Raw genomic sequence first — 144179 nt, 5'->3', positions numbered from 1 at the left:
AATGGAAAAAAGACAGCCTCTTTAACAAATTGTGCTGGGAGAACTGGACAGCAACATGCAGAATGAAACTAGACCACTTTCTTACACAGTACACAAAAGTAAACTCAAAATGGATGAAACCTGAATGTGAGACAGGAAACCATCAAAACCCTAGAGGAGAAAGCAGTCCTCTTTGACCTCTTTGACATCAGCCACAGCAATTTCTTATTTGACACATCTCTAAACGTGAGGGAGTTAAAAGAAAAAATGAACTATTGGGACCTTATCGAGATAAAATTTTCTGAACTGCAAAGAAAACACTCAACAAAACTAAAAAACAACCGACAGAATGGGAAAAGATATTTGCAAATGACAAATCGAACAATGGGCTAGTATCCAAAATCTATAAAGAACTCACCAAACTTCACACCCAAAAAACAAATAATCCACTAAAGAAATGGGCAGAAGACATGAATAGACACTTTTCCAAAGAAGACATTCAGATGGCCAACAGACACATGAAACCATGCTCAACGTCACTCTTCATGAGGGAAATACAAATCAAAGGGACACTGAGATGCCACCTCACACTGGTCAGAGTGGCTAAAAGGAACAAATCAGGAGACTATCGATGCTGGAAAGGATGTGGAGAAACGGGAACCCTCTTGCTCTGTTGGTGGGAATGAAGATGGGTGAAGCCGCTCTGGAAAACAGTGTGGAGGTTCCTCAAAAAGTAAAAATACAACTATCCTGTGACCTAGCAATAACACTGTTAGGAATTTACCCAAGAGTTAATATTTCTTAAAAGGTATAATGTATATACACATACATAATTTGATATATATATAGATATGATTGTATAAAATAACAAAAAATATGAAGAAGAGTTAATTTGTTCATTTCTTGAGTTCTTGGTAAATACCAATCAACAATCTACGTACTGAGGTTTCAGCAGAGAGAAAAAAAAAAGACTTAGACTCCTGACCTCATATAGGTTTCATTTTCTTGAGGTGTTGGGAGGACAGACAATAAATAAATAAATAAATAAATAAATAGGAATGCTTGGGGAAATGGTGAAAATTTAAATAAGGTAATGGAAAAAGCCTCATTTAGCAAGTGATATATGTTATATGCCAAATTGTTAATAGTAGTTACTTTTTTGTAGTGGAATAGGATATGGAGAAGTTCTCATTATACTAATTATTTAATTTTTAATTTAAGGGTTTATGGGAGATTTTTAATTTTTGCTTTTTTCACTATTTTTCAAATTAAAATATTTGATGGTGTGTATTATCATATTTATCACATAATAATTGCTTAAGAAACATTAGTACCCTTTTTCCATTTGCTATTTTTTTCTAGATTAGAAGGCCTAGAGTTTCTGTCTTTGAACAGTGAGAAGAAAGAAGCAGTTAAAGGCATAAAGCTCTTGTCTTTTGACAAGAAATCCCCAACCTCTTTCAGAGCCCCAAGCCTTGCACCATCCATGGTAAAAGCAGTTCTGCTTTGTCGATGTATGAAATCTGTGTGTACTTGAATATTGAGAGTAGTTTATACCCTTTGAATGGACTGAACTTTCCAATTCTGTCCTTTATTAACCATGTTGATACAAATTTCACTTTATGAAAGACATACAACAAGACAAATGTTATTCTTGCATTCAAGGGGCTCCCAATGATTGAACCACTATGCTTTGTAGTTAGATAAAAAGATAAGCAATCCCCATTTCCTACTTTCATCATTCCATGATGGCTTAGTCTACAGTGAATGGAAAAAAGAGGTAGAACAATTTGGCTTCATTACATTCAGGATCCGATGGTGCCATAGAGGGGTTTTGATCTATGTTTGACCTGATGGCTTGGTGGCCTGCTTGAGCTTTTGTGTAGTTCCCAGGAATCCTGTGGTATTGAAGATTACTTGGCTTGTAGTTTCATAATTCTGTATTACTGGCTTCTGAAACATATCCTTGTTTATTTCCTGGATATTAAGGATATTAAGGAACTCCTGCTCAACACTCAAAGTTGTTACCCAAAATAATAACAAGCTTCAGACGGTGGTGGCTTGAGGATCCGTTCTGGTAACCCAATCTCTGGGCATTGGGAACCAGAGCTCCAGGCCTTAAGGTAAAATGTGGTCAAAGAAATATTCAAGGAGTCACTAACCCTTCTGGGTTTCTTGCAGAGGCCACATCCAACGTCTCAGTCAGGATATTTCATTTGCTGCTAACTGGTCCCTGGTGAAGGGGGTGGAGAAGCATGGAAAAACCTAGACTTGTGCCCCATAGGAAAGCCTATTAATTGAAATATCAGGTTTTTTTCATTTACAATTCTAGTTTTAATCTTTAAAAAAGACTTTACTGCTACTCTGTATGTGTGTATGAGGCTAAATTTGGTGCTCCTTTCTTGTGTGATCACCTGTTTTCTGCTGCCAACAGGCCACCTCAGAGTGAACCAAGGAGCTTCCAGTGTTTTCCAAGCTATACTAGCCACTCTATCCTCTCCATAAAAGAGGTGAAGATAAACACTTTATTTACCTATTTTATGCCAAGGAATATACCATCATTATTGATTAAACTTTCCCTCCTCCCCCAAATACAAGGACTATGTGATTTTGATCATCATTTGACAGATGAAGCTCAAAAACACAAAATAATCTTCCCAAAGTCATATAGTCAGAAAGTGGCAGAATCGGGATTTGAACCCAGACCTATTTGACACCAGGATTCATCAAGTATCCAAAACACTTTATGATTTTAGATATGTATTGACCAGATATCTATGGATCTCTGGTCAGTGATTTGGGGGTAAGACCCTTGTATGGGAATCAAAAACTGACAAGAGATGCTAGTATCCTAGAACATTTAGAAGATGGAATAACACATAGTGAACCTGATAGAGCTAGTCAACAGGATATATATAAGAGCACAATGTCAGAACAATAGCAAGTGTGTTGGTGGTGGCTAATGGTTTGTCCTTGTGGGTTGAACAGGGACTAATTCCTTATGTTCTAGGTCAGGATTGGTGCTAAATGTCCAGACAAAGCTGAACTCACAATGGGAAGAGGATCAGAGATGCCAGCTCTGTGTTTAGCAAACAGAGTCAGAGACCTAACCTGGTCAGGGCCTGACTCCTGTTTTTATCATATGTGCTGGCTTTATTCCATGACTAAGACATGGGATAATATCAAACTTGCCCTGCCTCCTTCCCTGGCCAAACATTCAATCTAAACCCTGCCATCAGATGTTCTCTCCTAGATGTTTTGTGTTCCTACCATCTAGCATGAGGGTCATTTGAACTAATCCACAGAAGTATTGACAAAAGAAGAAAACACACTTGAGACAGAGGGATGGTCAGAAAAAGCCTTCCATTCTCTCAGACACAGGATCTTAGCCATTTATATTTATTACTCAATTTGATGGCCTCTTGTTATGTTTAGCATTTCTTAGTTGGAGGATGTAAAGAATATTAACAAGAGGGAATGCATGTCAGAACGCTAACACTTTTTATGTAGACTTGCATTTGAGTGGGCCTATTACTGTCTTAGCAACTGAGAGTTTGTGTATTAAATAAAACCCTCCCCCAAATAAAATCCTTTTAGAAAGCTAACAAAGCAGGAATTTCTACATCATGACCATTGTTCTGTTTACCAAAGTAGCAAATGCTCACTTGGAGCTGAGAGGGCAACGACAGCAATGGAATCAAGAAGCAATAGTGGTAAAGGGGTTGGAGTTGTCAAAAGGAGATGGTTGTAGACATGAGACTATAAAGCTGAGAAAGAGAGCTGGAACCTGGATTTGAACTTGAAAATCTCCTTCTAGAATTTGTTTACCCCCCAAAAATTTCCGGAGAACCTCCTGGGCTAAAGGTGTGGACACAGAAGTGAATTAGACATAGCCCTTGCCCTCCAGTAGCTCTTACACCTATAGGAATGATGATACATGGAAACAATTACAGTGGATTTTGAATTGTGCCATCATACACTGATGAAAGGCAGTAGACTGAAGTCGTTCACCCATAATTGGTTCTGTGATCTTTGGCAAATTATTTAGTCTCTCAGTACCCCAATTTACTCTCTGTAAACTGGAAGTAAAGCGTGGGGGGTCATCACCTATTTGACTAGCCCTGGGTAAAGTAGAAAAGTAGGTCACTTCTCAAATAACCCTCTGTCCCCAGGGGGCTGTTAGAGCTCTTCTTTTACACACTAAGGAGGATACAGACCAACTTGATCACTTGCAGAGTGGCCAAGGAGCTTGGAACCAGGTACCATAAAGAGCGCTTGAAGGCACTGAGTCTGCTTATACTGGAACAGACTCAGAGGAACATAAGGCTGAACATAAGGTGAAGGAACACCTTTAGACTTTTGAGAGATTGTCACATCTTACAGGGAGAGAGCAGAGCTGGGACCGTTAGTGGAACTTCCAAGAAAATAATGCAGTTAAAACCCACTTCTGATCCTGCCTACAAAATATACTCAAAACTGCTTACTTCAACAGCTAAATTGGGTAGAATTTGACCCTGGGCTAATTTTTCTGGGTCATCCTGTCATTTTCTTTTCAACCCTCAGTACTCCATTTTCCTCATCCCCATGTTCCAGGCTATCAGTAATACTGTTTCCTAAGCGTGACTCCACACTTGCTATCCCCCTCAACTGAAATTCTGTCTCCCCATTCTAATTCCATGTGGTGCTATTCATCCTTCAAGATATTGTTCACGTTTAATTCCTTCATTATGGTTTTGCTGGAATTCCTGCCCTCCTCACATCCATAAAGTATTTATTGCTTCTCCTTCTGTACTATTAATAGAAAACAATAATATTGTATTATAATGAATTATTTTATTTTGTCTTCCTCCATTCTATATTGACTATATCTCCAGTCTACAAAAGAACAGGTAATCAGAGCACCTGAGTTACTTAGTTAGTTAAGCGTCTGACTCTTGATTTCAGCTCAGGTCATGATCTCATGGTTTGTGAGTTCAAACCCTGCATTAGGCTCTGCTCTGACAGCATGAAGCCTATTTGGGAGTCTCTCCCCAATCTCGTCCTCTCTGCCTTTCCTCTGCTCATGTTCTTTCTCTTTTTCTCTGTCTAAAATGAACAAATCAGGAGACTATAGATGCTGGAAAGGATGTAGAGAAATGGGAAAGCTCTTGCACTGTTGGCGGGAATGCAAACTGGTGCAGCAACTCTGGAAAACAGTGTGGAGGTTCCCAAAAAAATTAAAAATAGATACACCCTATGACCCAGCAATAGCACTACTAGGAATTTACTCAAGGGATACAGGAGTGCTGATGCATAAGGGCATTTGTACCCCAATGTTTATAGCAGCACTTTCAACAATGGTCAAATTATGGAAAGAGCCTAAATGTCCATCAACCGAAGAATGGATAAAGAAGATGTGGATTAAAAAGATACTACTTGGCAATGAGAAAGAATGAAATTGTCCCATTTGTAGCAACGTGGATGGAACTGGAGAGTATTATGTTAAGTGAAATAAGTCAGGCAGAGAAAGACAGATACGATATATCTTCACTCATATGTGGACCCTGAGAAACTTAACAGAATACCATGGGGGAGGGGGGGAATTACAGAGAGGGAAGGAAGCAAATCATAAAGGACTCTTAAATACTGAGAACAAACTGAAGGTTGATGGGGGGGTGGGGGATAGGGGAAACTGGGTGATGGACATTGAGTAAGCTGGACATGATATGCAAATAGATGTATTTTGTTTGAAAAAATAAATTAGAAAGCTTATCCACCAAAATAAATAAAATGAAATGAAATAAAATAAACAAACATTAAAAAAAGAACAGGTTTTCATAAATATTGGTGAAACTGAATATTTTTTTCAATATATGTTTATTGTCAAATTGGTTTCCATACAACACCCAGTGCTCATCCCAAAAGGTGCCCTCCTCAATACCCATCAACCACCCTTCCCTCCCTCCCACCACCCATCAACCCTCAGTTTGTTCTCAGTTTTTAACAGTCTCTTATGCTTTGGCTCTCTTCCACTCTAACCTCTTGTTTTTTTCCTTACCCTCCCCCATGGGTTTCTGTTAAGTTTCTCCAGATCCACGTAAGAGTGAAACCATATGGTATCTGTCTTTCTCTATATGGCTTATTTCACTTAGCATAACACTCTCCAGTTCCATCCATGTTGCTACAAAGGGCCATATTTCATTGTTTCTCATTGCCACGTAGTACTCCATTGTTTATATAAACCACAATTTCTTTATCCATTCATCAGTTGATGGACATTTAGGCTCTTTCCATAATTTGGCTATTGTTGAGAGTGCTGCTATAAACATTATGGTACAAGTGCCCCTATGCATCAGTACTCCTGCATCCCTTGGGTAAATTCCTAGCAGTGCTATTGCTGGGTCATAGGGTAGGTCTATTTTTAATTTTTTGAGGAACCTCCACACTGTTTTCCAGAGCGGCTGCACCAATTTGCATTCCCACCAACAGTGCAAGAGGATTCCCGTTTCTCCACATCCTCTCCAGCATCTATAGTCTCCTGATTTGTTCATTTTGGCCACTCTGACTGGCGTGAGGTGATATCTGAGTGTGGTTTTGATTTGTATTTCTCTGATGAGGAGCGACGTTGAGCATCTTTTCATGTGCCTGTTGGACATCAGGATGTCTTCTTTAGAGAAGTGTCTATTCATGTTTTCTGCCCATTTCTTCACTGGGTTATTTGTTTTTCGGGTGTGGAGTGTGGTGAGCTCTTTATAGATTTTGGATACTAGCCCTTTGTCCGATATGTCATTTGCAAATATCTTTTCCCATTCCGTTGGTTGCCTTTTAGTTTTGTTGGTTGTTTCCTTTGCTGTGCAGAAGCTTTTTATCTTCATAAGGTCCCAGTAGTTCATTTTTTACTTTTAATTCCCTTGACTTTGGGGATGTGTCAAGTAAGAAATTGCTATGGCTGAGGTCAGAGAGGTGTTTTCCTGCTATCTCCTCTAGGGTTTTGATGGTTTCCTGTCTCACATTCAGGTCCTTTATCCATTTTGAGTTTATTTTTGTGAATGGTGTGAGAAAGTGGTCTACTTTCAACCTTCTGCATGTTGCTGTCCAGTTCTCCCAGCACCATTCGTTAAAGAGACTGCCTGTTTTCCATTGGATATTCTTTCCTGCTTTGTCAAAGATGAGTTGGCCATATGTTTGTGGATCTAGTTCTGGGGTTTCTATTCTATTCCATTGGTCTATGTGTCTGTTTTTGTGCCAATACCATGCTGTATTCATGATTACAGCTTTGTAGTAGAGGATCAAGTCTGGGAATGTGATGCCTCCTGCTTTGGTCTTCTTCTTCAAAATTACTTTGGCTATTCGAGGCCTTTTGTGGTTCCATATGAATTTTAGGATTGCTTCTTCTAGTTTCGGGAAGAATGCTGGTGCAATTTTGATTGCGATTGCATTGAATGTGTAGTTTTGGGTAGTGTTGACATTTTGACAATATTTATCTTCCAATCCATGAGCATGGAATGTTTTCCCATTTCTTTATATCTTCCTCAATTTCCTTCATAAGCTTTCTATAGTTTTCAGCATACAGAACTTGTACATCTTTGGTTAGATTTATCCCTAGGTATTTTATGCTTCTTGGTGCAATTGTGAATGGGATCAGTTTCTTTATTTGTCTTTCTATTGCTTCATTTATAGTGTATAAGAATGCAACTGATTTCTGTACATTGATTTTGTATCCTGCAACTTTGCTAAATTCATGTACCAGTTCTAGCAGACATCTGGTGGAGTCTACCAGATTTTCCATGTATAATATCAAGTCATCTGCAAAAAGTGAAAGCTTAACTTCATCTTTGCCAATTTTCATGCCTTTGATTTCCTTTTGTTGTCTGATTGCTCATGCTAGGACTTCCAACACTATGTGAAACAACAGCGGTAAGAGTGGGCATCCCTGTTCTGTTCCTGATCTCAGGGAAAAAGCTCTCAGTTTTTCACCATGGAGGATGACGTTAGCTGTGGGCTTTTCATAAATGGCTTTTATGATATTTAAGTATGTTCCTTCTATCCCGACTTTCTCAAGGGTTTTTATTAAGAAAAGTTGGTGAATTTTGTCAAAGGCCTTTTCTGCATCGATTGACAGGATCATATGGTTCTTCTCTTTTCTTTTATTAATGTGATGTATCACGTTGATTGATTTGCGAATGTTGAACCAGCCCTGCATCCCAGGAATTAATCCCACTTGATCATGGTGAATAATTCTTTTAATAAGCTGTTGAATTTGATTTGTTAGTATCTTATTGAGAATTTTTGCATCCATATTCATCAGGGATATTGGCCTGTAGTTCTCTTTTTTTACTGGGTCTCTGTCTGGTTTAGGAATCAAAGTAATGCTGGCTTCATACAATGAGTCTGTAAGTTTTCCTTCCCTTTTTATTTTTTGGAATAGCTTGAGAAGGATAGGCATTATCTCTGCTTTAAACGTTTGATAGAACTCCCCTGGGAAGCCATCTGGTCCTGGACTCTTATTTGTTGGGAGATTTTTGATGACTAATTCAATTTCTTCGCTGGTTATGGGTCTGTTCAAGCTTTGTATTTCCTCCTGATTGAGTTTTGGAAGAGTGTGGGTGTTTAGAAATTTGTCCATTTCTTCCTGGTTGTCCAGTTTGTTGGCATATGATTTTTCATAGTATTCCGTTATCATTGCTTGTATCTGAGGGATTGGTGTAATAATTCCTTTTTCATTCATGATTTTATCTATTTGGCTCCTCTCCCTTTTCTTTTTGAGAAGCCTAACTAGAGGTTCATCAATTTTGTTTATTTTTTCAAAAAAACAACTTTTGGTTTCCTTGATCTGCTCTACATTTTTTTTAGATTCTATATTGTTTATTTCTGCTCTGATCTTTATTATTTCTCTTCTTATGCTGGGTTTAGGCTGTCTTTGCTGTTCTGCTTCTATTTCATTTAGGTGTGCTGTTAGATTTTGCATTTGGGACTTTTCTTGTTTCTTAAGATAGGCCTGGATTGCATTGTATTTTCCTCTCAGGACTGCCTTCGCTGCATCCCAAAACGTTTGGATTGTTGTATTTTCATTTTTGTTTGTTTCCATATATTTTTTAATTTCTTGTCTAATTGCCTGGTTGACCCATTCATTCTTTAGTAGGGTGTTCTTTAACCTCCATGCTTTTGGAGGTTTTCCAGAATTTTTCTTGTGGTTGATTTCAAGCTTCATGGCATTGTGGTCTGAAATTATGCATGGTATGATTTCAATTCTTGTATACTTATGAAGGGCTGTTTTGTGACCCAGTATGTGATCTATCTTGGAGAATGTTCCATGTGCACTCGAGAATAAAGTATATTCTGTTGCTTTGGGATGCAGAGTTCTAAATAGATCTGTCAAGTCCATCTGATCCAATGTATTATTCAGGGCCCTTGTTTTTTTATTGACCGTGTGTCTAGATGATCTATCCATTTCTGTAAGTGGAGTGTTAAAGTCCTCTGCAATTATCACATTCTTATCAATAAGGTTGCTTATGTGTGTGAGTTCTTGTTTGATATATTTGGGTACTCTTATATTCGGCGCATAGACATTTATAATTGTTAGCTCTTCCTTTTGGATAGGCCCTGTGATTATTATATAATGCCCTTCTTCAATTCTTGTTACAGCCTTTAATTTAAAGTCTCGTGTGTCTGATATAAGTATGGCTACTCCAGCTTTCTTTTGACTTTCAGTGGCATGATAAATAGTTCTCCATCCCCTCACAATCTGAAGGTGTCCTCAGGTCTAAAATGAGTCTCTTGCAGCCAGCAAAGTGATGGGTCTTGTTTTTTAATCCATTCTGATACCCTATGTCTTTTGGTTGGTGCATTTAGTCTATTTACATTCAGTGTTATTCTAGAAACATATGGGTTTAGAGTCATTGTGATGTCCATAGGTTTCATGCTTGTAGCGATGTCTCTTGTACTTTGTGTCACAGGATCCCCCTTAGGATCTCTTGTAGGGCTGGTTTAGTGGTGATGAATTCCTTCAGTTTTTGTTTGTTTGGGAAGACCTTTATCTCTCCTTCTATTCTAAATGACAGACTTGCTGGATAAAGGATTCTCGGCTGCATATTTTTTCTGTTCATCACATGGAAGATCTACTGCCATTCCTTTCTGGCCTGCCACGTTTCAGTAGAGAGATCGGTCACGAGTCTTATAGGTCTTCCTTTATATGTTAGAGCACGTTCATCTCTAGCTGCTTTCAGAATTTTCTCTTTATTCTTGTATTTTGCCAGTTTCACTATGGTATGTCGTGCAGAAGATCAATTCAAGTTACGTCTGAAGGGAGTTCTCTGTGCCTCTTGTATTTCAATGCCTTTTTCCTTCCCCAGATCAGGAAAGTTCTCAGCTATTATTTCTTCAAGTACCCCTTCAGCACCTTTCCCTCTCTCTTCCTCCTCTGGAATATCAACTATTCGTAGATTATTTCCCTTTAGTGCATCACTTAGTTCTCTAATTTTCCCCTCTTACTCCTGGATTTTTTCTCAGCTTCTTCTTTTTCCATAATTTTATCTTCTAGTTCACCTATTCTCTCCTCTGCTTCTTCAATCCAAGCCGTAGTTGTCTCCATTTTATTTTGCAACTCAGTGATAGCATTTTTTAGCTCCTCCTGACTGTTCCTTACTCCCTTGATCTCTGTAGCAAGAGATTCTCTGCTGTCCTTTATACTGTTTTCAAGCCCAGCGATTAATTTTATGACTATTATTATAAATTCACTTTCTGTTATATTGTTTAGATCCTTTTTGATCAGTTCGTTAGCTGTTGTTATTTCCTGGACATTTTTTTGAGGGGAATTCTACCATTTCATCATTTTGGATTCTCCCTGGAGTGGTGCGGGACTGCAGGGCACTTCCCCTGTGCTGTGGTGTATAACTGGAGTTGGTGGGCGGGGCCGCAGTCCGACCTGATGTCTGCCCCCAGCCCACCACTGGGGCCACAGTCAGACTGGTGTGTGCCTTCTCTTCCCCTCTCCTAGGGGCGGGATTCACTGTGGGGTGGTGTGGCCCATCTGGGCTACTTGCACACTGCCAGGCTTGTGGTGCTGGGGATCTGGTGTATTAGCTGGGGTGGATGGGGAAGGTGCACACGGGTGGGAGGGGCAGGCTCAGCTCGCTTTTCCTTCCGAGATCTGCTTCGGGAGGGGCCCTGAGGCACCAAGAGGGAGTCAGACCCACTGCTGGAGGGATGCATCCGCAGAAGCACAGTGTTGGGTGTTTGCATGGTTCAAGCAAGTTCCCTGGAAGGAACTGGTTCCCTTTGGGATTTGGGCTGGGGAATGGGCGAGGGAGAAGGTGCTGGCGAGCGCCTTTGTTCCCCACCAAGCTGAGCTCTTTTGTCCATGGCTCAACAACTCTCCCTCCTGTTGTCCTCCAGTCCTCCCGTTCTCTGAGCATAGCTGTTAGCTTATAACCTTACAGATGTCAAGTCCCGCTTGCTGTCGGAACACACTCTGTCTGGCCCCTCTGCTTTTGCAAGCCAGACTTGGGGGCTCTGCTTGGTCGGCGGGCTTCCCCTTTGCCCCGGCTCCCTCCTGCCAGTCTGTGTAGTGTGCACAGCCTCGTTGCCCTTCCCACCTTCTTCCATGGGCCTCTCTTCTGCGCTAGGCTCTGGAGACTCCGTTCTGCTTGTCTTCTGGCGGTTTTCTGGGTTATTTAGGCAGGTGTAGGTGGAATCTAAGTGATCAGCAGGACATGTTGTGAGCCCAGCGTCCTCCAATGCCGCCATCTTCCCAGGATCCCCAGAACTGAATATTCAAACCGCTTGTAACCAAAGGACTGCACCTCTTCCTCCTCTGCAAAGGCATCTGCAGGAAAAACAAGGGCATAGTGTTAGCCCTGGCGAGGCCCAGATGCACAGCAATAATTCTGTATCCGTTCAAACTGTTGCAAAAGGAAAAAAAAGCTCTCTTACAATGGAAAAGTTTAAATAAAGGCAAGATTATTTTCTCAAGGGAGTTGCAAAGGAATTTCTGTACTGACAGTAATATTAAAGTCACTGAATTATTGAAGACCTCATTCATTCTACAATTCTATGAAGGAGTTGTAATGCCGTGGCTTATTCCTAATAGGGATATAAATTCTATGCTTGCAAATTCTAGGGTTGAGTGTGAATCTATGCTTTGCCAATCATTTGCTAATCATATAATGTTGGGCAAAGTGTGTTCCTTCTCTGGGCTTTGATTCCTCTATCTGCCTAAGAATAGGGTTGGTCTAGTGGAAACAGTGATTTCCAAATTGTTCTCTGGAGTGCCTTGGGGCAGAGGCTGCTGCAAGAGAAAGACTGCTACAGAAACGATGGAAAGGAAAGGTAATGCAGGTAGCTCTGTTCCAGAACTTCTCTCAAATTTGGCTTCAACCACAATAGAGATCGTTCAGTCTTTTCCTCTTTTAATTTATGTTTTCATTTTTGATTTCTATTGTTAAGTGGTGTAAGTTTACTATAAAAATGTTAATCAATATATAATAACAACAAAAATAATAATAGCACACGTAAATACAGTGCTCATTTACATTGTATACATTGCTCTAGGTACTTTATAAATAATAAATTTAAAACATACATATACGTTTCTCAGGATCCACATAAGAGTGAAACCATATGGTATCTGTCTTTCTCTGTATGGCTTATTTCACTTAGCATCACACTCTCCAGTTCCATCCACGTTGCTACAAAAGGCCATATTTCATTCTTTCTCATTGCCACGTAGTATTCCATTGTGTATATAAACCACAATTTCTTTATCCATTCATCAGTTGATGGACATTTAGGCTCTTTCCATAATTTGGCGACTGTTGAGAGTGCTGCTATAAACATTGGGGTACAAGTGCCCCTATGCATCAGTACTCCTGTATCCCTTGGATAAATTCCTGGGATGAGCACTGGGTGTTGTATGGAAACCAATTTGACAGTAAATTTCATATATTAAAAAATAAATAAATAAATAAATAAATTAAAAAAAAAAACATACATATATCAGGTAAAAAGTACCAATAATGAAGCAGCAGAAAGAGAAACTAAGGAATTGATCCCATTTAAAATTGCAGCAAAAACCATAAAATACCTAGGAATAAACCTAACCAAAGAGGTAAAATATCTGTATGCTAAAAATTATAGAAAGTTTATGGGGCGCCTGGGTGGCGCAGTCGGTTAAGCGTCCGACTTCAGCCAGGTCACGATCTCGCGGTCCGTGAGTTCGAGCCCCGCGTCAGGCTCTGGGCTGATGGCTCGGAGCCTGGAGCCTGTTTCCGATTCTGTGTCTCCCTCTCTCTCTGCCCCTCCCCCGTTCATGCTCTGTCTCTCTCTGTCCCAAAAATAAATTAAAAAAAAAAAAAAAAAAAAAACTTTAAAAAAAAAAATTATAGAAAGTTTATAAACAAAATTGAAGATGACATAAAGAAATGGAGAAAACATTCCATGCTCATGGGTTGGAAGAACAAATATTGTTAAAATGTGTATACTACCTAAGCAATCTACACATTCAATGCAATCCCTATCAAATAACATCACCATTCATCACAGAACTAAAACAATTCTGAAGTGTGTATGGATAGCCAAAGTCATGTAGAAAAAGAAAACTGTAGCTGACAGCATCACAATTCCAGACTTCAAGTTGTATTACAAAGCTGTAATCACCAAGACAGTATGGTACTGGCACAAAGTCAGACACATAGATCAGTGGACAGAATAGAGAACCCAGAAATGGACCCACAAATATATGGCCTACTACTATCCAATGGCAAAAAGACAGTCTCTTTAGCAAATGATGCAGGGAAAGCTGGACAATGACATTCAGAAGAATGAAACTGGACCACTTTCTGACACCATACACAAAAATAAATTCAAAATGGATGAAAGACCTAAATATGAGACAGGAAACCATCAAAATCCTAGTGGAGAAAACAGGCAGCAACCTCTTGAACTCAACCACAGCAAATTCTTACTAAGCATGTTTCCAGAGGCAAGGGAAACAAAAGAAAAAATGAACTTTTGGGACCTCATCAAGATAAAAAACTTCTACACAGCAAAGGAAACAATCAAAAAAACTGAAAGGCAACCGACAGAATCGGAGAAGATATTTGCAAATGACATATAATATAAAGGAGAGGTATCTAAAATTTATAAAAGCTTTTCAAACTCAACACCTGCAAAACAAATAATCCAGTGAATAAATGGGCAGGAGACATGAATAGACATTTTTCCAAAGAATACATCCAGATGGCAAACATACACATGAAAAGATGCTCAACATTACTCATCATCAAGGAAATACAAATCAAAACCTTGATGAGATACCACCTCACACCTGTCAGAATGACTAAAATGAACAACTCAGAAAACAGATGTCGGTGAGGATATGGAGAGAGGAAAACCTTTGCCCTGTTGGTGGGAATGCAAACTGGTGTAGCCACTTTGGAAAACAGTATGGAGGTTCCTCAAAAAACTAAAAATTACTTGCGTGGCTCAGAGGGTTAGGCCTCTGACTCTTTGCTTCAGCTCAGGTCATGATCTCACAGTTTTGTGAGTTTGAGCCCCACATCGGGCTCCACACTGACAGTGCAGAGCCTGCTTGGGATTCTCTGTCTCTCTCTGTCTCTGACCCTCCCCAACTTGTGCTGTCTCTGTCTCTCTCAATATAAATAAACTTTAAAAGATTAAAAATAGAACTACCCTACCACCCAGCATTTGCACTACTAGGTATTTATCCAAAAGGTACAAAAATGCTGATTTTAAGGGGCACATGCTTCAATGTTTATAGCAGCACTATGAAAAATAGCCACATTTTGGAAAGAACCCAAATATCCACTGACTGATGAATAGATAAAGAAGATGTGGTATGTATATACAATAGAATATTACTCAGTGATCAAAAAGAATGGACTACTGCTATTTGCAACAACGTGAGTGTAACTAGAGTATATTATGCGAAGCAAAATAAGGCAGAGGAAGACAATATCATATGGTTTCACTCATGTGGAATTTAAGAGACACAATAGAAGAACCTAGGGGAAGGGAAGAAAAAATAAGATATAGATAGAGAGGGAGACAAACCATAAGAGACTCTTAAATAAAGAACAAACAGAGGGTTGCTGAAAGTGAGGTGAGTCGGTGGGGTTGGCTAAATGATTGATGGGCATTAAGGAGGGCACTTTTTGGGATGAGCACTGGGTATTATGTCAGTGATGAATAACTGTACTGTACTCCTGAAACCAATACTACACTGTATGTTAACTAATTTGTATTTAAGTAAATAATTTTTAAAAAGCTCCTAAGTTCCTTCATCAATCTTTCTCTTCAGCAAAATTCTTTCCTCTTCGACTGTTAAAAACTGAGAACAAACTGAGGGTTGATGGGGGGTGGGAGGGAGGGGAGGGTGGGTGATGGGTATTGAGGAGGGCACCTTTTGGGATGAGCACTGGGTGTTGTATGGAAACCAATTTGACAGTAAATTTCATATATTAAAAAATAAATAAATAAATAAATAAATAAAGAAGAAAAGAAAAAAAATTCTTTCCTCTTCTCTGAGGTAACAACTAATTTCCATTTGGTTTATATTCTTCCAGGCTTTTTTTTCCATTTATTAAAAAAATATGTTTTGCATTTATAAACTTATACTCTTCATATCGTTCTGCACTTCTCTTTTTACTCATCAGGAAAATTGTTGTCTCTGTGTATATTGAGCTGCTTCATTTTCCTGTAAGGTTACATTATATTCTATTGTTTGACAGTAACATAGCGTAGCTAGTAAGTTCTCTGTTGGTTGATTTTTAAGTTGCTTGAAATATTTTCAATTAAAACATTACAGGGAATATCCTAGGACATATCTTTGTGTGCATGTGCAAATATGTCCATAAAATAGATTTTGAGAGGAAAAATAACAAAACATCACCATTTGCATTCTGCCATTCTTCCAAATTGACGCCCCAAAATATCTGCACTAATTTTATTTCTATCAGTGGGATTTCCTACATCTTCACCAATCCTGGATAATATCATTCTTTAAAATCTTTCTTGGGGCACCTGGGTGGCTCAGTCTGTTTGAGCATCCGACCTCAGCTGAGGTCACGATCTTGCAACCCATGAGTTTTAGCCCCACGTCGGGTTCTGTGCTGACAGCTCAGAGCTGGAGCCTGCTTCTGATTCTGTGTCTCCTTCTCTCTCTCTCTGCCCCTCCCCTGCTCACACTCTTTCTCTCTCTCTCTCTCAAAAATAAGTAAACATTAAAAATATTAAAAAAATAAAATCTTTCTTAAATTGATGCATTAAAAAATGATATCTCATTGTTTATTTAATTTGCATTTTTCTTGATTACTAGTGCGCTTGAGCTTCTTCTCATATATTTATTGGACATTTCTATTTGTTCTTCGGTGAACTGCTTTTCCCCTTTATTTGTACTTAAAAAAGTAATTCCTAGACTCTCTATGTGTGTTATAGATGCTAATCTTTCCTCCCTTAATAACATTAAATTCATGTCTCGGCTACTATGAATAATGTTGTAACAAACACGGAAAGGTGATATCTCCTTAAAACACTGATTTCATTTCCTTGGATATATAGCCAAAAGTGGTATTTATGAATCATATGATATTTCTATTTTTCATTTTCTAGGAACCTTCACACTGTTTTCCATTGTGGTTGTACCAACTTACATTCTCATCAAAAGTGCATAAAGGTTCCATCTTCTCAACATCCTTGCCAACATCTGTTACCTCTTTCTGCTTTTTAAAATTTTATTTTATTTTATTTTTTATAAATATGAAATTTATTGTCAAATGGGTCTTGAAACAAAACCCAGTGCTCATCCCAAAAGGTGCCCTCCTCAATACCCATCACCCACCCACCCCTCCCTCCCACCCCCCATCAACCCTCAGTATGTTCTCAGTTTTTAAGAGTCTCTTATGCTTTGGCTCTCTCCTTCTCTAACCTCTTTTTTTTTCTTCCCTTCCCCCATAGACTTCTGTTAAGTTTCTCAGGATCCACATGAGAGTGAAAATATATGGTGTCTTTCTCTGTATACTTATTTCACTTAGCATCACACTCTCCAGTTCCATCCACGTTGCTACAAAAGGCCATAGTTCATTCTTTCTCATTGCCACGTAGTACTCCATTGTGTATATAAACCACAATTTCTTTATCCATTCTTCAGGTGATGGACATTTAGGCTCTTTCCATAATTTAGGTATTGTTGAAATTGCTGCTATAAACATTGGGGTACAAGTGTCCTTATGCATCAGCACTCCTGTATCCCTTGGGTAAATTCCTAGCCATGCTATTGCTGGGTCATAGGGTAAGTCTATTTTTAATTTTTTGAGGAACCTCCACACTGTTTTCCAGAGCGGCTGCACCAGTTTGCATTCCCAACAACAGTGCAAGAGGGTTCCCATTTCTCCACATCCTCTCAAACATCTATAGTCTCCTGATTTGTTAATTTTAGCCACTCTGACTGGCGTGAGGTGGTTTCTGAGTGTGGTTTTGGTTTGTATTTCCCTGATGAGGAGCGACGTTGAGCATCTTTTCATGTGCCTATTGGCCATCTGGATGTCTTCTTTAGAGAAGTGTCTATTCATGTTTTCTGCCCATTTCTTCTCTGGATTGTTTGTTTATCGAGTGTGGAGTTTGGTGAGCTCTTTAAAGATTTGGATACTAGCTTACTAGCTCTTTCCGATGTGTCATTTGCAAATATCTTTTCCCATTCTGTTGATTGTCTTTTAGTTTTGTTGATTGTTTCCTTTGCAGTGCAGAAGCTTTTTACCTTCATGAGGTCCCAATAGTTCATTTTTGCTTTTAATTACCTTGCCCTTGGGGATGTGTCAAGTAAGAACTTGCTGCAGCTGAGGTGAGAGAGGTCTTTTCCTGCTTTCTCCTCTAGGGTTTTGACGTTTCTTGTCTCACATTCAGGTCCTTTGTCCATTTTGAGTTTGTTTTTGTGAATGGTGTAAGAAAGTGGTCTAGTTTCAATCTTCTGCATGTTGCGGTCCAATTCTCCCAGCACCATTTGTTAAAGAGGCTGTCTTTTTTCCATTGGGTATTCTTTCCTGCTTTGTCAAAGATTAGATGGCCATACGTTTGTGGGTCTAGTTCTGGGGTTTCTATTCTATTCCATTGGTCTATGTATCTGTTTTTGTGCTAGTACCATGCTGTGTTGATGATTACAGTTTTGTAGTAGAGGCTAAAGTCTGGGATTGTGATGCCTCCCGCTTTGGTCTTCTTCTTCAAAATTACTTTGGCTATTCGGGGTTTTTGTGGTTCCATACAAATATTAGGATTGCTTGTTCTAGCTTCGAGAAAAATGCTGGTGCAATTTTGATTGGGATTGCATTGAATGTGTAGATAGCTTTGGGGAATATTGACATTTTAACAATATTTATTCTTTCAATCCATGAGCATGGAATGTTTTTCCATTTCTTTATATCTTCTTCAATTTCTTCATAAGCTTTCTGAAGTTTTAAGCATACAGATCTTTTACATCTTTGGTTAGGTTTATTCCTAGGTATTTTATGTTTCTTGGTGCAGTTGTGAATGGGATCAGTTTCTTTATTTGTCTTTCTGTTGCTTCATTACTAGTGTATAAGAATGCAACTGATTTCTGTACATTGATTTTGTATCCTGCGACTTCACTGAATTCATGCATCAGTTCTAGCCTACTTTTGGTGGAGTCTATAGGGTTTTCCATGTATAATATCATGTCATCTGCAAGAAGTGAAAGGTTTACTTCATCTTTGCCAATTTTGATGACTTTGATTTCCTTTTGTTGTCTTATTGCTGATGCTAGCCCTGACAACACTATGTTAAACAACACTGGTGAGAGTGGACATCCCTGTCGTGTTCTTAATCTCAGGGAGAAAGTTCTCAGTTTTTCCCCATTGAGGATGATATTAGCTGTGGGCTTTTCATAAATGGCTTTTATGATGTTTAAGTATGTCCCTTCTATCTCGACTTTCTCGAGGGTTTTCATTAAGAAAGGATGCTGAATTTTGTCAAATTTTTCTGCAGTGATTGACAGGATCATATGGTTCTTTTCTTTTATAAATGTGATGTATCACATTTGTGAATGTTGAACCAGCCCTGCATCCCAGGAATGAATCCCACTTGATCATGGTGAATCATTGTTTTGATATGCTGTTGAATTCGATTTGCTAATATCTTATTGAGAATTTTTGCATCCATATTCATCAGGGATATTGGCCTGTAGTTCTCTTCTTTTACTGGGTATCTGCTTGGTTTAGGAATCAAAGTAATGCTGGATTAATAGAATGAGTCTGGAAATTTTCCTTTCCTTTCTATTTTTTGGAATCGCTTGAGAAGGGTAGGTATTGTCTCTGCTTTAAATGTCTGGTAGAATTCCCCTGGGAAGCCATCTTGTCCTAGACTCTTATTTGTTGGGAGATTTTTGATAACGGATTCAATTTCTTCGCTGGTTATGGGTCTGTTCAAGCTTTCTATTTCTTCCTGTTTGGTTTTGGAAGTGTTGGGTATTTAGGCATTTGTCCATTTTATTTTAAAACAGCCATCCTAACACGTATGAAGTGACATCTCATTGTGGTTTTCGTTTTCATTTCTCTGATGATTGGTGAGTGATATTGAGTACCTTTCATATACCTGTTGCCCATTTGTATAACCTCTTTTGAGAAATTTCTATTTATGTCCTTATTCTGTTTTTAACTGGGTTATTTATTTGTTTGTTTGCTATTGAGTTGTCTTTGAGAAAGTAATTTTGAACCTGGGGAATAAGATGCTTAGTGCAATAAGCCGGACACAGAAAGACAAATACTGCATGATCTCACTTACATGTGGAATCTAAACAAAGTCAAACTCATAAAAACAGAAAGTGGGATGGTAGTTTCCAGGGTTTGGGGTGTGGAAAAAATGAGAAACTGATATCAAAACGTACAAAGGTTGAGTTATTTGGCATAAGTTCTGGAGATATAGTGTACAGTGTGGAGACTATAGTTAACACTGTATTATATATTTAATATTTGCTTGGAAAGTTGACCTTAAGTGTTTTCACTTTGGACACAAAACTATCATTATTATGTGAGGTGATGGATATGTTAATTAGCTTGATTGTACTAATAATTTCAAATTGTATATACATATCAAAACATTGTATACAATTTAAATATATACAACTTTTATTTGTCAAGTATACCTCAATATAACTAAGGAAAAAATAAAGAAGAGACACCTGGGTGGCTCAGTTGGTTGGGCATCTAATTTGGCTTAGGTCATGATCTCGTGGTTCATGGGTACAAGCCCTGCATCAGGCTTTGGGCTTTCAGCATGGAGCCTGTTTCAGAATTTCTGTCTCCCTCTCTCTCTGCCCCTACCCTACTCATGAGCTATCTCTCTCAAAGATAAATTAAAAACAAGCATTTAAAAAATAGAGGATAGAAAGGAATAACCTTCACAAGATTGGTGTTAAATTGAAGTGAAGACAACAAAATTTTATTGAGAGATATGAAAAATATAATTGACTAAATGCAGAAACATATAAGAAGGATACATATTATAAAGCTACTAAAAGGAAAGCTTATTAGAAGAACATTTTTTGCCTCTACATTTTTTTGGGGGTGCTAGTGAAAACCTTAGGATTAGCTCAGTGGCTCCCAAATCTGACAGATTATTCAAATCACCTGGAGTGCTTTGAGAAAACTCCAATTCACAGCTGTTGGGATGAGCACTGGGTGTTGTATGGAAACAAATTTGACAATAAATTTCATATTTAAAAAAAAGAAAATTCCAATTCTCATGTCCTATGGTCTACAATGGACCCCCCTCATTCTTGTGCAGTCAGTTTTGGAAGCCCTCAGTCTATGTGATTTTGAATATCCCTCTTAGATTCTCCTTTACTGTGTTTTTCTTTCCTTCAGCTATCACTTGCTGCTCACGTTGCTTTCTTTAGCAGTGTAATGAAGTAAGATCAGAGCAGGTCACTTTCTTCCAAATATTAGGCCTGTTCATCCAAAACTCATGCCATGTAGTCTAGGCTGCTTGTGTATTGGATGATAATAGACAACCACTAAATGGGTCCCTGCTCTCTGCTACTCACTTGACCTTCCAGAAATATTTTGATGAACTTGGGAGAAATCTCATTTTCCTTCCTGTTGACTGTGTGCTGCAAGGAAGCTTGTGTCATTAGGACACAAGCTTGTGTCCTCATGTGACAGGGCAGTCCACAGCCAGGTTGCAATCCACACCCAAGCCCATGTCTCTCAGCCTTCGTCATGACCTACTTTGCTAGGCGGGGTGCTGTTTTTTTCCCTGTATAATTCTAGATTTTCCAAGAATTGCGGCTGGATGATTCAGCCAATCCTGAGATGACCTTGCAATCTCTTATCCAGAAAGGAAGTGTGGGGATTAGAAGATTCCAGTAGGCCTCCTGTCTGGCATTGTAAGTGGGGAAATGAAACTATGTCCATGACTGTTCAAAACATATAATTAAAATTTAATAATAAGCTAATGATATAGTTAAAATTTTCTGAGTAATTACTGTGCTGAAGCGCTTTATGCATATCCTTGCCAATTTTCATAATAATGCTGTGAGCTATAAATTACTATCTCCACTTTGGAGATTAGGGGTATGATATTTAGAGAAGTAAAGTTGCTTGCTTAAGGCCACACATTTAGAAGTTCCAAGAAAGTAAGGAGGACAGTGTGGCCCAAATACTAAATCTATATCTATATCATCTATACCTATATCTATATCTATATATATATTATCTATATCTATATCTATATCTATCTATATCTATAGTCAGACTATGGAGATGAGTTCAAACTCCAGCCCTCCTACTTGCTAAATGAGTTACCTTGAACACTTTGCTTTTTAGCTTTCTTATGTGTTGAATGGGAGGAATCGCCTTGTCTCCTCTAGAGTTATTGTAAAAAAGATAAATGCAATGATAATAATGGATATAAAGCAATTAGCCTAGAGTAAATGTTCAGGAAATGGTAACTCTTATTGCCTGAGGTCACCATAATCACTTTGTAACCCAAGTATTTGGATCCAACTCAGTCTCTGAATCTTTGTCTTTAAAAACCAGGTAAAGATACAGATGTGAAAGACTTGTAACATGTAGACAAATAGTCTGGGAGGAACTTTTACCCAATGAAAGAGAGCTCAATCCCCTATCCTAGATGATTTAGGAAGATTAATGTTGAAAAATCTTGTCCCATGGCCCAAAAGCAAGAAGCTTGACCTGACTGTTTCTGAGAATGAAAGCACACTCACTGGTCTATAGCTTCTCTTTGAGTCTCATCTGTTTTTCCTCCTTCTAAAGTGTTTCAATCTAAGTTGCAGACACTATATAGCTACTGTGAGCAAAACTGCACTGAAATGATCCATAAAATATTTTCTCATATGGCCCTTAGAATACTTTGCCATAGAGGTAGGCATTATTATTTCCATTTAACTGCTGATAAAACTGGTTTGAGGCCCACAGAGGTCAAGGGACTTGTCTGAGGTCACATAGCTAATGATTGGCAGAGATGGAATTTGAAGCCTGATTATTGCCTCTCAAACTGGTCTTTATGCCCATCTTAGTGTTTAAACTTTTTTTCTTATTAATAAACTTTTTACATTCCTCAACCACCCCCTTGACACACAAATACACACATATACAGTCCAAGAAGTCTTCCCAGTCTAGGTGGCTGAAGAGTCTGTTGTTCCAATCTTTTGTCTACAAATCATTCTGCTTGCGGCCCTCCAAGGGGAGCATGGTTTGGGTTGTGCAGTGCCTTTGTAAGATAGGACCTGGGAATGCTTAAAGACAGACAAATATGAGTTTGAATTCTAGGTTCTTCCACTTACTTTCTGTGTGACTTCTCATAAATAGAATTCAGAACCTAACACTTTTGTGTTTAAAACTTTTTCCCCATTGTTTTTGGAATGAAATCCATGGTCTTTATATTATCCCACATTTTGTGACATTTGTAACACTTTGTTGATAACTCCAGACACTGGTGTTCTTTCTGTTCTTTTGTTTTGTTTTGTTTTTGAGAAAGAGGGGAGAGAGGAGCAGAGGGAGAGAGAGGTTCTTAGGTAGTCTCTATGTCCAGCATGGACCTCCACGTGAAACCCCAAACCAAAATCAAGAGTGGGACGCATAAGTGACTCAGCCACCCAAAGGGCCTCGTTTCTGTTCTTTAAATACGAGTTCATTCTAATTTTAGGGTCTTTGCATTTAAAATTTCCTTTTCCTGGAACTCAACAAGGCTGGTTTTGTCTTCTATTTTCAGGTCTCAGTTTCAACATTCCTCCTTAGGCCTTTCCCAAACTGTCTAAGCTACCTGTGGCTTCTACCCAGTTACTTCATGTTCATTACTTCCTTGTTCAGTACTTCATTGTACTCCATAGCATTTAACATTTTATTATTTGCTTATGTGTTTACTTATTTATTTTGTTTTTGCTGTATGGTTGTGACTACAGGGATTTTTCTGAGTTATTCACTGTTAATTTTAATTTTTTTATTTACTTATTTTTTATTAAGTTTTTAATTTTAATTGCAGTATAGTTAACATACAATGCTATATTACTTTAAGGTTCATTGTTAGATTTTTAGTATTCAAAACAGTGCCTGGATCACAGCAGATGTTGAATAAACAAATGAATGAATCACTCCTTAGTCTGATCTATGAATAAGGGTAATCATACTTGAGTTTCTGTGAAGAATTTAGCAGAGAGTGAGAATCAAATATTCAGTAGTATTCATTCCTCTGTGATCTTGAATTTCTGCTGTGCATGGTCAAAATTGCTGTATTGACTAGTCCTGGATTCCCTCTGAGGTTTTCTGTTAGGCCCAAGCACCTGATGTGTGGTGGGCTAGAAGCTGGAAGATCTGCCCAGAGAGAGGCATCTTATCCTCTTCCCCTCTCTAAGCATGCTGTAGGAAGCCCTCTGTGGTATGGAGTTCACTGAATCATCAATGCCAAACAGGGCTTCACTGGAGATTCCCAAGTATGACCCAGTCCAGGACTGATGCCATTCTTAATCAGCACAGATACATATATCTCACCCTTCCATACATGCAGCTGTTACTTTTGGTCATTCACCATGCCAGAGGAATAAGAGGGACCCTCACTAAATGACAGTGCTATAAAGAGCATAGGGCATCATGTAGTAGAGCCCAATCCCCATTTGTGGATGGAGAAACTGAGGCTCAAGGAGGATAAGGGATTTTCTCAGGAGCACCAGCATTAAAATTATGAATCCTTATCTCAGGTCCAGTGTCAGGAACTCATTTCTATTTTCTCCAAACATAGTACTGTGCCGTCAGTATTTTTTTTTAATTTTTTAATGTTTTAATGTTTTTATTTTTGAGAGAGAGAGTGTGAGTGGAGGAGGGGCAGAGAGAGAGAGAGAGAGAGAGAGAGAGAGAGAGAGAGAGAGAGAATCCGAAGCAGGATCCAGGATTTGAGCTGTCAGAACAGAACCCGACACAGGGCTCAAACTCATGAACTGTGAAATCATGACCTGAGCCGAAGTCAGACGCTTAACTGAACTAGCCACCGAGGCGCCCCATATGTTCTCAGTAATTCTTTACTGTGGAGGGTGAATCTGATGTGAACAGATAGGCAGGACGTGTGGGATTTGAAGAAACATACTTGAAATGCTTACTAAAAGCAAATTGGAGCAAATTGTCTTGAGACACAGAATACCTCAAAATTAGAGTTGGGATGCATACGGAATGCATGGGTTAGCATAGTTGAGAGGAATGGTAACTTAGCTCTCCTCCATACTTCTAATAGCTACATCTAACAGAGTAATCATTTGCATAGTGATGGCTACTGCTCCTTCTGCCACTGGCAATAAGGTAATAGTAGGAACAATAGCAATAACTGATATCAGTTGTCGTTGATATTCCAGGCACCGTGCACTATCTGACCAAAGTAAATAACATTTTCAGAACTTTACAGTTAATCCCTCTTCCTGAAACACTTTATTCTATATGTCTTGCTTCTTTTGTGCTCATTCTTTAGGAGAAGTTCAGGCATCTTCTGGGAGGAATCATTGCCTTTTCCCATTTACATAGAGTTAGATCACCTTTGTCTTTGTGCAAACTTCTGTACTAGCACTTATTCCACTATACAGTCATTATTTTTCTTACCTAGTTAGACCATGGCCCCTTGAGAGTTAAACTATATCTTCTTAATCTAACAGAGCCTAGTTCATGTCGTTAGTAAATATTTCATACATTAATACATGATTGAATTGCTACTTCATCTTCAGAGTCACTCCTTGGGAAAGGTAGCAAGGATGATATTCCTAAAGCAATGGATATCACACTTTAGTATTCATTAGAACATTTGGCATGCTTGTTGAATTTTTGATTTTTGAAAAAAAAAATTAGCACAGGCAGAAAAAGAGAACTTTTCAAGTCAGGAAAAAGAGCAATAAAATTGGCAAGATGTGGAATGTTTTCTTTAGCATGGTCTTTATTACATTTTAGTACTTTTTAAAAAAGTTTATTTATTTATTTTGAGAGAGAGAGAGAGAGAGAGCGAGAGAGAGAGAACTCTCAGGGGATAAGCAGAGAGAGAGGGAGAGAAAACATATTAAGCAAGCTTTGCACTGATAGCACAGAGCCCAATGTGCAGCTCAATTTCATGAATGATGAGATCGTGAGCTAAGTTGAAATCAAGAGTCAGACACTTAACCGACTCAGCCACCAGGCGCCCCAATTTTAGTATGTTTTTTTTATAAGAGATGGACTGGTTGGTGTTTCAGAGCCTCCCATATTTGTCTTGGTAGTTGCATTGAATATTAACTTTGACATTAATTCAGGGAATAAGATAGAAGGAAAGTCAGTAAAGAGTGGGCGGTTTAGTTCGTTTTTTGTTTTATAGCTGAAAACAAGCAGTGGTATATAAAGCCATTGCAGAGTTGGAGGACTTGAACTCTGTGAAGTGGCACTCTTTAAAAAGGATCAGAAGGCAGAAGCCAAGAAGTGGGTCAGCATTTCCATGACACACTCCTCAAAAGGATGACATTACTACATAATACTAATATTAGACAACACTAAATTTCTACAGTGCTTACTCTGTTGCAGACACTAGTCTTAATATATTTCACTCTTCACTCTTTCAAACCTTATAATAATCTATGGAGTAAGTAGTATTATCACTTGCACTTTTAGATAAAGAAACTAAGCCACAGAGACCTCAGGTGACTTGCTCAGGGTCACACATACATTATGTGACAGGGCCTGGATTCATTTTAGGATGTCTGGTTCTAGAATATGTGCTATTGCCACTGTTCTTCATTGACCCTTAGGTTTGAGTAAAACCTCTCAGGAGGCAGGAAGATGATATATCTCTGTTTTGTGGTAATTTTAATCCTCGATAAGGTCCAGGTATCCTCTATCACATTTTGAATAAAATTTATAATCTGAGAAATTCAGATTGTTATTAACTAGCTTTTATTGTCCGTTCCTTCTTCCTACTCTCCCTCCATATAACCCTAGTTATGCTAGTAGATTTGAAGTTTTTACTCTCTCTTGGGGAATTTCTATAACCTAGACTCTCTAAATGCAACAATAATTACCTCTAACAGGTACACAGCATTTCCATACCCATTTTCTCATGTAGTCCTCAGCAGTTTTGTGGGGTAGGCTTGGCATGGATTATTTTCATAGTTTTATAGATGGGAAATTTGAGGCCCAGAGAAGGTAGGTGACTTGCCCAAGGTTACACAATAAGTTAAGAGCAGAATCTAGATCAGTTAGTCCACATATATTTATTGGACACCTATTAGGTAGAAGGCATTGTTCTAGGCATGATTCTAAAACTTTCTGATTCTAACTCTGGTGCTCTAGCAAATATACCACTATTTGCTTTCATGGAAGCTATGCAGAATGCTTACCTAGGTTCCATGAGTAGGAGAGAGAATAAGCATTTGTTGAGTTCATGCACCAGGGTAAGAATTTTATTTGCTTTGGTATTACTGAATCCTTCTACCAACACGGAAAGTTTGGGACTTGTAAGTATATTTAGAACAAAACAGCAGAGTAGTGAGACAAATCCCAGTTTGAGTTGGCTCCCTTTTCCCTCTCTAGAGTTCAATGTCAATCTTGGGCTGTAGCACTGGAATGTTCCTCTGGCATACTTTACTAAACGCATTTCCAGGAATGCTGAACCCAACATGAACACATCTTTTCATTTGTCTTTTGCTGCTTCCCTGGGTCTCTCCATAGAACATTAAATAAACAAGTGGAAAACAGCCAGGTTAATGAAGAAGAAAGGAAATGCGAGGGGCGCCTGGGTGGCTCAGTCGGTTGAGCAGCCGACTTCGGCTCAGGTCATGATCTTGCAGTCCGTGAGTTCGAGCCCCGCGTCGGGCTCTGTGCTGACAGCTCAGAGCCTGGAGCCTGTTTCAGATTCTGTGTCTCCCTCTCTCTGACCCTTCCCCGTTCATGCTTTGTCTCTCTCTGTCTCAAAAATAAATAAACATTAAAAAAAATTAAAAAAAAAGAAAGGAAATGTGGCCTAGATTGTGGATTATATTTTGGGTTCTTAGTCCCACTAATGCCCAGTGTGTCTTCCAATTCCAGGTCATAGATGGATAGATAGGGTCTCTTGCAATAGTCCTCTGAGACATGACCTAGTTCTTATGCTCATGTTCTGCTGGCTACACCAGCTGCTGCTTCTAATTCCACAGGCCCTGAATCACTCAGAGAATGAAAGGTTGAGAAAGACAAAAGGGTGTGGAAGAGGAAGCTTGCTCAGAACTATATTATGAATCTTAAGGGAACTTAGTTCATTTCTGTTGAGATAGCTTCTCCTGTTACCTTTTGGGGAAGGCCTGAGTATCAGTGTTTTGCTGAAATTTTATTTGGTGGTGGCCAAGACTAAGTGGATGACATAATATAGTATTTAGTAAATGACATGTCTTGGGTCAGCCTGCTTACTTGCCTTAACTCACAAGCAAAAGGACTTCTCATTCTGGGCCATCTTACCTCTCAGTCCTGGGCTTTAGCACCCAAAGACCTTAGTAATTGAGGAAAATTTTATAAATGTGGAGTCTTTTGGATAGAAAAATATGCTAGAGTCATTCATCTTCTCATAAAGATTCTTTGGGAAAGAGATTCCATAACGTGTCTGATTAATCCAATTAAATGAGACAACAAAAAGAAATAAATTGCATCCAAATTTTCAATATTTGCAGATGACATGATACTCTGTATACAAAACACTAACAACTCCACCAAAAACTTGCTAGAACTGATAAATTAATTATGTAAAGTCACAGGATACAAAACCAATATGCCAAAATCTATTGCATTTCTATACACTAATAATGAAGAAGCAGAAAGAGAAATTAAGAAAACCCCATTTTCTTTTTTTATGTCTTTGAATTCTTATGTATATTTTTAAATATGAAATTTATTGTCAAACTGGTTTCCAAACAACACCCAGTGCTCATCCCAACAGGTGCCCTCCTCAATACCACCACCTCCCCTCCCTTCCCTCCCACCCCAAGAGAAAATTCTGAAAGCAGATAAGGATAAACACGCTCTAACATATAAAGGGAGACCAATAATACTAGTGACAGATCTATCTACTGAAACTTGGCAGGACAGAAAGGAATGGCAAGAAATCGTCAATGTGATGAACAGAAAAATATGCAGCTGAGAATCTTTTATCCAGCAAGTCTGTCATTCAGAATAGAAGGATAGATAAAGGTCTTCTCAAACAAAAACTGAAGGAATTCATCACCACTATACCAATCTTACAAGACATCCTCAAGGGGACTCTGTGAGTGAAATGTTGCAAAGACCACAAAGTACCAGAGACATCACTACAAGCATGAAACCTACAGACATCACAATGACTCTAAACCCATAATAACATTGAATGTAAATGGACTAAATGCTACAACCAAAAGACATAGGGTATCAGAATGGATAAAAAAAAAAAAAACGAGACCCCATCTATTTGCTGTCTACAAGAGACTCATTTGAGACCTGAGGACACCTTCAGATTGAAAGTGAGGGGATGGAGAACTATCTATCATGCTACGGGAACTCAAAAGAAAGTTGGAGTAGCCAAACTTATATCAGACAAACTAGTCTTTAAAGGTTGTAACAAGAGATGAATAAGGGCATTATATAATACTTACAGAGTCTATCCATCAGGAAGAGCTAACAATTATAAATGTCTATGTGCCGAATACAAGAGCTCCCAAATACATAAAACAATTAATCACAAACATAAGCAACCTTATTGATAAGAATGTGGTAATTGCAGAGGACTTTACTACTCCACTTACAACAATGGATAGATCATCTAGACACAGGATGAATAAAGAAACAAGGGCCCTGAATGACACATTGGATCAGATAGACTTGACAGATATATTTAGAACTCTGCTTCCCGAAGAAACAGAATGTACTTTCTTCTCGAGTGCACATGGAACATTCTTCAAGATAGATCACATACTGGGTCAGAAAACAGCCCTTCATAAGTATAAAATAATTGAAATCATACCATGTACACTTTCAGACCACAATGCTATGAAACTTAAAATCAACCACAGGAAAAAGTCTGGAAAACCTCAAAAACCATGGAGGTTAAAGAACACCTCACTAAAGAATGAATGGGTCAACCAGGAAATTAAAGAAGAAATTAAGAAATATATGGGAACAAATGAAAATGAAAAATGAAAATACAACAATCCAACAGCTTTTGGATGCAGTGAAGGCAGTCCTGAGAAGAAAATACATTGCAATCCAGGGCTATCTCAAAAAACAAGAAAAATCCCAAATACACAATCTAACAGCACACCTGAAGGAAATAGAAGCAGAACAGCAAAGACACCCAAAACCCATCAGAAGAAGAGAAATGATAAAGATCAGAGCAGAAATAAACAATATAGAATCTAAAAAAGCTGTAGAGCATATAAGTGAAACCAAGAGTTGTTTTTTTTTGAAAAATAAACAAAATTGATAAACCTCTAGCCAGGCTTCTCAAAAAGAAAAGGGAGAGGAGCCAAATAGATAAAATCATGAATGAAAATGGAATTGTTATAACCAACCCTTCAGAAATACAAGCAATTATCAGGGAATACTATGAAAAATTATATGTCAACAAATTGGACAACCTGGAAGAAATGGACAAATTCCTAAGCACCCACACACTTCCAAAAGTCAAACAGGAAGAAAGTGAAAATTTGAACAGACCCATAACCAGTGAAGAAATTGAATCAGTTATCAAAAATATCCCAACAAATAAGAGTCCAGGACCAGATGGCTTCCCTGGAGAATTCTACCAGGCATTCAAAGCAGAGATAATACCTATCCTTCTCAAGCTTTTCCAAAAAATATAAAGGGAAGGAAACTTCCAGACTTATTCTTTGAAGCCAGCATTACATTGATCCCCGTACCATACAGAGACCTAGCAAAACAAGACAACTACAGACCAATATCCCTGATGAATATGGCTGCAAAAATTCTCAATAAGATACTAACAAGTAGAACTCAACAGCATATAAAAATAATTATTCACCATGATCAAGTGGGATTCATTCCTGGGCTGCAGGGCTGGATCAACATTCGCAAAACAATCAGTGTGATACATCACATTAATAAAAGAAAAGATAGGAACCATATTATCCTGCCAATCGATGCAGAAAAAGCATTTGACAAAATTCAGCGTCCTTTCTTAATAAAAACCCTCGAGAAAGTCTGGATAGATGGAACATACTTAAACATCATAAAAGCCATTTATTGAAAAGCCCACAGCTAATATCATCCTCAATGTGGAAAAACTGAGAGATTTCTTCCTGAGATCAAGAACATGACAGGGATATCCACTCTTACCGCTGTTGTTTAATGTAGTGTTAGAAAACCCCATTTTCAATTGCACCCAAAATAATAAGATACCTAAGAATAAATCTAACTAAAGAGATGAAAGACCTGTACTCTGAAAACTATAAAACACATGATAAAATTGAAGAAGACACAACAAAATGGAAAGGCATTCCATGCTAATGGATTGGAAGAACAAATATTGTTAAAATGTCTATACTACCCAAAGTGATATACACATTTAATGCAATATTTATCAAAATACCAACAGCATTTTTCACAGAGCTAGAACAAACCATCATAAAATTTGTATGGAACCACCAAAGGCCTCAAGTAGCCAATGCAATCTTGAAAAAGAAAACCAAAGTTGGAGGCACCAAACATCCAGACCTCAAGCTATATTGCAAAGCTGTAGTCAACAAGACAGTATGGTACTGGCACAAAAATAGACACATGCATCAATGGAAAATAATAGAAAACCCAGAAATGAACCCACAAGTATATGGTCAATTAATCTTTGACAAGGTAGGAAAGAACATCCAGTGTGAAAAAGGTAGGAAAGAACATCCAATGGAAAAAAAAAGTCTTTGTGGTGATGGGAAAACTGGACAGCAACATGCAAAAGAATGAAACAGGACTATTTTCTTACACCATACACAATAATAAATTCAAAATGGATTAAAGACCTAAGTGTGAGACCTGAAACCATAAAAAAATATTAGAAGAGAGCACAGACTTTGGCTGTAGCAACATTTTTTTTCTTTATATGTATCCTGAGGTAAGGGAAATTAAAGCAAAAATAAACTATTGGAATATGTCAAAATTAAAAGCTTCTGCAGAGTGAAGGGATCAACAAAACTCCAAGGCAATTTACAGAATGGGAGAAGACATTTACAAATGACATATCCAATAAAGAATTAGTATAAAAATTCTTAAAGAACTTATACAACTTAACACTCAAAAACAAATAATCCAATTTAAAAAGTGTGCAGGAGAAATGAACAGAAATTTCTCCAAAGACCAAAAGACTTATGAAAAGATGCTCAACATAACTCATTATAATGGAAATGCCAACATCCACACTTTGGATACCTTCATTGCTTGTGTCTTGATTCCTCCTACTTCTCATTTAGTGTCATTTCTTTTTAAAATCATAGAAAATTAGAGCGCCTTCTGGAGGTGTAGTATTTTGGAAGTTGTGCAACAAAGTACTACACAAATGCAATTCATTACTATTTCCCTGTTGTCCAGCCTCCGCGTTCGAATAATGAGCTAACTGAAGTCCTTTGGGCTAAAGTAACTTACCAAAAATTACACAACTTATAAGTGACAGTAGCAGATCTCAAATCCAGGTTTTCTGAACCAATTGATCACTGTGTACTTTACACGTCTTTACTGCATTTTCTCATGTCCCAGGTGACTTGGTGAAGAGCATATCACTGTCTTCTGAATACTTATATTTATAGTGATGTTCTGTTATAATGTCACACCTTGAACTCTTCCTCAGTGTAAATCAAGGGTTTAAAAGTAATTTTTTTTATCCCAGAGACTTACTTCCAATTTTTCAGTTTTCCAGTTTTCTGAGGAGGAGCTGCGTTCTTCAGTAAAAAAAGATGCACATTGGATTGGCCTAAGGGTGACTTGGGCTGTTTTTCTCTTCCTAAGCAGAATACAGTGGTGGAGAGAAGAGTTGGAGTCGCCATTTCTCCTCAAGGACCAGGATTCCACCATACTAAAACTCCTGTTCGATTTGTGTAGGCAGAATAAACCATGTCTGTGATGTAGTAATAATAGCTGCCATTTATGAGTGCTTAAAATGTATGAGGAATGATACTATGTGCTTTATGAACATTATTATTTAATTCTTAAAATTAATTGAGAGGAAGTTATTATTAGAACCATTTCATAGAGGCGCCTGGGTGGCTCAGTTGGTTGCGCGTCCGACTTTGGCTCAGGTCATGATCTCACTGTGAGTTTGAGCCCCACATGGGGTTCTGTGCTGACAGCTCAGAGCCTGGAGCTTGCTTCGGATTTTGTGTCTCCCTCTCTCTCTGCCTCTCCCCTGCTCTCTCTCTCTCTCTCAAAAATAAACATTAAAAAATAAAATTAAAAGAGCCATTTCATAAATGAAGAAACCGTGGACACAGCATTTGAACTTGGGCCTCTTTGATCTAATTCTTTGATTATTTCCACTTTGGTAGGCTGCTTCCTGTGTAATGTGGTTTGAAAGGTATATACCCCACTCATCATCTTAAAGGATTTCTCATACCGTGGTGTTACAGTAGATGAGAACTCACAATTAAACTATTTTCTAGTGGAAATTACATTTTGCATAGGAGTTAGAAATCCTGGTCTTTAGCACCAGCCTTATCACTTAGTTATTGTGTGAATGTAGGCAAATTCCTTGCTTATTTGGTGCCTCAGTTTCCCCATCTCTACAATGGAAAAGATGATTCTGAGGTCTCTTTATTCTCTGAAGTCTTATAATTATCTAAAAATGATGAGCCAATTCTTCCATCCCATCTATTCCTGATAATAGATGACAGATTGGGGTATGAAGAATTTCTTTCCAGGTACTAGTTAAGCCAAGTATCAGTTTGCATGATGAGCCCATCTTCAAGATGTTCTTCCCCAGCCCTACTTTAACTTTTCTAAATGTAACCAGGATCAATTTTTTTGTCTCATCCATATTGCCTATTATTCTGAGTAGAATAAAGATTGGCAATGAGAGCTGGGTATTCATCTGATGGTAGCAGTAACATGCCTCCATGTCCCAGGTCAAAAGGGCCCAAGAATCTGCCCATTTGACAAGTACCCTCAACTGCTCAGATGCCCCATTAAGTTTGGGACTCACTGTGCTACCAAAATATAATGTTTGTTACTTTTGTTAAGAAGTGAGTATAAAAATAACATGAAGGTCTATTATCTATTTCATGTATGTATGTATTATCCTCTATCCCATAAGAAATATTTACTGACACATCTATGCTAGGCTCTTTAAAATAAGACATATTCATTATCCATGAGAAACTTAAGATCTATTGGATGAGCAAAGCAAACCAATAATGTCAAGACATAAGGATTAGAGCTACAACAGAAATATGTAAAAAGACTAGAGGGAATCTGACCAGCATAAGTAAGATTAAGGAAGCCTTAATGCAAGAGGTGGTGCCTAAGACAAATTTTATAGGATGAGTAGGAGTTATGGCAAGGAACTGTTCCAGGCAAAACGTTCAGCTTTACATTTCTATAAAAAATATGATTTCGTTGATCAAATAATATATAGTAGTGTTCTTAGTGCATTAAAAACAACTGATAGCTACTATTAATATTGTATTATTCTATGCTTCTATGAAATCTTCTAGAAAAAAGAGTCATCTTTTTTCTCAAGACCTAAGTCTTGAGAAATCAGCAAGTTCAGCCATAAAGCTTAGTAGAAAACAGAGGGTATTCCACTATCCTGCACTATTATCAATACCTCCAGTTTAATCAACCCAAGGATGACCATAAAATCTCATATATTAAAGATCATTTGATTTCTGTAAGTAGATTTTTTATCCTTCATCTTTACTGAATTTGTGTATCAGTTCTAGCAATTTTTCAATGTAGTCCTTTGGGTTTTCTATATAGATTATCATGTCATATGCAAATAGTGAAAGTTTTACTTCTTCCTTGTCAGCTTGGATGCATTTCATTTCTTTTTATTGTCTGATTGTTGTTGCTAAATATTCCACTACTATTCTAGATAATGGTGGTGAGAATGGACATCCTTGTCTTGTTCCTGACCACAGAGGAAAAACTCTCAGTCTTTCCCCATTGAGGATGATATTAGCTGTGGGTTTTTTTTTTATAGATGGTTCTTATTATGTTGAGATATGTTCCGTCTAAACCTACATTGTTGAGGATATTTATCATGAATGATATTGTACTGTCAAATGCTTTTTCTGCATCTATTGAACACAAAACTAAAAGGCAACCCACGGAATGGGAGAAGGTATTCGCAAATGGCATATCCGATGAAGAGTTAGTATCCAAAATATATAAAGAACTTATTAAACTCCATGCTCCCAAAATAAATAATCCAATTTAAAAACGGGCAGAAGACATGAATAGTAATTTTTCCAAAAAAAAGAGACATACAGACACATGAAAAGATGCTCAACATCACTGATCATCAGGGAAACACAAATCAAAACTATAATGATATAGCATCTCACACTTGTCAGAGTGGCTACAATCACAACACAAAGAAACAACAGGTTTTGGAGAAGATGTGGAGAAAGGGAAACACTCTTGCCTTGTTGGTCAGAATGCAAACTGTTTCAGCTACTCTGGAAAACAGTATGGAGGTTTCTCAAACAGTTAAAAATAGAACTACCCTACTATCCAGCAATTTCACTAGTAGGTATTTACCAAAAAAATACAAAAATACTATTTCAAGGGGATACATGTACGCCAATGTTTATAGCAGCATTATCTATAATAGCCAAATTATGGAAACAGTCTGAATAAAAAAAGATGTGGTATATAGTGGAATATTAGACATAAAAAATAATGACATTAAAGCAGTCGCAGAAAGACAAAGTGTATGATTTCACTTATATGTGGAATTTAAGAAACAAAACAAATGAGCAGAGGGGACACAGAGAGAGAGACACGCACACACCAAGAAACAGACTTTTGACTATGGAGAATAAACTGATGGTTACTCAAGGAGAGATAGGTAAGGGATTGTTAAATAGGTGATGGGAATTAAGGAGTGTATGAGCATTGGGTGTTATATGAAATTGTTGAATCACTATATCGTATACTCAAAACAAGTATTACACTGGAATTTAAATAGAAACTAAAAAAAAAGTCATCACAGCAATCTCCCAATGGAATTACCCCCATTCCCAAAATACATTAAAAGGTCCTATGTGTTTATGGCGTATTCTCATAAACTTTGATATTCCTGTTTTTTAGGTTTAGGTTTTGTTCCTTGATGCTGAGATGTACATTGGAGATGCATGGACTTTAAAGAACATCTATTCCAATTTTCATATTTTATAGAGAAATATAGAGAAAAAAAATTGACCTCTTCTTGACTGATTTCAAGTTCTCTGACGATTTCTGTTAACCAAAGAACTTTCTTGTTTTTATGTGGTAGTTTACTAAAGTTAGATCCTACCATTTGTTTGGAGACCCAAACAACTGGGAGTAATGACAGAGAATATGTAATCCAGAGAATATGTAGGCTAAATCAAAACCAGCTAAGTAAATCATCTTATGCTTTATTCTTTAAGATCCTCAAAAAAGGTACTTTTTTTATTACTCTTGATAGGCTATTCTGATATTTCTATTTCCTTGTTATCTAGTGGCTAATAGAGTACATGGCATATTGTAGAGGTCCAATACATATTTGTTTTATTTTTATTTTTTTATCTTAAAGCAATCTCTACACGTAATGTGGGGCTCAAATTTACAACCCTGAAATTAAGAGTCACATGCTCCACTTACTGAGCCAGTCAGGCACTTTAGTGAATATTTGTTAAACAAATTTTTGCAGAGAGATCTTATATTTGCAAATTTAGCACAATTTTTCATTACAATAATATAAGAACTATTTTAAATTGTATAAATAGGGAAAAGAAGAAAATTTTACCACAGTTCCAGTACCCTAACATTAACTTTGCTGGGATTTTAACTTAGGTTTTTGAGACACATTGTTGTGTGTAGATTTAATAAATGAAACAAAACAAAAGAAAACAAAACTTTGCATATAACTGTCTTATTTTCTCACTTAGCAATATCTTATGGCATATTTCTGTTTCATGTACTCTTCATAACTACCATTTTATGATTGCATCAAACTATTAATTTTTTTTATTTGGCGGCAATACCATGGCATTTGTATACCCTATGTATCATTGTATTTTCATCTGCCAATATCACAAACAAGCACCAACAAACACCAGGCCACCAGGATTTTTTGACTGTAACAACCTCTCCCTTTCAAAATTTTTATGACTATATTCATATTGTAGAATATTAGTGGAACTTATGCTTTCTTCTTTCATATTTTAAAGATTCACATGCATGAATGCAGCAAGTTCTTACTGTTGGTCTATAATGGCTAGCATACATACTAGATACCTCTCACAATTTAGGTTAAAAGAGCTCTGATATACTTAGGTAAATTCTAAAGTGAAGAAAATTCCTGAATAAGGAAGTATTTACATTATGAGCAATCAGAATAATACATTTTAGGGGTGGTGGTGGTGGTGGTCTGTGTGTGTACGTTGGGGGCTATATAATGAATGGAAGTCTGAGAAGTAAAGCAAAATGCCATTCACTTCCAGGCAGGGCAATATAAGGGGAAGTAGCTCTTTACTGGGCAGTTTGGGAATACTTCCTGGAAATGTTACCACTGTCCACCATCATATATTATTTTTGGTCTCAGACATGTGAACATGTAGCTCTTTGTGGCATTGGGTAATAGGATGTGTGTGAGAATGAGATTTTCTCATATTAGATGTGGTTTTGAAATATGATAAGGTAATTGAAAGGGGCCAAAGTTATTTCCAGGAGTGTTCTGAGAGACATTGTGTCATGGAACTATGTGACTTTGATTAGATAACAGCTATCATGTCTGAGTCAGTGTGGGGCCAAAAGGGGCTCTGAAGGATGAGGACACAGGGATAGAAGTCAGAGAGAAGATGTAGACATGATTGATGAAGTGGGAAAGTCTGATTGTCAGGGAAAGTTAAAGGTGCTATGTTTTACCAGACACACTTGATGACAAGACACAGAGAATAGATCACATGGTCCTGTACAAATATCTGGAAGGCATTAAACCTAATGGAAAGGAAGATAATTTATGAGGTTAGGAAGAAAGCTAGGATTTATAGATGGAGATAAAAGAAGATATTTAAAAACTTGGTTACTTTGAGGATGTCTAAAAGCAATATTAAAAATATTAACAACCTATATAGCAAAGACAATGAACAATCAGAATTGACACTGGCCCATGACACTGGAGCAAGGTCCTAGAGACATGCTCCTGTGTTAGGTAATACTTGATGGTTAGAAGAGCCAAAAGAGGTATTTAGGAAGTCAGGGCAGTGGGGAGTAGATTTGAGAGATATGAGGTGGCTATTTACCAACTAGTAATAAGGTGTTTTAACATTTTAACAACTCATATAGATATACAACAGTGGTTCTAAACTGAACATAATTTTGTTATCCAAGGAATATTTGGCAATCTTTAGAGACATTTTTGATTGTTATGACTGGGGAAGTGCTACTGGCATCTAGTGAGTACAGGTCAGTATTGCTGTTAAACAACCTACAATGCACAGGACAACCCCCTCTCCATTCAAACTGTAAAGAGTTATCTAGCTCAAAATGTTAATGTTGTCAAAGTTGAGAAACCCTGGTCATACATATACAGACAAGTTGAGTATTAACCTTAAAGTTCCCTCCATTTTTTGAGCAAGCTAAGTTGGTATGAGGATTTCACAATGGAAATTACTTATTTTTCTCCCTGACTCCTCTAGCACCATTGTCTCTCCAGGATGCTCAATTAGAAACTTTCCATCTTCTTTACTCTCCCTTTTCTCTCCCTCTCCACATTCAATAGTTCATCAGGCCAACTGAATTTAATTTCCTGGATCTCTATCTAATCCAGAATTTCCTCTCCATCTTACTTTTACTACCTTAATTTAGGCCTTTATCATCATCTCTTTTTTAACCAGTATCTCATTTTAGGACTACTTCAATAATCTCTAAGTGAGTTTTCCAGACTCCAGTCTTTCCCATTTCTTCTCCATTTTCTGTACTATGTTACTTACCACTGTAACCCTGTGTGTAGTGCACACTGCCATACTCAGAGTAGGCACTGAGTAAATTAATTAATTATTGTTAATTATTAAATTAATTGATACATGAATGAAATATGTTCCATCCTTACTCCAATGTTTCCAATGGTTCCTGGATGTGTACAGAATAAATACAAAATCCCATCCATCACCTGGCATGTGAGATCATTGAAAATTCTATATCAAATTCTCTTTCCCATTTAATTTCCATATGTCTCAATCTCAGACTGATTTCACTCCACTACCACAACTTATACTCTAAAAGAATGAATGTCTCTCCATTTACCACAAATGTCATATCCTTTCCTGTTTATATGTTTTTCAAACGTGCTGTTGTGAACTGCTGTTGGTCTCTAGTCATCTTTGGCATCTCTTCTCAATGGTTCACAGTGAGGGTGAGAGTGATGGGACTCATTCAAAAACTTGTCAAGATAAAAATTCTCAGACCCCACTCCACATCTGCTGAATCAAATCTGGAAGAGGCAGCTGGGCAGATGTCTATTTTACCATCATAATATAAACAAATCAATTGGCCTTACATAAATGGGTCTATTTTTGGACTCTATTAATTTCTGTTGATTATGTGTCTATTCTTTCACTAGTACCACTGTCAATTTTATCAATCTTTTCAAATAATTTGCTTTTGGTTTCATCAGTTTTCTGTAACATTAAGTTTGCTGAATCTTATCTCCATTCTGCAATTGATTTCATCAATCAGTATTTTTTCACATTTGTTTCTCACTTACAAAATTTCCATGTGTTCTTATCTGTATTTTCTATTTATTTGCTAAGGTTTTATTTATTTTAATTTTCAAGAGTGTTTACCTTTACTTCTTGGAACATTCAATGTTGTTTTTAGTTGCTTTAAAGTTTTTGTTTGAAAACTCCAACAGTTATGTCAGTATTTAGATTTGCTAATTATCTTTTTTTATGAGATGAATTTCTCCTGTTTTATTTAGTGTCAAATAATTTTGGATTGTATTTTGGAAATTTTGAATATTATGTCATAAAACTATGAAAGAATTTTTTCCATTCTAGAGAGAACATTGATTTATTCTTCATAATCTTTTGTAGCGGGCAATTCACTGTGCTGTGTCAGGCTACAAATTCCAACCTACATTCCGTGTGGCATCACTTCAATGTCAGTTCAGTTTGCAAAGTTTTTGAAGTTGTATTTGAATCAATCCAGCATGGGACCTGAGTCGTGGCCTACTTTTAAGCTCAGGTTTCAAAGCCTGAGATATACTGTTATAGTCAGATGCATGCATGCACAGTTTGTAGGTGAGTCTTAGAGTTCATATACAGATGTATGGGATTGCTCTCTTTATCTCCCTCATTTGAGTGATTTTTCTTAATCTCAAGCCCTCCTTGCATTCCTTCTGGGACTGTTTTTTGCATTCAGATCCAAGCAGAGGGAACTTAGGAACACAGCTCCTCTGATCAGAAAGAATTATTTTTAAAAATACAGATAGACAGACATATAGGAAGAAAGAAAGAAAGAAAGAAAAAAGAAAGAAAGAAAGAAAGAAAAGAAAAAGAAAGAAAGAAAGAAAAAGGAAGGAAGGAAGGAAGGAAGGAAGGAAGGAAGGAAGGAAGGAAAGAAGGAAAAAAGAGATTTTCTTCCCTCAGAGTTCTAAATACTTGCTTAGCTACGGTTGCTTGTCAATGTACTGCTACTTGACTGCTACATGGAGGCTTGAAAGAAGATATCAAAGGGGGGGAACAAAGAAAAAACATCCTGATCATTTTCTCTACTCTCTTTTATATTTAGCAGTCCTTTTCTCTCTTCCTCTTAGTATAGTAAAGGGACACTTCACTTAAAACTTTTTCTGTCTGCACCTGGTATACACATTTGGATTCTGGGATACTTGTGAATACAGCTATGGTAATACCAGATGAAAAAAGAAAGATAAACTCATCACTAGCTCAGTGATATTTCTGGTTTCCTTCTACAATCTGTCTGTTACCATTAGTGTTTTTATGTCCTCAGCTCCTCAATGCAATCCTGTACGATTTATAGTTTCATTCAGTGGATGGAAACATTTCTGTGATACAGTCCCATGTGATACTTTTTTAAATTAATTTTTGAAGTTCTTATTTTAATTCCAATAAGTTAACCTATAATGTAATATTAGATTCTGCTGTACAATATAGTGATTCAACACTTCAATACAACATCTGATGCTCATTGCAACAAGTGCACTCATTAATCCCCATCACCTATTTCACCATTCCCCCCACCCACCTTCCCTCTGGTAACCATCAGTATATTCTCTATAGTTAAGAGTCTGTTTCTTAGTTTTCCTCTCTGTTTCAGTTTTTTCCCATTTGTCCATTTATTTTTTTCTTAAATTCCACCTACAAGTGAAATCATATGGGATTTGTCTTTCTCTGACTGGCTTATTTTGCTTAGCATAATACTATCTTTTCCATCCATGTCATTGCAAATGGCAAGATTTCATTTTTTTCATTGATGAGTAATATTCCATTGTATATGTATACCAAATCGTTTTTAACCACAGATTTTCCCCAAATTTTTATTTAAATTCTAGTTAGTTAACATAGTTAATATAGTGTAATATTGGTTTCAGGAGAATAATTTAGTGATTCATCACTTACATACAACACCCAGTGCTCATCATAACAAGTGCCATCATAACAAGTGCCCTGCCCATGTGAGTCTTTATATGGTGTCTACATCTCTGGTAAATTATCTACCTATTATACTTACAACCCTCCTTTTCCACTAGATCCTTTAACATTTCTTATTTTAAAATTCCTTTCTGATTGTTCCAACATCTTGATCATTTTTTGTGTCTGGTTCTATTGGTTGCATTTCATCTTGATAATTTTTCTTGCTTTTTTTATGTATTTCAAAAGGTTTGATTAAATGCTATACATAATAAATAGAAGAACAGAAGACACTGATATAATTATTATTTATGTCTGAAAATGGGCATGTCTCCTCTCCTGTCATCTTGTGAGTGTAAAGTATTGAGTCAGTTTATTCAAGACTTGATCTTCTGGGTTTAAGGGTTGTTGTTGTTGTCGTTTTGTTTTGCTGCTTCCAATATGGTCAGTGTAATAAAGGCTTCAACTTCTTATGGAAGTGGGATGTTATTATTATCATGTGCTTAAGGAGGGGCCTGGTTGCTGAATGATATTTCTCAGTTCCTGCTTCCACCATATATTTTAACCATTCCTGTATGCTTGTGCCACAGGGTTTTCTCTCCCTGATCTTTTCCTTAACTAATAGTAGACTGATATTGCTTGTCAATGGGTGCTAGGCTTGTTGGAGAGACAGAAAATCTCTTAGTCTTAGGCATACCTTGTGTGCCTGGCTGTATGCAGTGGGTCATCATCAATATCCCTGTCCATCTTGCCTATGGCAAAAACTGCTTGGTATCCATTATTGATCTCAGGTGTTGGTTTCTTGCCCTTTTCACAATAGTAGCAGTCATTTGCTAGTTATTAGTTTAGTATCCTGGGCCCAATACATTTTTTTCCTTCTCCCATAAGAGTATAGATTTTTTCCTGCTGAATTTCTGCAAACATAGATTTTTTCCTATGTACTTTGGGAAAGAGCATTTTCTACTCCTCCCAAGGGACATAAGTGTAAGTGTTTTGCTTCTTATGTTCCTGATGAAGCAGTGGATCTTTTCAACTCTCTTGGGGACAGGAGAATTTTCTGTCTCTCCTTGCATGGCTTAACACTTTTGCATTGCAGAAGAGAAGGATATAAGGAAGCAAATACAGTTTTGTACCTAATCTCTGTGGGCAGCTGATCACCTTCCACTTTTCACTTTACACTTTACCACCTTTCACTTTACCACTGTGGGGGATTCGCTCTGGTTATGCTCCCAGTGTTTCTCATGAACACATTGGAGAAGAATGAAAAAAAGATTATAAAAATTCCCCTTGTTCCATGGCATACCAGACTGGCATGCTTACCCACATATGGCTCTTAAGAGTTTATTAGAATTTAGTTGATATTTTGTTACCCGCTTTTATTATGGCCATCTTCTGTGCCCTAGTGTCAAGGTTATGCTGGTTTAGTTTGGGTGTAGATTATTTAATAACTAGTTCAGTGTTTTGAGTAATTATAAGTTTAATCTGGTTTTCCATTTCTTCTTGTAAAAAAATACACCACATCTTTTAATTTTTGTAAGCTACTCCCTAGTAAATTGCGAAGTTTGACCAACTTTTTAACTTTGTTGGTGTAAAGTTGTTCATGATATTTTCGTATTTTAAAAAGTCTTTGGAGCTCTTGGGTGGCTAAGTTGTTTGAGTGTCTGGCTTTGGCTCAGGCCATGATCTCACTGCTCGTGAATTCATGCCCTGCTTCAGGCTCTGTGCTGACAGTTCAGAGTCTGAAACCTGCTTCAGATTCTGTGTCTCCCTCGCTCTCTGTCCGCCCCCACTTGCATTCTGTCTGTCTGTCTCTCTCAAAAATAAATAAACATTTTTTAAAAGTCCATAAGAAAGGCTGGCAACAACTATTGGAAGCTGTGAAGCCCAGTGGTGCTCCAGCCAAGGGATGGGCAAGCAAAGTTGATTGCCCTCAGAGAAAAGCCAGTACCAGGTAAAGGGAGACTAATTCATAGTCAAGGCTGAATGTAGCTCACAGCCTCGCACAACCAAAGAGTCTGTTTAGTAAACTCAGAGTTGCCTTGAGAAACCCCTTCTTCTGCCTTCCAAGCAAGGGAGGTGAGATATAGCCCCACCCACTATGAAGAGTGTCTTCCAATGTCATCTTAGAAGGGTTGATGACAACTACAGCATGCTGTGTGGCCCTGTGGTGCTCAAGCCTAGGGAAGGCAGGCAGAGCCAACTGTTTGCAAAACAAAGCAAGTGGACCTATTTGGACAGGGGCCTTGGGGTGCGGGACTGTTTGAGTTAAACCCGCATTTAAGAAACAAAACAAAAGAACAGAGTGGAAAAAAGAGAGAAACCAAGAAACATAATCTTAACTATAGACATAAAACAGATCATTACTAAAGAGGAAGTAGGAGGGTGGGGGATGGATGAAATAGGTGAAGAGGATGAAAAGAACACTTATATCTTGGGGTGCTTAGGTGGCTTAGTCAGTTAAGCACCTGATTCTTGATTTTGGCTCAGGTCATGATCTTGCAATTTGTTGGATTGGGCCCCACATCGGGCTCTGTGCTGACAGTGTGGAGCCTGCTTGGGATGTTTTCCCTCTCTCTCTGCCCTACCCCAGTGGTGTGCTTTCTTTCTCTCTCTCAAAATAATTAAATAATCTTAATTTAGCACTTAAATTAATATAACACCATTTGTTATACCCACTGAAAATTACACACACACACACACACACACACACACGAAGAGCTTTGCCACTATTAGAGCTGCTTTTCCCACTGTGCCCAGCCAGGGACACTGGGGCAGGGACTCGTTGAATGAGGCAGGTCATTGTTGACTCTGGCCCAGGCAGGGACTCATTGTTGAATATGCTCTTTAGCCCTACTGACTAGGGAACCTAACCAGAGCATACAAGAAACTATATAGTCAATTAAACATCTTTCTCTACAGTGTCACTTACCACAAACCATGGTTTCCTTGCCTGCATAGCAAAACTTGGAATTGAGTACACACTTAGGCCAGATTTATATCCACAAACAATAAGCTATGCAAACCCTGGGTCCCATTCTGCTGCCCTGCCATGTCAGGGAAGCTACTTCATAGCACTATTCTTATCTAATATAGTACTCTGTTCCAACCATCTGGTAAGCATGACCAGAGAATCCAAGAAATCATAGAGTCTATCCTACAGCTTCAATTGGGTAATGAATCAATTCAGTAGTCCTATCCAACTGTTCCCAACCAGGGTTACATACCCTTCCCTGTACTCAGAGTCCAAATAGTTACCTTGCCCCAAAATAAACCAAAATAGAATTATCATCTACTCAAGCACATTACCAGCAGAGCAATCCAGACTGAGTTGACTTGTGAAAAATGTTCTAATGAAAAGCAAACTTATAAATCTGGAAGAGGAGCCAATATAAGATAGATACCAATGTAAGGAATCAAGAACCCCCTTCCACACACACATAAGTATAACATAACCAAAAGAAACTAATAAAGCTCAAATAACAGATTCTAAAGAAATGGAAATAAGTGAACTGACAAATATTTCAAAAACAATCCTCTTAAAAAAGTTTAGTGGACTAATAGAAAACACAGACTACTAAATGAAATTAGGAAAACAATGTATAACAAAATAAGAAGTCTGAAAAGAAAACAGGAGCCATCAAAACAACCTTCCCAGAAATACTAGAATTAACTGAACTGAAGAATTCAATGGTGAATTTTAAAAATAGACTTGACCATTCAGAAGAAAGAATCAATGGCATGGAAGATAAGACATTAAAAGTTATACAGTCAAGGAAAAAAACAAAAACAAGAATGAAAAAGAGTGAAGAAAGCCTATAGTAATTATGGGAAAAATGAAAAGCGATGATATTCAAATTATGGGAATACCAGAAGGAAAAGAAAAAGAAAGGGACAGAACATACATTTAAAGCATTAATGGCTGTTAATTTCCTTGCCTTTGGAGATGTGTGGAGTAACAAATTGCTGTGGCTGAAGTCAAAGAGGTTGTTGCCTGCTTTCTCCTCTAGGGTTTTGATGGTTTCAAATTTAGGTCTTTCATCCAGTTCGAGTTTATTTATATGTATGATGGAAGAAAATGGTCTAGTTTCATTCTTCTCCATGTTGCTGTCCAGTTCTCCCAGTTCCATTTGCTAAAAAGACTGTCTTTTTTCTATTGGATGCTTTTTCCTACATTGCCAAAGATTAGTTGGCCATACATTTGTGGGTCTAATTCTGAGTTATCTATTTTATTCCATTGGTCTATGTGTCTGTTGGGACCTCATCAAGATAAAAAGCCTCTGCACTGCAAAGGGAACAATCAACAAAACTAAAAGGCAACCAATGGAATGGGAAAAGATATTTGCAAATGAAATATCAGATAAAGGGCTAGTCTCCAAAATCTATAAATAACTTACCAAACTCGACACCCAATAAACAAATAATCCAGTGAAGAAATTGGCAGAAGACATGAATAGACACTTTTCCAAAGAAGACATCCAGGCGGCCAACAGACATATGAAAAGATGCTCATTGTCACTCTTCATCAGGGAAATACAAATCAAAGCCACACTGAGATACCACCTCATACCAGTAAGAGTGGTTAAAATGAACAAATCAGTAAACTACAGATGCTGGTAAGGATGTGGAAACGAGAACCCTCTTGCACTGTTGGTGGGAATGCAAACTGGTGCAACCCCTCTGGAAAACACCACAGAGATTCCTCAAAAAATTAAAAATCAAGCTACCCTATGACCCAGCAATAGCACTACTAGCAATTTATCCAAGGGATACAGGAGTGCTGATTCATAGTGACACATGTACCCCAATGTTTATAGCAGTGCTTTCAACAGTAGCCAAATTATGGAAAGAGCTTAAATGTCCACCAACTGATGAATGGATAAAGAAGATGTGGTTTATATATACAATGGACTACTACTTGGCAATGAGAAACAATGAAACCATGCCATGTGTAGCAATATGGATGGAATTGGAAGGTATTTTTCTGAATTAAATAAGTCAGTCAGAAAAGGACAGATATCATATGTTTTCACTCATATGTGGGTCTTGAGAAAGTTTACAGAAGACCATGGGGGAAGGGAATGGGAAAAAATAGTTACAAACAGAGAGGGAGGGAGGCAAAGCATAATAGACTCTTAAATACAGAGAACAAAGTGAAGGTGGATGGAGGGGTTGGGGAAAGGGGAAAATGGGTGATGGGCTCTGAGGAGGGCACTTGTTGGGATGAGCACTGGGTGTTGTATGTAAGCCAGTTTGACAATAAATTATATTAAAAAAAATAAAGTATTGATGAAAATTTCTCAACTCTAAAGAGAGAAATGGACACTCAGATATGTGAGACTCAAAGGATCCCAAAAGTTTTGAAACCAAACACAGCTAAACCAAGGCACATTATAATGAAATTGTCAAAAGTAAAAGGGTGGGCAATAGCAACTTCTTTCAAGATATGTCTCCTGAGGCAAGGGAAACAAAAGCAAAAGTAAACTATTGGACCTCATCAAAATGAAAAGCTTCTGCACAGAGAAGGAACCATTCAAAAAAACTAAAAGGCAACTGAACAAATGAAGAAGATATTTGCAAATGACATATCTGAAAAGGGTTAATATCTAAAATATATAAATAACTTATCAAACTCAACACACAAAAATAAATAATTCAATTTAAAAATGGGCATAAGACATGAATAGATATTTTTACAATGAAGACATCCAGCTGGCCAACAGACAAATGAAAAGATGGTCATCATCAATGATCATCAGGGGAATGCAAATAAAAACTTCAATGAGATATCACATCACACCTATCAGAATGGCTAAAGTCCATAACACAAGAAACAACAGGTGTTGGTGAGGATGTGAAGAAAGGAGAACCCTCTTGCCCTGTTGGTGGGAATGTATACTCGTGCAGCCACTGTGGAAAAAAGTATGGAGATTCCTCAAAAAGTTAAAAATAAAACTACCCTATGATCCAGCAATTGCACTACTAGGTATTTACCTAAAGAGTACAAAAATATAAAAAGATACATGGGTACTATGAACAACTACATATTAGCTCTGATTAGGTTTTTATATCAAAGAATTTTTTATTTCTTCTAAGTTGTCCAAAATGCAAATTGTTGGTATTTAGTTGTTTATAGTATGCTTTTATAATCCTTTGAATTTTTGTGCCATCAGTTGTATTTTTCCCTTTTTTGAATAGGATGGTATTATGGTGATTTTTTTTAAATACAATTTTGTTGAGGTTATATATGTATATATATATATATATATATATATATACCTTTTTAAAATCCATTCATGTACCAATGGACACTCATTGGTTGTTTCTATTATTTGGCCATTGTAAACAATGCTGCTATAAACACCGAATGCATGTATCTCTTTATATTAGTATAAAATCAGGACAAAAAACTAATAAGGAATATATATATATATATATATATATATATATATATATAGTTGAGGTTATATATATATATATATATATATACATATTTCATAATGGAATGGAATATACTCAGCCATTAAAAAGAATGAAATGATGTCATCTGAAACAACATGGATGGAACTAGAGAGTATTATGCTAAGTGAAATAGTGAAATAAGTCATTCTAAGTAATACAAATACTATATGATTTCACTCATATGTGGAATTTAAGAAATAAAACAAATGAACAAAGGGGGGAAAAGGAGAGAGCATCAAAACAAGAAATAGACTTAACTATAGAGAACAAACTGATGGTTACCAGAGAGGAGGTGGATGGGAGGATGTGTTAAACAAGTGTTGGATGACTATATTGTATATCTGAAACTAATATTACATTGTATGTTAATTAACTGGTATTTAAATAAAAAAAGTTTAAAAAAAGTCAAAGGATGAATTTTAAGATCATCAAGAAAAAAGAGAGAAGTCACATACAAAGAAACTTTCATAAGACCATTGACAAATTTCTCCACAGAAAATTTTCAGGGAAGAAAAAATAGAATGACATATTCAAAATATTAAAGGAAAATAACTATCAATAAAAAAATTATGCACCCAGTGAAGCTTTCCTTCAAAACAAAAGAGAGATAAAGACTCTTGGACACATCAAAGCTGAGTGAGTTTATTACTACCAGACCTATCTTCAAAGAAATGCTAAAGGGAATTCTTTGAGTGGAAGTAAAATAATGCTAATTAACATTATAAAAGCATAAAAAGGTACCATAAATCTTAGTGGTAATTTGCAAATATATAGTCATAGATTCTCCAATATGGTAATAATGGAGCATAATCCACTTACAACTCTAGTTTAAAAGTTTTTTAAAAATAGCAAAAATAATCATACCTACAACAATCTGTTTTTATTTACACAAAATAAAAAATACAAATTTTAATATTAATGAGATGAAATGTGAGAAGGAGGAGAAGTAAATGTCGAGGTTTTATGGGGGCTCAGTCGGTTGCGTCCAACTTTGGCTCAGGTCCTGATCTCACAGTTCGTGAGTTTTAGCCCTACATGGCACTCTGTGCTGGCAGCACAAAGCCTGTCTCCCTGTCTCTCTGCCCTTTCCCTGCTTGTGCTTTCTGTCTTTCTCTCTCTCTTTCAAAAATAAATAAACATCAAAAAGTGTAAAGTTTATTAATTACATTGAAGTTAAGTTATCAGTTTAAAATAGGGTGCTATAAGTTAAAGATATTTTATATAAGCCTCATGGTAACAACAAGCAAAAATCATGTACTAATTACACAAAAGAATGATAAAGAAGTCAAAGCATGCTGATACCAAAAGACATAAAACACACACACACACACAAAGCAGTAGAAGAAATAAGAAACAAATACCTGCAAAACAACTATACAACAATTAACAAAAAAGGCAATAGTAACTCCTTACTTATCAATAATGATTTTAAACATAAATGGATTAGATTTTCCAATTAAATAACTTAGAATGAGTGGATGGATAAAAAAAATCACGATTGAATAGTATGCTGCTTACAAAAAGCTCACTTTATCTTTAAAAACAAATATAGATATAGAGTGAAGAGATGGAAAAAGTCATTTTCTGCAATTGGCAACCAAAAGGAAAAAAAGCAGGTAACTATCTTTATATCAGACAGGATAGACTATAAAGTAAAAATCATAAAATGAGATAAAGAAGCCATTATATAATAATAACTGTGTCAATATATCAATAATATATAAAAATTGTAAATATTTATATATTTGTGTTTATATTGGAGCACATTAAAATATAAAACAAAAGCTAACCAAGCTAAAAAGAGAAATATAAACCAACATAATAATAGTTGGGGACTTGAATACCTTACTCTTAACAATGGATAGATAATACATAAAGATATTCAGTAAGGAAACAGAGAATTTGAACACTATAAACCAGTGGACCTAACAGACACATACAGAAAATTCTATCCAACAGCAGAATACACATTCTTCTTAGGCACACATGGAATATTTCTAAAATAGACCATATGCCACACCACCATACAAGTCTTAGCAAATTTAAGAATATTGAAAACCATACCAAGTATCTTCTCTGACTAGAATGGCATGAAACTAGAAATAAACAAGAAGAAAACTGGAAAATTCACAAACATATGAATATTAGGTAACACTCACCTGTACAGTTAATGGATCAAAGAAGAAATTAGAGAGAAAATAAAAAAAAATTGAGTCAATCTAAAATGCAAACACAACAGATAAGAACTTATGGGATACAGCAAAAGCAGTCCTAACAGGAAAGTTCATAGCAACAAATATTTACACTAAGAAGCAAGAAAGATCCTAAATAAACACTTTAATTCTATTTTTTAAGAAAATGGAAAAAAATAGCACATTCATCACAGAGTTAGCAGTAAAAAAGGAAATTAATAAAGATTGGAGATTAATAAATAAATGAAATAGAGAACATAAAAAGTAGAAAAGACTAATAGAAGAGACAAAATTGACAAACCTATAGCTAGAAAAACCAAAAAGAAAAAATATCCAAATCAACAAAGTTGTATTAAAAAAAAAGAACACAATATAATTGATGGCACAAAAATTCAAAGGATTATAAGAGGGTACTAAGAACTGCTAAACACCAACTATTTCGACAACTTAGAAGAAATGAAAAAAAAATTGAAACATAAAACTAATCAGGACTAAATCAGAAATAAATAGAAAATATAAATAGACTAATTATTAGATTGAATCAGTAGTAAAAAAATCTCCAATGAAAACAAGTCCAGGAAGATATGGCTACAATGGCAAATTTTACCAAACATATAAAGATGAATTAACTCCAACCCTTTTCAAACTTTTCCAGGAAATCAAAGAATAAGAAACACCCTCAAACTCATTTTATGAAGGCATGATTTTCCTAATAGAAAAAAATAAAAAAAGATCCTACTAAAAAAAGAAAACTACAGGTCAATATCCCTAATGAATATATAGAAAACAAATATTTCAACAACATACTAACAATCTCAATTCAGCAGCACATTAAAGGGATTATAGAAAACAAATAATTCAACAATATACTAACAATCTCACTTCAGCAGCACATTAAAGGGATTATTCAAAATGATCAAGTGAGATTTATTGCTGGTTCAACATGAAAATCAATCAATGTGACACATCACATTATATAGAATTAATAAAAACAATCATTTGATCATCTCAATAAATGCAGAGAAAATATTAGAGGAAATTCAATATCCATTCACAATAAAAAACTCTTAAAAATTAGAAGTAGAATAAATATATCAACATAATAAAGAACATATATGACAATCCCACAGAAAACATAATAATGCTGAAAGTTTGGAAGCTTTTTCTCTAAAACCAGGAATGAGACAAGGATGCCCAGTCCCACCACTCCTATTCAACATCATGCATTGCCAGGGAAATGAAAATAAAATCTACAATGAAATATCACCTCATATCTCTCAGAATGGCTAAAATCAAAAACACAAGAAACAAGTGTTTGCAGGAATGTGGAGAAAAAAGACCTTCATGTGCTGTTGGCAGGAATGCAAACTGGTGAAGCCACTGTTGAAGACAGTATGGAGGTTCCTTAATAAATTGAAACTAGGACTACCATATGATCCTGTTATTGCACTACTGGGTATTTACCCAAAGAATATGAAAACGGTATTTTGAAAAGATATATGTACCTTTTTTATGGTGGCATTATTTGCAAAAGCCAAATTATGGAAGTAGCCCAAGTGTCCATCAATAGATGAATGAATTAAAAAAAGATGCTGTAAAGAGAGAGGACTCTGGGAAGATGGCAAAGTAGGAGGATCCTAAGCTCACCCCATCCCATGTTTACAACGAGATATAACTAACATATGAGTAAATAAATCATAAAGCAATCCAAATACTAACCGAAAAGACTCTACAACTAAATTTAGAGAAGAAGCTGTATCAGAGACATTAGGAAAGGCAGAAACAGTGATTGGGAACTGCCCATAGAAGAGAGGAAGCTTTGAGTATGAAGAGGGGGAAAACACCAGGCAGCTCATATAGGGAAAAGAAATCCACATAACATCAATATTTGAAAACCAGAGGGACATATTTCTGTGAGTTTGTATAACCAGCAAGACATGGAGCCTGCAAATTTAAAAGACAACTGTAACATTTTTCTAAACAGGTCTCTTGAGGGAAGGGAAATAAAAGCAAAATTAAACTATTGGGACTGCATCAAAATAAAAACCTGCACAGAGAAGGAAAAACAATCAGCAAAGCTAAAATTTAACCTACTGAATGGGAGAAGATATTTTCAAATGACATATCTGATAAAGGGTTGGTATCCAAAACTTATAAAGAACTTATATAACCCAGCACCAGAAAAAACAAATAATCCAATTAAAAAAGGGCAGAAAGCATGAACAGACATTTCTTTAAAGGAGACATCCAGATGGTGAAGAGGTACATGAAAAGATGCTCAACATCACTGATCATAAGGGAAATGCAAATCAAAATTGCAAAGACATATCACCTCACACCAATCAGAATGGTTAAAAATCAAACCCCTAATTTGCAGGTGGAAGGAAATAATAGATTAAAGCAGAAATAAATGAAATAGGAACCAGGAAAGCAATAGAAAAGATTAAGAGCTGGGTGTTCGCTATATTTTTTTTTCAAAATTTTATTTAAATTATAGTTAACATCCACATAAGAGTGAAACCATATGGTATCTGTCTTTCTCTGTATGGCTTATTTCACTTAGCATCACACTCTCCAGTTCCATCCACGTTGCTACAAAAGGCCATATTTCATTTTTTCTCATTGCCACGTAGTATTCCATTGTGTATATAAACCACAATTTCTTTATCCATTCATCAGTTGATGGACATTTAGGCTCTTTCCATAATTTGGCTATTGTTGAGAGTGCTGCTATAAACATTGGGGTACAAGTGCCCCTATGCATCAGTACTCCTGTATCCCTTGGATAAATTCCTAGCAGTGCTATTGCTGGGTCATAGGGTAGGTCTATTTTTAATTTTCTGAGGAACCTCCACACTGCTTTCCAGAGCGGCTGCACCAATTTGCATTCCCACCAACAGTGCAAGAGGGTTCCCGTCTCTCCACATCCTCTCCAGCATCTATAGTCTCCTGATTTCTTCATTTTGGCCACTCTGACTGGCGTGAGGGTTGATGGGGGGTGGGAGGGAGGGCAGGGTGGGTGATGGGTATTGAGGAGGGCACCTTTTGGGATGAGCACTGGGTGTTGTATGGAAACCAATTTGACAGTAAATTTCATATATTAAAAAATAAATAAATAAAAAATAAATTAAAAAAAAAATAAATTATAGTTAACATATAGTGTAATATTGGTTTCTGGAGTAGGTTCATCACTTACATATAACACCCAATGTTCAACACAAGTGTCCTCCTTAATACCCATCACCTATTTAGCCCATTCCCCACCCACCTCACCTCTATCAATCCTCAACTTGTTCTCTATAGTTAAGAGTCTCATTCCCCTTCCCTTATGTTCCTCTGTTTTATTTCTTAAATTCCACATATGAGTTTTTATAAAGGTAAATAAAAGTGACAAAACTTTATAGTTAGACTAACCAAGGAAAAAGAGACAGAACCCAAATTGATTAAGTTATAAATTAAAAAGCATTTCTCAATGAGATAAACCATACAGAGAAAGACAGAAACCATATGTTTTCACTCTTATGTGGATCCTGAGAAACTTAACAGAATACCATGAGGGAGGGGAAAGAAAAAAAAAAAAGGTTAGAGAGGGAGAGAACCAAAACATAAGAGACTCTTAAAAACTGAGAACAAACTGAGGGTTGATTGGCGGTGGGAGGGAGGAGGGTGGCTGATGGGTTTGAAGAGGGCACCTGTTGGGACGAGCACTGGGTGTTGTATGGAAACCAATTTGAAAACAAATTTCATATTTAAAAAATAAAAATGAAATACAAAGAAGGTGCTCGTGAAGTATATATAAAAAAGAAGAATTTCTCTATGCTAACAATAAATTATTTGAAAAAATATAGAAAACAGGGGAGCCTGTGCGGCTCAGTCAGTTGAGCGTCTGACTTCAGCTCAGGTCATGATCTTGCTGTTCCTGAGTTCGAGCCCTGCATCAGGCTCTGTGCTGACAGCTCAAAGCCTGGAGCCTGTTTTGGATTATCTCTCTGTCTCTCTGTCTCTGTCTCTCTCTCTCTCTCTCTCTGCCCCTCCCCCACTCAGGATCTGTCTGTCTCTCAAAAACACATAAACACTAAATTTTTTTAATAAAAAAAATATATTAAAAACAGTCCTTTTTGTGATAACATTGAATGCGAAAAAAAAAAACTACTTAAGAATAAATTTAATCCGGAAGGTGAAAAATCTCTACACTGAAAACTGTAAGACATTAATGAAGAAAATCAAAGAAGAAAAAAATAGATTGAAAAAATGAATATTGTTAAAATGCCCATTCTACCAAAAGCCATGTAAATATTCAATTTGATGCAATCCCTATTAAGATTCAAATTATCTTTTTTAAAGAATTAGAAAAAAAATCCTAAAATCTATATGGAAAAACAAAAGATCCCAAATAGTCAAAGTAATCCTGATAAATAAGTACAAAACACGAGGCATTACACTTCCTGATTCTAAGCTATATTATTTTTTAATGTTTACTTATTTATTTTGAGTGACTGAATGAGAGAGAGAGAGAGAGAGAAAGGGGCAGAGGAAGAGGGAGAAAAAAAATCCCAGGCAGGCTCCATGCTGTGTGGAGCCCAACATGGGGCTCCATCTCACAACAATGAAATCATGACCTAAACTGAAATCAAGAGTCAGATGCCTAACTGACTGAGCCACCCAGGCATCCCTCAAGCTATATTATTAAACTATAGTAGTCAAAACGGTGTGGTATTGCTATAAAAACAAATACTTAAACAAATAGAACAGAATTTAGAGCCCATCAATAGACCCATGCATATATGAACAGCTAATATTTGACAAGATAGCTATGAATACTTAGTGGGACAAATCAGTTTCTTTAATAAATAGCACTGGGAAAATGAGATATTCACATTAAGAGAGTAAAATGATACCCCTATCTTACACGACTCTCAAAAATTAACTCTAAATGAATTAAAGACTTAAATGCAAGATAAAAAAAACAATAAAATCTATAGAGGAAAACATAAGGGAAAATGACTTTAACATGAGTCTTGTAATGAATACTGAGTGTGTTACACCTAAAACAAAAGCAACAAAATAAAAAATAAGCAAAGAAACAATAAATAAAAAGAAAACTTACAGAATGAAAATAATTCAAGCCATATATCTGATAAGGAGTTGATATCCTAAATATATATAGAAGTAATAAAACTCATAAGCAAAAAACAAATAACGCAATTAAAAAAATGGGCAAAGGATAGGAATGGACTAATCTCCAAAGAAGATGTACACAATGACCAACAGGTACATGAAAACGTGCCAAACGTCACTCAACATCAGGGAAATGCAAATCAAAACTACAATGAGATACCACCTCGCAATGTTAGAATGGCTACCATTAAGACAAAAGATTACAACTTCTAGTGAGAATGCAGAAAAAGAACCCTAGTGCACTATTGGTGGTACTGTAAATTAGTATATTCACTATGGAAAACAACATGGAGATTCCTCAAAAAGGTAGAAATAGAACTACCATGGGATACAGAAATTCCTATTCTTGGAATGTATATATTTTTTATTCTCAGGTATTTCTTAATTTTTTTAATATGAAATTTATTGTCAAATTGGTTTCCATACAACACCCAGTGCTCATCCAAACCGATGCGCTCTTCAATACCTATCACTCACCCTCCCCTCACTCCCACCCCCATCAACCCTCAGTTTGTTCTCAGTTTTTAACAGTCTCCTATGCTTTGGCTCTCTCCCACTCTAACTTCTTTTTTTTTCCTTCCCCTCTCCCATGGACTTCTGTTAAGTTTCTCAGGATCCACATAAGAGTGAAAACATATGGTATCTGTCTTTCTCTGTATGACTTATTTCACTTAGCATAACACTCTCCAGTTCCATCCACGTTGCTACAAAAGGCCATATTTCATTCTTTCTCATTGCCACGTAGTATTCCATTGTGTATATACACCACAGTTTCTTTATCCATTCGTCAGTTGATGGACATTTAGGCTCTTTCCATAATTTGGCTATTGTTGAAAGTGCTGCTATAAACATTGGGATACAAGTGCCCCTATGCGTCAGCATTCCTGTATCCCTTGGGAAAATTCCTAGTAGTGCTATTGCTGCGTCATAGGGTAGATCTATTTTTAATTTTTTAAGGAACCTCAACACTGTTTTCCAGAGGAGCTGCACCAGTTTGCATTCCCACCAACAGTGCGAGAGGATTCCCGTTTCTCCACATCTTCTCCAGCATCTATAGTCTCCTGATTTGTTCATTTTAGCCACTCTGACTGGCGTGAGGTAATATCTGAGTGTGGTTTTGATTTGTATGTCCCTGATGAGGAGTGATGTTGAGCATCTTTTCATGTGCCCGTTGGCCATTTGAATGTCTTCTTTGGAGAAGTGTCTATTCATGTTTTTTACCCATTTCTTCACTGGGTTATTTGTTTTTCAGGGGTGGAGTTTGGTGAGTTCTTTATAGATTTTGGACACTAGCCCTTTGTCCAATATGCTACATGCAAATATCTTTTCTCATTCCGTTGGTTGACTTTTAGTTTTGTTGGTTGTTTCCTTTGCAGTGCAGAAGCTTTTTATCTTCATGAGGTCACAATAGTTCGCTCCTGCTTTTAATTCCCTTGCCTTTGGAGATGTGTCAAGTAAGAAATTTCTGCGGCTGAGTTCAGAGAAGTTTTTTCCTGCTTTCTCCTCTAGTGTTTAATGGTTTCCTGTCTCACATTCAGGTACTTTATCCATTTTGGATTTATTTTTGTGAATGGTCTAAGAAAGTGGCCTAGATTCATTCTTCTGCATATTGCTGCCCAGTTCTCCCAGCACCATTTGTTAAAGAGACTGTCTTTTTTCCATTGGATATTCTTTCCTGCTTTGTCAAATATTAGTTGGCCATACTTTTGTGGGTCTAGTTCTGGGGTTTCTATTCTACTCCCATTGGTCTATGTGTCTGTTTTTGTGCCAATACCATGCTGTCTTGATGATTACAGCTTTGTAGTAGAGGCTAAAGTCTGGGATTGTGATGCTTCCTGCTTTGGTGTTCTTCAAAATTACATTGGCTATTCGGAGCCTTTTTTGGTTCCATACAAATATTAGGATTGCTTGTTCTAGCTTCGAGAAGAATGCTGGTGCAATTTTGATTGGGATTTCATTGAATGTGTAGATAGCCTTGGGTAGTATTGATATTTTAACAATATTTATTCTTCCAATCCATGAGCTCGGAATGTTTTTCCATTTTTTTGTATCTTCTTCAATTTCCTTCATAAGCTTTCTATAGTTTTCAGCATACATATCTTTTACATCTTTGGTTAGGTTTATTCCTAGGTATTTTATGCTTCTGCATGCAGTTGTGAATGGGATCCGTTTCTTTATTTGTCTTTCTGTTGCTTCATTATTAGTGTAGAAGAACGAAACTGATTTCTGTGCATTGATTTTATATCCTGCAACTTCTCTGAATTCATGTATCAGTTCTAGCAGATTTTTGGTTGAGTCCATTGGGTTTTCCATGTATAATATCATGTCATCTGCAAAAAGTGAAAGCTTGACTTCATTGCCAACTTTGATGCCTTTGATTTCCTTTTGTTGTCTGGTTGCTAATCCAGCACTTCCAACCCTATGTTAAACAACAGCAGTGAGAGTGGACATTCCTGTCGTGCTCCTGATCTCAGGGAGAAAGCTCTCAGTTTTTCCCCATTGAGGATGATACTAGCGGTGGGATTTTCATAAATTGCTTTTATGATGTTTAAGTATGTTCCTTGTATCCCGACTTTCTCCAGGGTTTTTATTAAGATACGATGCTGAATTTTGTCAAATGCTTTTTCTGCATCGATTGACAGGATCATATGGTTCTTATCTTTTCTTTTATTAATGTGATGTAGCACATTGATTGATTTGCTAATGTTGAACCAGCCCTGCAGCCCAGGAATGAGTCCCATTTGATCATGGTGAATAATTCTTTTTATATGCTGTTGAATTCGATTTGCTAGTATCTTATTGAGAATTTTTGCATCCATATTCATCAGGGATATTGGCCTGTAGTTGTCTTGTTTTGCTGGGTCTCTGTCGGGTTTGGGAATCAAAGTAATGATGGCTTCATAGCATGAGTCTGGAAGTTTTCCTTCCCTTTCTATTTTTTGGAACAGCTTGAGGATAGGTATATCTCTGCTTTAAATGTCTAGGAGAATTTCCCAGGGAAGCCATCTGGTCCTGGACTCTTATTTTTTGGCAGATTTTTGATAACTGATTCAGCTTCTTTGCTGGTTATGGTTCTGTTCAAGTGTTCTATGTCTTCCTGTTTGAGTTTTTTTTTTTTTTTTTTTTTTTTTTAATTTTTTTTTCAATGTTTTTTATTTATTTTTGGGACAGAGAGAGACAGAGCATGAACGGGGGAGGGGCAGGGAGAGAGGGAGACACAGAATCGGAAACAGGCTCCAGGCTCCGAGCCATCAGCCCAGAGCCTGACGCGGGGCTCGAACTCACAGACCGTGAGATCGTGACCTGGCTGAAGTCGGACGCTTAACCGACTGCGCCACCCAGGCGCCCCCTGTTTGAGTTTTTGAAGTGTGTGGGTGCTTAGGAATTTGTCCATTTCTTCCAGGTTGTCCAGTTGGTTGGCATATATTTTTTCATAGTATTCCCTGATAATTGCTTGTATTTCTGAAGGATTGGTTGTAATAATTCCATTTTCATTCTTGATTTTATCTATAGGGGTCATCTTCCTTTTCTTTTTGAGAATCCTGGCTAAAGGTTTATCAATTTTGTTTAATATTTGAAAAAAAAAACTCTTGGTTTCATCGTCTGCTCTACAGTTTGTTTTTTTTTTAGATTCTATATTGTTTATTTCTGCTCTGATCTGTATTATTTTTTTTCTTCTGCCGGGTTTGGGGTGTCTTTGCTGTTCTGCTTCTATTTCCTTTAGGTGTGCTGTCAGATTTTGTATTGAGGATTTTTCTTGTTTCTTGAGATAGACCTGCATTACAATGTATTTTCCTCTCAGGACTGCCTTAACTGCATCTCTTGGGATATATTTAAAGAAAACAAAAACACCATGTGAAAGTAATGTTTGTACCCCAATTTTTTGTAGCAACATTATTTTTTCATTTATTTTTATTTTTTACATGTGAATTTTATTGTCAAATTGGTTTCCATACAATCCCAGTGCTCATCGCAACAGGTGCCCTCCTCAATGCCCATCACCCACTTCCCCTTCCCTCCCACCCCCCATCAACTTTCAGCTCATTATCAGTTTTTAAGAGTCTCTTATGGTTTGGCTCCCTCCCTCTCTAACTTGCAACATTATTTTTAATAACCAGAATATGGAAACAACCTAAGTGCCCATCGATGGATGCATAGACAGGATGTGATGAGACACACACACACACACGCACATGCACACACGCATGCACATACACAATCACAATAAAATGTTATTTAGCCCTTAAAATAGGGAGATATTGCCACTTGAAACAACGTGGGTGGGCCTTTAGGACAAAAAAATGTCATGTACTGTATGATCTCACTTATATGTGGAATCTTAAAAAAAAAGAAACTCATGAAAAGAGATCAGATTGGGGCGCCTGGGTGGCTCAGTCAGTTATGCATTCGACTTTGGGTCAGGTCATGATCTTGCAATTCCTTAGTTCATGTCCCGTGTTGGGCCCTGTACCGACAGCTCAGAGCCTGGAGTCTGCTTTGAATTGTGTCTCCCTCTCTCCCTGCCCCTCCCCCACTCACACTGTGTCTTTCTCTCTTTTTCTCTCTCTCTGTCAAAGATAATTAAACATTAAAAAAAATTAAAAAAGAGATCATGTTTGTGGTTACCAGAGATGGGGATTAGGGGAAGGGGGAATTGGATGAAGATAGTCATAAGGTACAAATTTCCATTTACAAAGTAAATAAGTACTGGAGATGCAATGCACAAAGTGATGACTATAGTTAATATTTCTGTATGGTTTTTCTGTGTGTATCTATAGATAGATACATGATAGATATAGTTTTTCCTGTACCCATTATATATATATATATATATATATATATACACATAATTTCTGTATACATTTCTCCATCGGTGGACCATTTATAATTCCTTTATTTCACTTATATTTATAGCCTTTGTATGTGTTATTTCCTCTGCCTAATGAAATCGTAACATTGCAAAATTGAATATCACCTCTTCCATGAAGTCTTTCTTAATGTAAATCAGTTAGTCATTCTCTCCTCTGAATTCCATAGCACTCTATTGTAACTTTGTCATGGGAATTATCACATTGTGTTTATATTTGGTTTTCCCAGGTCTTACCAACCTGTGGGTTACATAGGGTCACATAACAAACATTTCACTGCTTTTTCCCCTACCTGCTCATATTGGACCTCAAATCCCCACAAACTATGCTTCTCTCACACATATCCAACAAAAATTTCTGTGTATCCTCAAGGTGTGGTTCAAATATGCTTTCAAACATGTCTCCTACCATGTACCAATCCAGCTCTGTCATCCACTTCAATTCTGGTATCTGTTGTCAATTTCTTGGGAACCACAGTCCCTCATTTAGTAAACACACTGCTCTGCTTACACCGAAGTGACCTTCAGTGTTTTTGAAAGGATTGTTTTGTTGTTGTTTTTGTTTTTGTTGTCGTTGTTGCTGTTGTTTTGGGTAAAAGACAAAAACTTCAAATTTTGAAGACAAGATGTCGAGAAGGAACTTTTGTGCACTGTTGATGGAAATGCAAATTGGTGCAGCCACTGTAGAAAACAGTATGGAGGCTCCTCAAAAAAATTAAAAATAGAAGTACCATATGATTCAGTAATTCCACTACTGGGTATTTACTGCCCCCCAAAAAAACCCTCAAAATACTAATTATAAAAGTCATATGTATCCCCATGTTTATTGCAACATTATTGACATTTATTGACAATAACCAGGGTATGGGAGAAACCTAAGTGTTCATCAATAGAAGAATGGATAAAGAAGATGTGATCTATACATACATACATACATGATAGAATATTACTCAGCTATAAACAAGGAATAACATTTTGTCATTTGCGTCAACATGAATGGACCTAGAGTGTATAATGCTAACTGAAATAAGTCAGAGAAAGGCAAAAACTGTAAGATTTAACTTATATGTGGAGTTTAAGAAACAAAGAAAATGAACAAAGGACAAAAGAAACAGACAAAAAAAACCAGACTCTGAAATATAGAGAACAAACTGGTTGTTGCCGAAGGGAGTTGGGGGAGGCAGATTGGTGAAATAGATAAAGGGGATCAAGAGTACACTCACCAATACAAGCACTGAGTAATGTATAGAATCATTATATTGTACACCTTAAACTAATATAACACTGTACATTAATTATATATGAATTAAAAATAGAAAAATAAATAAATAAAACCACAAAAGAGATTTTTTTTATTTTGAAAGGATTATATATTTACAAGAAGTTACATGTACCCTTCACTCAGTTCCCCAAATTGTTATATTTTATATAAGTACATAACAACATAAAAACAAGGAAATTGACACTGGTACGATGTGTGTGTAGTTATGTACCATTTTATCACATGAGTAAACTCAAATAATCATTGCAATCGTTATACAAAACTGTTCCATCATCACAAAAATTTCTCTGATGCTACCTCTTTATAATCACACCTACTCCCCTCTAATATGCCTTCACTAAGTCCTGGAAATCACTAGTTTATTTTACATCTTAATAATTTTTGCATTTTGAAAAAGCTATATAAATGGAATTACACAGTTTGTAACCTTCCAATACAGTAGTCCCCCCTTATCCTTGGGGGTTATGTTCCAAGGGGATCTTTGAGACTAGATAGTACCAAATCTTATATATCTTATTTTTTTCCTATAATTCATGCCTATGATAAGTTTAATTTATAAATTAGGTGCAGTAATAGAAGGAAAAATGAGATGAAAGCAGAGAGGAAAGCAAACAATAAGACTCTTAAATACAGAGAACAAACTGAAAGTTGTTGTAGGGGAGGTGGGTAATGGGATGGGTTAAATGGGTGATGAGCATGAATGAGAGCACTTTTGGGGATGAGCACTGGGTCCTGAAGCCAAGACTACACTGTATATTAACTAACTTGAATTTCAAAAAAATTAGGCACAGTAGGCAATTAACAATAACTTTTATTAATATTAGAATAATTATAACAATATACTATGATTAAGTTATGTGAATATAATCTTTTTTCTCAAAGTATCTTACTGCACTGTACTCACTATTCTTGTGATGATGTGAAATGATAAAATGTCTACATGATTGGATGAAATGAAGTGAATAATATAGATATTGTGATTTGGTGTTAGGCTACTATTGACCTTCTGGTGATGTCAGAAAGATTATCTTCTTTTGGATCTTGGTTAAACACAGTTAAATGAAACTGTGGAAAGAGAAACCGTGGGTAAGGGGGTTATATGACATTTGCTTTTTATTCCACTCAGGTAATGCACCTAAGATCTAATCAAATTGTGTGTATCTATAGTGCGCTATTTTTGTTACTGAGTAGTATTCCATGGTTTGTATGCACCATATTTTGTTTGACTGTCACATGTAGGACATTTTGGTTGTTTTATGGGTTGCATTGTGTTCTCCAAGAGATATGCTGAAGTTCTAACTCCCAGTAACTGAGAAGGTGACTTTATTTAGAAAGAGGGTCATTACAAAGGCAATCAAGCTGAATTGTGATCATTAGCATGTTCCATAATCCATTAAGACTGGTATTCTTACCAAAAGGGAAATTTAGACGCAGAGATATGCACAGAGGGAAGACTATGTGAAAAGACACAGAGAGAATGCCACATGGAGTTGGAGGACTTGAGTGATGCACCTTTAAGCCAAGAAATACCAAACATTGCCAGTAAATCACCAGAATCTATGAAGAGACATGAAACAGATTCTCCCTCAGAACCCTCAGAAAAAAATCAATCCTGCTTATTTTGGAGTTACAGACAATAAATATGTTATTTTAAGCCACTTATTTTGTGGCAATTTGTGCTGTCATCCCTAGAAACTGAATACAGGTTGTTTCTAATTTGGAAATATTATGAACACTTATGTACAGGTTTTGTGTGGGCACATGTTTTTAATTTGGGGTGATTAATTGAAAAAAGTTCAGGTAAGGTCACTTGCTCCAAGATGCTACATCACTTTACACTGATAATATATTTTTGAGTACATTGTCCCTTTCCAAACACAGGAACTTTCCTATCTCCTTTGTCCCTAGCACAGAAGAACTCTCCTACCTCTGGTCAAATATAATAATTATCTCTGAAGACATGTAACTCAGCCTCTCTGGTGTTGGCAAGACTTCATACAATTAGGCCAAGCAATTTGGCTCAAGTATCTCGACTTCTCTGCTTCAGAACAGTATCTGACTTTCATCTGTACATATTTAACAAAGACCCATGGGGGGCAACCGGGTGGCTCAGTCAGTTAAGCAGCCAACTCTTGAGCTTGGCTCAGGTCATGATCTCATGGTTCGTGAGTTCTCCATCCATGTGGGGTTCTGTGTTGATGGCTTGAAGCCTGTTTAGAACTCTCTCTCCCTCTCTTTCTGCCACTACCCTGTCTGCTCTCTCTCTCTCTCTCTCTCTCTCTCTCTCAAAAATAAATAAATAAACATTTAAAAAACACAAAGACCCATGGTAAACAAAGAAACAAACAAACATGGTGCTGAATAATTGTAACTCAGATATATATAAAATTCTATGAGTTCATACTGGTGCTAAAAATAAAAAAAATTAAAATATAAAAAAGAACTAAAAAAAGACTTATTGTGAATATTGACCTAAACTTCACATCTGATACTAAATAAATAAATAAATAAAATGGGGCATATATTTAAATATAAGACTAATATTTAGAATAAAAAAATAAAAGAAAACCTTTGTACTCAGAAATCTGGGTTTAAATTCTAGTTCTGCTCCTTGCCAGCTGAGTGATCTGTTAATTACTTCATCAATAGCAATATTTTTTTATCTGTCAAATGGGCTGGTTAATAATGTTTCTTATAATGTCTCAAGTATTAGACTTGTTTACAAGGTAACAAATGTAAAAAGTACCTTGTACAGGGGTTGGCATATAGTGAGCACTCAGTAAATGTTCCACACTTTCCCTTACACTTTGAGCTTAAATCTGCTTTCTTATGATTTACACTCACTTGACCAATTTCTATCATTGAGGGCTGTTCTGGACCAAGACAATCCATCTTGCATGTAGTAAAGGATACTGTGAATCTAGAAGCACTGTCACATGGGGCAACCTAAAATATTCCCATGGAATGAGGTGGGTGGTTTTGTTGTGTCTTTAAAGTTTCAAGTCTCTAAAACCTTTAGGTAGTGAATATTGGGGAAGAAGGGAGGAGGAAAACCATAGGCACCTTGTGGGGCCTGCTTAGAGCATGACTTCTGTGGGCTACAAGGATGTCCTTCATAACAGGAACAAATATGGTTGCTGGTTGACTCTGCTTTTTGGATTAGTGACCTTCTCCATAGAGTAAATCTCCCCTCCTCTTAGTGTAATGAAGTCACCCTAATCTTAAGGCTGAGCCAAAGCAGGGTTGCCATGGAGGCAAACTGTTGGCCAGAACACTTTGGACAAAATTAAGAGAAATCTGGGGTCGATTATGCTTTCAGAGGCACAGTCTATGTACCAAACTTGATTTTAAGAATTCTTGATCAGGTTTAGAGTGTAGCATGCTATCAGGCAGCCCTGTGATGTGTGGTAGTCAGACAGGGAGTCAGCCTCATGTTGATCTCTCATCACTTAGGAGCCAGAAGTGGGAAACTTGAAATACTTTAATCTAAGCCTTCTCTCTCTCTAGAAGTCTAGGTGACTTTTATCTAAATCCTTTTACCTATATTGAAAACCCTATATGTTCTTCTACTTCTAAGTCAACAGGATACTGAATATTGTTCAAAATGGAAGATCTTACTGAAGAAGGGCTCTAGACAATAGTATTCCCTGATTTTTCCTCACATGACAAGCCCTGAATTTCATTCCTGAGTTTCATTGAACTTTTTCCTGTTTTAGGCACATTCCTTATCATTAGCTAAGACTTTTAGAGCTTTGGGCACTTTCAATGTACTGAGTAAAGTGTCTGAGGATCTTAGTAAGCTGAATGGCCCATTTGTATGCCAACATTTCTTTAGAAGATAAAAATTTCTTGATTTTCAGATAGGGACAGAAGTTTAGAGAGCATTTAGCTCAGTGGTGTCCATTAGAATCACCTGGGAAGCTTACCAAAAACTAGGTTCCAGAGTTATACCCCAGGCCTAATAAATCAGAATCAATATGGCTGACGCTTAGGCATGTGTATATTTAACATGCTCCTCCAGTAATTCTGATGTACATGAAGCCTGAAAACAATTGATTTAATCCACCTTTTTTTCTCTCATTTTATATAAATGATAACTGAGGCCTAGAAAGATCATGTAACTTCATCAATTTCACACATATAACTAAAGAAATGTTCAGAAGGAGAATTATGAATATAATTGTAATTTATAAAAGTTATGTCTGTCTAAAAATTAATTTTAAACATACAAAAATTAGACTTGACTTACAGTAGCTAGTTCAATTAGGTCAGCCTTCATCATTAAAGGATAGGGGGCTTTGATTGAGGGGGCCCAAAAGCCATTGAACTTTTCTCCAGGGAAGCCCTGAAGCCACAGCCCAGTTAATGGCTCTGGAAGTTAATTAAGTTAAAAATAAAACACAAATTGGATTTGAGGTGCTTTCTTCCCCCTTTTTCTTTACACAGAATTTATTAAAGGATGTGTTTCTTGAAGGATGAGATTAGATCTGCGTGGGATTAGATAAAAATGGGCAAGAATTTTGCATTTTCCCTGTAGCTCTCCAGTTGCCTCTGTAAAAGTCATCTCCCAGGGCTTGGGTCCTGGGCTCATGTTCTTTTGAAATTTTGAGTGGGTTCAGATATTTTTGAGATGGGTCCTTTCATCCATGTCAGAAGAACAGTTTGGTTCTTTGGTTCCTCTCCAAGTTAAGGACAGATTCTGTGAGGCCATTTTAATTTGCTTATTCTGAAACATAAACCAGTGGTTGCAAAAAATATTTTTAAGTCAATCAGTAGCCAGACATACACACAAGCCCTAGAGTTAAGATAAAATTTCTGATAGTGTTGAACCCCAAACTTTAGTGATTTATTAGTGACTATGGTTTGCTAACATAGAGAGCATTAGTGGATAAACTTCTGGGAATCTGTAGACTAAGAGAGGGAAAAGAACAAGAAGAGAAAAAATAAGGGAGGCAACAGAGATCATTCCTGGAACTTCAAGATTCATCTACAAAGAAACTACTCTCATTTTTTTTTTCAAATTGACATTTATTTTTTTAAATTAAAAAAAAAGCTATTAAAATAAAATATGGTCTTATAAAAAGGAATAAATGTTCTCATCTGTCTTATTAAAGTTAACACCAAATCTGTCCATTTGTCATCATCTGGGTCTTATTTTATTGAAGAACTCCCTAGTCCTTATTGAATCTAGGTACTGTTGAAGATGGAATCAGGAAGTATTTTGATTGCATGTTATTCTGAGGATTCACTAAGGAAGTGATCCTGACCCACAACTTCTCGATTCCTCCGAAGAAGGAAAAGTTAGGATTACTCATCAGGTGCTTTTAAGAGGTTTTGTAGTAAAAAAAAATTCTCAGTGTGTGTTGCTTTGGTAAAAATCATTACTTGCTCCTGCCCATGAAAAAGGCAAGACTGTGGACCCTGCATTTTATTGGAAAGAGTTCTGGCTGTGAAGAAGAAAGTCAATATGAAGTCTTAGTTCTCCCATGGACCCATGGCAGAATATGTGGCTTGGAGCAATTTGTATGACCATTTCATGTCTTTCTTCACAGAGTAATTGAATACTAGGGTCTCATGGGAGTTAAATAACCTGTCATTCCAGGATTTCCGATACTTAAATTCACCCAAATGTTCGAATGTTTCTCTACCAAATCATCTGGCTCCATTTTTTAAGCATGCCTTGAACATTTTTTTTCTGTAGTTCTCACATTATTCTTCCTGTTTAGAAGTCTTACCCCCTTTCTTTCATCCCATCCAAACCTTCCACAGGCCCAATAAAAATCCCACTTCTTCAAAGGAATACTTCTTTTGTGTCCTTCCAGGGCTCTTTCCCTTTCCTCTACTCTCACTGTGTACAACTCATTTGTTGCTTTTCATCAGTATGTTTATGTCTTGCTTCCCCAACTAGACTATCATTTTCTTCAGTGTAGAAAGAACATTCTACTCAATTAATTCAGTCAATAGATCGAAAACCTCTTTATAAATTGTTGATTCTGGCACTTATTGCATGTCAATTATTTTAAAAGGTAACTATGAAATAGTACAAAATATTTGGATTAAGATATATTTGAGTGCTGGTTTTGGCCACTTCACATTAATAAGTGAAGGTATATCACAGCCAATGTTGTCTTCCTTTAGGAAAATCATCAAATCACTTCAAACTTAGTTTGATCATCTGAAAAATGGAGATAAGAATAAATATCACCACAAATAAATTGCTATGGATATAAAATTAGATTAATAGATGTAGATATTTTATACATTTCATATGTTGTAAATTGCAACCAATTATAAGTAGGATATATATATATATATATATATATATATATATATATACCAAATGTGAATCTTCCTAACCATAACTCACACAAAATAGACCACAGAAAATTTTTCTTGGTGACCATGATGATAATAATGATGATTGATGACACTATGTATTCCTTCCCAGACCAAGGAAGGAAAGAGCGATAATGGAAGCCTCCTAAACTGCCCACTGACTTCTTTGGGGAAAAAAACCACCCTGTCTTATCCTATACATATATATATATATATATATATATATATATATATATATATATTTTTTTTTTTTTTTTTTTCCACAGCATATCAGAGTGTAAGGGCCCTTTAGAGAATATCCAGGTGAACTTCTTCAAGTCACTGTTATGGACAGTGATGTCCAGAAAGAAGAAAGAGCTTGTTCAAGGCTGCACAGTTGGTCAGATATAATCCCAGGAATGATGTGGATTCTGATACGGATATAGACACAAAATTACAGATTTTTCTCAACAGATTTATACATTTAAGAAAAAATTTCCACGTTAACATTCCAGCCTAATTACTAAGGCTTAGCAGAGATGTTGCCAAAGCTTACACATCCAGGAAGTAAAGGAGCCAAGGCATAAAGTCCTGTTTGCCTCTCAAGCTCCAGTGGAAATCATACTCGCAAATCATGACCTGCTCTGATATTCTCACCTTCTTCTTTCCTATAACCCCCAGGAAAATCAGACTCAACTCTTCCCCTCCTGGTCCCAGCTTCAAGTCATGGTGTGAGGATTTCTGAGGTAGGGTTGTAATAAAGTACATATTGGCCCATACCCAGGCACTGTAGTCCAAACAGGGGCATGAGACAAGCAAAAGTAACATGTCTTAGGCCTATCAACTTATTTTCCTCTACATGTATCCTTTATTGGGAAAATCACTTGATGGTTCTGTGTATAATTGAGCAAAATATTTACTATCTCAAGTTCTCAAGCCTTGAGTTCCTTATCTGTAAAATGGGGATAATAATAGTACCTACCTCATGAGATGTATATACGTTTATAGAATAAATAATACATGTAAAATATTTATAATAGTAGCTAACACATAATAAATATTCAAAAATTTTAACTGTGTTGTTACTATACAAGCTAGACAGTCATAAAAATTATTTTTAAAATACAAATAAAGTACTCTGGCTAGGAAGAGGTTGTCAGGCAGGATGTATTTTTAAAGCAAACCCAAATCTATCTTGTCTATAAGAAACTTTCAGGGCTGGTTTAGTGGTCTTTTAAATATAAATGAAGATATGTTGACTTAAAAGATATGTAAAAAAGATATGACTTGCAAACACTAATCAAAAATATGAATACAGTTTTTAGAAGAAAAGAAATCTAGAAAGTAATGGAGAGGGGGAGGATTTATGATGGACTTTATAAGAGAGATATCATTTTAGCTGTTACTTGAAGGATAGATATGAAATTTAGACAGCAAGAGACAGAAAAGGGGAAAAAGTAAACAATAGGGCTTGTTCTGGGAGCATTCCAAATTATAGTTTGACTGGAGCAGTGTTATCATGCAGAGAAGTAGGGGGAGATGAAGCTGGGCAGGTAGGTCACTACAGGATTTTGGAGGACTTCTGAACATGGGAGTAATATGCTTAGAAGTTTTGAATATGGGAGTAATATGATTAGAATTATATTTTAGAATTATTATTCTGATGGCTATGGCCAGGAGTTAGGAAAAGTCAGTTGCAATGACCCAAGGGAGAGGTAAAGAACATCTGAATTAAGGCAAGGTCAATGTGGATATAGTGAGAGATTCAAGAGATGATATGATGATGCAAAGGTAAAATCTATAGAATTTAGTAACTGAAAAAAACTGGGATGAGGTGATAGATGGATATATGATTCTATGTTTTTCAGCCTGAGATAGAGATAAGGGTGACAGTACCATTAACAAATACAGAGACAGCTAGAATAGGAAAAGGTTTAGGAGGAGAATATATTTCAGTCCTATTAGATTCCATCTTGCTTTAATGAATACATTCTAGAGGAACTTTAAAGGCTATTCAATCTAACTCTGCCATATGATGGTTTAAATCTTCCATGTAATGTTTTCTCCAAGTAGCTGCTCTGCTACTGCTCTCATGCCTCCAGTCCCAGGAAACGCAGTACTTCTAAGAGCAGCCTATTTCCCCTTTGGCAGTGTTAGTAGCTCTTATTTCCCTTAAGCTGAAATCTATTTCCCTATAGCTTCTGTACATGGCTTTTGTAATCACAGAGACTAATACAATGTTGTTCATTCTTAAGAAGGAAGCTTTTTAAATATTTGAAGGCATCCATGGTTTCTTTAATCCAATAATGTGTTTGAGAGTGGATGCGTGTCTTCCTCCCAGTCCTTGGAGAAGAGTATACAAGGCCTTAGAAACACCTTCCAATTTTGGAAAAGTGCATAAACATTCAACTCAACAAATACTATGCCTTGCACTGGAGACCCAGAGATGAACAATCCACTGAAATAAAAAAGCTCTTTGTCTAATAGGAAAGGCAAGCATTAATTGAATAAATAACAATGCAGAATATTAACCACAAAGACAAGCATAGGTATACAATTCATAAATACATCTATGGTGGGAGGAGGGGGCATTAGGTAAGGAAAATATTTTCAGAAGAAATGAAATGTACACGAAATTTTGAAAAAATTAAAGAAAGTCTAGGGGTTGGGAAGCAGACTATGGGACTAAAAACACTTTAGAAAGAGTGCAGTGTTTACTAAGCTTAAAGGAAATAAAATAGTCAAGGATAACTTTAGTATTTCCAGCTAGAGTGGCTACATAAATGATAATGTCATTAACCAAGACGGGAATAAAGGAACAGCAGGTCTGACAGGTGGGGACTGGAGGTAAATGAGTTCCATTTCAAAAGTTTTAAGTCTGAAGGGCACACAAAAATAAGGATCACTATATATGAAAGACACATAAATTGTGTTTGTGTGTGTGTGAGTGTGTGAGTAACTGCTGTCCAACACTACATGATCCCCGTCTATAATGTGTGCTCAAACAACTTCAGGATCTAGACCTTGTAGCCACACTTCCTAAAATGTAATCAGTGGATTATCTTAGAATCACTAAGTCACTTCTTAAAATAGAGCTCTAGGCACCAACATTATGAAATACTTTGATAAACACTGTTTTAAAGGCTAAGGTTTATAAAAATCTTTGGCAAGCCACTTCCATGGTTACCAACAGAATAAACTCAGAGAGCATCAGAACTGGAATAAACCTTTGGGATTAGAGTAGCATAACCCTAAAAAGTTTCAATTTCCCTCTCTACATATAAGCATAAATAAATTATACATATATAAATATAAAAAATACATGTTTTATTCCATTTCAATATCAGAAATATGCCTTGAAAACGGCTCAGTGTGTGTGTGTGTGTGTGTGTGTTTACATTAGGCAATTATCATTGGTGTCACTCAGTTTACAAGCACATACTACCTTGCATTGCACACACATTGAGAAACCAGTCTTCTTTAACCAAATTTGCACCCCACAATGGGCACAGGCTCAAGCCAGAGATGGAATTTTCTGCACTTGGCTGTTCCAACAGTTGAATACTGCAATATCTGATTAGAGCATTTCTAAAGTATATTCAAACTATGCTGATATGAATTTCAATAAAGAAACCCGAAAAGTCTCAAGTCCAGACACCAAACCTTGTTCATTTTCTCTCCTTACCCAGGACAAGATTTTAGTGAGTCTAGTACTATTTGAATAATTACCCAATTTCAAAACAATCCACAAAGGACATATAACAATTTTAAATATGTATGTAAAAAAATAAACACTGCAAAATATATGAAGCAACATTTAATAGAACTGAAAGGAGAAATAGACAAGCATTACGGTTGGAGACTTCAATACTCTTTTCTTACCAATTGACAAAACAACTAAAGAGAAAATCAGCAAAGATATAGAATTCAACCTTATCAACTAACAGGTTGATCTAATCAATATTTATATAAACTCCAACTGATTAACAACAGAATACACATTTTTTACAAAACTCCAGAGAATGTATATCAAGATAGACCATATCCTGGGTCAAAAATAAACCTAAATAAGTTAAAAATAACTGAAATCATAGCAATTGTATTCTCTCATCACAATGGAATCAAACTAAAAATCAGTAAAAGAAAGATCACAGAAAAATCTCAAAACATTTAGATACAAAGAAACAAACGACTAAATAATACATGGGTCAAAAAGGCAGTCTTAAGGGAAGTTAAGTAATACACTTAACTGAATTTAAATTAAAATATTTTAGACTAAAACGTATGGGACACATCCAAAGCAGTGCTGAGAAGAAATTTTATTGTGCTAAATGTATTTATTAGAAAAGAGGAAAAGTCTCAAATCCATAACCTAAGTTCCCACCTCAAAAATTTATTAACAAATGAGAAAATATATAGACATCAAGCAAACAAAAGGTAGGAGATAATGAAGATAAAAGTAAAATTCACAAGATTTTAAGCATAGAAAACAATAGAAAAAATAAATTTAAAAAAAGAGCTAGGTCTTTAAAAGGGTAAATACAAAATGACAAATCCCTCCAAGACAAATGAAGACACAAATTACCAATATCAGGAATTTAAAATAGTATATAACTACAGATCTTGCAGACATCAAAAGGATAATAAGGACATATTACAAACAACTCTACACACATAAATTTGGGAATTTTGGTGATAGACTGGTTTAATATTAGAAAAATTAATCAATGTTATTCACCATATTAATAGAAAAAGAAGAAAATCACACATGATCATATTAAATTACACAGAAAAAGCATTTGACACAATTCTGAAGTCACTCATGATAAAAATTCTCATAAAAGTAGGAATAGAAGGGAACTTACATAGGTTAATTAAGCATCTACAGAAAATCTATAGCTAACATCTTAATAGTGAAAGATAATGCTTTCCACTTAGGGAATGAACTAAGGATGTATGCTCTTCTCACTCTTACTCAACATAGTGTTGGAAATTCTACTCAGTCAAAAAAAAAGTAAGAAAAGTAAATAAATGGTATGCAGATTGGAAATGGAGATATAAAACTGTCCTTATTTGCAGATGACATGATAGGTTACATAGAAAATTCCAAGGAATCTATAAAAATAATTAATACTTGAGTTCAGCAAGGTCTCAGGATGTGAGAACAATGTAAAAAAATCAGTTGCACCCCTATGGATGCATACACACTGAAATTAAAAATATAATACCATTTACAGTCACCCAAGACTTAAAACACCTAGGTACAAAAAAAAATAAAACATATTTAAAACTACAAAAACCTCATGACAGAAATTGAAGATGATTTAAATGAATGAAGAGACATGCCATATTCATTTATTGTAAGACTTAACAGTGAAGAAGTAAATTCTCACCAAATTAATCTATAGGTTTATTGCAATTCCTGTAAAAATTCCAGCAAGTCTCTTATAGATATAAAGATAATTCTGAAACTTATATGGAGAGCTAAAGGAACTAGAATTGCTAGAATAATTTGAAAGAAAATACAGTGAAAGGTGTCAGTGTACCCAATTTCAAAACTTATATTCAAGTATGTCTCTTTGGGACATATGAATGTCTATTCATTCCCATTTCTTAATGGGATTATTTGCTTTTTTGGGTGATTATTCAGCCATCAAAACAGAATGAAATCTTGGGGCACCTGGGTGGCTCAGTTGGTTAAATGTCTGACTCTTGGTTTTTGGCACAGGTCATGATTTCCTGGTTAGTGAGTTTAAGCCCCATCTTGGGCAGTGCGGAGCCTCCTTGAGATTCTCTCTTTCCCTCTCTCTCTCTACCTCTCCCCCGCCCACACTCTTTCTCTTTCAAAAATAAATAAACATTTAAAAAAGAGTAAAATCTTGCCATTTGTAATGATATGGATGAGCTACAGTATTTTCCTCAGTATTATGCTAATCAAAATAAGTCAGAGAAAAGACAAATAACATATGATTTCACTCATATGTGGATAAGAAACAAAACAGATGAATATAGGGGAAGGGGAAAAATAGAGAGGGAGGCAAATCATAAGAGACTATTAACTATAGAAAACAAACTGAGGGTTGCTGCAGGAGAGGTGAACAGGGGATGGCCTAAATGGGTGGTGAGTATTAAGGAGGACACTTGTTATAATAAACACTGGGTGTTATATGTAAGTGATGAATCACTAAATTCTACCCCTGAAACCAATATTACAATATATGTTAACTAACTAGAATTTAAATAAAAGCTTGAAACAAAAATAAACATATTAAATATGTATTTCTGAAGAAAAATAAAAATACAGAGGCCTTAAAATAATTTGTGTTCTTGGTAAATAATCACTATTTATGCTTTAGATAATACGATTGGAGAAATTGAATAAATACTGCTTTAACTTCAAAAAACATATATATATATATATATATATATATATATATATAGCTACTGAAATCAAGACTGTGGTATTGACATGGGGAATAGATAGATCATTGAAATAGAGTAGAGAATGCATAAATATAGCCAATTGATTTTTCACACAGGTACAAAAGCAATTCAATGAAAAAAATATAACATTGTCAATTCATGATGCTGGAAAAATTGGACATCAATATCCCTAAGAAGAACCATAACCAGAACCTCACATCTTATACAATGACTTCAAAAAGGACCACAAACTTAAATATAAAACGTAAAACTATAAAACTCTTGGAAGATAACACAGAAGAAAATCTTTGAGACCTAGGGTGTGTTGAAGTTATGAACATGACATAAGAGCATACTCCACCAAAAAATTAAGAAATTAGGTGTCATCACAATTTAAAAAAATAACACAAAAATTTTGCTGCCTTAAAGACTCCTATGAAGAGTATGAAGTCAAACTACAGACTAAGAGAAAATATTTGAAAGCCACTTGTTTGACAAAAGTCTCATATCTGGAATATATAAAGAACTTTCAAAAACTCTAAAGTAACAAAACAAACAATCCACATAGAAGATAGGCATAAGACATGAACTGACCTTTCACCAAAGATGTCAAATCCATGAAAATTTTTTCAACATCAATAGCCATTAGGGAAATGCAACTTAATATCAACGTTAGATATCAATACAGACCTGTCAGAATGACTAAAAAAATAGCGACAACATTAAATACTAGTGAGGATGCAGAAAAACTGGATGACTCACATTGCTGGTGAAAAATTAAAATGGTAGAAACACAACTACCACATGACCCAGCAGTTTCTCTCTTGGTCATTAATCTTAGAGAAACGGAAATTTATACTCACAGAAAATTTTTACACAAATGTTTATAGTAGCATTACTAAAAATAGTAAAAATGTAAACAATATAAATGCCCTAATCCAAATGTCTTATAAATTAATAAACACATCCTGGTGCATCCATACCATAAAATACTACTGAGCAATACAAGTTAATAAACTATTGATACATGCAACAACCTGGATGAATCTTCAGAGAATTATGCTGAGTTAAACAAGCCATTCTCTAAAGGTTACATAATGTATTATTTCATATGTAATATTCTTGAAATCACAAAATTATAGAAATGGAGAACATGTTAGTGGCAACCAGGTGTTAAGGAGGGAGTGGGAACTACAGGGAAGTGGGTGTGTTTATAAAAGGTAATATGATTGATCCTTGTGGTAATGTTCTGTATCTTGACTATATCAGGTCATTATCTTATTTGCGACATATTAGTTTTGCAAGGTGTTATTATTGAGGAATCAGCATAGAGATTATACAGGATCTCTCTGTATTATTTATTATAATTAATTGTGAATCCAATATTATCTCAAAATAAATCATACAATTATAAAGAAGAGATATAAGCATGTTATTTCCATTCTAAAAACCCTTTGATAGTTGTCTAGTAGCTTTGTATATTACAAAGTTCTTCAAGATCCAACTCTTGCTCAATTATCTCTCTAGTCCCACTTCCCACCACTGCCTCCCCATTTCCTCTTTCCTCCCCTCCTCAACACCATTAAATGTTCAGAGCAGCCAACCTATATAGGTTTTTTTTGTCAAACTTTTAAAAAGGCATGACTTAGCACTGTTGTGAAAATTAAAGATGTTCCTACTTCATTAAGTTAGAGGCAGCCATATGTTGGGGATCAGAGCTAGGTAGATGGAGAAAGAGCTATATTTTCATCAGTAATTAGGCCTTCATTGATTCTTTCCTGGACCATGGCAATATTTTCCTTACGTTCTCAAATACTGGAAATTTTATCTTCTGAATTTTTTTCTCATCACCATTTGTGACTGAGCGCCAAATCCCTTCAACCTCTATTATAATTGTCTTATTTTATGGCAGTCTACCCTACTAGATTATAAACTGCTTGTGGACAGAAATATGTCTATTTTATCAGTCTGATCATGACACAACACAAGGCCTGGCACAGAGTAGGTGCTCAGGAAGTGTTTAGTGAACTGAACAAAATTTGCTGAGCCCCTCAACTAAGTCCTCCCCCTTCCCCCAGCTTCCTTTGACTCTCAGAAGTAAAGGGCTTAAATGTCACTCTATGGATCTAGATGAGTGGAAAACAACCTGTTCAACCCATAAAAGTGCTTAGATAATTATTCTGTAGCCAAATCAGCTGCTTATTAAGGTGCTATGGATTTAAGACAGGGTAGGCAGGCAGAACTATCACTCAGAGCTCCTGACATGAAGAAGACTGAGATAAAGCTATGGGTGCACTAGGCCCTTCCCTTTGGTAACCACAATGGGCTGTGTCATTTTCTGCTTTGGGTTTGAATTTCTATTCCTTCATTTGAGGAGCACTTTGATGCTTGGCCCCTTATTTATTATTTAGTTCTTTGATTTTTAGAAACATGTCTTCTGTCTTAAATGCTTGAGGGCAGAAGTCCAAAAAACGTATCAATAAAGATATTTAAAATAATGGACAGAAAACATAATAAATAAGAAAAAGAAGAAATGAAAAACTAGCCACTTCGTGTGTTGCACCTTTTTGCCAACAAATTCAAAACTGTTTTTGGGATTCTTTGGCATACAGGCATTGAGCTCCTCCTGTTTACAGAGTCTATGAGGGGCTTTTGATGTAGTTGACAAAAATTACTGCAGGCACACAGAAAGAATAATTCAATAACCAGTTGTACATTGTGGTCTTTAATGACCTAGCCTCCCTACATAAATTAATTAATAATTTATATTCTCAAAGCTGGGAGTGACAGTGGAATACGATTCTCAGCTATCAACTTCCATCAGGAGTTGTCTCATTTGAAAAGAGATGCCTTGCTCAAGGTTGTGCTTCCTTTCCAGAGCAAAGGCAGAGAGATATGCCTCCAGTGAGCAATAAATATGGGAATATGAAGGCTTGGACAATTTGAGGCAACTATGAAGGATCATTACAATTTCAGAATTCCCTTTATGGTGAACTGAGGCCTCTTGATACTGTATTATGAGCCATTGCCCAATTCTACTTACTATGCCAAATTCTAATTACTTCCTTTCATTTACATAGGTATTGATCTCAAGGGCACTCACAATATTTCTCCTGCATGCTAATCTCTGTCTCTGATTTCCAAGGAACCCAATATCTGACAATTTTCTTCAGGGTTCCCAGAGTGTATCTTGAACATATTGGGCTCATTTGCTAGGCTGCGAGATTCCCATAGGCAATGACTGTTGGGTCTTAGCCACATCTAGCCCAATGTACATAACATATGTTCAGGAAATGTTGGTCGAATTTAATTTAATAGCTCTAGTAAAGACATAAATGACAGGGAAAAGAGTTCTAAGAAATTCTGTGATTCAGAAAATGGTAAACTCTCTCTCTCATATCTGTATCTATCATAAATTTTAGTTAAGCAATCCTAAAACATACTGTTAGCCCAATTTTTCAAATGTGAAAACTAAGATTCAGTATGATTAGGTACCTTTGCCCAAGTTCCCCTAGTTAGTAAGTGGCAGGGCCCAGATTTAAAGTGAGGTGTGCATGACATTTAAACTAACTCCAAAGCCTGTCTTTTACATAGACCCAAAGGGATGGCTTTACAAGAAAAATGTGTTTGGAGTTCATGTCTTTTAACTCCCAATTGCTTGCAATTATCTTTTTTCATTCCTTGCCAAATGTTAAATGAGTATTCTTGTGGACCCATCTGAAAGGGAGTACTAAGCTGTAAGACTTTTTAAATGTACCAAAGAATAGTGTAAGAGGCATTAGTTTTTATCTTTGTATTGATAGGTCATTTTACTTCCAATCAGTTTGGATTAAGTCTACAGTCAACAAGATGAGTACTGAGTAATGTACAGAATTGATGACTCATTATATTGTGCACCTGAAACCAATATAACACTGTATGTTATTTATACTTGGAAAAAAAAAACTAAATACAGAGCACAGAAAAGAGTATAAAACATATGTGTAAAATGTAACCTGTTTGTACAGTGAATAACTATATAATAACCCCTGAAGTCAAGAAATGAAATATTAATGTATTCTTAGACTTACCCAGTGTATCCCAAGCCAATCCTAATACCTGCCTCTGTTCCAGTGGTAACCAGAGCTTGTATTTTACAGCAATGATTTATTTGTTTTTAATTGTAGTGATACATTTGTGTATGCATCCCTAAACAATTTAGAGCAGGGCTGGCAAACTATGGCTTCTAGGCCCAATGCAGCTCACACCTTTTTTTATAAATAGAGTTTTATTGGGGCACATTCACGTACATTCATTTGTTTATTCATCTATGGCTGCTTATGCACAAAGCAGCATAGTTGAAAAGCTGCAAGAGACCAAGTATGGCCTGAAAAGTTTAAAATGTTTACCAAATGGCCCTTTACAGAAAAAGTTTGCCATTCTCTGGTGTACATTAGTTTTTTTTTTTCTTTTTTAAAGGAATCATAAAATAAGCACTCTTTTGTGACTTGCTTTTTCTCCCCTCAGTATTATATTTGTGAGATTCATCCACATGAATTTTATTCATTTCTAAGTATCAAATACTAATAACATACATAGAGAGCAGCAATGAATATCATACTCCTATTTTAACTTATTTTATTAAATTGTTTTATATGTTTTGATTTTAAAAATATATACACTCTAGGCAATATGAAAAAAATTAAAAATGAAAATAAGAAAAATAATTTTCCCACAAATACATTGCCCTCCTTTCCATCAGATAAAGGCAGCAACCTATGATGTATATTTGCAAAAACTCATTTTTCTTTTTTTTAAGATGCCAGTGTTTTTTTTTCATGTAGTTATTTAACATACAGTGTTCTATTAGTTACAGATGTATTATATAGTGATTATACAACCCCATACATCATCCAGTGGTCATCACCATAAGTGCACTCCTTAAATGCATCACTGTTTCACCCATCTCCTTACACACTTCACCTCTGGTAACATCAGTTTGTTCTCTACAGTTAAGAGTATGCTTCTTGGTTTGACTCTTTTTTATTTTCCCTTTGCTCATTTTTTTCTTAAATTCCACATATGAGTGAAATTATATGGTATTTATCTTTCTCTGACATTTAAATTAGCATTATACACTCTAGCTCCATTTATGTCCCTGAAAATGGCAAGGTTTCATTTTTTGTGGGTGAATAATATTCTGTTCTATCATCTATATCTATCTATCTATCTATCTATCTGTCTATCTATCTACCTATCATCTATATCTGTATCTATCTATCTATCTACCACTTCTTCATTATTCATTAATTGATAGATGTTTGGGCTTCTTCTATATTTGGCTATTGCAAATAATGCTGTTATAAACATATGGGTGCATGTATCCCTTTGAACTAATCTTCTCATACTCTATGGGTGAATATACAATAGTGTGATTGCTGGGTCATAGGGTAGTTCTATTTATAACCTTTTGAAGAACTTCCTTATTGTTTTCCAGAGTGGCTATACCACTATGCATTACAACCAATAGGGTATGTGTTCCTTTTTCTCTGCACCCTCACAAACATGGGTTGTATCTTGTATTGTTGATTTTAGCTATTCTGAAAGGTGTGAGGTTATATCACATTGTAATTATGATTTGCATTTCCCTGAGGGTAAGTGATGATGAACATCTTTCATGTATCTGTTGGCTATCTGTATGGCTTCTTTGGGAAAATGTCTATTCATGTCTTCTGCCCATTTTTAATTAGATTATTTGGTTTTTGGTTGTTGAGTTTTATAAGTTTTTTTAAAATAAAATTTGAATACTAATGTTTTATGAGAGATATAATTTGCAAATATCTTCTTCTATTCCATAGGTTGCCTTTTAGATTTGTTGATTGCTTCTTTCACTGTACTGAAGCATTTTTATTTTGATGCAGTCCCAATAGTTTTCTTTATGCTTTTGTTTCCCATGCTTCAGGAGACATATCAAAACAAAAGTTGCTATGGCTGATGTCAAAGAAGATGCTGCCTGTGTACGTTTCTATGATTTTTATGGATTCAGGCCTCACATTCAGGCCTTTAATCCATTTTGTTTTTCTGTTTGTGTATGGTGTTAGAAAGTGGCCCAGTTTTATTCTTTTGCATGTTGCTCTCCAATTTTCCCAATGTCATTTGTTGAAGACTGTTTTTTCCCCATTAGATATTCTTTCCTGCCTTGCAAAGATTAATTGATCATATAATTGTGGGTTTATTTCTGGGTCCTCTTCTGTTCTATTGATACATGTGTCAATTTTTAGGTTAGTACAATACTGTTTTGATCACTACAGGTTTGTAATATAATTTAAAATCTAGAATTGTGATGCCTCCAGCTTTGCTTTTCTATTTCAAGATTGCTTTTGGCTATTTGGGGTCTTTTGTGGTATCAGACAAATTTTAAGATTGTTTGTTCTAGCTCTGTGAAAAAATGCGGTTGGTATTTTGATAAGGATTGTGTTAAATGTGTAGACTACTTTGGGTAGTATAGACATTTTAACAATATGTGTTATTCCAAACCATGAGGTTGGTATGTCTTTCCATTTGTTTTGAAACATCTTCAATTTCTTTTGTTTATGTTTTATACTTTGTAGAGTACAGATGTTTCACATCTTTGGTTAAGTTTATTGCTAGGTATTATATTATTTTTGGTTCCATTGTAAATGAGATTGTTTTCTTAATTTTTCTTTGTGCCATATCATTGTTAGTGTATAGAATTGCAACATATTTCTGTACATTGATTTTGTATCCTACAACTTTACTGAATTCATTTACTGAATTCATTGTTTGTATTTCTGTGACATTTGTTGTTATTTATCCTAATTTGTTATTTTATATATTTGTTTCATTTCTCTTTTTTTTTCTTCATAAGTCTGGGTAAAGATTTTTCAATTTTATTCATTTTTTCAAAGAGCCACTTGCTTTGATTGACTTGTTATACTTTTTGTAGTTTCTATATCATTTTTTCTGCTCTAGTCTTTATTATTTCCTTCCTTCTTCTGGTTTTAAGTTTTGTTTGTTGTTCTTTTTTCAGCTATTTTAAAATTTTTAAACATTTATTTATTTTTGAGAGACAGAGAAACAGAAACAGGGGAGAGAGAGAGATAGACACAGAATCTGAAGTGGGCCCCAGGCTCTGAGCTGTCAGCACAGAGCCTGATATGGGGCTTGAATTCACGGACCTTAGATAAAGTAGGATGATTAACCAATTGAGCCACCCAGGTGCCCCTTCCGGCTGTTTTGGATGTAAAGCTAGGTTGTTTATTTGAGATTTTTCTTACTGCTAGAGGTAGGTATTTATTGCTCTAAACTTCCCTCTTACAGTCACTTTTGCTGCATCTGAAAGGTTTTGAACAATTGTGTTTTCATTTTCATTTGCATCCCTGTACTTTTCTATTTATTCTTTGAGTCTGGTGGACCCATTCATTGTTTAGTAGCATTTTGTTTAACTTCCATGTATTTGTGGTCTTTCCAGATTGTGGGAAATAAACATAGGAATTCCCTGAACCTGCACTGATGGGTTAACAAGGCATAAAGAATTACAAAGCCATAGGATGCTCACACCCAAGTTTGGGTAAACAAGATTAGGTAAATAAGTATAGAGAGGCCAGGGCAAAGGCCCCAATAATGAGAAGACAGGGCCTAGGTCCCAGTATAGAGAAGGCAGGGCAAAGGCCCCAATACAAAGGTATATGCCCCGATACAAAGGTATATGAGGTTAGGTATTCAGGGCGAAAATGCCCCCCAATTTAGTACTATAGCAGAAAGCTGCTTTCACAGGAAGGAAGAACAAAATTAAGTAAACAGGTAAATAGGGCTATAGACTGCTGTGGGGTGAAGTTGCCTAGAGTGGAGCTAGTTAACAAAAGAAAGGTGCCTTGTTAACCCTGAGGTTGCAGGTTCTATCTGTCTTATCCCCTAGGCTGGCTAAGATAAGCAGACACTGGGCCTCATGTCTGCCATTAACATCATCTGCCTGGCGCCAGAATTTTGGTTTATATTGACCCAAACCCCTAACACTGTATATCTTCAAAACCCCCTTTCCATCACGCCCATGAGTTAATGTTCACAGATTCATTGTCTCTTTGTGCATGCCCATCACATTTGTAAGCCTTCTGATCTTAATAAATATGGAGCAAGGACCCTTATTCAGGGATCTTGTCTTTTTCTGGACATTAGCCATTTCTCGCATTTTAATCCTGCTTCCACTCTCTTGCTGGACAAGAGAGAACTTTAGACTCAGAGTTTATGACACCAGATTTTTTCTTATGGTTGACTTCTATCTTCATAGCATTGTGAGTAGGAAAGATGCATGGTATGACTTTGACCTTAAATTTGTTGGGGCTTGTTTTGTGACTTATTATGTGATCTATTCTGGATAATGTTCCAGTGCACTTGAGAAAAATGTGTATTCTGCTGTTTTAGGATGGAATATTCTGAATATATCTATTAAGTCCATCTGATCCAGTGTGTCATTGAAAGCCATTATTTTCTTGTTTATTTTCTGTTTAGATGACCTGTCCATAGATGTAAGTGGCATATTAAAATTCCCTACTATTATTATATTATTATCAATTAGTTCTTTTTTCTAATTAGTTTCCTGATATTTGCTATTAACTGCTTATGTATTTGGGTGGTCTCATGTTGGATAAATAAATATTTACAATTCCTATATCTTCTTGTTGGATTTTCCCCTTTATTATTATATATGTTCTTCTTTGTCTCTTGTTACAGTCTTTTTTAATTTTAATTGTTGAAAAACAAATAAAGTTAATTTGCTTGATATAACTGAAGTATTGCTACCCTAGCTTTCTTTTGACATCCATTTGCATTATAGATATTTTTCCATCCCCTAGTTTCAATTGGCATATATCTCTAGGTCTAAAATGTGTCTCTTGTAAGCAGCATATAGATGGGTATTGTATTTTAATCAAGTTTGTCACTTTATGTGTTTTGATTGGGTATTTAGTCCATTTACATTCAAAATAATTATTGATAGATATGTATTTATTGCTATTTTAGTGCCTGTGTTGTGGTCGTTTCTGAAGTTATTTTCTGATCCATTATTGCCTTTCTCTTTCATGGATTGCTGGTTTTCTTTGGTGATATATATGGATTTCTTTCTATTTATTCTTTGCACATTTATTACTGGTTTTCCATATATGGTTACCATTAGGTTTGCATATAATCTCTTCTTCATGTAGAAGTCTACATTAAGTTTATGATCATTTAAGTTTGAACATATTGTTTATTCCTCTCCTCACCACATTTTAGATACACGCTGTCATACTTTACATCCTTTTATTTTGTGAGTTCTTTGACTGATTTTTTCCAGAAATATTCACTTTTCTTCTACTACTTTTGTGTTACCTATGATCATGTCACATTTGTCTCTCATTTCCAATCAGAGTACCCTTTAATATTTCTTGCAAAGCTGGTTTAGTAGTCATGAATTAATTTGTTTTTATTTGTCTGAGAAATTCTTTATCTCTCATTCTATTCTGAATGGTAGCTTTGCTGGAGAGAGTATTATTGGGTGCAGACTTTTCTCATTGAGCACATTGAGTATATCATGCCACTCCTTTCTGGCTTTGAAAGTTTCTCCTGAGAAATATCCTTGTAGCCTTATGGATTTTCCTTAATATGTTACTATCTTCTTTTTTTTTTCTTGCTCTTTAAAATTTTTCCTTTTTCATTATATTTTTCCAACTCAATTACAATATTTCCTGGTGTAGATTTGCTTCTGTTGATTTTGTTGGGGGTCCTCTGTGCATCCTCAATCCAGATATCTGTTTATTTCCCCAGATTAGGGAATTGGGGGACTACTATTTCTTCAAATAAATATTTTTATTATTATTTTAATTTCTTCTTCAAATAAATATTTTATCTGTCTTCTTCTTCTGGGACTCCTCTAATATGAATGTGATTACATTTTTTAATTTAAAATGTTTTTTACATTTATTTATTTTTTGATAGACAGAGAGAGACAGAGGAGGAGGAGCAGAGAGAAAAGGAGACACAGAATCTGAAGCAGGCTCCAGGCTCTGAGCTGTCAGCACAGAGCCCAACGTAGAGCTCAAATTCACAAACCACGATATCATGACCTGTGCCGAAGTCAGACGCTCAACCGACAGAACCACCCAGGTGCCCCATGATCACATTTCATGGAGTCACTGAGTTCCCTATGTTTATTCTCATTTTGCATAATTCTTTTTCCTCTTTTGTTCACCTTGATAACTTTCCATTTCTATGTCTTGTAGGTCATTTCTTCTTTCCTGTGTTTCTTCCAGTCTGCTGCTCATTTCATCATTCATGTTTCCCATTTAATTTATTTAGCCTTTTATCTCTGCTATGTTATTTCTCATCCCATTGTTAAGGGTATCACTCATGTCTTCCACTATTTTGTCAAGTCCAGTGAGAATCCTTATGATCATTCCTTTTAATAGTCCATCAGGCAGTATCTTATATATGTTGTGCTTAGCTCTCTGGCCGTGGCCTTGTCCTGTTCTTTCAGTTGTGATAAATTTATCTGTCTTCTCATTTTGTCTAGATTTCTTTGCCTGTTTCAACTTGTTTTAATAGTCAGCTATGTCTCCCTTTCTTGAGGGTAATGGCTTTATAAAGAAGAGGTCCTGTAGTGCCCCGCCATGTATTGCCACTGCTCCCCAGCACCTGTCACTTAAGAGATTATCTCTTTTGGGTTTCCTGTTCTCTGATGTTCTGTCCTGGCTGATTTACCTTTCAGGTCAGTCATATCCAGTGTCTCTTTTAGTCTGTTGAAAGCAGTGTTTGGTCCCTGGCCTGTTTGTGATGTGTTTTAACTAGGTTTGCTCTTATTTAGTTGTGAAATGAGAACAGTCACCACTGCCACCAGAACAAAGGCTCTGCAAAACTCCTGAGTGGGGAGACATAGTGTAAGTAGGGGTTTGGGCTGGTCTTTGAGAGGAGGCCCACCTTACTGGAACTAAGGCAAAGGAGACTGGGAACTGTGGTTCCACCAGAGTGCAGCAGAGGCAAGCCTTGGTGTAAGCAATTTAGGTAGTGTCAGTACTGAGCTTGTTCCAGCAGGTGGCCCTGTGCTTATGCTGATGTACTGGGGAAGGAAATGGCACTGGCCAGTTTGTTCCTGAAGGGGTCTGTCTGTGAATGCTGCCCCTCTGGGATGTACTCCAAAATGAACAAATAATCTCCCACTGTGTTCCCCGGGTGTTCTTCAGATTGCTGTTTCCACGCTGTATGCCCTTGGGTTGTTTGCCTACCTCGTCTTCATGAGAAGTGCAATTCCCTCCAGGGTCTATCCCAGCCAAGCCTGCTGTCGTTTAAAACTCCAGACTTTAAGCCCCACAGTTGTGAGAAATCAAGAAGTTTAGCTTCTCACTTTTCAAGCCAGTTGCTACCGAGATTCATTTTTCCCATGTACTCCCCTGTGTGTTAGTCTGTCTCTCCTTTTCCACTACCATGGCTCCCTTGCCACTGCTGAGGCCATGATCTGTTTGATTCTCAAACCACATCTCCACATATTATCCCTTCTTTGATGTGGCCTCTTGCCTACATTAGTTGCGCAGTTTTTTTCTGCAGTCTTCAGGTGAATTTTTTAGGTATTTAGGATGTTAATAGTTTTTCAGTTGTGTTCGTGGGGCAAGGCAAGCCTAGGGTCCTCTATTCTGCCTCCATCTTCCCCTATCCTCTAAAAACCCTTGATTTTTACCACGTTAAAATTAATACCAGTTCTTTTGAAGAATTAGAGGGGAAAAAAAACAAAATGGAAAAAAAATAACCTAAAATCTACCAAATAAGCCATTATTAATATTTTGGTAGCTCTCTTTTCATTTATATTCTCTCCATCTCTTAAATCTATTTGAAATTGCACACATGCTTTACATGTCAAAATCTGGATGATGTAGACAAAGGAATACTCTGAGGAAAATGTTCAGCTTTAACTGTATTAGAAAAAAAGGAAAATGTACAATATATAAACTTAACTTTTAACTTAGAATGCTGAAATATAATTGCAAAATGAATATTTATTTTCCAATTATATGTGTGTGCAATCTTTAGATATCAATCCCTCCTTTCAGGATATTGTAGTTTTTTATACTTCTGAGATATTTATATCATGATCTTCCCTATGTCTTTGCATAAGTTTACTGTTCATTGCATCTTTAGGAGTTTGGCTTGCCGATTACAAAACAATGTCATTAGGTAAATAGACAATCATATCAGTTACAGCTTCATTTTTCTTTTCTTTTTTATCTTTTTTCCTTTTTTCTTTTCTTCACAGTTCCTTTTATTTATCTATTTTGTCACAACCTAGTACCTTTCATCTTCATTTTCATTCTCCTCATTGGTATGTTATTGTTTATTCTTCTGACTTCCTTTTCGCATGTTTACTGTGGATGCCAGCATTTCTTAACCTTTTCTTCTTGATTGTTTTCAGTGGAATATTTTTAGAGATAATTTTTTTTCTTTGAATCACTGAATACTCTGCTTTTACAGGCTTCATATTACTTTTCTCTGTTTACGCGTGTTAAACAAATTACATTTATAAGTGTATTTACTTTGACAGAAAGAGAGAGAGTATGAGCAGGGGAGGAGCAGAGGAAGAGGAAGATAGAGAAAGAATACCAAGCACGCTCTGCACTGTCATCATAAAGCCTAACATGCGAATCTATCCCATAAACCGTGAGATCATGTCTTGAGCCAAAATCAGGAACCAAATGCTTAACTTACTGGGCTACTCAGGTACCCCTCTTTAAACAAATTTCTTTAAACAAGGTAAGGAGACTTTATATTCCATAAATGTTTTAGAAAGAAAACAACACAAAACAAAAATCTACTTGTGCAGCTTTTCCTTCATGCTACTCTGTTATTGCTTGTGTGTGTGTGTGTTTCTGTTCTTTTTTTAAATCAAATTTATTGTCAAATTGGTTTCCGTACAACACCCAGTGCTCATCCCAACCAGGGCCCTCCTCAATACCAATCACCCACCCTCCCCTCCCACCCACCCCCCATCTACCCTAAGTTTGTTCTCAGTTCTGAAGAGTCTCTTATGGTTTGCCTCCTTCCCTCCTTAACCTTTTTTTTCTTCCCCTCCCCCATGGTCTTCTGTTGAGTTTCTCAAAATCCACATAAGAGTGAAAACATATGTTACCTGTCTTCCTCTGTATGACTTATTTCACTTAGCATAACATTCTCCAATTCCATCCACATTGCTACAAAAGGCCAGGTTTCATTCTTTCCCATTGCCACGTAGTATTCCATTGTGGATATAAACCACAAATTCTTTATCCATTCATCAGTTTATGGACATTTAGGGTCTTTCCATAATTTGGCTATTGTTGAAAGTGCTGCTATAAACATTGGGGTCCAAGTGCCCCTTTGCATCAGCACTCCTATAACCCTTGGGTAGATTCCTATCAGTGCTATTGCTGGGTCATAGGGTAGATCTATTTTTAATTTTTTGAGGAACCTCCACACTGTTTTCCAGAGGGGCTGCACCAGTTTGCATTCCTACCAACAGTGCAAGGGTGTTCCCTTTTCTCCACATACTCATCAGCATCTATAGTCTCCTGATTTGTTCATTTTAGCCAGTCTGGCTGGCGTGAGGTGGTATCTGAGCATGGTTTTGATTTGTATTTCCCTGATGAGGAGTGATGTTGAACATCTTTTCATGTGCCAGTTGGCCACATGGATGTCTTCTTTAGAGAAGTGTCTATTCATGTTTTCTGCCCATTTCTTCACTGGATTATTTGTTTTTTGAGTGTGGAGTTTGGTGACTTCTTTATAGATTTTGGATACTAGGACTTTGTCTGATATGTCATTTGAAAATATCATTTCCCTTTCTATAAGTTGCCATTTAGTTTTATAGATTGTTTCTTTTGCAGTGCAGAAGCTTTTTATCTTCATGATGTCCCAATAGCTAATTTCGGCTATTAATTCCCTTGCCTTTGGAGATATGTCAAGTAAGAAATTGCTGCAGCTGAGGTCAGAGAGGTTTTTTTCCTGCCTTCTCCTCTAGGGTTTTGATGGTTTCCTATCTCACATTCAGGTGCTTTATCCATTTGAGTTTATTTTGTGAATGGTGTAAGAAGGTGGTCTAGATTCATTCTTCTGCATGTTGCTGCCCCAGTTCTCCCAGCACCATTTTTTAAAGAGACTGTCTTTTTTCCATTGGATATTCTTTCCTGCTTTGTCAAAGATTAGTTGGCCATACTTTTGTGGGTCTAGTTCTGGGGTTTCTTTTCTATTCCATTGGCCTATGTGTCTGTTTTTGTGCCAATACCATGCTGTCTTGATGATTACAGCTTTGTAGTAGAGGCTAATGTTTGGGATTGTGATGCCTCCCACACTGGTCTTCTTCTTAAAAATTACATTGGCTATACAGGGCATTTTGTTGTTCCATACAAATTTTAGGATTGCTTGTTCTAGTTTCAAAAAGAATGCTGGTGCAATTGTGATTGCGATTGCATTGAATGTGTAGATAGCTTTGAGTAGTAATGACATTTTAACAATATTTATTCTTCTAATCCATGAGCATGGAATGTTGTTCCATTTCTTTCTATCTTCTTCAATTTCCTTCACCAGCTTTCTATAGTTTTCAGCTTACAGATCGTTTACATATTTGGTTAGTTTATTCCTAGGTATTTTACGCTTCTTCGTGCAATTGTGAATGGAATCAGTTTCTTTATTTGTCTTTCTGTTGCTTTATTATTAGTGTATAAGAATGCAACTGATTTCTGTACATTGATTTTGTATCCTGCGACTTTGCAGAATTCATGTATCAGTTCTAGCAGACTTTTGGTGGAGTCTATCGGATTTTCCATGTATAATATCATGTCATCTGCAAAAAGTGAAAGCTTAACTTCATCTTTGCCAGTTTTGATGCCTTTGATTTCCTTTTGTTGTCTGATTGCTGATGCTATCACTGACAACACTATGTTAAGCAACAGTGGTGAGAGTGGACATCCCTGTTGTGTTTCTGATCTCAGGGGGAAAGCCCTTAGTTTTTCCCCATTGAGGATGTTATTAGCTGTGGGCTTTTCATAAATGGCTTTTATGATCTTTAAGTATATTCCTTCTATCCAGACTTTGTCGAGGGTTTTTATTAAGAAAGGATGCTGAATTTTGTCAAAGGCCTTTTCTGCATCGATTGACATGATCATATGGTTCTTATCTTTTCTTTTATTAATGTGATGTAGCACATAGATTGATTTGCGAATGTTGAACCAGCCCTGCAGCCCAGGAATGAATCCCACTTGATCATGGTAAATAATTCTTTTTATATGCTGTTGAACTCGATTTCCTAGTATCTTATTGAGAATTTTTGCATCCATATTCATCAGGGATATTGGCCTGTAGTTCTCTTTTTTTACTGGGTCTCTGTCTAGTTTGGGAATCAAAGGAATGCTGGCTTCATAGAATGAGTCTGGAAGTTTTTATTCCCTTTTTATTTTTTGGAATAGCTTGAGAAGGATAGGTATTATTTCTACTTTAAATGTCTGGTAGAATTCCCCTGGGAAGCCATCTGGTCCTGGACTCTTATTTGTTGGGAGATTTTTGATTACTGATTCAATTTCTTTGCTGGTTACATGTCTGTTTAAGCTTTCTATTTCTTCATGTTTGAGTTTGGAGTGTGTGGGTGTTTAAGAATTTGTTCATTTCTTCCAGGTCGTCCAGTTTGTTGGCATATAATTTTTCATACTCTTCCTTGATAATTGCTTGTATTTCTGAGGGACTGGTTATAATAATTCCGTTTTCATTCATGATTTTATCTATTTGGGTCATCTCCCTTTTCTTTTTGAGAAGATTGGCTAGAGGTTTATCAATTTTGTTTATTTTTTTAAAAAAACAACTCTTGGTTTCATTGATCTGCTCTCAGTTTTTTTAGATTCTATATTGTTTATTTCTGCTCTGATCTTTATTATTTCTCTTCTTCTGCTCAGTTTGAGGTGCATTTGATGTTCTGCTTCTATTTCCTTTAGGTGTGCTGTTAGATTTTGTATTTGGGATTTTTCTTGTTTCTTGAGATAGCCCTGGATTGCAACGTATTTTCCTCTCAGGACTGCCTTTGCTGCATCCCAAAGCGTTTGGATTGTTGTATTTTCATTTTCATTTGTTTCCATATATTTCTTACCTTCATCTCTAATTGCCTGGTTGACCCACTCATTCGTTAGTAGGGTGTTCTTTAACCTCCATGCTTTTGGAGGTTTTCCAGACTTTTTCCTGTGGTTGGTTTCAAGCTTCATAGCATTGTAGTCTGAAAGTATGCATGGTGTGATCTCAATTATTTTATACTTATGAGGGGCTCTTTTGTGACCCAGTATGTGATCTGTCTTGGTGAATGTTCCGTGTGCACTCGAGAAGAAAGTATATTTTGTTGCTTCAGGATACAGAGTTCTAAAAAATATCTGTCAAGTCTATTTTATCCAATGTATCCTTCAGGGCCATTGTTTCTTTATCGATCCTGTGTCTAGATGATCTATCCATTGTTGTAAGTGGAGTATTAAATTCCCCCGCAATTACCACATTCTTATCAATAAGTTTGCTTATGTTTGTGATTAATTGTTTTATATATTTGGGGGCTTCCATATTTGGCGCATAGACATTTATAATTGTTAGCTCTTCCTGATGGATAGACCCTGTAATTATTATATAATGCCCTTCTTTGTCTCTTGTTACAGCCTTTAACTTAAAGTCTAGTTTGTGTAATACAAGTATGGCTACTCCAGCTTTCTTTTTACTTCCAGTAGCATGATAGATAGTTCTCCATTCCCTCACTTTCAATCTGAAGGTGTTCTCAGGTCTAAAATGAATCTTGTAGATAGCAAATAGATTGGTCTTGTTTGTTTTTTTTTTATCCATTCTGAAACCCTATGTCATTTGGTTGGGGCATTTAGTCCATTTTTTTCAGTGTTATTATTGAAAGATATGGGTTTAGAGTCATTGTGATGTCTGTAGGTTTCATTCTTGTAATGTTGTCTCTGGTACTTTGTCTCACAGAATCCCCCTTAGGATCTCTTGTAGGGCTGGTTTAATGGTGATGAATTACTTCAGTTTTTGTTTGTTTGGGGAAGAACTTTATCTCTCCTTCTATTCTAAATGACAGACTTACTGGATGAAGGATTCTCGGCTGCATATTTTTTTTCTGTTCATCACATTGAAGATTTCCTGCCATTCCTTTCTGGCCTGCCAAGTTTCAGTAAATAGACCTGTCACGAGTCTTATTGGTCTCCCTTTATATGTTAGAGCATGTTTATCCCTAGTTGCTTTCAGAATTCTCTCTTTATCCTTGTATTTTGCCAGTTTCACTATATGTTGTGCAGATCAATTCAAGTCACGTCTGAAGGGAGTTCTCTGTGCCTCTTGGATTTCAATGCCTTTCTCCTTCCCAGATCAGGGAAGTTCTCAGCTATGATTTCTTCAAGTACACCTTCAGCACCTTTCCCTATCTCTTCCTCCTCTGGAATCCCAATCATGTGTATATAATTACATTGAGTTGTGTCACTTAGTTTTGTAATTTTCCCCTCATACTCCTGGACTTTTTTAATCTCTTTTTCTCAGCTTCCTCCTTTTCCATAATTTTAGCTTCTAATTCACCTATTCTCTCCTCTGTCTCTTCAATCCGAAGTGTGGTTGCCTCCATTTTATTTTGCAGCTCATTTATAGCATTTTTAGCTCCTCCTGACTGTTTCTTAGTCCCTTGATCTCTGTAGTAATAGATTCTCTGCTGTCCTCTATACATTTTTTTACCCCAGCAATTAATTTATGACTATTATTTTAAATTCATTTTCTGTTACATTGCTTAAATCGTTTTTGATCAGTTCGTAAGGTGTGGCTACTTCCTGGAGTTTTTTTTTGAAGAAAATTCTTCCATTTCATCATTTTGGAGAGCCCCTGGAGTGGCGGGGAACTGCAAGGCTCTTCCTCTGTGCTGTCTGGAGTAACTTGTGTTGGTGCGCAGAGCCGCAGTCAGACCTGATGTCTGCCCCCAGCCCACCGCTGGGGCCACAGTCAGACTGGTGTGTACCTTATCTTCCCCTCTCTCAGAGGAAGTACTCACTGTGGATTGGTGTGGCCCCTGTCTGGGCTACTTGCACACAGCCAGGCTTGTCGTGCTACTTCTATGGGATCTGGCATATTAGCCAGGGTGGATCCACAAGGTGCACAGGGGTGGGAGGGGCAGACAGCTCATTTTGCCTTCAGTGGTCCAGTTCAGGAGGGTCCCTGTGGCACTGGGAGGGAGGCTGACCCGTCAGAGGGATGGGTCCACAGAAGCATAGCATTGGGTGTTTGTGTGGTGCAAGCATGATCCATGATGGGAACTGGTTCCCTTTGGGATTTTGGCTGGGGGATGGGCGAGGGAGATAGCACTGGCAAGTGCCTTTGTTCCCCACCAAGCTGAGCTCTGTCCTCCTGGGGTCAACAGTTCTCCCTCCCATTGTCCTCTAGCCCTCCTGCTATCTGAGCAGAGCTGTTGACTTATAACATTCCAGATTTTAAGTCCCACTGGCTATCAGAACACACTCCATCTGGACCCTTCACTTTTGCAAGCCAGACTCGGGGGCTCTGCCTTGCGGGGTCGGCTGGCTGCCCCTCCACCACCCTGGCTCCCTCCCACCAGTCTGTGTAGCACACGCCGCCTCTCTGTCCTTTCTACCCTGTTCCGTGGGCCTCTCTTCTACGCTTGGCTCTGGAGAGTCTGTTCTGCTAGTCTTCTGAAGGTTTTCTGGGTTATTTAGGCAGATGTGGGTGGAATCTAAGTGGTCATCAGGACGCGGTGAGCCCAGTGTCTGCCTACACTGCCATCTTCCTCTGTCGGGTGTGTGTTTCTGTTCTAAAGCTAGAACATTCCTAATACACTTGCAAAATTCTTAGTCCAGTTACCAGTTCCTAGTTTACATTCACTATGAGACAGTGTATTTTCCTATCTAAACTCTCTGATTATTCGATGGGGTATAATAAGAACTACAATTCCAAGAATTGCATGCCACCAGTGATTTTACTGTTTCCCTGCCTAGAGTTTTGTTTCTGGGAAACAAAGTGCTCAGAATACAATAAACTAATCATTCTCATCACCACTTCATTGGTTGTGCATTTATTCTCTGGAAGTCACTTTTTCTGATTTTCTACAGAAAAAGTGATATATAAAGGATAGTTGGTATTCCTTTGATTTCTGCACTTTTTGGGTAAAGTGTTTAACTTTCTATTAGGCAGAAACATTTAAAATTCCTGTTTAAAAGGTTAAAGACGGTTGAATTGATCATTGCACATGGTTCAACTTAATAGATGTTATAAGAAGTAAGTATTTGAATCACAAAAAGAAAGGAGGGAAACCTGAGGCATGTTCATAAGGTAATAGCTAAGTAGATTATTCTTGTGCTTGTAAATGTTTGTTTATTTTTTTATTTTTATTTTCATTTATAGAGAGAGAGCAGGAGCAGGGGAGGGACAGGGAGAAGGAGACAGAGGATCTTAAGTGGACTTTGCACTGACAGCCTGATGCAGGGCTCAAACTCACAAACCATGGGATCATGACGTGAATCAAAGTCGGATGTTTAATGGACAAAGCTATCAGGGTGCCCCCCCTAAGTAGATTATCCTTAAATTAATCATGTGCTTAGTAGAATTTGCTGCCAGATTCTGAAATTAAGTAGATACCTATTTTTATTGTGAACGAGAGGTTTCATCTTGCTTCTTAGTATTTATAGGTATATTAGGAGAAGGTTGACAGAAGTTCTATTGGGAGCAACTGTTAGATATATCCCTGCCACCCCTACAAAAGCTTTATTGAGGTATGATTGTTGTACAATAAAATATACATATTTAAACTGTGCATTTTGATGAGTTATAATGTAAGCACTTACAAAATCATTGCATTCAAGACAATGAACACATCTGTATCTAATCCTCTGTTATTGCCAGTCTCTGTCACAGCTCCATTCCTTTTGACAAAGGAAGGAAGAATATGCAATAGGAAAAAAAAGTCTCTTCAAATGAGATGTTGGGAAAACTAGTCAGCTACATGCAAAACGATGCAACTGGACCACTTTCTTACATGATACACAAGAACAAAGTCTACGTAGATAAAGGACCTATATGTGAGATCTGAAACCATAAAATCTTAGAAGAAAGCACAGGCAGTAATTTCTCTGACATTGGTCATAGCAACGTTTGTGTAGATATGTCACTTATGGCAAGGGAAATAAAAGGAAAAATAAACTATTGGGACTACATCAAAATAAAAAGCTTCTGCACAGCAAAGGAAACAGTCAACAAAACTAAAAGGCAACCTACTGAACGGGAGAAGATATTTGCAAATTCCATGTCCAAAAAAGTATTAGTATCCAAAATATACAGAGCACATTTATACAACTTAACATCCCCAAAATGAATAATCCAATTAAACATGGGCAGATGATACGAGCAGACAATTCTCCAAAGAAAACATCCAGATAGCCAACAGACATATGAAAAGATGTCAAAAAAATCACTCATCATCAGGGAAATGCAAATCAAACCTACAATGAGATATGACCTCACACCTGTCAGAATGGCTAATGGTAAACACACAAGAAACAACAAGTGTTGGTGAGGGTGTGGAGAAAAAGGAACCCTAATACATTGTTGGTGGGAATGAAAACTGATGCAGCCACTGTAGAAAAGATTATGGAAGTTCCACAAAAAATTAAAAATAGAATTACCATATATTCCAGTAATTCCACTACTGAATATTAATCCAAAAGATACAATAACACTAATTCAAAAAGATATATGCACCTCTGTGCTTATTGCAGCATTATGTATAATAGGCAAATTATAGAAGCAAGCCATGTGTCCTTCCATTGATATATATATATATATATATATATATATATATATATATATATATCTCACATATATCACATATATATACACACACGCACACACACAAGTGGTATATATTGTATGTATATGCATATATATATAGTGAAATACTTCTCAGCAATAAAGAAAGAATAAAATATTGCCATTTTCAATGACATGGATGGAGCTAGAATGTATTATGCTAAGCAAAATATGTCAGCCAGAGAAAGACAAATATCATATGATTTCATTCATATGTGGGATTTAAGAAACAAAACAAATGAACAAAGAAAAAAAGAGATAAATAAAAAAATAGTCTCTTTAAAATAAAGAAAAAAACTGATGGTTGCTAGAGTAAAAGTGTGTGTGGGGGGAATGGGTGAACTATGTGAAAGGGATTAACACTACATTTATCATGATGAGCACGGAGTAATGTTGAATCACTATACTGTCCACCTGAAACTAATATAACACTACATATTAATTATACTGAAATTAAAATAAAACCACAATAAAAAATGGAAAAATATGTTTTTCCTTTTTTCTGCTTTGTTTCAAGGTTTTATTTAAATTGCAGCTAGTTAACATGTAGTGTAATATTAGTTTCAGAAGTAGAATTTAGCGATTTGTAACTTACATATAACACTCAGTGCTCATCACAAGAGCCTTCCTTAATACCTTTCTCCCATATACCCGCCCATCTACCCTCCAGTAACCCTCAATTTGTTTTCTATAGGTAAGAGCCCATTTTATGATTTGCCTCTATTTCTTTTGCTCATGTTCGCCTGTTTCATTTTCTAAATTCCACATATGAGTGAAATCATCTATTTCTCCTTCTCTGACTTAATTTGCTTAGCATAATACTTTCTACCGCCATTCACATCATTGCAAATAGCAAGACTCATTCCTTTTTATAGCTGAGTAATATTCCATTGTGTGAGTATATAGTTATGTATATATATATATATATATATATAGTAATGTATATAGTAATATACATATATATACATATATATACATACATATGTATCCCACATCTCTCTCATATTCTTTATCCATTCCTCAGTCTATGAACATTTAAACTCTGCATAATTTGGCTATTGTTGATAACGTTTCTATAAAAATTGGCGTGTCTGTGTCCCTTTGCAACTGTAATTTTGTATCCTTTGGTTAAATACTAACTAGTGAAATCGCTCAGTCATTGGGTAGTTACATTTTTACCTTTTTGAGGAACCTCCATACTGTTTTCCAGAGTGACTGCACTAGTTTGCATTCCTACCAACAATGCAAGAGGATTCCCTTTTCTCCACATCCTCGCCAACATCTGGGGTTTCCTGTGTTGTTAATTTTAGCCTTTCAGACTGGTTTTAGGGGATATTTTATTGTAGTTTTTGATTTGTGTTTCTCTGATGATAAGTGGTGTTGAGCAAATTCGAATGTGTCTGTTAGTCATGTGTATGTCTTCTTTGGAAAGTTTATTCATGGTTCTTGTCTATTTCTTCACTGGATTATTTGTTTCTTGGGTGTTCAGTTTTAAGGGTTACTTATAGATTTTGGATACTAACCCTTTATTAGTTAAGGCATTTGCGAATATCTTCTCCTATTCCAAGATTATATCCTTAATATCTATATATAAATATAGATACAGATATAGTATAGATATAGATATAGATATATATCTTCTTTATTCATTCAGCAGTTGATGAACCTTTGGGGTCTCTCCATAGTTTGGCTATTGTTGATAATGCTGCTATAAACATTAAGGTACATGTACCCCTTCAAATCTGTTTTTTTTATTCTTTATGCTAATACCTAATAGTGAAATTGGTGGATTGAAGGGTAGTTCTATTTTTAGGTTTTTTAGGAAGCTTCATACTGTTTTCCAGAGTGGCTGAACCAGTTTGCATTCCAACCAACAGTGTAAGAGAGTTCCCTTTTCTCTGCATCCTCACCAACACCTGTTATTTTTTGTGTTGTTAATTTTAGACATTCTGACAGGTGTGAGGTGATGGTTTGGATTTGTGTTTCCTTAATGATGAGTGATGTTGAACATCTTTTCATGTGTATGTTAACCATCTGGATGTTTTATTTGAAAAAGTGTCATTCATGCCTTCTGCCCATCACTTAACTGGGTTGTTTTTTTGGGGTTGACTTTGATAAGTTCCTTATAGATTTGGATACTAAACTTTTTTTCAGATATGTTGCTTTCAAATATCTTCTCCCATTTCATAGGCTTCCTTTTAGTTTCATTGATTGTTTCCTTTGTTGTGCATGATTTTTTGTCTTGATGAAGTACCAATAGTTCATGCTTGCTTTTATTTCCCTTGTCTTCAGAGATGTGTCTAGTAAGAAGTTGTTGTGACCTAGGTCAAAGAGGTTGCTGCCTGTGTTCCCCTTTAGGATTTTCATGGTTTCCTGTCTCACATTTAGGATTCTCTTCCATTTTATTTTTTTTTTATTGTATAAGAGAGTGATTGAGATTCATATTTCTGCATGTTACTGTCCAGTGTTACCTACACCATTTGTTGAAGAGATTATCTTTTTTCCAATGTATGTTCCTTCCTGTTTTGTTGAACATTACTTGTCCATATAGTTATGGTTACATTTATGTGTTTTCTCTTCTGTTCCATTGATCTATGTGTCTGTTTTTGTGCCACTACAATACTGTCTTGATGACTATAACTTTGTAATATAGGTAGTCCAGAATTGTGATGCCTCCTGCTTGGCTTTTCCTTTTCAAGAATGCTTTGGCTATTTGGGATCCTTTCTGATTCCATACAAATTTCAGGATTATTTTTTCTATCTCTGTGAAACATGCTGCTGGTATTTTGATAGGGATTGTATTAAATGTGTAGATTCTTTTGGGTAGCATAAACATTTTAACATTATTTTTCTTCTAATTCATAAGCATGGAATGTCTTTCCATGTGTTGATGTTCTCTTCAATTTCATTCATATGGGCTGTATAGTTTTCAGAGTACATGACTTTCACCTCTTTGGTGAGGTTTATTCCTAGGTATATTGTGGGTTTTGGTACAATTGTAAATGGGATCAATTTCTTGATTTCTCTCTCTGCTGCTTCATTGTTGGTATAGAGATGGACCAGATTTCTGTATCTTTTTTAATTTCTTCAACTTTAGTGAAATCATATATCAGTTCCAGCAATATTGTGGTGGCGTCTTTCAGGTTTTCCACATAAAGAATCATGTGAATACTGAAAGTTTGATTTCTCCCTTGCCAATTTGGATGCCTTCTATTTCTCTTTGTTGTCTGATTGATGAGGCTAGAACTTCCAGTACTGTGTTAAATAACAATGGTGAAAGTGGACATCCGTGTCTTGTTCCTAATAATAGAGGAAAAATCCTCATTGAGGATGATATTAGCTGTGAGTGTTTTGTATATGGCCTTTGTGATGTTGAGGTATGTTCCCTCTGTCCCCACTTTGTTGAGCATTTTTAAAAAACAAGAGTGGATGCTATACTTCATTAAATGTTTTTCTGCATCTATTCAAAGGGTTATATGGTTCTTATCATTTCTTTTATTAATGTGGTATATCACGTTGATTTATTTGTAAATTTTGAATCACCCTTGCAAGCCAGTGATAAATCCCACTAGATCTTGTTGAATGATTCTTTTAATGTATTGTTGGATTTGATTTGGTATTATTTTGTTGAGAACTTTTGCATCCATATTCACTAAGAATATTGACCTGTAATTCTCCTTTTTAGAGGATTATTTGCCTGGTTTTGGAATCAAGGTAATCCTGACCTTCTAGAATGAGTTTTGAAAGTTTTCCTTCTGTTTCTATTTTCTGTAACACTTTGATAAGAATCAGTATTAGCTCTTATTTAAATGTTTGGTAGAATTCCCATGAAAACCCATCTGGCTCTGGACTTTTGTTTTTGGGGAGATTTTTGATTATTAATTTATTTGCTGCTTATAGGTCTGTTCAAATTTTCTATTTCTTCCTTTTTCAGTTTTGGTAATTTATATGTTGCTAAAAATTTATGCATTTTACCCAGATTGTCCAATTTGTTGGCATAAAAATGTTCATAATATTCTGTTATAATTTTTTTGTATTTTTTTTTTGGTTTTGCTTGTGACTTCTCTTCTCTCATTTGTGATTTTATTTATTTGGTCCTTTTTATTTTCTTTTTGATAAGCCTAGATAAGGCTTTATCAATTTTATTTATTTTGTCAAAGAACCAACTAATGGTTTCATTGATCTCTTTTACTGTTTGTTCATTTATATATCATTTATTTTTGCTCTAATATTTATCATTTCCCTTCTTCTACTGGCCTTAGGTTTCAATTGTTCTTTTTCTAGGTCTTTTAGGTGTAAGGTTGAGTTGTTTATTTGAGATTTTTCTTGCTTCTTGAGATAAGCCTCTATTGCTATATATTTCCATCTTAGGATAGCTTTTGCTGCATCCCAAAAATTTTGGACTATCATGCTTTTTTATCATTTGTTTCCATGTATTTTTATTTGTTTCCTGTTTGACCCATTCATTATTTAGTAGGATATTGTTTAAGTTCCATGTATTTTTGGTCTTTCCAAATTTTTTTTATTGTCGTTGACTTCAAGTTTCATAACACTGTCATTAGAAAATATGCATGGTATGATCTCAGTCTTTTTGTACTTGTTGAGGCCTTATTTGTGACCTAGTGTATATCTATTCTGGAACATGTCCCATTTACACTCAAAAAGAATGTGTATTCTGTTGCTTTAGGATGAAATATTCTGAATATACCTGTTAAGTCCATCTGGTCCAGTGTGTCATTCAAAGTCATTATTTCTTTGTTGAATTTCTGCTTAGATGATCTATCCACGGTGTATGTAGGGTGTTAAAGTTTTCTAATATTGAAATATTATTATGAATGAGTTCCTTTATGTTTGTTATTAACTGTTTTACATATTTGGGTGTTTTGTGTTGGTGGCATAAATATGTACAATTATTAGGACTTCTTGTTGGATAGACACCTTAATTATGATATAATACTCTTCTTTATCTCTTGTTACAGTCTTCAGTTTAAAATCTAATTTAATATAAGTATTGCTAGTCTAGCTTTCTTTTGTTGTCTATTAACATGAGAAATGGTTCTATATCCCCTCACTTTCAATCTGCAGGTGCCTTTAGGTGTGAAATTACTCTCTTGTTCTCTTGTTGGCAGCGTACAGATAGGTCTTGTTTTATAATTCATTCTGACACCATATGTCTTTTGATTAGAGCATTTAGTCCATTTACATTCAGAGTGATTATTTGTAGATATGAATTTAGTACCAGTTTTTTGCTTGTTTTATTGTTGTTTCTTGAAATTTTCTCTTTTCTAGTCATTTTCACAATCAAAAATCTCCTTTAATATTTCTCACAGGGCTGGTTTAGTGATCATAATGTCCTTTTAGTTTTTGTTTGGGAAACTCCTTATCTCTATTTCTATTCTGAATGATTTCCTTGCTGGATAGAGTTTTCTTGGCTACATATTTTTCCCATTCATCAAATTGAATATATCGTGCCACTCCCTTCTTGCCTGCCATGTTTCTGTGGAGAGATCTGCTGCTCACCTCATTTGTCTTCTCTTAGAGTTAGGGACTTTTTTTTCTCTTGCAGTTTATAGGACTTTTTCTTCATCTCTATATTTTATAAACTTAATTGTAATATGTCTTGGTGCTGGTCTATTTTTGTTGATTTTGATGAGTGTTTTCTATGCCCCTGGACCTTGATGTCTGTTTTCTTCCCAGATTAGGGACGTTTTCAGCTATAATTTCCCCAAACAAACCTTCTACCCTCTTTTTAATCTCTTCTTATTCTGGGTCTCCTGTCATAGGAATGTTATTACATGTAATGATTTCATGCATTCACTGAGTTCCTTATGTCTAGTTTTGTGATCCATGCTTTTTCTTTTCCTCTTTTGATCAGCTTCATTATTTTCCATAATTCTCTTTTCTATATCACTAATTCATTCCTTTGCTTATTCCATCCCTGTGGTCATTGCATTCAATTGGTTTTAAATATAAGGTGTTGCATTTTTCATTTTGGTCTGATTGGTTTTAAGCTCTTTTATCTGGTGAGTAATTAACTCCCTGGTGCCTTCTTTGCTTTTGTCAAGCCCAGACAGTATCCTTATGACTATTGCCTTAAATTCTAGATCAGGCGTAATACTCATAGGTGTTTTGATTAGATCCCTGGCTGTGGCCTTTTCTTGTTCTTTCTTTTGAAAGGAATTCCTAAGTCATCATTTTGTCTAGATCTCTGTCTTCCTCAGTGTGTTAGGAAAGCCTGTTATATTCCCTGCTCCTAAGAATCATGGCTTTATGAAGAAGAGTTTATACAATTTCCATGGCCTGACACTTCAGGATGTTTCTCTGGTGTATGCTGTGTGCACTCTACTGTTGTCTTATATCTGCTCTATTCCTCCTGTAAGTCCTCTGCAGAGTTCCTCCTTGCCTACATTGGGAATTGTTTTGGCCTTGGCCAGAATGCAGCAAGTTTTAACAAGGTATGCTTTGGCCTGTTTGTTAAAATAAACCTGATGCTATTTCCACTAGAGCTGGAGTTCTGCAGAGCTCTATGTTCAGTAGATGTGGCGCATGCTGGTTTGTGCTGGTCTTCTGGGGAAGGCACTGTTGCTCTGGTCCTCAGGCTCACTTTCTGGAGAAAAACAGCACCTGCAGAGTCCAGGGGGTTAAGCTTTGTGTAAGTAGTTAAGCTTCCCCTGTTGACACTGTGCTGTTTACTTAATTTAGTTTATGCTAAGGAGCAGAGGATAGAAATGGTGTCAGCCTTATCATCCCAGAGAGGGGACTTTGCACCCAATGTTGTCCAGGAAGCTCTCCCATAAGAGTGAAGAATCTCACCTCGTGTGTTCCATCCTTTTCTCAGATCCCTGATTTCACCCTATGTCCAGGCTGTCTGCCTTCCCAGAAGTTCATTGCACCTGTGTTTTATCCCATGCAGGGTGGCTAAGTTTTAAAACTCCAAATGTAGGGACCCGTCATGGTGTGGACCCATGGTGGTCCTCATGCAGGTTTGTCCCAGAAAAGCAGTCACACCAAAGTGCAGGTGTGTGGATTTGGAGTGTAGCACAGCAAAGAGCCAGTGTCCAGGTTCACTACTCTCAGCAGGTGTCTCTGTACCTATCTTGAGTGACAGGGGTTGGTAATGTTGCCAGCTAACATTTTTGTACCTGGAAAGGCAATGCCACCTATCCAGATATACTCCAAGAAAGGAGAATCGTCCTCCCAGTACATCCCACAAGATCCTCAGGTTGTGCCATGTATTCCTGAACTATCTACCCTCATTCTGTACAGAAGAACTGCAGCACCAGCTGGGCTCCACACTGGCCATACTGTGGACCTCTAAAACTCCAGTTTTGAGCACTGCTTGTTTAAAAACAAAAACTCACAAAAATCAGCCCCTCTTGTTTTCCCAGTCAATGGCTTTGAAGAAGTGTTCTCCTTGTGATATCTCCTATGTACACTTATCTCTCTCTCTCACTTCTATCTGTGACCAAGGCTTTCTCCTGTCCACAGCATCAGAAATCTTTTTCTCCCCCAAATCACATCTCCCCACCTCCTATCTTCCACAATGTGGACCCTTCTGTCCCTCTAGTTTTACAGTTATGTCAGTCCTCAGATCAATTTCTTGGGTATTCAGAATTATTTGATATTTATCTAGCTGTGTTTAAGGGGTGAGGCAAGCCTAGAGTCCTCCTAGTACTCTGCCATCATAGCTCCTCCCAAAATGGAAACTATTTTAATGTCAATCAACTAACGAATTCATAAAACCGAATTTTATTCACCAATAACATGAAAGTAATTATAAATACAGGCTAAAACATTGATCAGATTTGAAGATATTATGCTAAGTGAAAAGAGGAAGATATGAAAGGGCATATATTGCATGATTTCATGAAATTATATAAGGAATGTCCATTATATGCAAATCCATAGAGACACACATTACATCAGTGAGGGTTGAGGGAATTAGGAGTGACAACTGGTGGATATACATTTTCTTTTCCAGATGATAGAATGTACAATAATTGTGTCGCTGGTTGCACAACGTTATCTGGTTGGTAGTATTTTTTTTATTCAGCACTTTGAATATATCATCCCACTCCTTTCTGCATTGCAATATTTGTGGTGGAAAATCCACTGATAGCTTTATGGAGGTTTTCTTGTATGCAACAATTTGCATTTCTATTGCTGCTCTTAAGATTCTCTCCGTGTCTTTAACCTTATACAATGCAGTTAATATATCTCATTTGGGTCTCTTTGGCTTTTTTTTGTTTGTTTGTTTTCCTTGATCCAGATGTCTCTTTTTTCCTCAAGTTAAGGATGTTTTAAGGCACTAGTTTCTTTGTCTGTTTTTTTTTAATTTTTTTAATATGAAATTTATTGTAAAATTGGTTTCCATACAACACCCATTGCTCATCCCAACAGGTGCCCTCCTCAATGCCCATCAATCACTTTCCCCTCCCTCCCATACCCATCTAACATAACTTTATTTTCAGTATTTAAGAGTCTCTTATGGTTTGCCTACTTCCCTCTCTGTAACTATTTTTCCTCCTTCCCCTCCAGCATGGTCTTCTGTTAAGTTTCTCAGGATCCACATAAGAGTGAAAACATATGGTATCTGTCTTTCTCTGTTTGACTTATTCCACTTAGCATAACACTCTCTTGTTCCATCCACGTTGCTACAAAAGGCCAGATTTCACTCTTTCTCTTTGCCAAGTCATATTCCATTGTATATATAAACCACAGTTTATTTATCCATTCATCAGTTGATGGACATTTAGGCTCTGTCCATAGTTTGGTTATTGTTGTGCTGCTATAAACATTGGGGTACAAGTGCCCTTATGTAACAGCACTCCTGTATCTGTTGGGTAAATTCCTAGCAGTGTTATTGCTGAGTCATAAGGTAGTTCTATTTCTAATCTTTTGAGGAACCTCCACACTGTTTTCCAGAGCTGCTGCATCAGTTTGCATTCCCACCAACAGTGCAAGAAGGTTCCCGTTTCTCCACATCCTCACCAGCACCTGTAGTCTCCTGATTTGTTCATTTTAGCCACTCTGACTGGCAGGAGGTGATATCTGAATGTGGTTTTGATTTGTATTTCCCTGATGAGGAGTAACGTTGAACATCTTTTCATGTGTCTGTTGGACATCTGGATGCCTTCTTTACAGAAGTGTCTATTCATGTTTTCTTCCTATTTCTTCACTGGATTATTTGTTTTCCAGGTGCGGAGTTTGGTGAGTTCTTTATAGATTTTGGATATTAGCCCTTTGTCTGATATGTCATTTGTAAATACCTTCTCCCATTCCGTCGGTTGCCTTTTAGTTTCATTGATTGTTTCCTTGGCAGTGTAGAAGCTTTTAATCTTCATGAGGTCCCAATAGTTCAGTTTTGCTTTTAATTGCCTTGCCTTTGGGATGTGTCAAGTAAGAAATTGCTGCGGCTGAGGTCAGAGAGGTTTTTTCCTGCTTTCTCCTCTAGGGTTTTGATGGTTTCTTGGCTCACATTCAGGTCCTTTATCCATTTGAGTTTATTTTTGTGAATGGTGTGAGAAAGTGGTCTAGTTTCATTGTTCTGCATGTTTCTGACCAGTACACCCAGCACCATTTGTTAAAGAGACTGTCTTTTTTCCATTGGATATTCTTTCCTGCTTTGTCAAAGATTAGTTGGACATTCTTTTGTGGGTCTAATTCTGGAGTCTCTACTCTATTCCATTGGTCTATGTGTCTGTTTTTGTGCCAATACCATGCTGTCTTGATGATGACAGCTTTGTAGTAGAGGCTAAAGTCTGGGATTGTGATGCCTCCTGCTTTAGGCTTCTTCAAAATTACTTTGGCTATTTAGACCCTTTGGTGGTTCCATACAAATTTTACGATTTCTTGTTCTAGGTTTGAGAAGAATGCTGGTGCAATTTTGATTGGGATTGCATTGAATGTGTAGATAGCTTTGGGTGGTATTGACATTTTAGCAATATTTATTCTTCCAATCCATGAGCACGGAATGTTTACATTTCTTTATATCTTCTTCAATTTCCTTCATAAGCTTTCTATAGTTTTCAGCATACAGATCTTTTACATCTTTGGTTAGATATATTCCTAGGTATTTTATGCTTCTTGGTGCAATTGCGAATGGGATCAGTTTCTTTATTTGTCTTTCTGTTGCTTCATTGTTAGTGTATAAGAATGCAACTGATTTCTGTACATTGATTTTGTATCCTGCAACTTTGCTGAATTCATGTATCAGTTCTAGCAGACTTTTGGTGGATTCTTTCGGGTTTCCATGTATAATATCATGTCATCTGCAAAAAGTGAAAGCTTAACTTCATCTTTGCCAATTTTGATGCCTTTGATTTCCTTTTGTTGTCTGATTGCTGATTCTAGAACTTCCAACACTATGTTAAATAACAGCGGTGAGAGTGGGCATCCCTGTCGTGTTCCTGATCTCAGGGAGAAAGCTCTCAGTTTTTCCCCATTGAGGATGATGTTAGCTGTGGGCTTTTCATAAATGGCTTTGATGATGTTTATGTATGTTCCTTCTATCCAGACTTTGTTGAGGGTTTTTATTAAGAAAGGATGCTGAATTTTGTCAAATGTTTTTTCTGCATCGATTGACAGGATCATATGTTCTTATCTTTTATTAATGTGATGTATCACATTGATTGATATGCGAATTTTGAACCAGCCCTGCAGCCAAGGAATGAATCCCACTTGATCATGGTGTATAATTCTTTTTATATTAGCTGTTGAATTCGATTTGCTAGTATCTTATTAAGAATTTTTGCATCTATATTCATCAGGGATATTGGCCTGTAGTTCTCTTTTTTTACTGGGTCTCTGTCTGGTTTGGGAATCAATGTAATACTGGCTTCATAGAATGAGTCTGGAAGTTTTCCTTTCCTTTCTATTTTTTGGAATAGCTTGAGAAGGATAGGTATATGTCTGCTATAAATGTCTGGTAAAACTCCCCAGGGAAACCATCTGGTCCTGGACTCTTATTTTTGGGAGATTTTTGATAACTGTTTCAGTTTCTTCGCTGGTTATGGGTCTGTTCAAGTGTTCTATTTCTTCCTGTTTGAGTTTTGGAGTGTGTGTGTGCTTAAGAATTTGTCCATTTCTTCCAGGTTGTCCAGTTTTTTGGCCTCTATTTTTTGTAGTATTCTCTGATAATTCCTTGTATTTCTGAGTGATCCGTTGCAATAATTCCATTTTCATTCATGATTTTATCTACTTGGGTCATCTTCCTTTTCTTTTTGAGAAGCCTGGCTAGAGGTTTATCAATTTTGTGTATTTTTTGAAAAAAAAAACAACTCTTGGTTTCATTGATCTGCTCTACAGGTTTTTTTAGATTATATATTGTTTATTTCTCGTCTGATCTTTATTATTTCTCTTCTTCTGCTGGGTTTGGGGTGTTTGCTGTTCTGCTTCTATTTCCTTTAGGTGTGCTGTTAGATTTTGTATTTGGGATTTTTCTTGTTTCTTGAGATAGGCCTGGATTGCAATGCATTTTCTTCTCAGGACTGCCTTTGCTGCATCCCAAAGCATTTGGATTGTTGTATTTTCATTTTCATTTGTTTCCATATATATTTTAATTTCTTCTCCAATTGCCTGGTTAATTCATTCATTCTTTACTAGGGTGTTCTTTCACCTCCATGCTTTTGGAGGTTTTCCAGACTTTTTCCTGAAGTATACCTTCAGCCCCTTTCTCTTCTTCTTCTGGAATTCCAGTGTTACGGATATTGTTCTGTTTGATTGCATCACTTATTTCTCTTATTCTCCTCTCATACTCCTAGATTTTTTTTTATCTCTCTTTTTCTAAGCTTCCTCTTTTTCCATAATTTTATCTTCTAATTCACCTATTCTCTCCTCTGTCTCTTCAATCCATGCTATGGCCGCCTCCATTTTATTTTGCACCTCATTTATAGCATATCTCAATTCATCATGACTGTTTTTTTAGTCCCTTGATCTCTGCAGTAATAGATTGTCTGCTATCCTCTATGCTTTTTTTAAGCCCAGTGATTAATTTTATGACTATTATTCTAAATTGTTATTCTGTTATATTGCTTAAATCAGTTTTGATAAATTCGATAGCTGTCGCTACTTCTTGGAGTTTCTTTTGTGTAGAATTCTTCCTTTTTGTCATTTTGGCTAGTTTTCTGTCCCTTATGCATATTGGTCTGTTTAGACAGACCAATAACCAGAATAACCAGCCTAGGAGAAGGAAGAGAGAAGGAGGAGAAATGTTGGGGGCAGAATATATCTATATATCCAGAATTGACTTAGAGTTAATTCAGGAAATGCTGCATCACTTATAGGTAGCAGCTGTCTGCAGGGTCTGTGCTGCTCTGGTGGATTTGTAGTTACCCAGTACAAGGGGGCATGGTTTGGCGTTTTGTGGACCTACCTCCTCTATGGACCTAGGGAGTGACCCCTGTGGCCCCACCTTGGTAATGGTGGGGGTGGGGGAATGGTGATCTCCCAGTCTCTTCTCCATGGAGCCTGACTGTTGGGCTCCGTTTGAGTCATCCTCACTATGCTGCGGGCACAGACGGGGGCAGTCCCTTTCGCTCCACCAACTCCCTTGACCCTGTGCTTGTCTAGGAATCAAAGTCCTGCTCCTTGTGCTCTGGCGCTGGGGAAGTGCCTCTCAGTGCAGTGATGTGTGGTCCCGGCGGGCTTTGTCTGTGCCTCTGCACTACATGGAGGACCGATTTTTATTGGGGACTGAGAGCCGCTGCCTTTGAGGTGAGCCCCAGGGGTGGGGTCCCAGGCAGGCTTTGTCTTTTCCCACAGCACTCCAAGGATAAGGCCGCCTTATCCACCTGCAGACTGAGCCCTGGGCCCAGCCAGTGTGCCCGGGGTGGCAGACGCAGGCAGGTTTTATGCTATCACGAAGCCCTCCAGGGAGGAAACCACTTTCTCCAGCTGCAGACTCAGCCTCTGATTTACCACCGCACCCAGGCCTGGCACCCCACCTCCCCAGGTGTGCGAACTGGGAGCCTGCCCAAATTAGAAGAAAGGCCCACAGCTTTAGAGATCAGATCCCTCTCAGTCAATCCGAGGTCTTTCTCCTGTCCAGCTATGGTCCTGCACTTCCCTACACGCTCTTTCTCTTCCCTTTGTCTTTCTGCAGAAGGGGGTCCCTCCCCTCCGTGCCCATGCAGCCTTTTATATCTCCTCCAGTTCGCAGTTACCCACCTATCTTATTTCCAGCTTTCCCATTTTCTTTCTAGTAGATTCAGTATCTTTTCCTCCCAGGTCTGGTGTTCAAAGTCCTTTGGCTTCTACACTTCTTTGTTTGAGAGATGTGGGACTATGGGGCCTCTACATCTCCACTATGTTGGCCCCAATCTGTTAGTCTGTTTTTGAATAAATTTTTTATCCCTTTCTCTTTCCTCTTGGAACCCAATAGTACATAAATTGGTTTACTCATTGTTGTCCCATAAGTACCTTAAACTATTTCCATTATTTTATTTTTGTTTTTTTGCTTGGATGAGTTTCACTTTCCTGATTTGGAGTTTATGGATCTTTTTGTAAACTTGATCTAGTTGTTGTTGAACTCCTCTATTGAATTTTCCAGTTTTGAAAAGAAAAAAATATTTATTTATTTATTTATTTATTTATTTATTTATTTATTTTTGAGAGAGAGAGAGAGAGAGAAAGAGAGAGAGAATGAGCAGGGGAGGAACAGAGAGAGAGGGAGACACAGAATCCATAGCAGGCTTCAGGCTCTGAGCTGTCAACACAAAGCCTGATGGGGGACTCGAAGTCATAAACTATGACATCATGACCTGAGCTGAAGTCAGACGCTTAACTGACTGAGCCACCATTGCACCCCTTGAATTTTCCAGTTTAATTATTGTATTCTTCAGCTCTATGATTTCTGTTTGATACTTTTTTTAATATTTTATTTTTGTCGAATTTCTGACTTTATATATTGTTCTTCTGCCCTCAGTGAACACCTTTATGACTGTTACTTTTAACTCTTCCAGTAAAATCACTTATCTTCATTTCATTAAGATCTGTTTCTGGAGGTTTATTTTGTTCTTTTGTTTGGAACAAATTCCTTTTTTTTTTTTTCATTTTCCTTCACTGTCTGTTGGTCTGTGCATTAACATAAAATGCCCACTTCTCCCAGTATTCATGGACTGGTCTCCTGTAGGAAATGAACTTTGTCAAATCAGCTGAATCTGAGCTTCTATTTGTCTCTTGAACATTTGTGATTTTCCAGGCAAACTTCTTTGTTCTTACTGGCTTCTAGTATTTGAGGGTGTGTCAAGACCCATGGTTTTCCCAAAGTGGATGATTGAAGTTAGCATTTAGATGCAAGCTGATTAAAAGCTGGACTCTCAGACAGTAGCTGAGAAAGTATGCTGTTAAGCCCTTTCCAGGGAGAAACTTTGTAATGAGCTTCTTTGCTCCCTGTGCTGGGCTCAATTATATATCTGTTGAGTAGGCGGTACTTCTGCACGTGTTTTTTTTTTCTTTCTACAGTCCTATTGGACTTGTAAATGCAAACTCTACTGACTATCAGAGCCAGGCTACCCAGAGGCTCATTCCATGAGCAGTATACATAAAATCTGGGGTTTCAGACACCCATGTAACCTCTGTCCAGGGAGATACTGGTGACTTGGTTTTATTGTTGGAGCAGGCTGGAGACAGAAGGCAAGGAAAGTATCCACCGTCTTCCCCATTCTCCAGGGAGGATCTCAACCAGCACCTAGATGTATGCTAAATTAAGAATCTGACCCTCAGCCAGCTGTTTCTAAAATATGTAGATAAACTTCATTTAGGGATAGACTAGGAGATGACCATTTTTGCCTACTCCCTCCATGCTGAGTTCTGAAGGGATCATTATGGCAAATGTTTGCACATCCATTAAGAACTGATTGATATTGTCTTGCGGACATAAGCCCAGTTGTATTTCAGACATAGGTCCCTTGGATGAGACCTTGGGTGTGAGTCTTAAAAGTTAAAGGCAATCGGTAAGGCCCAAACCCTTCACTCCACAGAGAGAACTTCAGAGTTGAAGATTCCCTCCTGGTGGTATGGTGTTGTACCGTGGCTAATGTTCATGGCTCGAATGTGTCATAGCCATTTACCTGTTTTATTGTGGGCATTTTATCAGTGTGTATGAGCCACTGAGCTAATTTTGGATCTCTTTTCAGTATGTAATGGTGCATTTGGTGTATTTGTGGGAGGCGGGCTCAGGTGCCTCCTATTTTGCCATCTTGGTTGACTTCTTTGTTTTAAAGTTTATTTTGAGAGAGAGAGAGAGAGAGAGAGAGAGTAGGGGAGGGGCAGAGAGAGAGAGTGAAAGAAAATCTCAAGCAGACTCTATGCTGTCAGTGTGAAGCCCAATGTAGAGCTCAATCTCATGCACCATGAGATCATGACCTGAGCTGAAATCAAAAGTTGGATGCTTAACCAACTGAGCCACCCAGCTGCCCAGTTGACTTTTTATTTTTCATTTTTGAAGGATAGTTTTGGGGGTATAGAATTATTTTTTTTCCATTGTCGAGTTATTTGTTTGTTTGTTTAGAGAAATAGAGTGTGAGTGAGGAAGAGAAGCAGAGGGAGAGAGAAAATTTTAGGCTGGCTTTCACGCACAGCCTGAAGTCCAACACAGGTCTTGATTCAACGACTGTGGGATCATGACCCTAGCTGAAATCAAGTGTCAGACACTCAACCGAGTCATCCAGGTGTCCCCAGAATTCTATATTGACATTTTTTAAGTAAATATGTCATTCTAATGTCTTCTGATCTCTATGGTTTCTGATGAGAAATCAGCTGCTATTCTTTCTGAAGATCTTTTGCATGTGATGAGTCACTTCTGTTTAACTGCTTTCAAGAATTCTTGCATTTTGGTAGCTTGACTATTATGTGTCTAGTTGTACATCTCTTTGATTTTATCCCACTAGACATTTTTTTAAACTACTTGGATGTGTACATCAATAAATTTGGGAAGATTTCTATATCCTCCATTTATTACTCTCCTTATGAGAATTCCAATACATGTATGTTGATGTTTTGATGGTGTCCTATGGGTTTCTAAGATTCTGTTTAGTTTTCTTCTTTTTTCTCTCTTCCTCAAACTGAATAATCTCAATTAACCTGTCTTTAAATTTACTCATTCTTCCTTCATTCAAATCTGATGTTGAGTCTGTTTATTGAGTTTTTCATTTCAGTTATTGTACTTTCCAATTTCATAATTTCCAGATATTCAAAATAGTCTAGATATACTTTATCAAGATGAGAAACTTCCCTTCCATTCCTATGAACAAATTTCCAGATATTCAAAATAGTCTAGGTATACTTTATCAAGATTAGAAACTTCCCTTCTATTCCTAAGAACAAATTTTTTTATCCTGTAAAATTTATTTTCTCTATTGGGATAATTACTCCCTTATTATCTTAATATGGTGTGCAATATTGTTTGGCTTTCATATATCGAATCAACTTTTCATTCCTAATGGCATTAGTGAGTAGGCATATTAATAAGTGGTTCTATCCAGTTTCTTAGTATTTTGTTGAAGAATTTTGCATCTATTTTAATAAGAGATGTGGGTCTGTTGTCTTTTTTTCTTGTGTTTCCTGGTTTTGATATCAGGGTAATACTAGCCTCACATAGAAAGTTAGAAGATGTTTCATTTTTTTGTAAATGTAATAGATTTGTATTAATTGAATTTTTGGTAGTATTCACCAGTGAAGTCATCTGGGTCAGGCTTTTGTTTGTGATCTATTTTGATTTACTTAATGCATATCGTTTTTTTCTTAATGAATATCTTAACTTGTTAAATATTTATTCAGATTTTCTATATCTTCATTTGTTAGCTCAGTAATTTTTATGTCCCTAGGTATTTGTTCATTCATTTAATTTATCTAATTTTTCGCATATTATAGTATCCATAGTATTTTCTTATTTTTTTAAGGTTGGTAATAATGTCTTCTCTTTCATTCCTGATTTTGATAAGTTGAATCTCATCTTTTTTTTATAATCAGTCTAGCTCAAGATCTGTCAATTTTGTTGATTTTTTAAAGGCAACTTATAGTTTTGCTGATTTTTTCCATTATTTCTCTGTTCTTCATTTTATTTTGAGTTTATTTATTTTGAGAGAGAGATTACGTGTGCCAGCAGGAGAGGGAGAGGGAGCCCGATGAAGGGCATGAATTCATGAACCATGAAATCATGACTTGAGTCAAAATCGAGTCGGATACTTAACAAATTGAGCCATCCAGGCGCCCCTTCTTTATTATCTCCACTATAATATGTATTACTTTTATCTTGCTTGCTCTGCATTTAGTTTGTTCTTCTTTTAATAGTTTCTTTATGTGAGATGATAGGTTTTTTATTTGATATCAATTTTCTTTTTTAATATAGGCATTTTCAGCTATAAATTTGCCTCTGACCATTGCTTTAGCTTTATTCCAAAAGATTGTTGTGTAGCTTTGTTTTCATTTCTCAAGGTGTTTTCTTATTTCCCTTGTGATTTCCTCTTGGACCCATTTGTTATTTGGACTGTGTTGTTTAATTTCCTCATATTTGTGCAGTTGTTCAAGTTCTCTTTTATTAATGATTTCTAATATCATTTCAGTGTGATTGGACACTTTTATAATTTCAATAACTTTAATTTTATTGAATATATTTGTATGGTCCTTCATATAGTATATCATTAATAATGTTTCATGTGTGTCTGGAAATATTTTGTATTATATTTGTTTGTTTTAAATATTCTATACATTAAGTCTAGCTTGAATATAGTGCTAATCAAATCTTCAATTTTCTTATAATTCTCTGATTAGTTATTGTATCCTATTATTGAAAGCGAGATATATAATTCTCTAACTCCTGCTGGTGAATTATCTATTTCTATCTTCAGTGTGTCTGTTTTTGCTTCATGCAATCTGAGACTATGTTGTTAGTCACACCTATGCTTACAATTGTTATATCTTTCTGAGGAACTCCTTTCCCTTATAATTACAATATGTTTTTTACTATATATAATAATTTTGGGGGTGCCCAGGTGACTCAGTCAGTTAAGCATCTGACTCTTCATTTGTCTCAGGTCATAATCTTGTGGCTCCTGAGTTTTAGCCCCGTGTTGGACTCTGTGCTGGGAGTGCAGGGCATGCTTTAGATTCTCTGTCTCCTGTCTCCCTCTTTGCCCCTCCTCTGCTCATGCTCAATCTCTCTCTCTCTGTCTCTCAAAAATACATAGACATTTAAAAACTAATTTTTGTGTTAAAGCTTATTTTATATTATTAGTATAGCCACTCCAGCTTTCTTTTTGTTACTGTTTGCATGGTATAACTTTTCCCAACCTTTTACTTTCAACTATAAATCTAAACTGTGTCTTATAAACAGCCTATAGTTGTATGCTGTTTTTATTTTTTTATGGTTGTGTGGTGTTTTAAAAATCCATTCTGCCATTCTCACTTTTATATTGGTGTGTTAAATTCATTAAAATTTCATGTAATTACTGACAGTGTTGGCTTTATATCTGTCATTCTATTATTTATATTCTATATGTTTTATTTCTTTTTTGTTCTATTTTTCTGTTGCTGACTTCTTTTTGATTAAACAGGTATTTTGTAGTGTACCATTTTATTTTTCAATTAATTAATTGATATTTATTTATTTATTTATTTATCCAAACAAAAGATAGCATATTTATTTGGAAAACAATCATTTCACAATTATCTCCCAAACTCAGAATCTGTGGGCCAAGGTACAAATGAGTAAGGTCATCATTAATTTTTCAATAATTAATAAAAATTTAAAGTAACTGATTTTGTGCAGTAGTGTTTTTAAAACCACATTTCTATGATAAGAATCACTTGGGAGTGCTGGAGATTAATTCTACTAATGAATAGAGTGGGCCTTGAATAAGCCAGTGAATACAGACATTTTTATTTTTACAAATATTCCAGATGATTATTATGATTAAGGAAATTTAGGAAACGTGATTTTCAATTTCCTTTGCAGATTTTAAGTTTTCAATTAAGTTTTGAGTTATTTTCTTAGTGGTTTCCCTGGTTAAATTCTTAGCTTGAAGCAATCTAGTTTGCATTGAATTAATTTTATTTTGACATTTTATTTAAAAACTTTGCTCCAATACACCTCCATTCCCCCATCCTTCCTTTTATGCTATTATTATCATACACATTAAGCTTTTAAATAGACTATTAACACATCTTGTTGTTTATTATTTAATGGTAATGTCTTTTTAAAAACATAGAAGAATAAAGTTACAAATGAAATTTATTTTATACTCTTCCTATTGGTCTACGTAGTTACCTTTATCAGTGCCCTTTATTTTTCCATACGGGTTTGAGTTTCTGTCTAGTGTCCTGTCTTTCCTGCCTGAAAGACTATCTTTAGCAATTCTCATAGATCTTCTAGTAACATTTTTCTGTGTTCTGGTATATCTTGAAATGGCTTAATTTATGCTTTATTTTAAAATATTTGAGAGTATAAATTTCCTGCTAAGCACTGTTTTACCTACATCTTGTATGTTTTGGTATTTGTGTTTTCTATCTCATGCATTTCAAAGTATTTTCTAATTTCCTTTGTGATTTCTTATTAGGACAATTGGTTATTGAGAAGTGTGTTGTTTAATTTCCACATATTTGTGAATTCCCCAAATATCTTTTCCTATATATTTCTAATTTAATGGCATCATGTTCAGGGCCATATTCGATATGCTTCCAACCCTTTTAAACTAAACTGTTTTAAACATTATTTTTTTCCAGTGTTTCTTGTAAGATAGGTCTCTATAATTCTTTGTTTGTTTGTTTGTTTATCTGGGAATGTTTAAATTTTTTCTTGATGTTTTGAAGGATAGTTTTGTGGGATATAGAGTTTTTCACTGCCAGTCTTTTCCTTTTCCTTTAAGTTCATTAAATATGTCATACTACTTTCTTTTGGCCTCCAAGTTTTCTGAACAGAAATCAGCTATTAAATATTTGAGAATTATTTGTATGTGATTAGTAATTTTTCTCTTGCTGCTTTCTTTTCTCTGTCATTTGGCAGTTTGACTATTACATACATAGGTGTGGATCTCTTTGTCCAACTTAGACTTTGTTGAATTTCTTGGATGTATAATTTAATTCTTTTAATCAAATTTGAGAAGATTTGGTAATTATTTCTTCAAAAAATATTTGTTCTTTCATCTCTCCTCTTTTTCTGGATTGTTCTTTTATTGAAAAAATTCTCCTTGGGTTGCTGCAAAGCTTTGTTTAGTAATAGAATTCTAAAAAAAAATATTGATTTTTACAATTTTGCTAGTGCTTTAAATGGCTTTATAGAACAGCAGATTTTTAGAGATGTTCTATTTATCATCCCAGAGATCACCTGCTTATCTCATCTTTTATTTTTTTACGTTTGTTCTGCAAAATACAGAATAATAGTTTGAATACCACTAATACAATTCTCCAGATAATACCTTTTTATTAATTTAATTACATGAGGATTATATTTAAATAACTTTAAATAAATAAAGTATATCCGTTTAAAATTGCAGAATATACCTTTAGCAAATATACAAGGACTTTCATGAGTAATCATTATCTCATTATTTCTTATGAAAACCTGGGGACAGTTTTACTACTTTTATTTTGAATATAAAAAAATCAAAACAACATTAATAAAAAAGCAAGAAAAATAACCCACCTCAAACCCACTGTTATTCTGACAATTCAAATTTCCATTTTTTCTTGCTTTCTTACATCCTTATCCACAAATATCATTTTTATATAGTTGTGATTATAGGAAAAGTTTAATTTTATATGTTTCAATCAATGAACCTTGTAAGAATTTTCCATGTTTGCTAAACACTCTTGCTAATTATAGGTTTAATGAATAACTGATATTTTATCCAGGAGGTATATCATAATCTACTACATGTATTATTGGACATTGTTTTAAATAGTACTAAAATGAGCAAATTCGTGCATTTATATATATTTTTTCATTGGCTTACATTCTTTGCCTAAATTTATAGGATGATAGCTATCAGGTGAAAGAGTAAGAACATTTATATGTTTCTACATAATTATTGCATTATGTTTTTTTATTTTTTTATTTTTATTTTTATTTTTTTTAAGCAAAGACTCTTTATTTTTAAGAAAAGTATGTTTTCTCATTTTCTATTCTTGGCATAAGTTTTAATTCTTCCCAGTAGAACCAAAACCTCCTGAACCCCTTTCAGTGTCATCCAAAACCTGAACTTCCTCTATTTCTGGATCAAAAATCCATTCACAAATGAGCTGTGCAATTCGATCACCCTTTTTGACTTCAAACTTTTCTTTGCCAAAATTAAATAGCACAACACCCACATTTCCTCTATAATCTTCATCTATGACGCCAGATCTTACATCTATGAAGTGTTTCGCAACCAAGCCAGAACGGGGAGCTACTCTTCCATAGCACCCAGAAGAAAGAGCTATCTGAATGTCCGTTTTCACAAGGGCTTTTTCCATAGGTGGTACTGTATAATCATAGGCACTGTACAGGTCGTAGCCCGAGGCCCGCGCGGACCCCTTACTCGGGGCGGTGGCGTGCTCAGAGAGCCGGACAAAGCGTAGCCGCATGGCGTCCTCCGCAGGCGGACCCCGCTTTCGGGGGGAGATGGTGGGTGTCGCTTCAGAGCAGGGCATGGCAGAGTAGAACGAGAGAAAAGAGGGAACAAGTGGACTCCTTGCATTATATTTTTTAAAAGTAATATCAGTTCGAAGGTCAAGTTTCAATTAATTACTCTAACAGTTTCAAACCATTATCATTATGTATTCTAGTGTTTGGCCTAATTTAATGTATATGTAACATGATACTCAAAGAAGTGGTTTTTGATTTTATGATTGCTAAGGAGATCACACATATGTTTATGCAATCTGAGATGATTTTTGTTGTCATGGTCATTAAAAGCTGGTTTAGATAATTAGATGAAAATATTTTTATATATGTGTTCTTTTATGTAAACCCAGGTTTCCATCTGACACTGTAAATACTCAGTTGAAAAGATATACTTTAACATTTCTTAGAGGCAGGTCTGCTTACTCTGAATTCTTTCTGCTTTTATATATCTGAAAGTGTCTATTTCACCTTTGTTTTTAATATGTATTTTTGCTGTGTGAAGAATTCTAGATGACAGTATTTTTCTTTGAGTATTTTAAACGTTTTCCTTTGTCTTCTCACTTACATTGCTTCTGATTGGAAAAAATCTCATGTCAAGCTTTTTTTATTTTTATTTGTGGTGTCAAACTTTCTTTCTTATTCTGCATGTGATCTGTCTTTATTCTCTGGCTGCTTTTAAGATTTTTATACCACTGGTTTTAAGCAATTTGATTATGATATGCTTTGGTGTGGTTTCTTTTTATATCTGTATTTTGGGTTGGTTAAACTTGTGGGAAATGAGCTATTACAGTTTTCATCATTTTTTGAAAAGTTTCACCCATTATTTCTTTAAATATTTTTCTGTATCCTCCATCCCTTATCTTCTTCAGGGAATCTAATTACATTCATTTATGGCTACTTGAAGTAGTCCTGCAGTTCACTGATGCTTTGTTCTTTTATATATATATATATATATATATATATATATATATATATATATAAATATAACAGAAACCCTATTTCTGTTTATCATTGTATATATATATATATATATATATATATATATATAAAATTATTTTAGATAGTTTCTTCCTATGCCCATTTTATAGATAATGTTAAGGGGAAGTAATTCAAGGTCACTGAAAAAGACAGGATTACAACCCATATATCTTGGGTCTCACTCCAGTGTTTTTTATTTTTACTTTTTTAACTTAAATCAAGACTTAGGCTTACAGAATCAAAATATCATTCAGACAAAAATAAAATTTAAACAAGTTTCTTTGTGTCATATATACAAAAGCATATTTCTTACTCTTCAAACTGAATTTTTGGTGTTGGGAAGTCATAACTGGACACATAAACTTAAGCCCTGTCTTAATTATTTACTGTTAGGCTTTTATGTGGCAGCACCCAAACATAATTCTTGTAGAAAACTTAAAGCATCTCATTTCCACACCGTAATCTTACAGATAGTAGAGCAGCTTCACTCTGTATGGCCCAAAATAATAGATATCTGGTGTCTTTTCTGTTAAGAGACCATGTACAAAGTTGTGACCAAAAAAAAAAAAAAAAAAAAAAAAAACACCAGCCAAGGTTGGAGGTTGATAAAGATTCTCTGCCCGTTTGCTTACTTCTGGGCCAACTACCCCCTTTATATAGGTCATCTATGCCATCCTACTTCCTGATCCCATTGCATACTCACATAACTTATTTAGCTTCTTCCTGGAAATTGAAATTTTACTCATAAAAAACTGACCTCATTCTGGGTTTAAACCGATTCATTAATGACAGCAGAGGGATTAAAATAATCATAAAAACCAATTTTGATACTAGATTTGTGCTACAGATATTTTAGACATTGTTTCATTTAAATTAATCCTTACAAAAATAAGAGGAAGATACTATTAGCTTGTTTGCAGATGAGGAACCAAAGCTCATAGAGGTGAATTGAAGTGATGGAGTTAGGATTTGAAGTGCAGCATTTGGACTAGAGTGTGCCACTTTTCCCATTCAACTACATTTTATCTTAAAGATAAAGATGAGACTGCACTATTTTAAATCGTTTATGTTAACCTTATTAACGATCTCATGGTAGGAGTATATATTATTACAGGGAATAAGCTTTAATTTAAGTGGATGCAGTTCTGATTGATCTTAGATAATAGTCAGGAACTGGTAATGTTTATGAAGAATCAGGAAAGCGTAGACTCTGTGTAAGGTGTCCTATCCCACGAAAAACCACCTTAGGAAAGCTTATACTTCTGTTGTCCTTCAAGACTTTCCCTCAAGCCCTGCCTCAGCCTCAGAATATGTCTTCTGGCACAGGTGAAAGTGACCAGGCATCCCCGTCTAAGCTATCATGACAATGAAACAGAGCATTTAGACACAGGTTTCAACATATAAAAACACTATTGTTAGTGCATATGAAAGACATCCTTCACCTTTATTCCACCTCTTATTCTTACTTTATCCCACTTCTCACCCATCCTTCACAGAAACCCTATTTCTGTTTATCATTTCACCCCCTCACCTTGTCTCCTTTCTTCACCCTATCTACAGGTGTGAGAAGGCCCAAAGATGGAAAAGGGATCAAGGATAAGTTGAGACAATCTGATGTTTATGTCTTAGGTAAAAGTTCATATTTAATGGTTTTTATTTGTTTTTGTGCTTCAGGATACATGTCAAAATACTAATCAAAAATAACTGAGAAAACAACCATTTCAAAAAGTTGTGTTCCATAATTTATAAGCTCTGGTATGTTCCTTCTAAGACACTGGCACTCTAGCTTTTGGGGGGGGGGTTATGGGACCATGGACATGGTTAATTTCTTCAATAATCACTAATGGAAAGCTGATTTTGTGCCTATAGTTGTGCAAGTAGTAGTATAAATAGAGAGTTCAACACCATTCCTTACCTATAGTTTCCAATCTAGTGTGAGAGATAAGCGTTGAACAAGTAGATCTGCAGACAAATACACATTTACAGGTGGCATAAATGTTTCCAAAGAAATGAATAGAACATTTGTAGATGCTGGATGAAGCAACATGATGATGGTGGAAAAGTGGTGGTAATTGTGAAAATCTGGGAGCAGAAGATAAAACTTTGACAACCATCCATGATCTATAGCCTTTATCACATGCAGGCTTCCTCACATTTTCCCTCTCCCTTTGCTAATGGTCATGAGATCTTCCAGCTTGTTCAGGCCATATCCTACTTTTAAAGGTACTCAAAAGGGCCTATTTACTCTGATATTTTGTAGAAGTGCAGTCTTCACTCTTTGCTCTTCTTAAGGCTCAAAACCAATACCTCAAGCCCAAAGAGAACCTTATCTAGCCCCAAATTCTCACAACTTGAGCACAACTAATGTGGACGTTATCTAACATCTCTATTCCCATACTACTTCTGCTTTGGATATGGATCCACTCCAAGCTGTTGATGTCTTTCCTGTCCTTTTGTTTTATTATTCCTATGGGCCTATGGCAGGTCTCCTGGGTGGCTTAAGTTCATTGCTGTCTTTCTTTCCTGGAAAAGGCTCAACTAATATGGGACCCACATCAACAAGGCCCTAAGAAGGCTCAACCTAGTCTGCATTTAACTTTCCAAACCCATTTTAGGAGTCACCTCCATTTTCCTTTGTTTTGGCCTTATCACCTTTCAAGTTTCCCTTTGCTCAGTGCATATTTGCCTTATAACAATAATATACTGTATTAAAATTGTCTGTTTACTCATGTGTTTCACCCTTAGACTGGGATAATATAAGATTTGATTTATTTTGTTTTCCAAGTAACTAGCACAGGGCTTGATAAATAAAAGGTAGAACTAAATTCCAGCTGCTGTCATAATAGATTCTGTTACTTTCTCTAGCCTATGAATATTCATGCTCTTTTAACCCAGTAACTCTACTTTTATAAAAAACACTCAGGAACACCTGGGTGGCTCAGTCCATTAAGTGTCTGACTTCAGCTCAGGTCATGATCTCATGGTTCATGAGTTCAAGCCCCATGTCAAGCTCTGTGCTCACAGCTCAGAGCCTGGAGCTTCAGATTCTGTGTATCCCTGTCACTCTGCCCCTCTACTGCTCATGATCTCTCTCTCTCTCTCTCTCCCTCAAAAATAAACATTAAAAAATTATGAAAACATCCAAAGGAAATAATCATAAATGAAAACAGATTTATATACAAGACTTCTCATTGTAGTGTTATTTGTAGTTGTGAAAAATTGTAAATAATCTAAATGCTCAATAGTAAAGATCAATTAAATGCACTGGTACTATTAAGCTGTTAAAATCATGATTTTGAAAACTATAAACATGGGAAAATGTTTAAAATATGTTCAATGAAAAACTTGTTATAAAGCCATTACAACAAATTAAATGTACTTTATGATCTTAAATTTGTAAAAAGCAAAATACACACACACAAATTATATATTATACAATACGAATTAAATATAGAGAAAAAGAAATTCACCAGCACTTTAAGAGTGGTATTTGGCAATTATATGTTTATTTTTTCTTTATGTTTTTATGTATATTCCAAATTATTTACCATGAATATATGTTTATGTTCAGAAAAAAAAATACTAAGTGTATGGATCCCATAAGTGATTATATATCATTATGTATGATCTAATCGAAGCAGAATAAATTGGCATGGTTGACTGTCCTAGTTCTGAGCTTAGCACACATATTGATGTAGCTGGTCCCACTGAGTTGACTGGAGGCCGTGTGCCACTATTGACACTAACCTAACTGTACTGCTCATTGGTTTCTTAATCCCCTAAGCGGTTTCTACCACATTCCAATCTTTTTCCTGTGCAGAAAATAAGAAAATGCCTTTCTTATTTTGTTCAAGTGTCAACTCACTTTGAATCCTTTTTCTTTTTTCTATTCCTTGGGGGAAAGAGGGTTGGTAAAGACATCTTCCTTCTGCCTGATGCAGTCTGCCTATTACCAGGCAACTAAGACTTTGGATAGTCATGTCTTAAGATAATTCTCTTGTACAGAAAACTAAAACAAATGTAAATTAATTAATGTGGATTAATAAAATGGAAAGTGGGAAATGTAGACAAAACGAAGCCAAACAATTTTTGCATATGATTAAAAATTATTGAAATTCTGCTTCCAAGTCCCATTAAAAAACAAACTTGGAATAATATCAGAACAAAAGAGAACCTTGCTGACCCTGGCATGGACATCCAGGGCTTAAGGAATTTCTAACAAGTCTTTGGAAACGGAACTTTACAGAATAGGAGTTGAAAGCAGGTTCTGGCACAGCCAGAAATTGTCTAAACTGGAGTGTCACAGTAGTTTAATTCTTGCCATCACACACATTCTCTTTTTTTATAACTTTTTAAAAATTTTATTATTTTAAATTTACATCCAAATTAGTTAGAATATAGTGCAACAATGATTTCAGGAGTAGATTCCTTAGTGCCCCTTACCCATTTAGCCCATCCCCCCTCCAACAACCCCTCCAGGAACCCTCAGTTTGTTCTCCATATTTACGAGTCTTTTCTGTGTTGTCCCCTTCCATGTTTTTATATTATTTTTGTTTCTCTTCCCTTATGTTGATATGTTTTGTCTCTTAAAGTCCTCATATGAGTGAAGTCATATGATTTTTGTCTTTCTCCGACTAATTTCACTTAGCATAATACCCTCCAGTTACAGCCACATAGTTGCAAATGGCAAGACTTCATTCTTTTTGATATATATAATACTCCATTACACACACACATATATATATATAAAACTCTATGTGTGTGTGTGTGTATATATATATATATATATATACACACACACCTATATGTATATATACCATCACAAACATTCTTTACTGTGGGTAAAAAACAGGACTAGGTTTCCCACAGAAAATCATGCATAACAATTTAGAAGTGGAAGGATTATGATCTAATTAGATCCCCTCCCATTATACAGATGAGGACACTGAAGCATGCAGAGAGTTAGGACATAGTCCACGTTCTCCAAGTCAGTCAATGTGAGAGGAAGATCTGGGATCTTGAGGCTCATCCTCAGGTTCCATGGAGTAAACCTATGTCTGTGAGCTAGACTGTTATGCAAGGGAAACTACATTTTGGCTTAGCACTCTATAGCTACTCTGCCCCAACTAAGGGCCACATTCAATAGACTCCCTTGTAGTTAAGCCTGGCTTTCCTCACCCATCCACATCTTTAAGATGCCCAGATTTTTTTCTCATTATTAATGTTGGATTTACTTACCAAATAAAATCGTCTCACCCACTGATGCCACCCCTTTGCCTCCTCACATGGAGCTGATTACAATTCCAGCTTTTGAAGACAATCTTAATTACCCAGTTTTATAATTCCTGGAACACGGGCTAGGAAAATGTTTAAGTGTATACTCTATAATGAAGTGATCTAATGGGGTCTCCTTTGCAGAAGTCTTCCAACGTGTTGAGTTGTTTCTGTAACAACAGGGCATATGGGTCCAGGACACCAACTTTGGAGGATGTTTCACTCCACCAAGGTTAGCTATCCTTCTATCCCTCTTTCCCACTGAGAACATTTTTTTGGTAGAGCCACAATGACCAGGTTTGAAATCTGAAGCCATGTCACACAGGGACCAAAATATTCAGCCTGGGTTTTGAGATACTCAAAACAGATGGTTCTTTGACGTCTTTTTTGGCTTCACAACTGTTCTCATTCTCTTTCTTCTTAGGCCAGTCCTGTAAACAAGCAGCCAGTTTCCTGTCCCAAGGTAGATGGAAATATTTTCATTGAGACTTGTGCTAGGACATTTTAGATTGAAAGTTTCTTGTTTGCTGCTTCATTGGCTGGTATTGTGTTTACAGCTAGCCCTGGAAGATGAAACCCAGGAATCAAGTTAGAGATATGCTTATCTGCTCTTGGCTTCCAATTGTGGTAGGAAGAATAGTTAAGAAAATCACTTAAGTCTGAATGCCTAGACTAGGAGAAAATAGAATAAAGGGACGAATTCATGGTATTTTTTAGTTATGTGTGAGGGGGATAGTAGTGTAACTAAAATGTTTCCCTGAAGGAGAACTGATAGAGGGAAACCAGAAGTGGGAGTGAAAACAATGGACAAACACCTCAAGAGTTAAACTTGGTGTAGTGAAAATGGTACTGGGATGGGAGTTTAGAGACCTGGCCTCTGATATAGGCTCTGTGTGACTTTAGGTGAGTCTCTCTTACTATTTCCTACTACAGTATTTTCTCCATGCTTCATTTATTCAACTTTAGCATGAGAGTATTGACATAGATCATTTATTAAGGGTACTCCTAGCTTTGGTCTTTGAAGATTCCAGAATTACAAGAGCAGTTCTGGCTCTCCCACTGTCTTTGGCCTGGCACATCCCAGCCTTGTAAATGAGAACTGCCATACCTTGGCCAATAGCAGAAATAGAAATACATAATATGGTATATGGACTTTCCCGTGAGTAAAAATGCCAGATAAAAGTTCAGTGAGAGGTACTTAGCCCCACAAAAGTAGAGAGGTCATGGAAGGGAGGAGAAGGAAAACACTCTTAAGATAACAGCCAGTGAGAACAGGGGAAGCTGATAAAGATTACTGGGCTGAGGGTTCTGGAAGGAGGTCTCTTTTTTAGAAACAGTTAACGTGCCCATCCTGGCTTGGGGATGGAGAGCAACTTTTTATTCATGGGTTCTGCATCACCTCTTGGAAACTCTGAGGGGAGTTTTGGACATGTGATTGTTCATTATATTCACCCTGTCATTCAACAACTTAAGAATTCCAGAGGCTTCTCATGACTTATTGATTTATGCATCTGTCCAGTCTCCTTTACTCAGCTTTCAAGGTTAATAACTCTATTTTTCTCTTTTTCTCCTCTTTCTACAAAAGACTCGTATTTCTTAGTCTTCTTAGTCTTTTGTAGATCAGATATTCATAGAAGTATGATCATAATCACTGTTCTTCCACTGTGTTGGAAGTCAGAAAATCTGGGTTGTGATATTCTGTTACTGGTGTTGTCATCATAGGATATGGAATTGAGAAAACTGTGTTGAGTACACCTAGTATATGTCAGAAACTGGTGCCTACCCTTTCTGTAGATGCTTCACAATTAAATGGTACAATCCTTTTAGTAAAATATTGTTTTCTTTGACTTACAGATGAGGAAATTGACACTAAGAACAAGGAAGGATCTTAGCTTTGGTCTTTCAGGGATACTTTGGCAGAGAAAAGCTCTTTCTAATATAATATGCTTCTTCTCCTCTAAAAAAGAAAAAGAAAAGAATTGATGAACTTTTTAAATTAAGAAGTACCAAATGTAAATGAGCTTAAATTTCAGTGAAAGAAATTAAGTTTGACTTAAATAAGAACTTCCTTGGAGTTAGGGCTCTTGGACACCGAAACCATCTGACAAGAGCCTTGTACTACCTCTTCCTTCAACAAATGAATAAATTATCTAGAGTCCCCACCTCCATTTGATAGTCTTCTCAAACCCCAGTATTGAATGAACCATATTAGTCACTTGGTGCACTTTTCACTTGATTTTCAAGGAGTCAGGAGGAAGGACAAAATATCTTGAAGTAACTTCCCCCACAATTAGTGTTTGCTTGCAGCAAGCACATGGACCAAATGTTAGGTGGATGAAAGCGACAAAGCTTTCTGAGATTGACTCTGGAGGGGAAAAAAAGAGAAAGTGACAAAGCTAGCCATGAGCTGGGCTTAGAAGGAGGGTGATGAGACACCTGCATTTCTTGCATTGACTGGATTAAGCCACATGCAGTGGGAGCTGTGGAGACCAAAACAACAAGCAAGGAATACATAACTTCAAGAGTCTTTCCTTCCCATATGTATCAAATATGTGGAATTTAAGAAACAAAACAAATGATTAAAGGGAAAAAAAGAGAAAGAGAGGCAAACCAAGAAATAGACTCTTAGCTATAGAGATCAAACTGATGGTTACCAGAAGAACAGTGTGGGGAAGATGGGTTAAATAGATGATAAGGATTAAGGAGTGCACTTGTGTTGAGCACTCGGTGTTTTATGGACGTGTTGAATTACTGTAATGTACACCTGTATTATAACTAACTGGAATTCAGATAAAAACTTGAAAAAAAAGAGTAAAAAAATAAAAAAAAACAAAAAAAATAAGCATACTGAGCATCTAATGAGTGTAATTCTGCAATTTTCCTCATGATGATTATTTTGGATGTTTTTATTTTGTTTTTTTTTTATTTTTTATTTTTTATTTTTTAATATATGAAATTTACTGTCAAATTGGTTTCCATACAACACCCAGTGCTCATCCCAAAAGGTGCCCTCCTCAATACCCATCACCCACCCCGCCCTCCCTCCCACCCCCCATCAACCCTCAGTTTGTTCTCAGTTTTTAACAGTCTCTTATGCTTTGGCTCTCTCCCACTCTAACCTCTTCTTTTATTTTTCTTCCCCTCCCCCATGGGTTTCTGTTACGTTTCTCAGGATCCACATAAGAGTGAAACCATATGGTATCTGTCTTTCTCTGTATGGCTTATTTCACTTAGCATCACACTCTCCAGTTCCATCCACATTGCTACAAAAGGCCATATTTCATTTTTTCTCATTCCCATGTAGTATTCCATTGTGTATATAAACCACAATTTCTTTATCCTTTCATCAGTTGATGGACATTTAGGCTCTTTCGATAATTTGGCTATTGTTGAGAGTTCTGCTATAAACATTGGGGTACAAGTGCCCCTATGCATCAGTACTCCTGTATCCCTTGGATAAATTCCTAGCAGTGCTATTGCTGGGTCATAGGGTAGGTCTATTTTTAATTTTCTGAGGAACCTCCACACTGCTTTCCACAGAGGCTACACCAATTTGCATTCCCACCAACAGTGCAAGAGGGTTCCCATTTCTCCACATCCTCTCCAGCATCTATAGTCTCCTGATTTCTTCATTTTGGCCACTCTGACTGGCGTGAGGTCATATCTGAGTGTGGTTTTGATTTGTATTGCCCTGATAAGGAGCGACGTTGAACATCTTTTCATGTGCCTCTTGGCCATCCGGATGTCTTCTATAGAGAAGTGTCTATTCATGTTTTCTGCCCATTTCTTCACTGGGTTATTTGTTTTTCGGGTGTGGAGTTTGATGAGCTCTTTATAGATTTTGGAGACTAGCCCTTTGACCGATATGTCATTTGCAAATATCTTTTCCCATTCCATTGGTTGCCTTTTAGTTTTGTTGGTTGTTTCCTTTGCTGTGCAGAAGCTTTTTATCTTCATAAGGTCCCAGTAATTCACTTTTGCTTTTAATTCCCTTGACTTTGGGTTTGTGTCGAGTAAGAGATTGCTATGGCTGAGGTCAGAGAGGTCTTTTCCTGCTTTCTCCTCTAAGGTTTTGATGGTTTCCTGTCTCACATTCAGGTCCTTTTTCCATTTTGAGTTTATTTTTGTGAATGGTGTGAGAAAGTGGTCTAGTTTCAACCTCCTGCATTTCCTGTCCAGTTCTCCCAGCACCATTTGTTAAAGAGACTGTCTTTTTTCCATTGGATGTTCTTTCCTGCTTTGTCAAAGATGAGTTGGCCATACGTTTGTGGGTCTAGTTCTGGGGTTTCTATTCGATTCCATTGGTCTATGTGTCTGTTTTTATGCCAATACCATGCTGTCTTGATGATTACAGCTTTGTAGTAGAGGCTAAAGTCTGGGATTGTGATGCCTCCTGCTTTGGTCTTCTTCTTCAAAATTACTTTGGCTATTCGGGGCCTTTTGTGGTTCCATATGAATTTTAGGATTGCTTGTTCTAGTTTCGAGAAGAATGCTTGTGCAATTTTGATTGGGATTGCATTGAATGTGTAGATAGCTTTGGGTAGTATTGACATTCTGACAATATTTATTCTTCCAATCCATGAGCAGGGAATGTCTTTCCATTTCTTTATATCTTCTTCAATTACCTGCATAAGCTTTCTATAGTTTTCAGCATACAGATCTTTTACATCTTTGGTTAGATATATTCCTAGGTATTTTATGCTTCTTGGTGCAATTGTGAATGGGATCAGTTTCTTTATTTGTCTTTCTGTTGTTTCATTGTTAGTGTATAAGAATGCTACTGATTTCTGTACATTGATTTTGTATCCTGCAACTTTGCTGAATTCATGTATCAGTTCTAGCAGACTTTTGGTGGAGTCTATTGGATTTTCCATGTATAATATCATGTCATCTGCAAAAAGCGAAAGCTTGACTTCATCTTTGCCAATTTTGATGTCTTTGATTTCCTTTTGTTGTCTGATTGCTGATGCTAGAACTTCCAACACTATGTTAAACAACAGCAGTGAGAGTGGGCATCCCTGTCATGTTCCTGATCTCAGGGAAAAAGCTCTCAGTTTTTCCCCATTGAGGATGATGTTAGCAGTGGGCTTTTCATAAATGGCTTTTATGATCTTTAAGTATGTTCCTTCTATCCCGACTTTCTCAAGGGTTTTTATTAAGAAAGGGTGCTGGATTTTGTCAAAGGCCTTTTCTGCATCGATTGACAGGATCATATGGTTCTTCTCTTTTTTTGTTAATGTGATGTATCACGTTGATCGATTTGCGAATGTTGAACCAGCCCTGCATCCCAGGAATGAATCCCACTTGATCATGGTGAATAATTCTTTTTATATGCTGTTGAATTCGATTTGCTAGTATCTTATTGAGAATTTTTGCATCCATATTCATCAGAGATATTGGCCTGTAGTTCTCTTTTTTTACTGGGTCTCTGGCTGGTTTAGGAATCAAAGTAATACTGGCTTCATAGAATGAGTCTGGAAGTTTTCCTTCCCTTTCTATTTCTTGGAATAGCTTGAGAAGGATAGGTATTATCTCTGCTTTAAACGTCTGGTAGAACTCCCCTGGGAAGCCATCTGGTCCTGGACTCTTATTTGTTGGGAGATTTTTGATAACCAATTCAATTTCTTCGCTGATTATGGGTCTGTTCAAGCTTTCTATTTCCTCCTGATTGAGTTTTGGAAGAGTGTGGGTGTTTAGGAATTTGTCCATTTCTTCCAGGTTGTCCAGTTTTTTGTCACATAATTTTTCACAGTATTCCCTGATAATTGTTTGTATCTCTGAGGGATTGGTTGTAATAATTCCATTTTCATTCATGATTTTATCAATTTGGGTCATCTCCTTTTTCTTTTTGAGAAGCCTGGCTAGAGGTTTGTCAATTTTGTTTATTTTTTCAAAAAACCAACTCTTGGTTTCGTTGATCTGCTCTACAGTTTTTTTAGAATCTATATTGTTTATTTCTGCTCTGATCTTTATTATTTCTCTTCTTCTGCTGGGTTTAGGCTGCCTTTGCTGTTCCGCTTCTATTTCCTTTAGGTGTGCTGTTAGATTTTGTATTTGGGATTTTTCTTGTTTCTTGAGATAGGCCTGGATTGCAATGTATTTTCCTCTCAGGACTGCCTTCGCTGCGTCCCAAAGCGTTTGGATTGTTGTATTTTCATTTTCGTTTGTTTCCATATATTTTTTAATTTCTTCTCTAATTGCCTGGTTGACCCACTCATTCGTTAGTAGGGTGTTCTTTAACCTCCATGCTTTTGGAGGTTTTCCAGACTTTTTCCTGTGGTTGATTTCAAGCTTCATAGCATTGTGGTCTGAAAGTATGCATGGTATAATTTCAATTCTTGTAAACTTATGAAGGGCTGTTTTGTGACCCAGTATATGATGTATCTTGGAGAATGTTCCATGTGCACTCGAGAAGAAAGTATATTCTGTTGCTTTGGGATGCAGAGTTCTAAATATATCTGTCAGGTCCATCTGATCCAATGTATCATTCAGGGCCCTTGTTTCTTTATTGACTGTGTGTCTAGATGATCTATCCATTTCTGTAAGTGGAGTGTTAAAGTCCCCTGCAATGACCACATTGTTATCAATAAGGTTGCTTATGTTTATGAGTAATTGTTTTATATATCTGGGGCTCTGGTATTTGGTGCATAGACATTTATAATTGTTAGGTCTTCCTGATGGATAGACCCTGTAATTATTATATAATGCCCTTCTTCATCTCTTGTTACAGCCTTTAATTTAAAGTCTCATTTGTCTGATAGAAGTATGGCTACTCCAGCTTTCTTTTGGCTTCCAGGAGCATGATAAATAGTTCTCCATCCCCTCACTCTCAATCTAAAGGTGTCCTCAGATCTAAAATGAGTCTCTTGTAGACAGCAAATAGATGGGTCTTGTTTTTTTTATCCATTCTGATACCCTATGTCTTTTGGTTGGCGCATTTAATCCATTTACATTCAGTGTTATTATAGAAAGATACGGGTTTAGAGTCATTGTGATGTCTGTATGTTTTATGCTTGTAGCGATGTCTCTGGTACTTTGTCTCACATGATCCCCCTTAGGAGCTCATGTAGGGATGGTTTAGTGGTGACGAATTCCTTCAGTTTTTGTTTGGGAAGACCTTTATCTCTCCTTCTATTCTAAATGACAGACTTGCTGGAATAACGATTCTCAGCTGCATATTTTTTCTGTTTAGCACACTGAAGATATCGTGCCAAGCCTTTCTGGCCTGCCAAGTTTCAAAGGAGAGATCAGTCACGAGTCTTATAGATCCCCCTTATATGTGAGGGCACGTTTATCCCTTGCTGCTTTCAGAATTTTTTCTTTATCCTTGTATTTTGCCAGTTTCACTATGATATGTCGTGCAGAAGATCGATTCAAGTTACGTCTGAAGGGCGTTCTCTGGGCCTCTTGGATTTCAATGACTTTTTCCTTCCCCAGTTCAGGGAAGTTCTCAGCTATGATTTCTTCAAGTACCCCTTCAGAACCTTTCCTTCTCTCTTCCTCCTCTGGGATACCAATTATGCGTATATTATTTCTTTTTAGTGTATCACTTAGTTCTCTAATTTTTCCCTCATACTCCAGAATTTTTTTATCTCTCTTTCTCTCAGCTTCCTCTTTTTCCATAACTTTATCTTCTAATTCACCTATTCTCTCCTCTGCCTCTTCAATCCGAGCTGTCGTCATTTCCATTTTGTTTTGCATTTCGTGTAAAGCGCTTTTCAGCTCCTCGTGACTGTTCCTTAGTCCCTTGATCTCTGTGGCAAGAGATTCTCTGCTGTCCTGTATACTGTTTTCAAGCCCAGCGATTAACTTTATGACTATTATTCTAAATTCACTTTCTGTTATATTATTTAAATCCTTTTTGATCAGTTCATTAGCTGTTGTTATTTCCTGGAGATTCTTCTGAGGGGAATTCTTCCATTTGGTCATTTTGGATAGTCCCTGGAGTGGTGAGGACCTGCAGGGCACTTCCCCTGTGCTGTGGTGTATAATTGGAGCTTGTGGGCGGGGCTGCAGTCAGACCTGATGTCTGCCCCTAGCCCACTGCTGGGGCCACAGTTGGACTGCTGTGTGCCTTGTCTTCCCCTCTCCTAGGGGTGGGATTCACTGTGGGGTGGCGTGGCCCGTCTGGGCTACTTGCACACTGCCAGGCTTGTGGTGCTGGGGATCTGGTGTATTAGCTGGGGTGGGTAGGCAAGGTGCACGGGGGCAGGAGGGGCAGGCTTAGCTCGCTTCTCCTTAGGTGATCCACTTCAGGAGGGGCCCTGTGGCAGCGGGAGGGAGTCAGATCCGCTGTGGGAGGTTTGGCTCCGCAGAAGCACAGAGTTGGGTGTTGGCGCGGAGCTAGCAATTTCCCTGGCAGGAACTGGTTCTCTTTGGGATTTTGGCTAGGGGATGGGCGGGGGAGATGGTGCTGGTGAGCGCCTTTGTTCCCCGCCAAGCTGAGCTCTGTCCTCCGGTGGCTCAGCAACCCTCCCTCCCTTTGTCCTCCAGCCTTCCCGCTTTCTGGGCAGAGCTGTTAACTTATGACCTCCCAGATGCTAAGTCGAGCTTGCTGTTGGAACACACTCCGTCCGGCCCCTCTGCTTTTGCCAGCCGACTCGGGGACTCTGCTTGGCCGGCGAGCCGCCCCTCCGCCCCGGCTCCCTCCCGCCAGACGGAGCGTGCACCGCCTTGCTGCCCTTCCTACCCTCTTCCATGGGCCTCTCGTCTGCGCTTGGCTCTGGAGACTCCGTTCTGCTAATCCTCTGGCGGTCTTCTGGGTTATTTAGGCAGGTGTAGGTGGAATCTAAGTGATCAGCAGGACGCGCGGTGAGCCCAGTGTCCTCCTAAGCCGCCATCTTCCCTCCCCTCTATTTTGTTTTGTTTTTTAACATAAGGTATCAGGTTGTTTTTAAAAATTCTTTTTTGAGGCTTTCTGGGTGGCTCAGTCAGTTGAGCATCCGACTTCATCTCAGGTTATGGTCACACAGTTCCTGAGTTCAAGCCCTGCATCATGTTCTGTGTGGAAAGCTCAGAGCCTGCAGCCTGCTTTGGATTTTGTGTCTCCCTCTCTCTGCTCCTCCCCTGCTCATGCTCTCTCTCTGTGTCTCTCAAAAATAAAAATAAAAATAAATAAATTCTTCTTATTTATTTATTTATTTATTTATTATTTGTTTGTTTATTTTGGTGTATCTGTTTGCTAGTGTCCTAGTCTATTGTCTACCTATTTGGTGATCCAGCACCAAACCCTGTTTCAATTTTATCCTCCCCACACTTGAAAAACCTTTCTCTTTCTCAATCTCTGGGGCACCAGACTTTTGACGATCCAGCGTAGAATTTCTCAGACTGCCCTCTCCTATGGCCAAACAGGGCATCTTCCAGTTCTATAAGAAATTTCTTTAATGGAGTTACCTTGAATGTCTCCAATACATGTGAATGGATTTCCAAAAACTCTTCTACTTTAATCAGTGGGAGGTAAGGAAAATATTTTCCAAGTAAACAGGCCCAGAGAAGGGAAGGGATTCAACTAAGGTACTCTGTGAACTGTTGCACTCAAATCCTTGCCTTGTTTCTCCACCTTAAACTCCTCACAGGAGAGTCCATGTCTTAGAATATTGACTTGGGTAAGAAAAACACAAAAAATTATGGCTTAATTAGCTGTTTTAAATTGAAATTTTTCTACCTATATGTGTTCTTGGTTCAAGTTTTTAAATAATAAAGATTACTATTCCATTTATTTAAAAGGTTCCTATTTGTTGATTTCCTAGTTTAAAGCCATAGGAAATATTGTTTATAATAATGCCTGAACTTCAAGCTGTCAGATTGAGTCTTCTCCCTTAAGACTCTAAGACATAGTTCATAAACTATGGGGCTCAGATATGGGGTATTATTTGATGTTTTAAAATGTGTATTCTGTTCAGAACTTTTTTTTTTATTCAAGTGTAATTAACATACAGTACTATATTAATTTGGGGTGTACAATATAATGATTTTTTTTTCTTTTCTTTTTTTTTAAATATATGAAATTTATTGTCAAATTGGTTTCTATACAACACCCAGTGCTCATCCCAAAAGGTGCCCTCCTCAATACCCATCACCCACCCTCCCCTCCCTCCCACCCCCCATCAACCCTCAGTTTGTTCTCAGTTTTTAACAGTCTCTTATGCTTTGGCTCTCTCCCACTCTAACCTCTTTTTTTTTTCCTTCCCCTCCCCCATGGGTTTCAGAAAGACAGATACCATATGGTTTCACTCTTATGTGGATCCTGAGAAACTTACAATATAATGATTAAACCATCTATACATTCTCAGTGCTCATGATAAGTACACTCCTTAATTCCCATCACCTATTTCACCTATTCCCCCACCTACCTCCTTTTTGGCAACCAATAGTTTGTGCTCTATAGTTAAAGAGTCTGTCAGAGAAGGGCAAATACCATATGATTTCACTCATGTGGAGTTTAAGAAACAAAACGAATTATCATATGTGGAAAAGAGAACAAAAACAAACAAAGAAAAAAGACTCATAACTCTAGAGAACAAACTTTTGGTCACCAGAGGGGATGTGAGTGGGACGATGGGTTAAATAGGTGTTGGGGACTTAGGAGTGCACTTGTGATGAGCACTGGGTGTTGTGTGAAAGTGCTGAATCACTAAATTGTACACCTGAAACTAATATCACACTGTATGTTAACCAACTGGAATTTAAGTAAAAACTTTTAAAAAAGAGTCTGTTTTTTTTTTTATTTGCCTCTTTTTTCCCTTTGTTCATTTGTTTCTTTTTTATATTTAAATTCATGTTAGTTAACATATAGTGTAGTATTGGTTTCAGGAGTAGAATTTGGTGATTCTTCACTTACATATAACACCCAGTGCTCATCCCAACATGTGCCCTCTTTAATTCCCATCACACATTTAGCTCTTTCCCCCACACACTTCTGCTCCAGTAACTCTCTGTTCTTTATATTTAAGAGTGTCTTATGGTTTGTCTGCCTCTCTCTTTTTATGTTATTTTATTTTTCCTTCTCTTCCCCTATGTTCATGTTTCATTTCTTAAATTCCACATATAAGTGAAATCATATGGTATCTATCTCTGATTGACTTATTTCACTTGGCATTATACTTTCTAGATCCATCCAGGTTGTTGCACTTATTTGTATTTTAAATTTTTTTATTTTTGGGACAGAGAGAGACAGAGCATGAACGGGGGAGGGGCAGAGAGAGAGGGAGACACAGAATCGGAAACAGGCTCCAGGCTCCGAGCCATCAGCCCAGAGCCTGACGCGGGGCTCGAACTCACAGACCGCGAGATCGTGACCTGGCTGAAGTCGGACGCTTAACCGACTGCGCCACCCAGGCGCCCCACTTATTTGTATTTTAATGTAAACTCTTGGCTGGAGCTTATACTATTTTCATGGTGGAACTAGAACAAGTCATTTCTTTCTTTCTCTTTTCACTAGTGGCTTATCCCAAGGAGTTACTATGCTTCCATCTCTTCTGTAGGCTTTGCTACTTAATAAGATCACACTTGCTGTGTGACTTTGAGTAGCTGTATCTGCAAAATTGAGGCAATGAACAATGATATATATGTACTCTTTCAAGATGATTTAAATGGTGAGAATATTCTTTGGAAACTAAAAAAAAAAACGCTACACATTTGGGGCACAGAAAGCTGAGAATATTTCTAGGAAGTGAATTTTGTCCAGAAAAATTTTCTCAGCTTCCACTTGCTCTCCCTATGAAAAGCTCTGGACTCAGGCCCAACTGTTCTCAGAAGGGGGTGAACCTGACCCTAGTTCTTTACGTATGTAGTGAAAATGAGCTATGTTTGGTTCTTGAAGCTTCTCTGACCTCCTATCTGGCTCAGGTCTTAGCTTTATCCCAGTCCAAAAGTAAGTTTAAGTAGATGAGTGACGAAGGAACTGTGGTGATTTTATGGTTGGACATTAAACCTAGAGTAAAGAGAAGACTGATTTCCTCTGAACTGACAAAAGAGAAAGAAGATAGAGAAGGCTCCATGGAAGTATTGGGTGTGAAAGTCTCTGAAGATACACACCTTCTGAGTGAAGATTCAAAAAAAAAACAGAATAAAGAGGTAAAAATAAGATCCACTGTCAAAGGAGTCTTCTCTTTGGGTATGAAAGGAAAGGACAGAGGTAGGTGGGAGACATGGCCTAGAACAAGAGCATGAATGAAAAAGAATGAGCAGGTTTTACTGATTCCATAGGAATATGTGATGGCGCAATATGGCAATGTGGCATCTGTCTGCATTTCAGTAGTCTGGGATTCAGATAAAGGAATTTATAGGTTTGCACTACCAGGGCCAGTCATACCTTACCAAAAAGTCCAATTTCAACTCTGAGCATTTTACGTTAAAATGAACACAGATAAAATGGAGTATACTTTTATGCAGAGACAGGGAAAAGAGGAAGAAATTTGGTTTCCTTGAGAAATAGTTGGAAAAGTGAGGTTTTTTTGTTTGTTTTAACCTGGACACCAGAAGATATAGTATTTGGCCAGGGAATACATACATAGTAGGCAAATAGACATATTACTTGTTTTCCCATAGTCAGAGCTAATACCCATGGGTAGAAGCTACACACAGAGGTGGATTTCAACTCAAAATAGGAAAGAATTTCCTGACAGAGTTGTATAGACATAGAATGTGCTTCTCAAAGCATAATGAGTTTATAGTTACTGGAAGTGAACACCAAGAAGTTAGAAGGTATTTAGGCAAATATTCTCAAAAGGAGACTGGGGACTACAAGGAGTTGGGCAAGAGGAGGATGGTATTTACTCCCAGGCCTGAGATGAATATAAATGATTTTAGTAGAAAATCAGCTTGAAACAATGAGATATTATTCAAAAATACAGAGCTACATTATTACCCTTTTCCATACCACTTTTCATATATTTTAGAAAAAGCAATCTGTTTCCTGTAACATATCGCCTACAGAGACAATTGGAAACCTTTCATCTTTATGTATTTCTTCAGATTCCCCTAAGAACAATTCATATATTAAAGATCCACTCTGGAGAACTTAGCCTTAAAGAAAAAATATCTCAAGAGATCCCAAAATGGTAGATTCAAAGGAAATAGTTTACAAATGCAACTGCAGGTTGCTGTCGCTGAGCAAGATGTACTGTGACTGGAGGCATCCTCCTGTACCCCAAAAGAGAGAATGGTCGGGTCTGAGCCAACCCTCATTCTCCAGCAGTAATTGGCAGACCTGGGGAGTGAGTTGCCCCTTATTTGTCAGGAAATACTCAGAACAAAAAGGGTCAATTGCATTATTATTCAAGATACTGTGGTTGATCTTACAAGAGACTTGGAGGTGGGTGGAAGGTACAATGTCAAATACTCTTAAAAACCAGGGGCAGTCTTTCTACCATTCTCTTCCCTTCTTTTAGGCCATAGTCCCTAGCCATAAATAAACAGGCAGAAAATGACTTTTGTAAATAAAGCCAACCTTAAGTGAAAAAATGCAAAAGGCCACAGCCAACATCTTTCATCAAGGTAATGGGTGCTCACTGCAGAACATAAAGTATTGCCATGACAACACCTGAGAGACCAAATATGGCAGTAGGGGGTACACATAAAGCTACTCTCTGATTTCCACAATGGGAAGCACGGGAAGAAGGAAAATCCTGAAGGATTAGGAGAATTTCTGAGGTAAAAGAGGTTGGTCTGGTAGCAAGCTACAAACAAGATTCATTGCTCACACCCCAGATTTAATGCTTGCATTGCACAAAAAGCATCAATATTTCCTATTATATACAAAGCATAAACATTGAATATTATGGATATGGCTTTTCCAAGTAATAGAGGGTACCCTCCAATTACATGTCGTATCATAATGGGGCTTCTAACAAAAGCTATGATGGTGACTAAATCTGAAACACATTTTTCTGCATGTGGACAAGAGGTAGGACCAAGGCACAAGGCAATATAATTCCAAATATTCCCATCCACAGTTCTCTTATTGTTCACTTGCAGAGATAAGAATAGGTCATGAGTCCACTGTAAAAACCTATAGGTTCTTTTGTCCAATCCCTTGTAGCAGAACCTGATTTTTCAGAATTATTCGATAATTCTTCAAACTCTTCAAAATGGAAGAATCTACAGTTGCATTTATAAATCATTCTGTAGCATAGTTACACTATTTCATACTGATGTTTACTACCCATCACTGCCTTACTATGACTATGAAAAAAATACTATAGAGAAGTTTGAAAATTACCCCGAGATAAAGAACATTCCCAAGATATACCTATCTTTCTTATGCAATCAAATACCTCTTATGTTTAATAATTCTGTTGCTGTCCCAAATCCAATTTTCTTAGCTTCATTAACAATCTGACCCCTACTCACTTTTTTAATGTAATTTATTGTGAAATTGGTTTCCATACAACACCCAGTGCTCATCCCAAAAAATGCCCTCTTTAATACCCATCACCCACGCTCCCCTCCCTCCCACCCCCCATCAACCCTCAGTTTGTTCTCAGTTTTTAAGAGTCTCTAATGCTTTGGCTCTCTCCCACTCTAACCTCTTTTTTTTCCCTTCCCCTCCCCCATGGGTTTCTGTTAAGTTTCTCAGGATCCACATAAGAGTGAAAACATATGATATCTATCTTTCTCTGTATGGCTTATTTCAATTAGCATAACATTCTCCAGTTCAATCCATGTTGCTACAAAGGCCATATTTAATTCTTTCTCATTGCCACGTAGTACTCCATTGTGTATATAAACCACAATTTCTTTTTTTTTCAGTTTCAGGGTAATTTTATTGAAGAAATAGAGGTAGTAAACTCCTGATTCCAGGTCATTTGACAGCTTAAAGAACAAACATGTAACTTCTCTGTTTCCATTTCCGCCCCCTGTATCTGTAAGAGATTTCCTTTTACATAAGTCAGAAATTTTGCCTAATGTTTCATTTTCTAACCAAGTTAGCAAAGAAAACCCTTTGATTTTGTTACCATTACATCAGAAGACTAATAAAAATTCCGATTTCCATATCTGCTCTCTACAAATAAGAAAGTTTAAAATAATCACAAAAGATCGTATTAACATCCTCTGTATGGTCTACAGCATTTCTTTGACTCCGGTTTATCTTTTGTTTAATTGGCACATTCTTCTTATTTTGATAACCAATGCCAAAACACTGCCCCTCCCCTGCTTTATAGACACTGTTAATATACTGTATTTCATTACCTTCCTTATCAACTCAAAGACAACTCTATTCCAGTGGCCCTTTATTACTGTGAAACAATCTGCTAGATGGGATAGCTGAAATGCTTTCTAACACCAGTAAAATACCCAGACATTTAAACCATATTTTCCCTCACTCTATTCTTTTCAGCTGAGTAACCTATACAACTATCTTTTTTGAAAAGCTTTCATCACACCTTAGCACATTTCCTATATCTGTATCTTTTTTTTTCAATATATGAAATTTATTGTCAAATTGGTTTCCATAAAACACCCAGTGCTCATCCCAAAAGGTGCCCTCCTCAATACCCATCACCCACCCCGCCCTCCCTCCCACCCCCCATCAACCCTCAGTTTGTTCTCAGTTTTTAACAGTCTCCTATGCTTTGGCTCTCTCCCACTCTAACCTCTTCTTTTTTTCCTTCCCCTCCCGCATGGGTTTCTGTTAAGTTTCTCAGGATCCACATAAGAGTGAAACCATATGGTATCTGTCTTTCTCTGTATGGCTTATTTCACTTAGCATCACACTTTCCAGTTCCATCCACGTTGCTACAAAAGGCCATATTTCATTATTTCTCATTGCCACGTAGTATTCCATTGTGTATATAAACCACAATTTCTTTATCCATTCATCAGTTGATGGACATTTAGGCTCTTTCCATAATTTGGCTATTGTTGAGAGTTCTGCTATAAACATTGGGGTACAAGTGCCCCTATGCATCAATACTCCTGTATCCCTTGGGTAAATTCCTAGCAGTGCTATTGCTGGGTCATAGGGTAGGTCTATTTTTAATTTTTTGAGGAACCTCCACACTGCTTTCCAGAGCAGCTGCACCAATTTGCATTCCCACCAACAGTGCAAGAGAGTTCCCGTTTCTCCACATCCTCTCCAGCATCTATAGTCTCCTGATTTGTTCATTTTGGCCACTCTGACTGGCGTGAGGTCATATCTGAGTGTGGTTTTGATTTGTATTTCCCTGATAAGGAGCGACATTGAACATCTTTTCATGTGCCTGTTGGCCATCTGGATGTCTTCTTTAGAGAAGAGTCTATTCATGTTTTCTGCCCATTTCTTCACTGGGTTATTTGTTTTTCGGGTGTGGAGTTTGGTGAGCTCTTTATAGATTTTGGATACTAGCCCTTTCTCTGATATGTCATTTGCAAATATCTTTTCCCATTCTGTTGGTTGCCTTTTAGTTTTGTTGGTTGTTTCCTTTGCTGTCCAGAAGCTTTTTATCTTCATAAGGTCCCAGTCGTTCACTTTTGCTTTTTTTTTTTTTATTTTTTTTATTTTTGGGACAGAGAGAGGCAGAGCATGAACGGGAGAGGGGCAGAGAGAGAGGGAGACACAGAATCGGAAACAGGCTCCAGGCTCCGAGCCATCAGCCCAGAGCCTGACGCGGGGCTCGAACTCACGGACCGCGAGATCGTGACCTGGCTGAAGCCGGACGCTTAACCGACTGCGCCACCCAGGCGCCCCTCACTTTTGCTTTTAATTCCCTTGCCTTTGGGGATGTGTCGAGTAAGAGATTGCTACGGCTGAGGTCAGAGAGGTCTTTTCCTGCTTTCTCCTCTAAGGTTTTGATGGTTTCCTGTCTCACATTCAGGTCCTTTATCCATTTTGAGTTTATTTTTGTGAATGGTGTGAGAAAGTGGTCTAGTTTCAACCTCCTGCATTTCCTGTCCAGTTCTCCCAGCACCATTTGTTAAAGAGACTGTCTTTTTTCCATTGGATGTTCTTTCTTGCTTTGTCAAAGATGAGTTGGCCATACGTTTGTGGGTCTAGTTCCGGGGTTTCTATTCTATTCCATTGGTCTATGTGTCTGTGTTTGTGCCAATACCATGCTGTCTTGATGATTACAGCTTTGTAGAAGAGGCTAAAGTCTGGGATTGTGATGCCTCCTGCTTTGGTCTTCTTCTTCAAAATTACTTTGGCTATTCGGGGCCTTTTGTGGTTCCATATGAATTTTAGGATTGCTTGTTCTAGTTTCTAGAAGAATGCTGGTGCAATTTTGATTGGGATTGCATTGAATGTGTAGATAGCTTTGGGTAGTATTGACATTTTGACAATATTTATTCTTCCAATCCATGAGCAGAGAATGTCTTCCCATTTCTTTATATCTTCTTCAATTACCTTCATAAACTTTCTAAAGTTTTCAGCATACAAACCTTTTACATCTTTGGTTAGATTTATTCCTAGGTATTTTATGCTTCTTGGTGCAATTGTGAATGGGATCAGTTTCTTTATTTGTCTTTCTGTTGCTTCATTGTTAGTGTATAAGAATGCAACTGATTTCTGTACATTGATTTTGTATCCTGCAACTTTGCTGAATTCATGTATCAGTTCTAGCAGACTTTTGGTGGAGTCTATCGGATTTTCCATGTATAATATCATGTCATCTGCAAAAAGCGAAAGCTTGACTTCATCTTTGCCAATTTTGATGCCTTTGATTTCCTTTTGTTGTCTGCTGATGCTAGAACTTCCAACACTATGTTAAACAACAGCGGTGAGAGTGGGCATCCCTGTCATGTTCCTGATCTCAGGGAAAAAGCTCTCAGATTTTCCCCATTGAGGATGATATTAGCTGTGGGCTTTTCATAGATGGCTTTTATGATCTTTAAGTATGTTCCTTCTATCCTGACTTTCTCAAGGGTTTTTATTAAGAAAGGTGCTGGATTTTGTCAAAGGCCTTTTCTGCATTGATTGACAGGATCATATGGTTCTTCTCTTTTTTTTTTTTTATTAATGTGATGTATCACGTTGATTGATTTGCGAATGTTGAACCAGCCCTGCATCCCAGGAATGAATCCAACTTGATCATGGTGAATAATTCTTTTTATATGCTGTTGAATTCGATTTGCTAGTATCTTATTGAGAATTTTTGCATCCATATTCATCAGGGATATTCGCCTGTAGTTCTTTTTTTTACTGGGTCTCTGTCTGGTTTACGAATCAATGTAATACTGGCTTCATAGAATGAGTCTGGAAGTTTTCCTTCCCTTTCTATTTCTTGGAATAGCTTGAGAAGGATAGGTATTATCTCTGCTTTAAACGTCTGGTAGAACTCTCCTGGGAAGCCATCTGGTCCTGGACTCTTATTTGTTGGGAGATTTTTGATAACAATTCAATTTCTTCGCTGGTTATGGGTGTGTTCAAGCTTTCTATCTCCTCCTGATTGAGTTTTGGAAGAGTGTGGGTGTTTAGGAATTTGTCAATTTCTTCCAGGCTGTCCAATTTGTTGGCATATAATTTTTCATAGTATTCCCTGATAATTATTGGTTGTAATAATTCCATTTTCCTTCATGATTTTATCTATTTGAGTCATCTCCCTTTTCTTTTTGAGAAGCCCAGCTAGAGGTTTGTCAATTTTGTTTATTTTTTCAAAAAACCAACTCTTGGTTTCGTTGATCTGCTCTACCGTTTTTTTAGATTCTATATTGTTTATTTCTGCTCTGATCTTTATTATTTACCTTCTTCTGCTGGGTTTAAGCTGCCTTTGCTGTTCCGCTTCTATTTCCTTTAGGTGTGCTGTAAGATTTTGTATGTGGGATTTTTCTTGTTTCTTGAGATAGGCCTGGATTGCAATGTATTTTCTTCTCAGGAATGCCGTTGCTGCATCCCAAAGCATTTGGATTGTTGTATTTTCATTTTCATTTGTTTCCATATATCTTTTAATTTCTTCTCTAATTGCCTGGTTGACCCACTCATTCGTTAGTAGGGTGTTCTTTAACCTCGATGCTTTTGGAGGTTTTCCAGAATTTTTCTTGTGGTTGATTTCAAGCTTCACAGCATTGTGTTCTGAAAGTATGCATGGTATAATTTCAATTCTTGTAAACTTATGAAGGGCTGTTTTGTGACCCAGGATATGATGTATCTTGGAGAATGTTCCATGTGCACTCGAGAAGAAAGTATATTCTGTTGCTTTGGGATGCAGAGTTCTAAATATATCTGTCAGGTCTATCTGATCCAATGTATCATTCAGGGCCCTTGTTTCTTTATTGACCGTGTGTCTAGATGATCTATCCATTTCTGTAAGTGGAGTGTTAAATCCCCTGCAATGACCACATTGTTATCAATAAGGTTGCTTATGTTTATGAGTAATTGTTTTATATATTTGGGGGCTCCGGTATTCGGCACATAGACATTTATAATTGTTAGCTCTTCCTGATGGATAGACTCTGTAATTATTATATAATGCCCTTCTTCATCTCTTGTTACAGCCTTTAATTTAAAGTCTAGTTTGTCTGATATAAGTATGGCTACTCCAGCTTTCTTTTGGCTTCCAGGAGCATGATAAATAGTTCTCCATCCCCTCAATCTCAATCTAAAGGTGTGCTCAGGTCTAAAATGAGTCTCTTGTAGACAGCAAATAGATGGGTCTTGTTTTTTTTATCCATTCTGATACCCTATGTCTTTTGGTTGGCACATTTAATCCATTTACATTCAGTGTTATTATAGAAAGATACGGGTTTAGAGTCATTGTGATGTCTGTATGTTTTATGCTTGTAGCGATGTCTCTGGTACTTTGTCTCACGCGATCCCCCTTAGGATCTCTTGTAGGGCTGGTTAAGTGGTGACAAATTCCTTCAGTTTTTGTTTGTTTGGGAACACCTATAGCTCTCCTTCTATTCTAAATGACAGACTTGCTGGATAAAGGATTCTCGGCTGCATATTTTTTCTGTTTAGCACACTGAAGATCTCGTGCTAATCCTTTCTGGCCTGCCAAGTTTCAAAAGAGAGATCAGTCACGAGTCTTATAGGTCTACCTTTATATGTGAGGGCAGGTTTATCCCTTGCTGCTTTCAGAATTGTCTCTTTATCCTTGTATTTTGCCAGTTTCACTATGATATGTCGTGCAGAAGATCGATTCAAGTTACGTCTGAAGGGCGTTCTCTGGGCCTCTTGGATTTCAATGCCTTTTTCCTTCCCCAGTTCAGGGAAGTTCTCAGCTATGATTTCTTCAAGTACCCCTTCAGCACCTTTCCCTCTGTCTTCCTCCTCTGGGATGCCAATTATGTGTATATTATTTCTTTTTAGTGTATCACTTAGTTCTCTAATTTTCCCCTCATAGTCCTGGATTTTTTTATCTCTCTTTTTCTCAGCTTCATCTTTTTCTGTAACTTTATCTTCTAGTTCACCTATTCTCTCCTCTGCCTCTTCAATCCAAGCCTTCGTGGTATCCATTTTGTTTTGCATTTCGTTTAAAGCGTTTTTCAGCTCCTCCTGACTGTTCCTTAGTCCCTTGATCTCTGTAGCTAGAGATTCTCTGCTGTCCTCTATACTGTTTTCAATCCCAGTGATTAATTTTATGACTATTATTCTAAATTCACTTTCTGTTATATTATTTAAATCCTTTTTGATCAGTTCATTAGCTGTTGTTATTTCCTGGAGATTCTTCTGAGGGGAATTCTTCCCTTTGGTCATTTTGGATAGTCCCTGGAGTGGTGAGGACCTGCAGGGCACTTCCACTGTGCTGTGGTGTATAATTGGAGCTGGTGGGCGGGGCTGCAGTCAGACCTGATGTCTGCCCCCAGCCCACTGCTGGGGCCAGAGTCGGACTGCTGTGTGCCTTCTTTTCCCCTCTTCTAGGGGCGGGATTCACTGTGGGGTGGCGTGGCCCATCTGGGCTACTTGCACACTGCCAGGCTTGTGGTGCTGGGGATCTGGTGTATTAGCTGGGGTGGGTAGGCAAGGTGCACGGGGGCAGGAGGGGCAGGCTTAGCTCACTTCTCCTTAGGTGATCCACTTCAGGAGGGGCCCTGTGGCAACGGGAGGGAGTCAGATCCGCTGCTGGAGGTTTGGCTCCACAGAAGCACAGAGTTGGGTGTTTGTATGGAGCGAGCAAGTTCCCTGGCAGGAACTGGTTCCCTTTGGGATTTTGATTGTGCAATGGGCGAGGATGATGGTGCTGGTGAGCGCCTTTGTTCCCCGCCAAGCTGAGCTCCGTCTTCCGGGGGCTCAGCAACTCTCCCTCCCTTTGTCCTCCAGCCTTCCCGCTTCCCAAGCAGAGCTGTTAACTTATGACCTCCCAGACGCTAAGTTGCGCTTGCTGTCGGAACACACTCTGTCTGGCCCCTCCGCTTTTGCCAGCCAGACTCGGGGGCTCTGCTTGGTCGGCAGGCTGCCCCTCCACCCCTACTCCCTCCCGCCAGTCCGTGGAGCGCGCAAGGCCTCGCCGCCATTCCTACCCTCTACCCTGGGCCTCTCGTCTGCCCTTGGCTCCGGAGACTCTGTTCTGCTAATCCTCTGGCAGTTTTCTGGGTTATTTAGG

The 144179-nt window shown here is 36.8% G+C and overlaps 1 protein-coding gene across 1 annotated transcript; it reads right to left on the bottom strand.

The window, feature by feature from the left end:
• Positions 1-115953: 115953 nt before the first annotated feature.
• On the bottom strand, positions 115954-116519 carry LOC131501933 (deoxyuridine 5'-triphosphate nucleotidohydrolase-like). The gene has a single exon (XM_058712435.1). The coding sequence runs from the start codon at positions 116490-116492 to the stop codon at positions 116001-116003; it is 492 nt and encodes a 163-aa protein (XP_058568418.1). The 5' UTR covers positions 116493-116519; the 3' UTR covers positions 115954-116000.
• Positions 116520-144179: the final 27660 nt, after the last annotated feature.

Source organism: Neofelis nebulosa, chromosome X (assembly GCF_028018385.1).
Source record: "Neofelis nebulosa isolate mNeoNeb1 chromosome X, mNeoNeb1.pri, whole genome shotgun sequence".
Taxonomy (NCBI): Eukaryota; Metazoa; Chordata; class Mammalia; order Carnivora; family Felidae; genus Neofelis; species Neofelis nebulosa.
The sequence above is the reverse complement of the archived record's forward strand: the minus strand, read 5'-3'. Positions and strand labels throughout refer to the sequence as shown.

Coding starts and splice junctions, on each gene's coding strand:
- LOC131501933 (XM_058712435.1), bottom strand. CDS start 116,492: ATGCCCTGCTCTGAAGCGACACCCACCATCTCCCCCCGAAAGCGGGGT.